This window comes from Trachypithecus francoisi, unplaced genomic scaffold, assembly GCF_009764315.1.
Source record: "Trachypithecus francoisi isolate TF-2019V2 unplaced genomic scaffold, Tfra_2.0 Lachesis_group5, whole genome shotgun sequence".
Lineage (NCBI taxonomy): Eukaryota > Metazoa > Chordata > Mammalia > Primates > Cercopithecidae > Trachypithecus > Trachypithecus francoisi.
The window spans coordinates 57,403,262-57,543,845 of NW_022681470.1; the positions used below are offsets into that span (position 1 = coordinate 57,403,262).

General features: G+C 41.3%; 3 protein-coding genes across 10 annotated transcripts in view; 2 read left to right on the top strand and 1 right to left on the bottom strand.

Moving 5' to 3' along the window:
• Positions 1 to 29,578: 29,578 nt before the first annotated feature.
• On the bottom strand, positions 29,579 to 56,697 carry DDX59 (DEAD-box helicase 59). 5 transcript variants are annotated; one of them, XM_033196258.1, is made up of 8 exons: positions 56,493 to 56,697; positions 53,005 to 53,822; positions 51,010 to 51,177; positions 45,902 to 45,991; positions 37,028 to 37,279; positions 35,225 to 35,377; positions 34,592 to 34,720; positions 29,579 to 30,066 (listed from the first exon to the last, which is right to left on the bottom strand). In XM_033196258.1, the coding sequence occupies exons 2-8, from the start codon at positions 53,809 to 53,811 to the stop codon at positions 29,803 to 29,805; spliced, it is 1,863 nt and encodes a 620-aa protein (XP_033052149.1). In that variant the 5' UTR covers positions 53,812 to 53,822; positions 56,493 to 56,697; the 3' UTR covers positions 29,579 to 29,802. The 5 variants fall into 5 exon arrangements, with proteins under 5 accessions (XP_033052149.1, XP_033052153.1, XP_033052151.1 ...); XM_033196260.1 differs by lacking the exon at positions 56,493 to 56,697 and adding an exon at positions 56,017 to 56,230 and having other exon boundaries at positions 29,613 to 30,066; XM_033196259.1 differs by lacking the exon at positions 56,493 to 56,697 and adding an exon at positions 56,293 to 56,457 and having other exon boundaries at positions 29,615 to 30,066.
• LOC117074070 lies at positions 54,213 to 94,486 on the top strand. The gene is made up of 4 exons (XM_033195303.1): positions 54,213 to 54,320; positions 56,056 to 56,116; positions 56,245 to 57,316; positions 94,122 to 94,486. Exons 1-3 carry the CDS (start codon positions 54,213 to 54,215, stop codon positions 56,985 to 56,987), a joined length of 912 nt encoding a protein of 303 aa, XP_033051194.1. The 3' UTR covers positions 56,988 to 57,316; positions 94,122 to 94,486.
• Positions 94,487 to 130,624: 36,138 nt separating this feature from the next.
• CAMSAP2 (calmodulin regulated spectrin associated protein family member 2) overlaps positions 130,625 to 140,584 on the top strand; it is a 120,896-nt gene continuing 110,936 nt past the window's right edge. For 3 of the 4 annotated variants that reach the window (XM_033195820.1, XM_033195821.1, XM_033195823.1), the window contains exon 1: positions 130,625 to 131,008. In XM_033195820.1, the coding sequence (XP_033051711.1) occupies positions 130,870 to 131,008 (139 nt within the window). In that variant the 5' untranslated portion in view covers positions 130,625 to 130,869. The remainder of the gene's footprint in view (positions 131,009 to 140,584) is intronic. The other variant, XM_033195822.1, reaches the window with a different exon arrangement.

Here is a 140,584-nt window from a genome sequence, read left to right on the forward strand (position 1 = left end):
TTGAGGAGTTTCGCCATCAGATTTTAAAGAGAACTGGAAGGAATACAAGGAAAATAAGCACAATCCAAACCAAAACATCCGGTGATTCTGTTCTTTCTCTGCTAGTCATTACTAGGGGCTATGACTAAGAATTACCTCTTAATGCCAACCGACTCGGGGAGACTCGGGGAGAAGCCCGCGGGCCGAGCGGCCATGAAGTCCGCCTTCTCGGTCCCAGCAGAGACGAAGAGAAGGGCGAAGACGAAGACAGAGAGAAGGGCGCTGTTCTGCGCCCTTCGTTCGGGGAACCCTTTGCCGCCGACCTGGAACTGTTAGGAATTGAATGGGGGACCGGAGCTAAGACCACCCGCATGCAGCGCAGCGGTCGCCTGCACGGAAAGCGTCCGCACGCCCTCCCCAGTGCCGAAACTTCACCCCTCCGCAGAGTCCGACACCTTGGGGACCCCCCTCAAGACAGTACCCACGCCACTCACCACCTCCAGCGCCGGCTCCCCAGAAGGCCGCAATTTGAATGGGCGCCCCGCCTTCTGATTGGCTGCTGGGCGTCTTCGTTTCCTCCCGCCCCCCGGAAGTGCCGGTGGTTGGGCTCCCGTAGCCGTCCCTGAATGCTAGACTCGCCCTACCCTCATCTCCCAGGCGACGCTCCCGCCCCCTCCTCGGGTTCTGCTAAAGCGTGGAGCTTGGTCCCCTTTAAATCCGACTGGAGGAAGGGGCGGCGGTCGCGGGCGCAGCGGGCACCTCGTTGAAGTGGGTGTTAAACGAAAAGCACGACAGTGACACTCTTGTCGATCTTTAATCTAAAAGAAGCCATTAAATCGAAGTCTTCACATTGTAAATGGATATTTGCCCCCATGTTAATCATAATAATTAACTTTTCTAGTGTTTCCTACGCCAGGCGTTCAAGTAGGAAATATGCTAAATGTCTTATATGAATTTTTAAACACTCAGTCCTGAAAATCTTGTGAGATAAATATTAATGTTATCCCTAGTTTACAGACGAGGAACGGAGGTTTAGAGTTAAACTTGTGAAAGATCAGACAATTAGCAGTGGCATAACTAGAACTCGAAAGTTCTTGCCGCCATACAGTGTAACTCCATTTCAGTAAAATTTCCCTCTTTTTTTTTTTTTTTTTTTTTTGAGACAGAGTCTCTCTCTGTTGCCCAGGCTGGAATGCAATGGCCCCTGCAACCTCCGCCTCCCGCGTTCAAGCGATTCTCCCGCCTCAGCCTCCCAAGTAGCTGGCATTACAGGCACGCGCCACCAAGCCCGGCTAATTTTTGTATTTTTAGTAGGGACGGGGTTTCGCCATATTGGCCAGGCTGCTCTCGAATTCCTGACCTTGTAATCTGCCAGGGTGAGCCACTGCGCCGCCCGGCCCCCCGTAAGATTTTGAAATCTGAAAAAGAATTACAAATGCATTCTGAAAAATTACCAGATAAATGAGAAAGACTAGATAGATATTGTAAAGCAACAATGTTTTTTAAGCAGGCAAAAAGTACAGAGATATTGGAGAAGTATTCACTGAGATAGAGACCATAAATAGCTCCAATTATATAGACAAACCAAGCAGATAATAAAGTAGTCATTCTAAAACTTACTCTAAAAATCATTCTAAAATCCACTTAAAATTAAGGTATAAGGAAACTATCAGAAAATAGAATACAATATTTGTCAGGGCCAGGTGCAGTGGCTCACGCCTGTAATCTTAGCACTTTGGGAGGCCAAGGCGGCCAGATGACTTGCAGTCAGGAATTTAAAACCAGCCTGGCCAACATGGTGAAATCCCATGTCTCCTAAAAATACAAAAATTAGCCAGGAAGTGGTGGGCACCTGTAATCCGAGTTACTCGGGAGGCTGAGGCAGGAGAATTGAGTGAACCGGGGGGCGGAGGTTGCAGTGAGCCAAGATCGCACCATTGCATTCCAGCCTGGGAAAGAAGAGCGAAACTCTGTCTCAAAAAAAAAAAAAAAAATTATCACATATATGGGAAAATGATCATTCAATTTAGAAACAAAGCAAGATACGTCAAAGAAAAGACAAACTCAAATACATAAAAATTTTAAACATATGTGTAATTCAAAATAATTAAAATGTAAGGTAACTGGAAATATATATTAAACATGACAGAAGATATAAAGACCTTTTTCAATTTTAAAAGGAAACTAGGCTCATAAATAGAATTTTTAAAAATGGACTATAAAAATGGGCAAAGGTATTTCACACAAAAAAGAATTAACGGCCGGGTGCGGTGGCTCACGCTTGTAATCTCAGCACTTTGGGAGGCTGAAGCGGGTGGATCACCTGAGGTCAGGAGTTCGAGACCAGCCTGGCCAACATGACGAAAACCCATCTTCACTAAAAATACAAAAATTAGCTGAGTGTGGTGGCACCTGCCTATAATTCAAGCTACTTGGGAGACTGAGGCAGGAGAATCACTTGAACCGCGGAGGCGGAGGTTGCAGTAAGCCGAGATCACACCATTGCACTCCAGCCTGGGCAACACAGCAAGAATGTCTCAAAAAAAAAAGAAAGAAAGAAAAAATTCATATACATACAAAAATAATTTATATAAAAATAGAATGCAAACACCTGACCATTAAGTGTAACTTTAAAAAAGAATTAGGTACAAGCTTTTAAAAATTATAATTTTGGTGCTGGTGATTTGCACCAATATTTAAAAGTATACATTTCTTTTCTCTTTCTTTTTTTTTTTTTAAAGATAGAATCTCACTCTGTCACTTAGGCTGGAGTGCAGTGTCATGATCTCAGGCCACTGCAGCCTCAACAGCGTGGCCTCAAGTGATCTTCCCGCCTCAGCCTCAGCCTCCCAAGTAGCTGGGATTACGGGCACGCACCACCACCCTGGCTATTTTTTTTTTATTTTTTGTAGAGAAAGGGTTTTTGCCATGTTGCTCAAGCTGGTCTAGAACTCCTGGGCTCAAAGGATCCACCGGCTTCAGCCTTCCAAAGACCTGAGATTACAGGCGTGAGCCACCATACCCAGTCTAAAATTATACATTTCTAGTGACATAAATTGGTGTGCCTCTTTGAGGACAGGGACCATGTCTGTTTGTAATGTATCCCTAGTGCTTAGTATAAGTCCTGATATATAGTAGATGCTTGATAAATATTCGCTGAGTAAATAACAACCTCTTTTAGGAAGCAATGTGTTAATATATTGGGAGAATCATAAAGATATTCATGCCCTTTGACCTAGTAAATGTACTACAGAAATGTATTCTGAGAAAATATTTTAGGCCGGGTGTGGTGGCTCACGCCTGTAATCTGAGAACTTTGGGAGGCCAAGGTGGGCGGATCAGAAGGTCAGGAGATTGAGACTATCCTGGCTAACACTGTGAAACCCCGTTTCTACTAAAAATACAAAAATCAGCCAGGTGTGGTGGCAGGCGCCTGTAGTCCCAGCTACTCGGGAGGCTGAGGTAGGAGAATGGCATGAACCCGGGAGGCAGAGCTTGCAGTGAGCTGAGATCGCGCCACTGCACTCCAGCCTGGGCGACAGAATGAGACTCTGTCTCAAAAAAAAAAAAAAAAAAAGAAAATATTTCAGTAGAAACCAAAAAGTATGTAGGAATATTGTCTATCTATATTGGCTCCAAACTGGCAAAAAAAATTGAACTACACAACCATGAAAGAATGGTTTAAATGCATAGAAATGAGGAAAACCTAATAAATTGTTACAACTATGAAGTGTCCATTACAATTAGAATTATGAATTAAATGTAAATAGGACCAGAAAATGCCTGGCCTATAGACTAAATCATAATCTGCCCCACCAGACTGTGAACCCAGGATGAAGCAGGACCTTGTCTATCTCACCCTTGCTTTCCAGTGCCTGGCATGGAGCCTTCCTAGGACCATCATCTAACACTAACCACACTTCCCTCTCTTTTTTTTTTTTTTTTTTTTAATACGGAGTCTTGCTGTGTCACCCAGGCTGAAGGGCAGTGGCGATCTTGGCTCACTGCAACCTCTGCCTCCTGGTTCAAGTGATTCTCCTGCCTCGGCATCCCGTGCAGCTGGGATTACAGGCGCCTGTCACCATGGCCGGTTGTAGAGACAGGGTTTCGCCATATTGGCCAGGTTGGTCTGGAACTCCTAACCTAAGGTAATCTGCCCACCTTGGCCTCCCAAAGTACCGAGATTATAGGTGTGAGACACCATACCCGGTCACTTCCCTCTTCTTATTCTTTTTGTCTTAGATGCTCCCAATTTAATTCTAACCACGGGATTAATACTCCATAGAATCAAGGGTCACCTGTGAGCCACCTCCAGTTTACACAAGAGGGATTTTGATCTGTTATTTATTACACAGAGATGGTGCTTCTCTCTGCAAATCCTGTTGGCAGCTGACTAGCAGAGAAAGTCACTTAACCTCTGGGTGACTCAAATTTCTCATCTGGAAACTGCAAAAGATAATACTACCTACCCTGAAGACTCGTAATGAGGATTAAATTAGATAATGTATGCAAAGTGCTTAGCATGGAACCCAGCACAGGATTAATGCTCAATAAATGTTAGCTACTAAATTTTGCATCCTAATGTAACTCTCCAAGGCACTGAAAAGCCCTATTCAAGCTGGTGCTGAGGAATTGGAATTGTGCATTTTATGGGCTCCCTGTTATAATGATAATGATGTATATTATTTTATGAAGGATGAGGATTATGATTTAATCCCTAGAAATAATCAACAAGATGAAATAGTGAGTCCTTTTTTAATGGTCTCCCTGTACTCTATTAAAAACCAGGAAAGAACAATGAAACACTGTCTCTAACAGACAGCAGTCCTTATCTCCATTTTGCTCTAATTTAATTAAATTTTTTAGAAATTCAGATCTTATATGCTCTTTGAAGGAAGACAAGAAAAAGGAACCTAGAAAATGAAGATCTAGCTAGCAAGAGGTTCCTAGGGCAGCCAACCTGACGCTTCTCAATTCATTTCAAGGTTTAGTTCAAGGCTTAGTTCCTTAGTTCATTTCAAGGCTTAGTTCCTCTGAGTCAGTGGCTAGCATCCCAGCTATACAGCAGTGATTGCTAGAAAAATAAATTTTCATAATATATGTGAAACACCTTTTAAAATGTGACATATGGGGCTAGGCATGGTAGTTCATGCCTGTAATCCCAGCACTTTGGGAGACCAAGGCGGGTGGGTCACTTGAGGTCAAGAGTTCAAGACTAGCTTGGGCAACATGGCAAAACCCCGTCTACACTAAAAATATAAAAATTAGCCAGACGTAGTGGCAGCTGTCTGTAATCCCAGCTACGCGGGAGGCTGAGGCAGGAGAATCCCTTGATTCCAGGAGGCAGAAGTTGCAGTGAGTTGAGATTGTACCACTGTACTCCAGCCTAGGTGACAGAGGGATACTCTGTCTCAAACAAAACAAAACAAAAACAAACAAAACAAAACAAGGTACAAATCACTAAGAGAGTTTGCGACTTTTTCCATGAACACAACTGAGGTGTCCACTGCTCTTTCATATTGGATGCTAACCCCAAGGAACATTGTTCGGGTCAAGAGCACGTTAGGGATGAGGACAGGCCACTGCCTCTTCATTTGGGTTTCTTGAAGGTTGATTCTTACTTTCTCTACCCACTTTTTTTCCTTCCCTTCACTCCTCAGTTCACTAGTTGCTAACTTCTTCCCCAACGACTCGATTCCATCGTTATCATTATAGTGAGAGGCAAGAAAGATGTGATTCTAGCCAGTGAGCTTCAACATTAAACAGGGTTCTGCTCTACAAAAAAGTGCAGACATACCCTCTCCAAGGTCACCAGTAACCTCACTGCTAGCTCTAATGAAAACTAAGCTTCAGACTTCATGTGACTTCTCTACATCATTTAAAACTCTCCTCTATTGTTTTCCAAGATACTTACTCTCCTAAGCTCCAGTTCCCCACACCTTCCTCTCACTCTCAATTCATTGTTCTTTCTTCTAGTACAATGAGGAGCCAGGGAACAAAGGGGCAGAACTGGTTTGGGGATAGAAAAGGGTTAGTTTATTTTCTGAAAAAAAAATGAATTTCACTTGCCAGTGTAGATGTCCAACTAGATAAATATATATGATGACAAAGGCCACACCCTAGGAAGGGAGGAATTGAAAAGAGCCTGGATCCTTGATGACAGGGAGCTTGCTGTAAAACCCTGGACTTACTACTTCCTGACTTTTTTCCTTTTTTCTTTCTTTTTTTTTTTTGAGACAGAGTCACGATCTGTCACCCAGGCTGAAGCGCAGTGGCCAGATCTCAGCTCACTGCAAGCTCCGCCTCCCGGGTTTACGCCATTCTCCTGCCTCAGCCTCCCAAGTAGCTGGGACTGCAGGCGCCCACCACCTCACCTGGCTAGTTTTTTGTATTTTTTTAGTAGAGACAGGGTTTCACCGTGTTAGCCAGGATGGTCTCGATCTCCTGACCTCCTGATCTGCCCGTCTCGGCCTCCCAAAGTGCTAGGATTACAGGCTTGAGCCACCGCGCCCAGCCTCCTGACTTCTTTTCATAAGACAGAAATAAACACCTGTTTTTAATTTATTTATTTATTTATTTATTTATTTATTTTTTTTTTACTTATTTTGAGACAGGGTCTCGCTCTGTTGCCAAGGCTGGAGTACAGTGGCACGATCTCAACTCACTGCAGCCTCCACCACCCGGGTTCACACGATTCTCGTGCCTTGGCCTCCCAAGCAGCTGGGATTACAGACACGTATCACCACACCTGGCTAATTTCGTATTTTTAGTAGAGTTTCACCATGTTGGCCAGGCTGGTCTCAAACTCCTGGCCTTAAGTGATCTGCCTGCCTTGGCCTCCCAAAGTGTTGGGATTACAGGTGTGATCCACCGCATCTGGCCAACATCTGTTTTTTTAAAAAACCACTTATTTGAGTTTTGCAGCCTAATTCTAACTAATGCAACCTTCATTACCTGTCTACAAAATAAAATTCAAACATAACTTGAAAGGCCCCATGACCTGGCCCCTGCTTCCCTTTCTGTTTGGTCTCGTGCCTCAGCCTTTACCCCCTAATTTCTTGTACTTTCTTCTCAGTCACTTCAAGCAACTGTAGTTCTCTGAATATACCATATGCACCTTCACATGTGCTTCCTGGTGCTCATGTGGGTTTAGGGAACAGGTGTCCTGGGTCTGTTTCTACCCTGCCCGAATGGGAGCTTCTGCAAAGATTCCCATTAAGCAAGGCAGTCTTCTAGAGGTTCTGCATCCTGAACCAGGAGACAACAGATGAACTCTTAAAGAGTAAAACCTATCCCAAATAACCCATACAGTACTTCTGAAAATACCAGGCTTGTGCAAAGTAATTGCTGGTTTTGCCATTAATGGCATTTTTGCCATTCTATATCCATATAGATTAGTTATATCCACAAAAATGTAGTTGTTTTTCTAATCATTTTTAGTTTGTGTATTCACATAAATCATCATCTAATTTAAAAAACAGCATAAAAAGGATTATGTCAAGTAATTGCTTCTCATGTTTGTGGATATAAAAGGGCAACTGTCAAGGGCATTTTTGCCATTAGTGGCAAAACCCGCATTTACTTTTGCACCAACCTAATAAAAGCAAGTATTTTTTAATCCACCAGAGGGAGACAAACAGAAAGAAAACGTGGAAAGAGTCGAAGTAAAGCTGGCACATTTGAAGCTTTCTAGATTATGTAAGATTTAAAGAAAAATAATTAACTCATGCTAATTAATGCTCTCTTAAGATGAAGTCTATTACAATTTAGCCAATTTCACAATTTTTAAATTATTAAAATGTGGTATGTATTTTCCTGGTGTTTGTATCTAGTTGCACTTGGGGTCTATAACGAAAAGGTGCAATAGGAAATTAATAATTTTAAATTCAAAGGACAAAGCAAAAGCTATGGAAAAGTGATAAGAGCACTTTGGATTCTAGCTGAGGATCTGTCTCAACCTAATGGTGAGACCTGAGATAAGTCTCCTTACTGCAGAAGCCTCGCTTGTGAAACGAAAGTACTGGATTAAATCATTATAACCAGCAAGGATTGAGTCCTTTCTTTGTGCAAGAGAAATAACCTAACTTAACTCCATAACCTTATAAGGTAGGTACTATGATTATTGCTGTTTTACACATGAGGGAAAGTGGGTTTCCAAGGAGTTAAATAGCTTGCCTGACATTATACAACTATCGGGTCACAGAGTTAGGTTCAGAACTCAGGAAATCAAGCACCATTGCCTGTGCTCTGTACCGCTACCCTGTACAATTGTTTTTACAAAGATTTTTTCTGGATCTCAAATGTCTATGGCTTTATAATAAGGACAAGAGTTAAACAAACTGCATGAACCTAAAGGTATTTTAAAATCTGTCATATTTTGTATTTTCCCTTCTAATTTTCTTTTTCTTTCTTTCTTTTTTTTTTTTTTTTTTTGAGACAGGGTCTTACTCTGTTGTCTAGGCTGAAGGGCAGTGTCATGACCATGGCTCAGAGCAGCCTCAACTTCCCTGGGCTCAGGTGATCCCCCTACCTCAATCTCCTGAGTAGCTGGGACTGCAGGTGCATGCCACTACACCCAGTTAATTTTTGCTTTTTTTTTGTGGTGACGGGATTTCACCATGTTGTCCAGGCTGGTCTCTAACTCCTGGGCTCAAGCGATCCACCTGCCTTGGCTTCCCAAAGCTTTGGGATTACCGGGCCCCTGTGCGTGGCCTCCTTCTAATTTCTAATACACGTTAGACGAAGAGTCTTGCAAGTATCCACTATAAAATGCTTATACTTTTTTTGTATCAGGTCTGGTTGATGAATCTATGAATTCAGTTGTTGTCACTTGGTGAAACTATCTAAATACATTCAGCAATACTGCCAGCGATTTTAAAAGAACAATTATGCTAGTAATTCCTTTTATTATTATTATTATTATATTTTTGAGACAGAGTTTCACTTTTGTTGCCCAGGCTGGAGTGCAATAGCGCGATCCGATCTCGACTCACCGCAACCTCCGCCTCCTGGGTTCAAGCAATTCTCCTGCCTCAGCCTCCTGAGTAGCTGGGATTACAGGCATGCGCCACCACACCCAGCTAATTTTGTATTTTTAGTAGAGACAGGGTTTCTCCATGTTGGTGAGGCTGGTCTCAAATTCAGGTGATCTACCCCCTTGGCCTCCCAAAGTGCTGGGATCATAGGCGTGAGCCACCACCCCTAGCCTAGTAATCCTTTTTAATATATAAAGAAAAGAACTCAGGGATTAGAAAATATTATAGACTCTTTTTCTCTTTGAGTCATGCTGGTTTCATTCCAGGGAAGATTAGCAAGATTTAACAACCATTGTCAGCCCCAAAGCCTAGTGGGTATCCTATTTTTACATAAAGGAAGCTTGGGTCTTACATAAAGTTTCACTTAGGAAGAACAATTTTTTTAAGGCCTAGTTTTTAAGACAACCTTCAGTCAGTTGTCTTCTTCCCATTGTGCTTTGCCAACATAGCCCAAGGTCATTCTGACATCCTGTTGAAAATGTAGCTGATTCTTCCAAGTAGAATTGTAGGTGTTTTCCTAAAGTGGAGAATGAAAAGCTTCAAGTCACTTACCTTTCAACAAATTTACAAAGAGGTATTAGATGATCTCAGTAAGAGTGTTGAGTATGTACAAATCACTCAGCTGTCTGTACTAACCCCAAAATAGTTCATACTCTCATTTCTTTTCGGTGGTACATGTCAATACTAGCAGTGTCTAGGCTGCCTAGAATTGCCTAGAATGACACACGTTTAGTTGTTTTTATAATCAATTTTTAGTTTGTGTATTCACATAAATCAATGTCCTAATTTAAAAAACAGCATAAAAAAGATTGTGTCAAGTAATTGCTTCTCATGTTCGTGGATATAAAAGGGCAACTGTCAAGTAAGAAGCCACCTGGAATGCAAGAATTATACATCATCTCAGTCTTTCTAGAGGGGAGAGAGGGGAGTTTTTCTTCAGTCTTGTAGCTTCATGAATAATTCCACACCCATCTACATGTCTTTACCCGTTTACATAAGGCTTTTTTTTTTTTTTTTTTGGTTTAGACCACAGGCTGTTCTCTGATTCACTCAGGGGAAAAAAAATCTACCATCAGAAAGAGTTCTGCTTTTTTTTTTTTTTCAGATACAACAGTCTGGGGTACAACAGAGAGTTGAGTGTTCTATTTGGACTAACATTTTCTCAGTTTCCTCTAGGATACAAAGATGAACAAATGATGGCATTTTTCTGTCTTCTGTGATAAACAGTGTTTTCGCAAGCCATGGTGTAGGTTTATGTGGACTTTATGGGTTTCATTTAATTCACATGAAATTATGCTAAAGAATGAGCCCATTCACTGTGTCCTGTATTTCTCCCAGCTGTAGTTCTTTAAACATTATTAATAAGTTTCTGTACTACAAGCATTCCTTAACCCCAAACATCCACTCTAACTGACAGCAACTGGGCCTGGGCCATTTGAGATTATATTGCTAAGAAAATGAAAACAAACTCGTTTTATCAGTTTTCTCCCTTATCCCAGAATTTAACAAGGGCAATGCAAACTGCTATCCTGGAATTTATTCCACTGTTTGAAAGTCTAAAGCAGGACTGTCCAAGATAGTGTGAGCTATATGTGAATTTTAAACCCTCTAGTATCCACTTTAAGAAAAGTAAAAAGAGAAGGGACAATTTATTTTATTTAATTAATCAATTAATTTAATTTTGTAGAGATGTGGGTCTCCCTATGTTGCCCAGGCTGGTCTCGAACTCCTGGGCTTCAGCAATCCTCCTGACTTGGCCTCCTAAAGTGCTGAGGTTACCGGAGTGTGACACTGTATCTGGCTGATTTTAATAATATATTTTATTTAACCCAATACATCAGAAATATTATCATTTCAATACATAATCAACATAAAAAAATGTTCATGGCCGGGCACAGTGGCTCATGCACTAGTAATCCTAGCACTTTGGGAGGCCAAGGATGGAGGATCACGAGGTCACGATTTCGAGACCAGCCTGGTCAACATGGTGAAACCCCATCTCTGCTAAAAATACAAAAATTAGCCGGGCATCTGTAATTCCAGCTACTCAGGAGGCTGAGGCAGGAGAATTGCTTGAACCCAGGAGGTGGAGGTTGCAGTGAGCCGAGACAGCACCACTGCACTCCAGCCTGGGCAACAGAGCAAGACTCTGTGTCGGAAAAAAAAAAAAAAAATCAGATATTTTACAGTCTTTCAGGCATTCAGTTAAATTTTTACACTTAACAGCATTTACAAGACCAGCCACATTTTAAGTACCTGATAGCCACAATATTGGATGGCACAGGTCTAAGGGGTCTCTCTCTCTCTCTTTCTCTCATTGCATACAGGAAAGAGATAGCAGGGTCTTAGGATGTGGATTCAAAATGTATTAAATATCTTAAGAGAACTGCATTCTAACTGGATGAAAACGGCTGGAATTCCCACATCTCCTGATGTCTCTCTGGCCACAAACTTCATGGCCTTTCTGTTCATCTATCTGGTCTTCTGTTGATCTCTGCTGGCAAAGGGCTATGGTTTAAAGCTTTTTGGATTTCAACGTTGGAGCTTACCCTGAACTGATGGTTCTATAATAACCTGATTTTATATGTACCTGACTGTGCTGAAATTAATGCTAACTTCAAAATTATTCCATTTCCTTTCTCTCAACTTAAAACCCCCACTCTCTCCCTGTAATTTAGAAGTCTTATCTCAAAAATATATGCCAGTGAAAAGTGCCAAGTCAGCGAAAGGGTGAGGACAAAGGCATAAAAAGAATTGTGTGGGCCGGCCACAGTAGCTCAAGCCTGCAATCCCCAAGACTTTGGGAGGCTGAGGCAGAAGGATCGCTTGAGGCCAGGAGGTGGAGGCTGCAGTGAGATATGATCACACCACTGCACTCTAGCCTAGGTAACAGAGCATGATCCCGTCTGTAAATAAATTAATAAATAGATAGATAAATAAAATAATTGTGGGGACCCCTATTTGATAACTCGTGACCCCTGAACCACAGTTTAAGGAATGTTTTTTTTTTGCACTCAGCTCAAGAAGAGGTTAAAAAAATGCCTTTAAAAAACATTATAGCATGTTCCTGAGTCCCAGACCAACCTTTCCTTTTTTCTCTTTTGTTCCCTTTTTAACAATTCTCAGTTTCTGGGTAGCTACAAGCCCAGGATTGCACCCAGGATTCTAAATGAGATGTGAGAAACCTTTTACAGAGAGGAACTATTGCTTTGCTCTACAAGGAAATCCCCTGTTTGCAACTAGACCTTTGATGATATTATTATCTAGCCCTAGGGCTCTTTCCTCATTATTTTCTGCAATTCTACCTATTAGGGCTCCATTTAAATGTATCATGGATGCTACTTTGATGCATGACCTTCCAGCTTTGTGGAACTGAATTTCATTAGCCTCCTTTCTGCCCATTTCCCTAAACTCTTTAAATCTTTAGTAATCTGGTCCATTCCTAGAATGTAGCAACTGATACTTCTTCATCACAGATTCATCTGTAAACTTAGCTTCCTGATTCAGGACACAGTAAACTCCATTCTCCCTTTGTTTTAAAGGTACGTAGCGTGGAGTAATTAGAATGGCACATTGAGGACAGAGGTCTTGCTTTTCTGGGGCGGTTGGTGTGCACCTGAATGCAGGCTGCCTGGTCCTGGCTCCCCTGAGCTAAGCTCCCTTGCTGACTCTACTCAATGCCTTGGAGTTGTAAAGAGGGCAGGCTGTTTTTCATATTCATAGATAGAGTTTTCTCCTAATTCTGGTCTTCCTGCCCTGCTATAACTCTTGGCTCTGGCTAAAGTTTCATTTCTGCTTCTATTTCTAGGGAGGGGAGAAGTTTTCATTGAGAAGTGCAGTAGGCAGCGGATGTGGGGATTCCCTTTCTCCCCACCATCCCGCCCACCCCCTCCATGTGGCCCTCTTTCTCCCCACCACCGACTGTGCTCGGAACAAAGACTGCTGGGTTTCATAACTCACATGTCTCTCAGTACTAATTTTGACTTATCCAGGTTGCTAGTTTGGCCCAATGCTGTAGGTTGATGCCTCTGTCCCGTTCAGTGACACGAGCTGAGCTTTTAAACCTCTGTGGTCTCACCTCACCTGTTTTTGTGTTTAACCTCAATGGCTGCATCTGTTCAGTGACAGAATGGTAAATCAGGATTTAAATCCAGGCCTTTGGACCCTAGGTTTGCATTCAAGGTAAAAGCTAGGCTTTGAGGAAGATGACCAGACAGTTGTGTATGGTTATGAGAAAGAGAGGGATGGGGAAAGAGACGCAGGCAGGGCGGTCAGAGAAGGTACTGGGACAAGTGTGAAGTAATGAGCAACCTGACTGGCATCAGGGGCAGAAACAAGGCAATTGTTGTGACAGACATTTTGAGGTTGAGGATCAATATAACTTGGCAAACTGATTTTACAGTGGAGGTGGGGAAGAGGAAGGTGACTGGCTGGCACTTTCAGGTCACAGAACAAGTATCAGGAGGCCCAGTCAAATCAGTTAAACTTCTTTGATTCTATTTCTTCATGTGGGAACTGATGGGGTTGAACAAAATAATGTCAGGTACATTCTAGAAACAGAACCAGGGTTCCTTGGCTTTCATCATTGTCTGTACTCATTCTCCTCAAGTAGACAGCATTAGGCAATGTTCATCACTTAAGGTTTGATCTCAAGACTTTGGTCAGGCTTTGGATGGCATAGTGTCACCCAAGAGATATGGTCTGTGTGCTGCCATGAAAACACACCAGAAATATCTCTCGCCTCTTTCACATAGATGTTAAGGGTGAGGCTCCAGGGTACATTGCCTAGGCTTGAATTCCAGCTCCACCGCTTATTAGCTGCCTGGCATTAGGCAACTTAATTAACTTCTCTGTGCCTCAGTTTCCTCCTCTGTAAAATTGACATAATAATAGTGCCTATCTCACTGGGTTGTTATGAGGATTCGATGAGATAGTACATTTGCCTGACACATAGCATTATACATTTAGCTATTATCATTTCATATTTCTTGGTTCCTGAAATCCCACCATTTATGATTTATCTAATAGGACATTTAATTGTTCCTTCAAGAAAAAAACAAAAACAGGAAAAAAAAAAAAAAGGAAGCCATTTTGCCGAAGTCACAGTATGAATGAACTAATCAGAGACATTCTGATGGGATTGAGAGCAAACTTTAATCACGGGGAATCGGAGGACATGGTGTGGGGCACTGGTGCTGACGAGGAAAGCAGGCCTGGAGGAGGGGCTTGGGTTTAGGCAGTCAGGCCACAGCAGGAGAGCGCCAGCCTCCAGGGGGAGGAGAGGATGGCACTGCATGAAGGGAGAGGGCACAGAACAAGGAGGGGAAGGTGCCAAGGTTACTTTGGCTCTCCATTCACTGCCAAGGTGTGAAGAGCTCTGAGGAGAAATGGTCACAGTCCTTGGGAAGCCAGGGTCCCTGCTGCCCCATCCTTCTCTTTCTTTCACCCTCCCCATGGGACTGGACAGCAAGGAATGCAAACAGACCTGTTCTCTCACTGCCTCTGAAAAGAGTGAAAAAGCGCTGCGGTGGCAGCTGAGGGAGAACTGAAGAAAGGGCCCCTTGTGGTCAGCATCTCCCGTAGCTTGGGCACTTTGCCTTCCACTATCACCCTCCACCAAAAATAAACGGGAGCAGGTTGAAGAGCGACCCAGTATGCTTCAACCCACTTCGGGGCTTCCCAGCGAGACTTTAAGTCTTTTGAGGGCAGAAACCATATGTCACATTGTCTACCACAGCATCTGGGTCACTTGCTGAGCGGGTTCTGACCCAAGGCCGGTCTGGACGAACAAAAGCATGAATAACTCTCCAGACAAGTAAGTATAGTTTGTCATAAGAATTACAGAAGAGAATAAACCCTTTGTTTCTTGTTCCTAGAAACTTGAAAACAGCCCTCCCAGGTTTATTTGATTTTTAATAATGCCCACAAAGAAACATTTTAACTCCTCAGATATAGCTACTGGTGTCTGAATTCTAATAGCTTGTTCCAATTGCCACCAGTCTCTATTTTTATAATGTTTAACATTGAACATGTAGAATCAAATGTTTCATCTTCTCTTTGGTGTTATTTTCCTTTTAAAATATTTTATTATTGTCCGGGTGCGGCGGCTCAAGCCTGTAATCCCAGCACTTCGGGAGGCTGAGAAGGGCGGATCCCGAAGGTCAGAGATTGAGACCATCCTGGCTAACATGGTGAAACCCCGTCTCTACTAAAAAAATACAAAAAACTAGCCGGACGAGGTGGCGGGCGCCTGCAGTCCCAGCTACTCGGGAGGCTGAGGCAGGAGAATGGCGTAAACCCGGGAGGCGGAGTTTGCAGTGAGCTGAGATCCAGCCACTGCACTCCAGCCCAGGCGACAGAGCGAAACTCCGTCTCAAAAAAAAAAAAAAAATATATATATATATATAATTATTGTTGGAATAATAATACTGATTTGTGTATTATTTTAAATAATTTTTATTTTATTTTATATTTATTTATTTATTTTGAGATGGAATCTTGCTCTGTCACCAGGCTGGAGTGCAGTGGTGCAATCTCGGCTCACTGCAATCTCCACCTCACGGGTTCAAGTGATTCTCCTGCCTCAGCCTCCTGACTGAGTAGCTGCGATTACAGATGCGCACCACCACACTTGGCTAATTTTTGTATTTTCAGTCAAGACGGGGTTTCACTGTGTTGGCCAGGCTGGTCTCGAACTCCTGACCTCGTGATCTGCCCGCTTCGGCCTCCCAAAGTGCTGGGATTACAGGCATGAGCCACTGCGCCCAGCCATAATTTTTATTTTAAACATTCTTGTTTTATACCTGGGATTCAAAGAATCATGTAGGGCCAGGCATGGTGGCTCATGCCTGTAATCCCAGCACTAAAGCTAAGAGGAGAGGGTTGCTTGAGGCAAGGCGTTTGAGACCAGCCTGGGCAACATAGTCAGACCCTGTTTTTACAAAAAAAAAAAATTAAAAATTTAGCCAGATGTGGTACTATGCACCTGTAGTTCAAGCTACTCAGGTGGCTGAGGTGGAAGGATTGCTTGAACCTGGGAAGTCGAGGCTGCAGTGAGCCATGATCACACTACTGCACTCCAGCCTGGGCAACAGAGTGAAACTCTGTCTCAAAAAATATATATATAATAAAATAAAGAATCATGCAAACTTATATGAGGTAGTAGTGGGGAAAAAGGCACACGTTTTGTATTTATATAGACTTGAATTTAAATCCATGTTTTACTATACCCAGAATGCAATCTTGGGGAAGTTACTTAACCCTTCTGTGCCTCAGTCTTCTCATCCGTAAAATGGGATAGTAATAGTTCCTACCACATGGGGTTGTTGTAAGGATTATATGGGTTAATGAATATAAACCAGTTGGCATATGTAAGTTGTTAGTAAACGTGACTTCCTTTTTCTACCACTATAAAGATTTCCATGGTAGTCAGGTTTCTGCTGCAATAATGCTGCATAACAAACACTTCCAAAATTTCAATGGCTTCTGGTAACATTCACTTCCTTGGTTACAGGTCTGAGAGTTGGCTGGGGTGGCTCTATTTCAGGCTGCTGGTGAGATTCAGGTCAACTTCATGAGTCCTTCTTTCTGGGATCAGGTTGAAGGGGCAGTGGTTACATGGAGCAAGATCATTTAGAACCTCTGCTCTTAACACATTTGCTTTCATTCCATTGGCCAAGCCCAAAGTCAGTGGAGCAAGAAGGTGCAGGAAAAAGGAAATGGCTATTTGCTGAATAGTAATCTAATTTGTCACAACCGAGAGTTTAATATTTATAAATTTCTGAATTATATATCAACAAAGAGAATGAGAAAACCTAGATCAAGTGTCCATAACTATTCTCTTCCTAATATTTTAGGGGAAAATAAATCAATCAATCTAGAATTCAATTTTTGGCTGGGCACGGTGGCTCATGCCTGTAATCCCAGGGCTTTAGGAGGCCTAGGCGGGTGGATCACTTGAGGTGAGGAGTTCGAGACCAGACTGGCCAACATGGCAAAACTCCGTCTCTACTAAAAACAAAAGAATTAGCCAGGTGTTGTGGTGTGGCATGTGCCTGTAATCCCAGCTACTCGGGAGGCTGAGGCAGGAGAATCACTTGAACCTGGGAGGCAGAGGTTGCAGTGAGCCGAGATCATGCCACTGCATTCCAGCCTGGGCAATAAGAGCGAAAACTCTGTCTAAAAAAAAAAATTTGAATTCAGTTTTAAGGATGCTTTCCACATATTGCCAAGCATTACAGAATTTCGCTTTACTTGGGCTCTGGTCCTAGCCCGCCAATGGGTCTGTAGGCTGCCAGTGGGTCACGCACATTCATACTTTCCCTCTCTAGGGAAAAGTGGCCAGGTGGTCTCTCTGGCCCCAGACGTTCTGTTTTTGGACAGAAGATACAGTGCCTGCTTTGAGAAGAAATAGGAATACCCAAAATACAGAGGAAGGAATGTTTATGTTGTCCTATCTCTACCAAAACTTAACACAGAGAAGTGGTTCTATACACAGGTGCAAAGGCCAGACTGCCTAGGTCTGAATCCTGGCTCTGCCACTTACCTTGGGCACCTTAGGTAACCCCTCTGAAATCTGTAAAATGATGATTTAAAATGGTATCTACTTCATAGAGCTTTTGTCAGAATTAAACAAATTATTCATCAAAAGTAGTTAGAACAGGCCAGGCACAGTGGCTCATACCTGTAATCCCAGCACTTTGGAAGGCTGAGGCAGATGGATCAGGAGGTCAGGAGTTTGAGGCCAGTCTGGCCAATGTGGCAAAACCCCATCTCTACTAAAAATACAAAAGATAGCCGGGCATGGTGGCGTGCGCCTGTAGTCCCAGCTACTTGGGAGGCTAAGGCAGGAGAATCGTCTGAATTTGGGAGGCGGAGGTTGCAGTGAATGGAGATTGTGCCACTGCACTCCAGCCTGGGTGACAGAGTGAGCCTCCATCTCAAAAAAAAAAAAAAAAAAAAGAGTTAGAACACTGCCTGATACCCAGGAAATGTTACAGCAGTGTTATTCATTACCTTTGTTAAACAGTTTAAAAGTTTGAGCTATTATTTTGCTCCTTAAAGAAGCACTAAATGATTTCTGATCTACAATAGCTCCTTTTCATTTGTCAGGGAAACACTGTCTATTAATTAGTAAGAAAGGAATTCTAAGTCTATTGTCTTAGAAGTAATTTAATCATTAGCTTCTCCAGTAGCTTCAAATTGTGGATAATAACCAGAGACTATTTAAGAGAGTGCGATTACTTCAACCTTCATCAGTCCGTTGCAGTTCCATCTAACTGTATATTTTTGTTTTTCCTTAACTATTAGTGTTAGTAAAAAAAACTAGTCAAAAAGAGTATCAGTCATCCTCAATTAGTTTGGTTTATTGCTTTATGGTCTTACCTTCTTTGACCTTTGATTGTTTCTTTTTTTTTTTTTTTTTTTTTGAGACGGAGTCTCGCTCTGTCACCCAGGCTGGAGTGCAGTGGCCGGATCTCAGCTCACTGCAAGCTCCGCCTCCCGGGTTCACGCCATTCTCCTGCCTCAGCCTCCCGAGTAGCTGGGACCACAGGCGCCCGCCACCTCGCCCGGCTAGATTTTTGTATTTTTTAGTAGAGACGGGGTTTCACCATGTTAGCCAGGATGGTCTCGATCTCCTGATCTCGTGATCCGCCCGTCTCGGCCTCCCAAAGTGCTGGGATTACAGGCTTGAGCCACCGCGCCCGGCCATGACCTTTGATTGTTTCTTTACTCACCTTCTACTTTCATTGACTATATTATTTAAAAAATAATTATACTATTATTTTCATTTCATATTGTTAAAAGTATTTAGGGAACTGGTCCTCTAAATACTTAACTGATGATTATTTGCTATTATTAACAGTTTTATGAAATTCGCAGTTTCATTTTCATAATTACCATTTTACTATTTAGCATATTTATTTTAAATGAAATAATATAATAAAACAGTGTTTCTCCAACAAAGCATAAAACTTTATGGTAACTGGCTACTTTCTTAATCTTTCAACTGAATAAAAATTTTTATATTTATTTATGAGATTTTGCTTCCTTTCATGAAATAAAGACCTAATGAGCACAAAAATGAAGTCTTGATGCTCATGAAATCATGATAAATGTCATCACCTTTTTCCTTACTTCCTGTCAAATGTCTGCCCTCCCATGCACACCCACACTCACCACCAACTACAGGGACTCACCAGTGTTCTGTGCTATGTTCAGCAGGCCAGATGCGCCATGAATATACATGGTGAGGGGATACAGGGCTGTAACCCAGGAGCTCAGAGAGGCCAGGAGGAAACCAAACATCAAATCCTAGCTGTCCTAGCTCCTAGTCATGGCATTGCTGCCAAAGACGCCAAATGCTGTGAGGGGTTAACTACTATCACAACGTTCACCTCTTTGCATTCTCACAAACACCCCAAAACTTGCAGACACCTCATTGCACAACTCTTGCAGAAAAGTGCCAGGGGGCAGTCTTCACATACTGCCCAGCAGCTCTGTGAACTTGCTCTCATGTGTCCAACCTTTATCTCTAACTCTAGCCCTACCTCTTCTACCTTCTCCTGGTTAGCTTTTGTAGAGACTAAAAAATTAAATGCAATTAATCAGAACCCTCCGGTGACTAGCATTTTCTCGAGTTTAGAAAAGATGAGAATGAAAGCTCAAGCAAGCTGCAGAGACATGGCCTCTGCTTTCAAAAGCTGTCTGAAACTTTCAGATCTATAAAGAAATTTGACTTTCTGTAAAAGACCTTTGTATATGTTAATCATGAACACTAAGGATCATAAGGTCTGAATATCCCAAGATGTTACCATCATAGCCTATCTACACAAGTCCTATGCAGCAATAATATGGTCTGGATTTCTGGCAATCTACTAAATATATAACTGATATGATTGATTTTAAACCTGTGAAAGACCAATCATATAAATGCACTTAAATATCAGGAAAAACAAATCTTCTGTAAGATTATGTCTATATTTTGGTATTGGAATAAGTGGTTATTATAGGTATATATCTAACTGATGCAGGTATCTTGTTTATTTATTTTATTTTATTTTATTTAAGACTGAGTCTCACTTTGTCACCCTGGTTGGAGTGCAGTGGCACGATCTCGGTTCACTGCAGCCTCGACCTCCCAGGCTCAGGTGATCCTCTCACTTCAGCTTCCTGAGTAGCCGGGACTACAGGTGTGTGCCACCATGCCTGGCTAATTTTTATATTTTTTGTAGAGGTGTGGTTTCACCATGTTGCTCAGGCTGGTCTTGAACTCCTAAGCTCAAGCAATCTGCCCACTGCCTTGGCCTCCCAAAGTGCTGGGATTACAGGTGTGAGCCACCATGCCCAGTTGATATCTGTATTTTTTTTTTTTGAGACAGAGTCTTGCCCTGTCGCCCAGGCTGGAGTACAGTGGCTCGATCTCAGCTCACTGCAACCTCCACCTCTCGGGTTCAAATGATTCTCCTGCCTCAGCCTCCTGAGTAGCTAGGATTACAGGCGCCCCCCACCATGCCCAGCTAATTTTCGTATTTTTAGTAGAGATGGGGTTTCACCATGTTGGCCAGGCTGGTCTCCAACTCCTGACTTTGTGGTCCACCTGCCTCAGCCTCCCAAAGTGGTAGGATTACAGGCATGAGTCACTGCACCTGGCTGTATTTTTTTTTTTTTTAAACAAATCTATTGAGTTCATTGGTCTCACAAAGTCTATCTAGGCTTTTGGTTACTAAACTGGAAAACCAATATTTTTGCAAAATGAAATGGAAATTAATAACTTAATTAGTTATTTGAAAGTACTATGTATCCAAGAATAAAACCACACTCAAAGATTAATCAAGAAAAGCTATGGAAGCTTCCATTACACATACAGGAAATTGAAATCCTGAGAATCCTCTTTATAGATTTTCTTAAAAGGAAGCATACAGCTCAATCAGAACCTATTATCTTCAGTACACACTGAATGCTAGGAGAAGGTGGCAGGAGAAATCTAAGCTATTAGACCTTTTTCACCTTGGAGCCACTACTGATTCCTCAGTTCCTGGATTGATGTACCCAGGACACCTTTAGTCTGGGTCTTTCTTTAAGCCTTCATATGAATCCTTAAATCATTTACAATGATCTCTCATTTTTTAAAAAAGTCAAAAATGCATCATCACCCAATACCTCTCCAACAGCATTAAAGTAAATTATTTTAATTTTCTTTTTCTTTTCTTTTTTCTTTTTTTGAGCCAGCGTCTTGCTCGATTGCCCAGGCTAGAGTGCAGTGGTGCGATCTCAGCTCACTGCAACCTCTGCCTCCCGAGTTCAAGCAATTCTCCTGCCTCAGCCTCCCGAGTATCTGGGATTACAGGCGGGCACCACCACACCTTGCTGATTTTTGTATTTTTAGTAGAGTCAGGGTTTCACCATGTTGGCCAGGCTGGTCTCGAACTCCTGACATCAGGTGATCCACCTGCCTTGGCCTCCCAAATTGCTGGGATTACAGGCGTGAGCCACCATGCCCAGCCAATTATTTTAATTTTCTAGGTTTGAATGATTATAATTTTACATGTACTATTTAATATCTATTAATGAGAGTTCAAGTATACAAACTAATTCCTTTCTCTCTTCTTTCTTCTTTCTTTCTTTCTTTCTTTCTTTCTTTCTTTCTTTCTTTCTTCTTTCTTTCTTTCTTTCTTTCTTTCTCTCTCTCTCCCCCCCCCCCACACACCTTTTTCTCTCTTTTCTTTTCTTTTCTTTTTTTGTGATAGGGTCCTGCTCTATCACCCAGGCTGGAGTGCAATGGCTCAGACACAGCTCACTGCAGCCTTGACCTCCTGGGCTCAAGCGATCCTCCCAATCTCAGTCTCCTGAGTGGCTAGGACTATAGGTGCATTCCACCACACCCAGCTGATTTTAAAATTTTTTGTAAAGACAGGGTCTCGCTATGTTGCTCAGGCTACAAACTAATTTCTTAACACACTGCTATCTTTCTCCATAAAATAAAATTAAAGTATAACCACTTACACTAAAACACACACATAAACTTCCATACTTTTCCTTCACCCTCAAATCCAAAAGAATTTAAAAGAAATTGAATATTTATTTATTCATAAATAAATGAATATGAAATCTGCTCATTATGCTCATTATTTTAAAAGGACATTTAGTGAACATCTCCCAGCTCTCTCCTCTCCATAGGCTACCACATTTGCCTTTTTACTGTCCTTCCAAAGATAATTTCTGTGTGTGAGTGTGTATGTGAATGCACACTCACACATTTATATAAAATGGTGTTTCAATTAGGAATTTTTTGTATTTATATTTTTTCATTCATGAAAGTCATAAACTGCTTAATTGTGTAAAATGTCATAAAAATCATGACACTTCGGCTGGGAGTGGTGGCTTATGCATGTAACCCCAGCACTTTGGGAGGCTGAAGCAGGTGGATCACTTAAGGTCAGGAGTTCAAGACCAGCCTGGCCAACATGGTGAAACCCCATCTCTATTAAAAATACAAAAATTAGCTGAGTGTGGTGGCGCCCACCTGTAATTCCAGCTACTTGGTAGGCTGAGGCAGGAGAATCGCTTGAACCCTGGAGGCAGAGGTTGCAGTGAGCAGAGATCATGCCATTGCACTCCAGCCTGGGTGACAGAGAGAGACTCAATCTCAAAAAAAAAAAAAAAGAAAAAGAAAAAAAAACAGGCCGGGGCGGTGGCTCAAGCCTGTAATCCCAGCACTTTGGGAGGCGAGACGGGCGGATCACGAGGTCAGGAGATCGAGACCAGCTGGCTAACACGGTGAAACCCCGTCTCTACTAAAAATACAAAAACTAGCCGGGTGAGGTGGCGGGCGCCTGTAGTCCCAGCTACTCGGGAGGCTGAGGCAGGAGAATGGCGTAAACCCGGGAGGCGGAGCTTGCAGTGAGCTGAGATCCGGCCACTGCACTCCAGTCCGGGCGACAGAGCGAGACTCCGCCTCAAAAAAAAAAAAAAAAAAAAAAAAAAAAAAAAAAACAAAACAAAAACAAAAATCATGACACTTGTTTATAAATGCCCTAATGTCCTTTCCGTGAAGCCCTACATTTAATTGAATGCACTGGGTTGCCTAACTCATATGCCACAGCAGCTTTTTCAGTTCTAAAATGCTGCCCTGGTTTCAGGGTTCATTTTACTATTATCTCCTGACTCTCAGCCCTTAAAATCCTCTGTTCCAATGCAAATATCGTCAGGATTCAAAAATAGAAAAAAAAAAAAGTTAAAAACATTCCCTCCCTAGTTAAAATCACCCTTCTCTTAGCAGACTGTTTGCTTTCCTTTAGATATGTTGGATGTTTGAGAACTTGTCGGGGACATATCAGTCCCGGATCACCGGTAGTTAATTATCCGTACTGCGAATGTGTTCATGGAAGTTCTAGTGAACTGTCTAATCCTTCAATGATGGTGTTGGGTGGAGAAAGCCATGGCACATGCTGCCACCTGCGGAGCAGTGGGAAGAGTTGTGAAATGCACTGAGAAGAAGGAAGGATTCGAACACCAGCCAGAAGAACTCAGATTTGATGATGCTGTCAGCCGGGAGCTGTTGAAGATTTCTGAGTAAGGAAACATCAGAGAAGGACAGCAGGTCCTCGAATAACATCATTTTGCTCAATGCTATTTCATTATAATGTTTTGTTTTTTAAACAGGTTCTCACTGTTGCCCAGGCTGGAGTGCAGCAGTGTGATCACAGCTCACTGCAACCTCGGCCTCCCAGGCTCAGGTGAGTAGCTAGAACCATAGGCACATGCCACCAGTGCTGGCTAATTTTCGCATTTTTTTTTCTGTAGAGAAGAGGGTCTCACTATGTTGCCCAGGCTGGTCTCAAACTCCTGGGCTCAAGTAATCTGTCCACCTTGGCCTCCCAAAGTGCTGGGATTACAGGCTTGTGCCACCACGCCTGGCTGCGTCATAATGTTGATGAAAAAAAATGGATTCCCGGCTGGGGCCACAGTCTGTGCGGAGATCATATGTGCTCCCCATGTCGCGTAGGTTGTCTCTGGGTACTGTGGTTTCCTCCCACATCCCAAAGGTTTGCATGTAAGGTTACTGGCATGTCTATATGGTCCCAATGTGAGTGTGAGTGTGTGAGTGCTCCCTGCATGGGAGTGGAATGTAAGTGGGTGCTCTTCCCTGCATGGCAGTGGAGTGTGGGTAAATGTTCCCTGCATGGGAGTGGAGTGTGGATGTGAATGCTCCCTGCGAAGGGATGATGGCCTGTCCAGGGTGGGTTCCCACCTGGCCCCCTGGGCTGCTGGGATGAGCTTTCAAAGTTTAATATCAGAAGTGCTTTGGTCTTTATTTAGAAGTTTGGTGATGTTTTCGTGACCAGGAATATGTCATAGGAACGTCACTCTTTGTTTATATCAGTTAACCTGTGGTAGAATTGGTTTTGCTACATATTGTTTCACTTAAAGTCACAGTTTCCAAGAACTTATCAATGACATGAAATGAGGACTTACTGTAGTGATATTTTACTTGGAAAATATTCTCCTCTGGATTAGAGCAATATTGAGTGGAAAGGGCTAATATTTTGAAGTGATGAAGTCTTGGCCTTCAGTACCAGCATGAAAATGTGGACATTTTGAAAAAATACAGATAGGACTTCATGACGAAGCAGATATGGAGATTAGGAAGAGAAATGAGTCAATGATGATGGCAGGGCTTTGAATGAGCAGGACTAGGGGCATGGGAGCACCATAGGCAATAGGGAAGTCAGAAAGGAGGAACTAGGCTTTCCGTAAGGAAGATGATAAATTTGGTTTTGGAAATGCCGATTTTGAGCCAAAAAGTTCAGTGAAAAGTTGAAGATATCTATCTTCAACTATAGCTAGCTAGATAGATCGGTAGAAAGGAGCTAGGGCACAAGCAAAAGGATGGGATTGGAGATTTTATGTGTATATATCTTTTTATCATGTAATATTTCAAATACATCAAATGTAAATCAAATAGTAATGAACTTCCATGGCCCATCATCTGACTTTAATAATGATAAACTCCTGACCAATCTTGTTTCATCCACAGTCCTTACCCTGTATTATTCTGAAGCAAATTCTAGACATGGAGATAGGGCTTTTAAAGTATGAAGCACAGAAAGTATAGATTTGGGGAAGACCTCGGAGAACCTTAAAGCAAACTTTCTCATTTTACAGTTGAGCAAAGCTAAAGGTTAGAGAAGTAATTAATTTGCCCTAATTGAAAAACCAAAACTGGTAGAGCTGTAAACGGAACCCAGTTATTTGCAAACAGCTTTGCCAAGGGGTCTTTCTGCGATGAAATGAGGAAAGTAAAGTTGATGTGCAAAGTTTTCAAAGCTAAAATTTATTTGTAAGTTACTATTTGTAAACATTACAAACATAAACACTCGTCTTATGCTTTGTAATTCTGTCCTATATCATCACACATACAACACATTATAAAATATAAAATACATTCTCACACTAACAGTAGAACAAGAGAACTGTGTTTACTTAATTATCCATTGGTTGGTTTTCATACCGTGGCCCTAGAGCCTCTGGGGTCATTGTAAGTATGCCTTGGCGACAACAAAAGAGTCCTATCTGTCCGGAGTCAGTTTACTGGTGGTTGCCAGGAAAGTCACCTTGGATGACACTGTACCTCTTGTACCATACCTCTGTTTATAAAGTTTGTATTGATTGTGGTGAGTAGAATGTATAACAAGGCAATAAGAGATGTGTTGATATTAATTCCAGAGAAGGGCACAACCCAAATAATATTCAGCTGTCAGAAGAAAATAGTGTAGTTTTACCGGAAAATATGACAGATCGTGGATCCAGCTTAGATTTATTAAATTAATCAGTGAGTCACAGTTTAAATATGTGGCAATGTTCTTTGTAAAGATGTTATGAAACCAAAAAAAGAAAGAAAGAAGGAAAAAAAGAACCCACTTTGACTTGTTGAAAAAAAAGGTGATTTAAAAAATGTGCTTGGGGCTGGGCACGGTGGCTCATGCCTATAATCCTAGCACTTTGGGAGGCCAGGGTGGGTGGATCACCTAAGACGCGGAGTTCAAGACCAGCCTGACCAACATGGTGAAACCTTGTTTCTACTAAAAATACAAAAATTAGGCCAGGTGTGGTGGCTCACGCCTGTAATCCCAGCACCATGGGAGGCCAAGGTGGGCAGATCACCTGAGGTCAGGAGTTCAAGACCAGCTTGGCCAACATGGTGAAACCTCATTTCTACTAAAAATACAAAAATTAGACCAGTGTGGTGGCTCACGCCTGTAAACCCAGCACTTTGGGAGGTCGAGGTGAATGGATCACTAGGTCAAGAGATGGAGACCATCCCGGCCAACATGGTGAAACCCCGTCTCTACTAAAAATACAAAAATTAGCTGGGTGTGGTGGCACGTGCCTGTAGTCCCAGCTACTCAGGAGGCTGAGGCAGGACAATCGCTTGAACCTGGGAGATGGAGGCTGCAGTGAGCTGAGATCACGCCACTGCACTCCAGCCTGGCAACAGAGTGAGACTTCGTCTCAAAAAAAAAAATCGGCTGGGTGTGGGCATGGTGGTATGTGCCTGTCCCAGCTACTTGGGAGCCCGAGGCAGGAGAATCACTTGAACCTGGGAGGCGGAGGTTGCAGTGAGCCGAGATAGAGCTGCTGCACTCCAGCCTGGAGAGCAGAGTGAGACGCTATCTCAAAAAAATAAAGTAAAAGTAAACAAAATAAAAAATGTGCTTGGTATTAGAAACACTAACAGAATGGCATTAAAAGTATCTCATCACTGTGGCACTGAATATTCCAGAATCTAAAAGCCACTCCTTAAGGTGTTTGATATATCAAATATGTTTGTTGGCTGGGCACGGTGGCTCACGCCTATAATCCCAGTACTTTGGGAGGCCGAGGCGGGCAGATCACCTGAGGTCAGGAGTTCGAGACCAGCCTGACCAACATAGTGAAACCCTGTCTCTACTAAAAATACAAAAATTAGTTGGGCATGGTGGCACCTGCCTGTAATCCGAGCTACTTGGGAGGCTGAGGCAGGAGAATCACTTGAACCTGGGAGGCAGAGGCTGCAGTGAGCCAAGATCACGCCATTGCACTCCACTCCAGCGCAGGCAACAAGAGCAAAACTCCATCTCAAAAAAAAAAAAAAAAGATGTTTGTTTCAATCTGGCAATAAAGCAACCAATTCAGTATTTTTATCATATAATACAGTTACTGTAAAACAAATGTCTGAGAGTGTATGTGATTAGTTTTTTTAGCTGTTAAAATTTTAAACTGTATGGTAATTCTCACAAAAATCTATTATTTACAATTTTATAATATAGTACATTAGTGTCCTTTCTTGGAAAGAATGGTCTCTTATTCAGAGAGTAAGTCCTTCTGTCTTGTTTAGTACTACATGTTTTTTCTTTCATGAACTGATAGGTGGTAGCTTTTTAAAAATAACATCTTTAATTGGGAAAAAAATACTGGCAACACTGAGACCAATTTTTTAAAAAAGTTTAATGTTCTGCTCTGTAAAATACATAATTGAGGAAATCACTGCATTGCTGCACCCCAGACAACAGAAGAGCAGACATGTGAGACAAGGAAGAACTTGCCAAAAGAAAGCTCTTAAGGAATGAGAAGCAGAAGTCAAGATTCAGAGAGGCAGGAAGAACCAGTAAGAGGAGCTTGAAGATTGTGTGGCGAGAGGGAAGTAAGGGGAAGGGCAATGATAGCCGGCTTCTGCCCTATTGGGTATTTGACATATGCAACTGCGCTTAACTCTCTGCTCTTTCCTCCACCTCTATCTCATCACCTGGCCTTAAGACAGTGAGGGTTTGAGGAAGAGTGGCCCACAATGACCAATGCCATAAAAAAGTTTAAGTGAGAGCTGGCAGAACATGCGGTTTAAGAAGGTCCACAGAGACCACTGGAAGATCATGTACGTACAGTTGTGGGAACAGAAGCCAGACTGCCAGCAAATTAAGTAAACCAGTGGGGTTATATTATAGCTAATTTTTTTTTGCATTACTACAGTCTCTCAAATATTATTATTTTTGTTAAAATAATAGTCTCCTTTCCAGAACTTTGACAGGCAGAGGCAGGAAGATCATTTGAGGCCAGGAGTTTGAGACCAGCCTGAGCAACATAGTGAGACCTTATCTCTTCAAAAAATAAAAAAATTAGTGGGTGTGGTGGTGTATGCCTGTGGTCCCAGCTACTTGGGAGGCTAGGTGGGAGGATTGCTGGAGCCTGGGAGATTAAGGCTGCATGAGCCATGATCACGCCACTGCACTCCAGTATGGGATGACAGGGTGAGATGCTATCTCAAACAAAAAACACACACACACACACAAAACTACTTATCCTGTAAATGCTGTTTTTCTGGCCGTGCCACTTTTATTTGTAAACAAGTTAGAGTCTAGTGAAAAAACTGCCCTTTTCTCTAGTAATTATTATGAACACTTTTAAGGCATTTAGTATACATAAGTATTGTGCTAAAGCTTCTTTTAGCCTCTCAATGCACTTTTGCCACTGCACCCTGTGGCCTTACTAGTTGCCTTATCCTTGTTCCCTTGAAATCAAACATACTTACCACTCAGCAGTTAGAAGCAGAGAGCGAGCCAGAATCCTGCGGGTTCATACACTCTTTGTGGAACGTCTTTCTTTCCTTTGGGTGGAGACAACACTAAGAAATTACCTATACAGGGACTCCTTAGTTAGCAAAATCTCACCCACAGGTGGAGAGGATGCTGAGTCTACAAGGCTTGGTTAAGTGTCTACATTTGTGTAACATACTATCTAAATTTCCCAACTAATTCGATGCTAAAGGTTTTTAAATAATCAAAGTATAGATGTATCAAAGTCAAGCACTGGAAGGATGCACTTATATCTTTCCTTCATTTAAAACTATTAATTGAGGCCTGGCGCGGTGGCTCACGCCTGTAATCTCAGCACTTTGGGAGTCCGAGGCGGGTGGATCACGAGGTCAGGAGATCGAGACGATCCTGGCTAACACGGTGAAACCCCGTCTCTACTAAAAATACAAAAAATTAGCCGGGCGTCGTGGTGGGCGCCTGTAGTCCCAGCTACTTGGGAGGCTGAGGCAGGAGAATGGTGTGAACCCGGGAGGCAGAACTTGCAGTGAGCCAAGATCGCACCACTGCAGTCCAGCCTGGGCGACAGAGTGAGACTCCATCTCAAAAACAAAAACAAACAAACAAAAAACCTATTAATTGAATTAGCAGGGCAACATTCATTCAATAACACAACATTATTTTGATAAGTAGCCCATCTTATTTTTAAAAAAGTATTAACCAAGCAGAAGGTAAAACAACTGGGAATGAAAGTAGACATTTCATATTTCTTTCAAAAGTGGTTCTGAAAATTTCTTCCAGTTTCTATCATTTACATTTTTCCTAATTCTCATTTATTCAACAGTAATTCAAGTGCCAATGTGCTTGTGGAACTGTGGGGGTACCAAGTAAAACAATCACTGATCTGAGTCAGAGTCTTTGTGGAGGTTTCTGGTTCTGACAGTAGCTCTGAGGACTATTTATTTTAAAAATTAAAAAAAAAAAAAAAACTTCATTCAGAAGAGAAAAAACTGTATTTTATTTAATAATTCATTTTCTGGTGTTTTTAATTTATAAGAATTAAGAAGGGAAATAAATACAATATACTTATATAAATTTTATTAAATTAAAAAATATCTTAAATATATTTTTAATTCATGTACATTTCCATTTACGCAAACCATAAAGTAACAATTTTTGCTGACTATACACACAAAAAATTATTCAAGTGGCAGAGAAAATCATTTTTGAGAGTTACTTTTATCATGTTTTCTGATAATATCCATAAGATTAGCTCCTGTAACCAGATCATTCTGTGTCTGTTTATCTTTCTGTTGTTCCTTTCTCTTCTGGTCATGAAGGTATGGGGAATTTAACAACTGGGGGGGAAGAATGGATCCTGTGGGCTTTACTCGTTTTGCGATATCCCAGAAGAGTCTTTTTGAATTATTATTGATGAAAGTAATTGCTGTTCCATTTTGACCTAATCTTCCTACTCTTCCAACCTGAAATGAAATGCAAAGAACATTTTCAAGATGTCCATGTAAAATCTTAGTGTCTTTTTTTTTTTTTTTTTTTTTTTTTTTTTTGTTGAGACGGAGTCTCGCTCTGTCGCCCAGGCTGGAGTGCAGTGGCCGGATCTCAGCTCACTGCAAGCTCCGCCTCCGGGTTTACGCCATTCTCCTGCCTCAGCCTCCGAGAAGCTGGGACTACAGGCGCCCGCCACCTCGCCCGGCTAGTTTTTTGTATTTTTAGTAGAGACGGGGTTTCACTGTGTTCGCCAGGATGGTCTCGATCTCTGACCTCGTGATCCGCCCGTCTCGGCCTCCCAAAGTGCTGGGATTACAGGCTTGAGCCACCGCGCCCGGCCGTGTCTTTTGAAAGAAAATGAATACTATTACTTAAAGTAGCATTACTGGCCAGGTGCAGTGGCTCACGCCTGTAATCCCAGCACTTTGGGAGCCGAGGTGGGTGGATCACCTGAGGTCAGGAGTTTAAGATCAGCCTGGCCAACATGGCAAAATCATGTCTACTAAAAACATAAAAATTAGCTAGGCGTGGTGGCACACACCTGTAAATCCTAGCTACTTGGGAGGTTGAGGCAAACGAATCGCTTGAATCCAGGAGGCGGAGCTTGCAATGAGCCAAGATTGTGCCACTGCACTCCAGCCTGGGTGACAGAACAAGACTCCATTTCAAAAAAAAAAAAAAAAAAAAAAAAAGTAGCTTTACTAAGATTAACCTTCATCTAGACAGCATTTTTTGAATTATGCATCTCAATATATCTGTGAAATCAATTTAGTGGGCCGCCACCAGCATGTTAATGAAACAGACCAAAGAGAAAATAAGAGTGATCACATAAAATAAAAGTAAGTATCATTTGTGAAACCTGTGTTTTAGTTATATCTGTATGGGTGGTGTTTGGGGGTAATGACATAAAGATTTTTCTTATTGTAGGTGGGTTAAGGTCAAAAAATTTTGAAAGCTCCTGCATTAAGAGCAAGAGGACTATTTACTGCCAAGCCTACTTAAGAGGCCTTGAAATGTGAAATTTACAATAAATAATTTTTGCATAAAGTTACTTCTCTCTTTTTTTTGAGGCGGACTCTCACTCTGTTGCCCAGGCTGGAGTACAATGGTGCAATGTCGGCTCACTGTAACCTCCGCCTCCTGGGTTCAAGCAATTCTCTGCCTCAACCTCCCGAGTAGCTGGGATTACAGGCACCCGCCACCACACCTGGCTAATTTTTTGTATTTTTAGTAGAGATGGGGTTTCACCATCTTGGCCAGGCTAGTCTTAAACTCCTGACCTCGAAATCTACCCGCCTCAGCCTCACAAAGTGCTGGGATTACAGGCCCTGCTAGTAATTTCTCATTTTGAGAGAATTAAATGGACACAAATTTGTGGAGTATCAATAAGGCACAAAATCTACTTGTCTCCAAATAGATAGTGAAAATATACTAAGAAACTTTTCAAAAGAGGGGGAAAATACACAATCATGGTCAATTTCTGCTCCTTAACTGAAATGTAAAACTTAAAGTCTATATTCAGAAATATTTAAATGAATAGATGGCTTCTGCTAATACAGAGGGCATTTTTAACACTGTAAAAGAAACTTGTAAAAAAGTTGAGGGGAGGCCTCTAAGGAATGAGACAGGGGAGAAGAGAGGCAAGCAAATAGTGCTTTACAGTAACAGCATTTATTAACCTGACTTAATTAAATTACTGAATTGTTCCAATAAAAATAAAAATATAAAAAGTAGTTATTTATCTATAAAAGTCCACAGAAAAACAAGTAGAAATAAAAAAATTCAAAAAGACAAAGAAAAGATTATACAAACTAGCTTCAGGCTGGGCATGGTGGCTCATGCCTGTAATCCCAGCATTTTGAGAGGCTGAGGCAGGAAGATCACTTGAGGTCAGGATTCAAGACCAGCCAGGGCAACATAGCAATACCCCCATCTCTGCAAAAAATAGAAAAATTAGCCAGGTGTGGTGGCATGTACTTGTAGTCCCAGCTACTCAGGAGGCTGAGATGGAAGAATCACCTGAGTCCATGCACTCAAGGTTACAGTGAGCTATGACTGCACCACTGTACTCCAGCCTGAGCAACAGGAGACCCTGTCTCTTAAAAAAAACAAAAACAAAAACTTGCAAATCATGTTTTTGGTAAGTCTCCTAGAGTATACAAAGAACTTTTACAACTCAACAATAGAAACCCAATTTAAAAATGGACAAAAAATTTGAATAGACATTTCTCCAAAGAAGATACAAAATGATCAATAAGTACATGAATCATTAGTCATTAAAGAAATGCAAGTCAAAGTACAAGGAGGTTTAACTTCATACCCAGTAGCATAACTATAATAAAAAAGATAAGTGTTGATGAGGATGTGGGGAAATTGGAACCTTCATAAGCTGCAGGTGAGAAGGTAAAAGGGTGAAGCCATGTTAGCAAACAGTCTGGCAGTTCCTCAAAATGCTAAACACAGAGTTACTATATGACCCAGCAATTCTATTTGTAGGCATATGCCCAATAGAAATGAAAACATGTCCACACAAAAACTGGTGCATGAATGTTCACAGTAGCCTTATTCATAGCAGCCAAAATGTAGAAACAACCTAAATGTCTAGTAACTAATGAATAAACAAAGGTGGTATATCTACACAATAAAATATTTTTTTGGCAATTTAAAAAAATGAAGTACCGATACATACTATGATATGGATGAACCTTAAAAACATTATGCCAAGCAAAACAATCAACCCCTGTGGACTACTTAATTCTCTGATGTGCAGGTAAACGTGGTGGTACCAAAATAAACAGGGAAGTAGTGCTGTACCATTAAGTTTAATTAAAAATAAAAGTGACAATGCACTGAAGGCACTAACAGCGTTTCAGTGGGTGATTCTAGTAAATGTGGCATTCAGAGGTGATGTGAAGAACACTACAGACAGGCTTTACTTGGTGAAGCCTGAGAGGGAGGACAGGTAGCAGTCAGTGAGATTATGTGGCGCTGAGTGAAGGCTCTATTTCTGCTAGAGAGAGAAGCTATTGTTACCTTTGGCAGCAAAGAAAAGAAAGAAAACTTTCAAAAGTGAAAGACTAGAACAAATAAGGATACGAAGAGGAGATGAAGACAAGATTCCTTAAAAAAAAAAAAAAGGATCAATTTTATTTTGGCCAGATAAATCAACTTAAAACAATCTTTTTAAACAAAACTTTTTTATTTTTATAAAAGATCACTGATGATTATATGCTCACTGAAGAAAATAAGAAAAAGAAACAAAAATAAACCAAAAATTTATTACTTAAAAATTTAACATTTTTGGTTACTTACTTCTAGTTTTTTTATTTATTATTTTTTTTTAAGGCACTTTAGGTGTACTTTTAAAAACAAATTTAGTTTTTACACATATTTAACTTAAAAAAATTAGTTTATATACATACATATCTTTTTTTTTTTTTTTTTTGAGACAGAGTCTCGCTCGGTCTCCCAGGCTGGAGTGCAGTGGCCAGATCTCAGCTCACTGCAAGCTCCGCCTCCCGGGTTCACGCCATTCTCCTGCCTCAGCCTCCCGAGTGGCTGGGACTACAGGCGCCCGCCACCTCGCCCGGCTAGTTTTTTGTATTTTTTAGTAGAGACAGGGTTTCACCGTGTTAGCCAGGATGGTCTCGATCTCCTGACCTCGTGATCCGCCCGTCTCGGCCTCCCAAAGTGCTGGGATTACAGGCTTGAGCCACCGCGCCCGGCCTCTATATACATACATATCTTAAAAGCAGGCCAGGCGTGGTGGCTCATGCCTGTAATTCCAGCACTTTGGGAGACCAAGGCGAGAGGATCATTTGAGGTCAGGAGTTTGAGACCAGCCTAGCCAACATGATGAAATCCTGTCTCTACTAAAAATATAACAAGATTAGCCAGGTGTGGTGGTGGGCACCTGTAATCCCAGTTACTTGGGAGGCTGAGGCACAAGGATCCCTTGAACCTGGGAGGTGGAGGTTGTAGTGAGCTGAGATCACGCCACTGCACTCCAGCTTAGGTAACAGAATGAGACTCTGTCTCAAAAAAAAAAATCTTAAAAGCAAAAATATATATAGTTTTATACACTGCTTTTTTTGTTGGGGGGATGGGGGAATGAAGTCTCTGTCACCTAGGCTAGAGGGCAGTGGCGTGATCTCGGCTCACTGCAACCTCCACCTCCCAGGTTCAAGCGATTCTCCTGTCTCAGCCTCCTGAGTAGTTGGGATTACAGGCGCCTACCACCATGCCCGGCTATTTTTTTTTTTGTATTTTTAGTAGAGATGGGGTTTTACCATGTTGGCCAGGCTGGTCTGTGAACTCCTAACTTCATGTGATCCATCCATTTTGAGTGATCTGCCTGCCTTGGCCTCCGAAAGTACTGGGGTTACTGGTGTGAGCCACTGTCCTGGCTGATACTGCTTTTTTAAACTTGGTATCACATTGACAATGCCTTTCCCAATAAAACTCATAAACAAAATAGTGGTAACATATAAAGCTCCTTACCTGATGGACATACTCATCCATACTTGAAGGCATATCAAAATTGACAACCAGCCTCACACTGATCAAGTCTAGGCCTCGTCCCAAGACTCCTGTGCTCACTACAACTTCATAGTCTCCTTCGAGTAATCCCTTTCCAAAAAAGCAACAAAATTTATTATTCAGAATTTATTTTGTGTGGTTTTGTGTAATTCTGATAGCTTTTCTTTTTTCAATGCTTACTTCAATATTTTTGAAACAATATCTTTTCAATAAGTAAAGGTCATAGTATACCTGAAAAATGTATGCAGCTAAAATTCTCCCCAATCCCCATGGAATTTATTTTATTAATTTATTAAGGCAAACCTTTTCCAAAGGTGAATTACTGCCCTGCTCTACTCCAAACTGACCTGATTCAGAAATGGTAAGTTCTGAATTAGTAATCTATTCAGTATATATTCCCTAGAGAACAGGCTATTGCTCCCCAAATCAAAAGCCTGAGCAAGAGAACATTAACTTCATGGTAACCACTTGTTTGATGGTCTTGTAGTCATTAAAAGATGGTCTGCTATAAAAAACAGCTGTAATATGGTGTCTCTTGAAAATGAGGCAGAACAGATTTATAGAAAACAGAATATAGAATGTTGGGTGTCAAACCTTCAATATGTTTTTCCTTTCTATTTGCGACTTCTCTGAATGTATAGATATGCTTTTCAGCCCTGTGATTTTCTGAACGGCTTCACTCAAAAGATCTGCTCCTAGTTTGCAGTCCACAAATACTAACACTGGAGGTTTAAAGAGTTTCTTATCCTGAAAAATTAAAAACATATATCAAAAATTATCCATATAACATAATTTACAATGGGAAGTTTTTCTGAATGATTATCACAAGCTAGTTATCAGTAGGTTTATAAATATTGTTAGGAAGGAGGCTGGGCGTGGTGGCTCACCCCTGTAATCTCAGCGCTTTGGGAGGCTGAGGTGGGCAAATCACAAGGTCAGGAGTTCGAGACCAGCCTGGCCAACATAGTGAAACTCCATCTCTACTAAAAAATACAAAAAATCAGCTAGGCGTGGTGGCAGGTGCCTGTAACCCCAGCTACTCAGGAGGCTGAGGCAGGAGAATCGCTTGGACCTGGAAGGTGGAGGTTGCAGTGAGCTGAGACCATGCTATAGCACTCCAGCCTGGCCAACAGAGCGAGACTCCATCTCAGAAAAACAAAAAAAAACACAAAAAGAAAAAAAGGCATATTGTTAAAATAAGTGTTTTAGTTAAAATATGTACAAACAGAAGCCAGTCTATTGCACCTCTTAATTTTCCATCACTTAATACTGCAAGAGTAATTCAAACATTTTAAGTGCAATTAATGTAGTTCTACATGCTGCTAATAAGTCAATACCAACCATATTTAACTTAATATTTTTTTTTTTTTTTTTTGAGAGGGAGTCTCGCTCTGTCACCCAGGCTGGAGTGAAGTGGCGTGATCTCGGCTCACTGCAAGCTCCGCCTCCCGGGTTCACGCCATTCTTCTGCCTCAGCCTACCCAGTTGCTGGGACTACAGGCGCCCGCCACCACACCTGGCTAATTTTTTATATTTTTAGTAGAGACGGGATTTCACTCTGTTAGCCAGGATGGTCTCTATCTCCTGACCTCCTGATCTGCCCGCCTTGGCCTCCCAAAGTGCTGGGATTACAGACGTGAGCCGCCGCGCCTGGCCCAAGTTAATACTGTTTATAAGTAACTATGCTTGCACATATCACCCACTCAACAAATTTCTGTTTACATTAGTAACAGTTAAAAAAAATTCTCAAGGACAGACTAGCCAAGAAATACCTTGCCCCTACCTTATATGTAAGTCTTCTAACATTTTTTATTTTTATTTTTTTTTTTGAGACAGAGTCTTGCTCTGTCCTCCAAGCTGGAGTGCAGTGGCGTGATCTCGGCTCACTGTAACCTCCACTTGTGGGTTCACGCCATTCTCCTGCCTCAGCCTCCCGAGTAGCTGGGACTACAAGCGACCGCCACCATGCCTGGCTAATTTTTTTTTTGCATTTTTAGTAGAGACGGGGTTTCACCGTGTTAGCCAGGATGGTCTCCACCTCCTGACTTCATGACCCACCCGCCTAGGTCTCCCAAAGTGCTAGGATTACTGGCATGAGCCACCATGCCCGGCCTTTCTAAAATATTTTAAAAGGAGAACATATTCCTTAGGAATAATCTTGATATTCAAATATATTTCTATAATAAGGCAAAGAAAACCCAACCCTGTATCTATCCAACATGTTTTCCCAAATAGCTATTTATTTGATTCTCACAGAATTCTAAGGTAGGTAAAGCAATTTATTAGTAAATACCTTTGTCAAATTCCCCGAAAGTTGAATCTAAAAATCATTCTCTTAAGAGCTATGAAAAATGCAAACACAATCCATAAAACATGGTTAACTGTTTTACTACTCACATTTAAAATTTCAAATAATTTTTTCTTTTTGGCTGGGTCTTCTACCCACAAAATAATCTGACGTACACTGGCACAAGGTAGGTTCTTTTCTCCAGTGATAATTCTCACAGGATTATGCAGAAGCTGGCTTGCTAGTTGCTCTATGCTAGTTGGAATTGTGGCTGAAACCAAAATGGTCTGATAATCATTAGGAATGTTTTCCAAAATGTCAAGCACTTGCTGTTGAAAGCCCATCTTTAACATGGTATCAGCCTAAAATAAAATTGTATTAAAGTTAGTCTTGTTTGACATTAAAATCCAGAACCACCCCCTAAAAAGACTGATATAACTAACAACATAAAAATTTAAAATTCTTAAATACAAAACTATACCACAATGTCAAGAGAACTGGGAAAACGTTTATAAAAAATTATAAACTGTGTAACTAAATGTTTACAATGATATACAAAGACTGTTATTATTGGCATTATTAATAGTAGTAAAAAGCTATACACATTCTAAATATTCATGAGTAGGGGATTTGCTAAATTATGGTAGATCCATATGACACTATGCTGTCAAGAAAAATGATCAGCAAGCCCTTTATTAAATAATGAATGACTGCTAGGTAAAAAAAAAAAAAAAAAAGCAAAGTACAAAATATTATGTGTAACAAGATACCTATTTATGCTACAAAAATATTATATGTGTATACACTCAAGAAACTTAATTCTAACACCAGGGAGAAGGCTGGAGGGCTTTAAGGGAGGCAATTCCACTTTTAGTTTTTTGCAAAGTTGTTTTTAACCATGCACACAGATTATGCTTATAATAAAATATTATTTTAAATAAAAATAAATGTTAGGTGCTGCTATGGTCTGAACTGTGGTGACCCCCCCCCCCCAAATTCATATATTGAAATCTAACCCACAATGGTAGTAAGAGGGGAAGCCTTTAGGGGGTGATTAAGTCATGAAGGCTCCACCCTTATGAATGGAATTAGTGCCCTTCTAAAAGAGGCTGGATGGAGCTGTGTGTGAGGATGCAGCAAGAGTGTGCCAGTGCCATCTTTGAAGCAGAGAGCAGGCCCTCGCCAGACACTGAATCAAGGTTAGCGCTTTGATCCTGGACTTCCCAGCTTCAAGAACTGTGGGAAAAAGTTCCTGCTGTTTATAAATTACCCAGTCTAAGGCATTTTGTTATAGCACCAGGAATGGACTAAGACAGAGGCTTTCACTTCTATTTTTCTGTACTGTTGGTTTGTTACAACCATGAATTACCAAGCAAATAAAAAAAATTTTTTTTAAAGTTAGTGCTGCCATTAAAAAAAAAAAAAAAAGATTAAGGCTATCTTGAGTTGCAAATACAATCCAGTTGTCTATAATTTGGGAACAATGAAGTATTTAAATCTTTTTTTTCCCCTTCTGAGCCTTGATTCAGGATAATTCTTTTAAACTATTAAGGCATTGTGGGTGTTTGTTTTGAGACAGGGTCTTGCTCTATCGCACAGGCTGGAGTGCAGTAGCATGATTCCAGCTTGTTGGAACCTTAAACTCCTGGGCTCAAGAGATCCTCCAGCTTCAGCCTCCTAAGTAGCTGGGACTATAGGCACAAGCCAGGGCACCCAGTTTGGCATTGTATTTTTAAGTGCCCACTAATGTGCTGACATCCATATTAAAATTTGAACATTAATTTTACTATTATTCAGTGGAAAAAAAAATTGTCACCCAGGTTGGAGTGCAGTGGTGCCATCTTGGCTTACTGTGCAACCTCCCAGGCTCAAGCCAGCCTCCCACCTCAGCTTTCCAAATAGCTGGGATTACAGGCACATGCCACCACACCCATCTAATTTTGTATTTTTAGTGGAGGTGGGGTTTTGCTATGTTGCCCAGGCTCCACCCCCATTTTCTAACATGTCTTTATTTTTTTATTTTTTATTTTTTTTGAGATGGAGTCTCGCTCTGTCGCCCGGGCTGGAGTGCAGTGGCCGGATCTCAGCTCACTGCAAGCTCCGCCTCCCGGGTTTATGCCATTCTCCTGCCTCAGCCTCCGGAGTAGCTGGGACTACAGGCGCCCGCCACCTTGCCCGGCTAGTTTTTTAGTATTTTTTAGTAGAGACAGGGTTTCACCGTGTTAGCCAGGATGGTCTCGATTTCCTGACCTCGTGATCCACCCGTCTCGGCCTCCCAAAGTGCTGGGATTACAGGCTTGAGCCACCGCGCCCGGCTCTAACATGTCTTTAATGTGCACAGATTATTCAACAGATGTTATTCAAAATGCAGAGTGGGCCATAAAAAGCATTTTTTTTTTTTTTTGTTTGAGACAGGGTCTTGCTGTGTCACCAGGCTGGAGTGCAGTGGTATAATCATGGCTCACTGCAACTTCTGCTTCCTAGGCTCAAGCGATCCTCCTGCCTCAGCCTCCTGAGTAGCTGGGATCACAGGTGGGACCACAGGCACGTGCCACCATGCCAGCTAATTTTTTTTTTTTTTTTTTTTTTTTGCAGAGACTAGGTTTCCCCATGTTGCCCAGGCTGGTCTTGAACTACTAGTCTCAAGCAATCCTCTCGCCTTGACCTCCCAAAGTGCTGGGATTACAGGCATGGGCCCCTGCACCCCAGCATCTCCTGATTTTTCTCCTCCCTCACTAGCTACTCTGAGCCTCGTTTCTCTTCTCTCAATCCCTATACACTGGGGAGCCCCATGGGCTGGGTCACAGGCTTCTTCCTTCCCCATCTGTGCTCTCTCCTCAGATGAGATCAACAAATTCCACGGCTCTGAATACCACGCATGCATCAAAGACTCCCAAAATCATATCTCAGGCCACAACTGCTTCCCCGAACTCAAGTGGTAGAAACTATCTGCCGACTTAACATCTCCACTTGGTTCCAACAGGCCCCTCAAGTTCAACACATTCAAAACAGAAGTTTCTATTTCCTTCCTGCCAAACCCACTTCTATCCCAGAACACATCCCAGGAAACCAGCGCCATCAGAAACTCTTATTTCATCTCCTCTCTTCACCACCTGACCCTGACTCCATTAATCATCCTGTCAACCCACTAGCACACCCCAGAGCTGGTCCCTTCTCCCAGCTCATACTTGCAAGACTGCTCGCAATCCTGTCACCCCCATCCCACAACCAATTCTCCTCAAGGAACCAGATTCTTCTAAAATATACATCAGATCTTCATCCTCCTCTGCTTAAACCCTCCAATGGTTTCCCATCACACTTAGAATAAAATCCAACTTCTAACTATGACTAAAAAGTCTTACAAGTTCTCATCTTTGTCCACTTCTCCATCTCCTAGCACTCTCCCCTCACTGCCCGTGACTCTGCCACATCAGCTTTCCTTCTGTTCCCAAATACCTCACGCTTGCTCCCCTGTTGAAAGTCTTCCTGGCTGAAAGTCTTCCCTCCAGATGAATCTCTGCATGACTGGCTCCTTCTCATTCAGATCTTAGCATAAACGTCATCTTCTCAGACAGCTCTCCTTGACTCCCAATCTAAGGTAATCCCCCCACCCGGTTGCCACTGCCATATCGCCTTGTGTAAGTACATTTATTACAGCTCCACGAGACAGCTCATGTGTCTCATTTTCCACTGTATTCTCAAAACCAACAAGTGTCAGCACATGAAAAGCCCTAACAACGTATTTTGTAAATAAATGAACACTCACTAATTCTAAGCACTAAATAAGCACCTACCTATATGTCAGGCAACTTACTAGTCAATGTGGCCCAAACCTCTCTGAAGATAAGAATCACCTGAAGGCCGGGCGAGGTGGCTCAAGCCTGTAATCCCAGCACTTCAGGAGGCCGAGGCGGGTGCATCACGAGGTCAGGAGATGGAGACCATCCTGGCTAACACAGTAAAACCCTATCTCTACTAAAAATACAAAAAATTAGCCGGGCGTGGTGGCAGGCGCCTGTAGTCCCAGCTACTCGGGAGGCTGAGGCAGGAGAATGGCATGAACCCGGGAGGCGGAGCTTGCAGTGAGCTGAGACCACGCCACTGCACTCCAGCCTGGGTCGGGGGTGGGGGGGGAAGAAATCACCTGAGGGAGAAAAAAAAAAAAAGGATCACCTGGAATGAGTTTTTAGAAATTTCTGGCTACAACTCACACCTACTGAATCAGAATATCCAAGTGAGAGGTCTGGTCTTGTCTGATGTTCACTGAACAAGCCAGGTGACTCTTATAATTAAGGAAACTTGGGCAAACACTGTGCTAAGAAAAAATTTTAAAAATCTATGCACAGTTCAACAGAGCAGAGAGAAACAAAGGCCTAAAATCTGACAGGGGGAGTGAAGGATTTCAGAGTTACTAACAGATAAAGAAGGAAGAGCAGGTAGAAAGGATGGGAGAGAATTCTAGGCCAAAGGACAGGTATGACAGAAGAACGGAGGGTCGCAAAGCAGATCATTTCAAAGGAATTATCTGAGTTTTCACCTCTGACTATTCTTGCATCTTCACCCTCCTCTTGAAACAGTGGTTCTCTCTTCTTCAAGGATATTATTCATTCTCAGTTCCTCTCTGGCGTCTCAAGCAGCTTTTTACTGACTCATCTTCAAACTCCACAAGGCAGGCCCTTAGCCCCAGCCTGTTTCTGCTCATTTCTAACTTGTCTCCCTTAGAGAAACCATGCGTTTCATGGATTCTGATGCCTATTTTATTTTTAAAAATTTTATTGGCAGCCTCCTGAGCCACAAAAGGTTCAGAGGGACTTCCCAATGCCTATTTTAGATCTTCAGAGTACTACCCCTTAGTTCATCATTTGCAGGAAATTCACCATGTCTAAAGCCAAACTCAAACATTACTACCAAGACCCAGATTTGCTCATATGTCCTTTTTAAAATAAAAGGCACAACTATAACTGATGGAGTCATCTCTATTGCCTTCTTCCTCTCTCATCCTCAGGCATCAGAAGACGCACGAGTGACTCTTGGATTTGGCCTGTGACTCCTACTGCCTCCACCCTGTAAACCCTCACCCCTGTCTGGATTGCTGGCTGCTCTGTTTTAGATTCTTTCATTTCTCCTGTACCAAGCAGCAGGGTAACCTCTTAAACCACTACTCAATAATTTAGAAAGCCTCACTGTCTCCCACATCAAATCCAAATTCCTCTGCCTTCCTGTCCAGGCCCTCTGTAATTTGGCCCCACCCTAACAACCCAATTTTACCTCCTATTATTTCTCAGGAAGAATTCTTCAAGCTGGTGGTCTCTTCTCTGCCCCCTGCACACATGCACTTGGACTTTCTGACTCTGCTTATGTTGGCCCCTTCACTTGGAACAGTTGATACATCCTCTTGTTTTCTAAATCTTTTTCCATCTTCTGAAGCCCAGGTCAAATCCCATTACCTCCGAGAAGCCATTTTTTGCAGTGCTAATACATTTACTCTCATTTTTCCTTCTGACCTTATTTCTCCTGAACAATTAGCATATCATATACAGTCCTTTTTTTTTTTTTTTTTTGAGACGGAGTTTCACTCTTGTTGCCCAGGCTGGAGTGCAATGGCGCAATCTCGGCTCACCTCAACCTCCGCCTCCTGGTTCAAGCAATTCTCTTGCCTCAGCCTCCCGAATAGCTGGGATTACAGGCATGTGCCACCACGCCCAGCTAATTTTGTATTTTTAGCAGAGATGGGGTGTCTCCATGTTGATTAGGCTGGTCTCGCACTCCCGACCTCAGGTGATATGCCTGCCTCAGTCTCCCAAAGTGCTGGGATTACAGGTGTGAGCCAATATGCCCAGCCATACAGTCCAATTTTTTCACTAGTATCTTCTATCAGCCATTGGCAAACTACAGTTCTGGGGACAAATTTAGACCTTTACCTGTTTTTGTAAATAATGTTTTATGGGAACCCCGTCACACCCATTCACTTTCATACCATCTACATTTGTATCGAGTAGTTGCCACAGAGACTATACAGCCCCCAAAGCCTAAGATATTTACCATTTGGTCCTTTACAGAAAGTGTTTGCCAACCTCTGGCCTACATCATGTTAGTACTTTTGTATCTCCGTACACATGATAATGTTCTTGCCTTTACTTCAGTATATGTATCTTTTCTCTCCAACACGATTTCAGCACCTTGTAGGCTTGAATGCTATTCAAAACTTCTCCGTGATGCCATCCAAACTTATCCAGAATTGGTCAATTTGTACCTAAATAATACTACTGTACTGACTGCAGTTTCTGTATATAACTGATTCTGTTGTTTACCAGCTCATTTCCCCTCTAGATCACCCAGAAACCATATTCCTTAAATGCCAAGGAATGGGACACAGGCTGCACATACAGGCACTTGATAGACGTTTGCCGAAAGAATACTTCCCTTGTACCATAATGGTGAGCACAGCACTAAAGTGTCTCATGAAGCCTCGTTAGTGGAAGAAAATGAAAATGCTGTAAAGAGAAGTGAGGATGAGGCAGGGTGCAGGGGCTCACACCTGTAATCCCAACACTTTGGGAGGTCAAGGCAGGAGGATCACTTGAGCCCAGGAATTCAAGACCAGCCTAGGCAACACAGCAAGACCCCATCTCTAAACAAATTTGAAAAACAAAGAGAGAAGTGAGGATGAATGGAACCTAACCTTAAAATCCATATAAGAATTACTTCGGGCCAGGCGCGGTGGCTCAAGCCTGTAATCCTAGCACTTTGGGAGGCCGAGACGGGCGGATCACAAGGTCAGGAGATCGAGACCATCCTGGCTAACACGGTGAAACTCCGTCTCTACTAAAAACTACAAAAAACTAGCCGGGCGAGGTGGCGGCGCCTGTAGTCCCAGCTACCTGGGAGGCTGAGGCAGGAGAATGGCGTGAACCCGGGAGGCGGAGCTTGCAGTGAGCTGAGATCCGGCCACTGCACTCCAGGCTGGGTGACAGAGCGAGACTCCGTCTCAAAAAAAATAAATAAATAAAATAAAAAATAAAAAATAAATAAATAAAATAAAAAAAAAAGAATTACTTCGCAGGCCAGGTGCGGTGGCTCATGCCTGTAATCCCACCACTTTGGGAGGCTAAGGTGAGCAGATCACTTGAGGCCAGGAGTTTGAGACCAGCCTGGCCAACATGGTGAAACTCTATCTCAACTAAAAATATAAAAATTAGCCAGGTATGGTGGCACATGCCTGTAATCCCAGCTACTCGGGAGGCTGAGATACAAGAATCACTTGAGCCTAAAAGGTGGAGGTGGCAGTGAGCCAAGATCATGCCATTGCACTCCAGCCTGTGTGACAGAGGGAAACTGTCTTAAAAAAAAAAAAAAATTACTTCTCCAGCTCGTAAGATGGGGAGAATTTAAGAACATGGGGCTTATCAACAAAGGGAAGCCCAGTGATGTTCAGGGTGACAGTATGTCTAATGATAATCAGATGCAATAAGTCAGTTCTACCAAATGGCCGCGTCAGAAAACTGCTGACTTAGCAGTAGCAGGACTCTTCAGTCTATAAGACATTTTTGGGCGGATGTGGTGGCTCACGCCTGTAAGCTCAGCACTTTGGGAGGCCGAGAAGGGTGGATCACCTTAGGTCAGGAGTTCAAGACCAGCCTGGACAACATGGTGAAACCCTGTCTCTACTAAAAACACAAAAAGAAAGTTAGCTGGGCACGGTGGCAGGTGCCTGTAATCCCCCAGCTACTCAGGAGGCTGAGGCAGGAGAATTGCTTGAACCCGAGAGGTAGAGGTTGCAGTGAGCCGAGATTGTGCCATTGCACTCCAGCCTAGGCAACAGGAGCTAAACACTTTCTCAACAAAAAATAAAAAAAGACATTTTCACCATCATTCTTCATCCTTGCCATAGCTCTAGAAGATTAACCAGCTTGCCTAAGATCTCATGGGAGGTGGAGTAAATGTTCAAATATTGATCTTGTGGGTACTGGCTACGTGTTCTATCCTACTGCTACTTACTGGGGCCCACGGAAGGCAGGCTAAGACACCATCACTGGTCAGCACCGAGCACCCCACATTTGTGATCACTGCTGGGTAATGCCAGGCCTCTGCTCTGTCACTGCTGGTAAGACATCTGGGAAGATGCATGTGCCCTGCAGGCAGAAAAGGCACATGCCCAGGGTGGGCTGGCACACAGTCCTATGTTCCCTTGGCAGAATATCACCGAGCAACAACACTTTTACTTCATCTTATTAAGCAGGCCAAAATTATAAAAATGCCTCTATAGTATATGTAACATAGAAAATCAGGACCACAGATGCCTACGTCCACACAGAAAAAAAAAAAAAATTAAAGGCCATCTGCTGGGCACGGCGGCTCATGCCTATAATCCCAGTACTTTGGGAGGCCAAGGCAGGAGGATCCCTTGAGCCCAGGAGTTCAAGACTAATCAGCCTGGGTAATATAGTGAGACCCCATTTCTACAAAAACCAAATTAGCCAGGCATGGTGATATGTGTGCCTGTAGTCCCAGCTACTCAGGAGGCTGAGGTGGGTGGATCACTTGAGTGTGGGAGGTTGAGGCTGCAGTGAGCTGTGTTTCCGTCACTGCACTCCGGCTTGGGTGACCTGAGCAACAGAGCAAAACCCTGTCTCATTACCTGACACTGACTATTTTTGCAAACAAACAATAGTAAGCATCAAATGCTTAAAAAAAAAACAAACAAAAAACAACTTACTATTGAGAATAGGGTATGTATTGAATTTGTGTTTTCTGTCAATTAGGAAAAGACAGCTCTGGTGTAATTTTAGTGTAGTACGCATTATGATAGCTTCAGCGCTACACAGGAAACAGCTTAAGAACCACTGCTGCAATGCTTTAAAAGTCCCTGAGGTTTTTTTTTTTTAGAGAGAGAAAATGTCCTGAATATACAATGAAATTATATAACTATACTTTCCCTAAATTGTGTAAAATCATGTAACCGTTTTTCAAACACCACTACTTACTTCATCTACTACAACAATCTTTATACCACAGAGTTCTACAGAGCTCTGCTTTATTATATCCAGAAGTCGCCCAGGGGTTGCTATGATAACCTGAATAAAAGAGAATAAGCAAATTTAAAAAATTGGTAATAGCCATTTTCATTCATTCATTCCATACTGATTGAGCGACTAATATGTACCAGACACTGTGTTAAACACTCAGAATTCAGTGATGAATAAGTCAGACATAGTCTCTGCTCTCATGAAACCTGTAACACAAAGAAAGAAACAGATAAAACAAGAAAGTACTCATGAGATAAATATACTATGCCATAATTGGAGGGACCTATCCAGTCCTACCCAACACACAGGTCAAACCTAAAGAATTAGTGGGCATGAGCAAGGTGAGGAGTGATTAAGGAGAGAGAAAAGTATCTATGACATTCCTAAGGCTGGGAGGCCAGTGAAGTTTCCAAATGGAGAGGGACGGGGAGAATGGGGCAGGCTGAGGCAGGCACCAGGAAGGGCCTTGTAGGCAGTTTGATTGATATTGTTCTGTAAACAAGTGAAAATTCCGTAACATCTTTGGGCTTTTTATTTCATTTTTAAATTAAGAGGTTGGGCAAAGTGATTTCTAAGGTTGCTTAAGGATCTTAACAATTTTATAATATGTTAGTGGCTAACAATGGGGGCGCTTTTTTTATATATATAATCTCGCTCTGTCACCCAGCAGGAGTGCAGTGGCACAATCACGGCTCACTGCAGCCTCAACTTCCCCAGCTCTAGGGGTCTTCCTACCTCAGCCTCCCAAGTAACTGGGACTACAGGCATGCCACCACATCTGGCTAATTTTTTGACTTTTTTGTAGAGACAAGGTCTCTATGTTGCCCAGACTGGTGTCAAACTCCTGGGCTCAAATAATCCTCCCGCCTTGACCTCCCAAAGTGCTGTGATTACAAGTGTGAGCCACTGCATTCAGCTTATTTTTACCTTTTTTTAAACAATAAGGAAAAATGCTTTAATACCAATCACATCTCCCCTTTGCTTCTATGCTACCATTGGCCAGTATTTAACTTCTACTTTATTTTGAAACCCACAGGTTGTTCATTATGATTACTGTTTCATTCAATGTTTCCTGAGATTTACCCACATGCTTACTATTTCCTTGGCTGCCATTGTTTCCATCCTACACCCTCCTTTCTGGCACAATCTTCTTTGTCTGTAGACTACCTTAGTTTTAAAGTTCTCTTACATGGTGTATTGGTAGTAACTTTCTCAGTTTTGTTTATTTGAAAAGCTTTTTTATTTTGCCCTTGCTCTTGGAGGGCAGCTTTGCTGAACAGAAAGGTTTTGGTTATTTTTTCTCAGAGGGCACCTGGGAGGGAGCTCAGGCTGGTGAGAGGGGTGGGAGTGACAGGTGGGCAGCCCTGCATGGGGTGCTGCAGCCTGAGGGGCTGAGGACAGTGCAGGGTGGAGTCTGTGAGGTGAGGAAGGCATTGCTGTGGGAGGGGCGGTGCTGATGGTGGGAGGTGGGCTCCATAGAGGATAATTGGTCAAATAAATAAATAAATAAATACGAAAGGAAAATGAGTGGCAGGTTTCTGTCAGTTATAAACATGAATGAATCCTGTTGTATTGAATTGGAATTGGAAGTATTAACATGAACTCACGGTCTCATGGTTTCTAATAAATACAGATACAGAAAAACACACACTTGGATATCCAGCTGACCCTTGAACAACATGGATTTCAACTGTGTGAGTCCACTGAAACATATCAATTTCAACCAAATACAGATCAACAATACTCAGGTTCAGCAGGGCCGACGGCAGGATCGAAGTATGCAAAGATTTTGGTACATATGCAGGGGATCCTGGAACCAATCCCCGGCAGATGCTGAGAGCTGTATTCCCTAGCTCTATCCACTGGGAGGTCCTAGAAGCAGTGATAGTCCAATAGCAATCAACATACACAGCCCAGAACTTTCTTTTTAAATGCTATCCTCTAGTAAAAGAAACCAGGGCTCCTTGGAGAAGGCATGATTCCAGGGCTGGGGCAGGGAAAGAAAAATGTAAGCATGGAACATCTTCTTTAGATAGAAAGTAAGGAAGACTCAAAGAATGATGGAGATCTGAACAAAGGACATAGAAACCAACTTGAAGGTGCTTCCACTGGACAGACAGAGATCAACTGGAGCATCAAAACAAATAATGATAACAGATTATAAACCTCTGAATAACAGGAAGCCGTGAGTCCATACAGATAGAAATAAATATATACATAAATTCAAAGTGTGGTGAAGAATGAGAAATTTACATTTCAAAGTACATCTCAGAGTACTCTCCCCAAAATATTTACTAAACTCAAAGGGGAAAAAAATAAACTTTACAACTACTTTACAGATCCTATCACCAGGAAAAGGACACACTGATACTGTGTGCAACCTAAAAGGATGCAATGAAAAAAACAAAGCATCTCTTCTGTGATATCCCTGTCAAAGACATGTAACTTGAATCTAATCAGTTGAGGGATGTTCTTCAAAGTAAGTAGCTTATAAACCTTAAAAGGGCCAAGATTATGAGAAAAAAAAGGAAAGATGGAGGAACCGTTTCAAATTGAAGGAGATGACAAAGACATGACAACTAAATGCAACATGTGATTCTGAACTGGATTCTTGTGCTATAAAAAGTGATGGAACAATTATAAAAATGTGAATGGGGACAGAGGAGTAGATGATACCAATATTAATTCCTGATGTGATATAATGTATCAACGTGACACTGTTTGGAGCTGTGTTCCCACTCAAATTGCACGTCGAACTGTAATCCCCAATGTGGATCTGAAGGGAGGTGATTGGATCATGGCAGCTATTTCTCATGGTTTAGTACCCTTCCCCCTGGTGCTGTCATGATAGTTACTGTGAGATCTAGTTGTTTAAAAGTGTGTAGCACCTCCCACTCTCTTTCTTCCTCCTGCGCTGGTCATGTGAAGCTCCTTGCTCCCCCTCTGCCTTCTGCCATGATTGGAAGCTTCCTGAGGCCTCCTCAGAGGCAGAAGCCACTATGCTTCCTGTATAGCCTGCAGAACCATGAGTCAATTAAAGCGCTTTTCTTTATAAATTACCCAGTCTCAAGTGTTTCTTTATAGCAGTGCAAGCATGGACTAATACACAATGTTAATTTCCTGATTCCGTAATTGTATTACGGTTATGTAAGACAATGTCCTTGTTTGTAATAATCATACTGTAAAGTATATGGGGGTGAGAGGGCATCAAGTCAGCAAGTTACTTCCAAAAGGTTTGGGAGGGAAAAAAAGTTCCATTTATTCTACTTACCACCTTTCTTTAAGTTTGAGATTGTTTTTTTAAAAAACGTGTGCTTTGGGAGGCCGAGGCAGGTGGATCACCTGAGTTCAGGAATTCAAGACCAGCCTGGTCAACATGGTGAAACCCTGTCTCTATTAAAAATACCAATGGGTGCAGCACACCAACATGGCACAAGTATACATATGTAACAAACCTGCACGTTATGCACATGTACCCTAGAACTTAAAGTATAATAAAAAAACTAAAAAATAAAAAATAAATAAAAAAAAAAAAAAAACAAATAGACATGTTTCTACTTCTCTTATTGTAATATGGGCCTGTTACAGTTTCTTATGAATACAAATTTTTTTATTAAAAAAAATACCAAAAATTAGCTGGGAATGGTGGTGGGCGCCTGTAGTCCCAGCTACTCTGGAGGCTGAGGCAGGAGAATCGCTTGAACCTGGGAGACAGAGGTTGCAGTGAGCAGAGGTTGCGCCACTGCACTCCAGCCTGGGTAACTGGAGACTAATACCAATATGTTAACATACTTTTTTTTAAGAATTGGAATGCAAGCTTAGTTTAAAAGCTGTTAGAAGTTCGCAGCTACTTATCCATTTGAATTATAATGTTATCCATTCTTTGCAATGAAAATAAATTTAATGCAGAGGTTGATATGAGACTGCAGTTAAACGCCATTAACCCAACTTCAAATTTGATGCCCATCAAAAATACTTGTATTGTTTACTTTATAAATACATATTGCTGAATTTATAATTTGGTATTGATACCACCTTTATCTGTTTTATATCCTGGAGGTCCACCTTAAAAAAGCACTGATCCAATATCCCATTAATTATCAGCCTCTAATTTCTTAAAACAACATTTTATAGGCTTTAAATCTGTCAGATACATCTGATTTGACCTTCAAAAGATTCCAACATGAAAGGCTGATATTCACCCATAGAAGTTGTCCAATACTGCAGGAGCTTCATCCCAGCTGGTACTGCTGCCCCAGCCCCTGGAGTGCCCTTCCCCAACTCCTGCCAACCCAGCTCCTCCCCTGGGTCGCCAGGGCCTCCCTACCAACCTAGCTCCTCCCCTGGGTCACCAGGGCCTCCCTACCACCTCAGTTAACTATAACAGTTAATGCCCAGAAGACCAAGGGGCCTTGAGGACCCAGTTCCTGCACCAAAGCTGCAGTCTACTTTGATTGGTCAGCATCTGTGCCAAACCTTCCATTAAACATTTTCATTTTAAAGGCAGGTATCTTCAGCTACCCATTCAAACTTAAGAAAACTGAAGCCCACGGAAGTGAAGTAACTTATCTATGGCCATGCAGCTACCAGACCACATTGCTTTTACATACTTTTACATATCAGAAAATACAGACTACGCGTAACAGCATGGCTAAGGAAGGAGGAAAGACAGGTAAATCAAGGTATCAATTTTGGCAACTACTATTTATTAGCTATAGATCCTTAGATAAACCCCACCTTTCTGAGATTCAACTTCTCAACTATAAAACATGGACTAGGGATTATGCCAACCCACCTTCAGAAGTAAATGTGATGCTTAAATGAGATAATGCATGTGAGAACATTCAACAGCCTTTGGCATATAACGGGCACTCAATAAATTGTGTTTCTTTCCCTTCCTATATAAAACAAACTTAAAAAACAAAAACAACCCTCAGGCTTACTTGGTAAGAATTTAAAGGCTCTCTACAATCATACTTTTAAAAGTTCTTCAAGGGGGAAAATAACTGTAGATCCTGTATTGCTTACAAAACTTTTCAAAGACATTGTATGAAATCAGTGCTTACCTTAACAAGTTGTTGCAGACGATAAAGCTGTGGGGGTAAGGGTAAGCCCCCCACAAGAAGCACGGTTTTCATGCGTGGCAGGCCACTCATCAATTCTTTAGCTTGTCTCTCTATCTGAATGGCTAACTCTCTGGTTGGTGTAAGAATGAGTGCAGATGGAGTTTTGCTCTGCAAAGATGTGAAAAACAAGTTTAAAAACACCAGCAATTAATTCCTGCTGATATGAACTAAATCTTCACAAGGATTCCAGGAACATGGCCCTTTTAAAGTGTTCCCAACTGGATATGAGTCCTCCTGCCTTCTGCTTGCTGCAGACTTTTTTCCTCCAAAACCATCATAAATTAAATCCATTTCTCACATAACACAGAATACAATGAAAGATCAAAATTGGGGCTGGGGAGAGGTGTCCACAGTAACCAAGGTGAGAAAACTGAAGGTCTGCTCCTAGTTCATTGGACTCTGTAATCTACAGTCATCCTCCTCTGAAGAGAGAACCCAATAGTCACCATGAAAATCTGGTAAAAGCTGGCATGCTACCCTTGGTCTTTCCCTCTTAGCTCTCTTGTGGATTCACTTCTTTCTTTGTCCATATAACTTACATATATACCCACATTCTATTTCGGGCTTTATGGCTCTATTTTGGTCTTCCAGCATGTGTGACCTATATTTTAAACAATCTAGCACTTTGTTTTCCTCACACTATCTTCTACTACTCTTTAGTTTTCCAATTTTTTTCTCCTTTATCTTTCCTCTCTTTGCCCACATTTTTTTTTTTTTTTTTTTTTTTGAAACAGAAATTCGCTCTTGTTGCCCAGGCTGGAGTGCAATGGCACAATATCGGATCACTGCAATCTCCGCCTCCGGGGTTCAATCAATTCTCCTGCCTCAGCCTCCCGAGTAGCTGGGATTACAGGCATGCGCCATCATGCTCGGCTAATTTTGTATCTTTAGCAGAGATGGGGTTTCTCCATGTTGACCAGGCTGGTCTTAAACTCCAGATCTCAGGTGATCCACCCACCTCGCCTTCCCAAAGTGCTGGGATTACAAGCGTGAGCCACTGTGCCCCGCCTTGCCCACATTTTTTACTTACTTCCCTTCCTGCCATACTTCATACTTCACAAGTTCATCAGTACTTGGGAAACAGTAATTACTCAAAATGTTTGTTAAACTAATTATATGTGAAAGTGCTCTATACACTATAAACTAACAAGTAAGGTATGGTAGTGATTATTTTAAGATGAACCATAGATCACATTTAAGAGTATATTTTGACGCTGGGTGCGGTGGCTCACGCCTGCAATCCCAGCACTTTGTGAGGCTGAGGCGGTTGGATCACCTAAGGTCAGGAGTTCGAGACCAGCCTGACCAACAAGGAGAAACACCATCTCTACTAAAAATACAAAATTAGCCGGGTGTGGTGGTGCATGCCTGTAATCCCAGCTACTCAGGAGGCTGGGGCAGGAGAATCACCTGAACCTGGGAGGCGGAGGTTGCAATGAGCCGAGATTGTGCCATTGCACTCCAGCCTGGGGAACAAGAGTGAAACTCGAGGGTCTCCAAAAAAAAAAGCGTATTTTGAAACTCTATGATGTGTTCCACCTTCGGTATAAATCAGTTTCTTCGAAATACAAAATCCAAGGAGACTAAACCGACGTACAAACTGCTGCTCGTCTGGTCAGCTGGATCTTTTCCCCCTCAAATCCAAAGCTTATTCTGGTAACAGAAAAACTGTTAAAAACAAAATGTTTTGTAAGGAAGCAAGTTTTTAGATCCTCAATAAAGAGATCTCTGGTTCAATTTAATACAAGAAAAATTTCCTGAAATTATGTTTTCGTACAAACTACTATCAGAAGCAAAATCACTACAGGCACTAGTGACTAAAATTCCAAATATTTAGTTTTAGTTTGCAATTTTAATACAGTTAAGAATGAAACTTGGTAAATACCTCACTTGTTTCCAAGAATAACACATGTGAACTCTATTATTAATACTTACCTCGAATAAAGCTCGCATGATAACAGGAAGAAGAAAAGCAGCTGTTTTTCCTGAGCCAGTATCTGCACTGGCCAGAATGTCTCTTCCCAGAAGTCCCACAGGAATCATCTGCATTTGAATGGGGGTTGGCACCTCATAGCCTGATTTCTTCAAGTTGTGATCCAAGACCTCAGGGAAACTACAATGTTCAAAGTCAATAATGGGCCTAGTGACTTCTTGCCCTTGAACTAAAATTCCCAGCTGCTGTTTAAGATTTTCAATCTGGTCTTCCTGAAGGTTCAAAATAAAGGGGTGCTCTTTGTAGACATAGGAAGCATTCAGTGGAGACTCTGGCTCAGAATCAGCCTTCTGTGGATTGCTGAGTTTTGATTTTTCTTCCTTTTCCTTTACTTGCAGAAGATGTTTCGCTTTACACTCCAAACTACACACATCTTCATCTGTCTTATCACAGATATACTCTCCGTAACGACCACAGACAACACAGACGGGTTCCCCCGGCTCTGCCCAGCGCTGTGTTTTGGAAAATGATTTAACAGGCTCTTCAGAAGGATGGCTGTCCTTCGCACCCTGCTCGGGACTTACTGAATGAACCTCTGCCAACTGGCCACCTGGGCTGGGGAAAGGGCACGATTCGCTGCTGTGCCTGTCTGGTGTTGCGGTTGCTTCTGTAACTAGAGCATCAGCGGAAACATCTCTGCTTTTGTCCGACTGAAGGTCTTCTGGGTCTGATTTAATTATCTTAGCCACACAACTTTTGCCATCATCATTAGCGTGCCTCTTGATTTTTAAAGATCTTGGAACAAACATCCTTCAATATTCTGTTAAGGAAATTATATAATGAGATTTATTGTACCATTAATAAAGTTACATATAAAGCACCATATGATTAATGGCCAGGCGTGGTGGCTCACCCCTGTAATCCCAGCACTTTGGGATCACGAGGTCAGGAGTTTGAGACCAGCCTGGCCAATATGGTGAAACCCCGTCTCTACTAATAATACAAAAATTAGCCAGGCATGTGCCTGTATTTCCAGCTACTCGGAAGGCTGAGGCAGAACAATCTCTTGAACCCAGGAGGCAGAGGTTGCGGTGAGCCAAGACTTCACCATTGCACTCCAACCTGGGTGACACAGACTCCATCTCAAAAAATAAATAAGTAAATAAAGTACCATGTGATTATCACAGAATCAGCCTAGCATCCTGCGGCTATGCCTGAAAGGAACAGTGGACATCATGACACTCTTTATATCAAGCTTTTCTTCCATTTGCCAGCGTCCCCTGATGAAGAGATGGAGTCCTCTTCCTCACACATAGCAGTGTGGAAACACTGCACACCGCTCAACATAGCGTTGTACACATGGTCTATTTCCGTTTACTGATTATTTGCACTTTTAAGTATCAGATATTATAGAAATTTTGGGGTAAATCCTTCTATTATAGCATCAAAAAAGAAAACAGGAGAAATACTTCACAATTAAAATCTTTAAAATCAAAACCACAAATCATAGAGAAAATGCTATTTTCATAAGTAACACTCTGTTATTATATGCCAAGCACAATGCTTCACCTAATCTTCACAACAACCATGTAAAGCGGTTAGCATTACCTAATATATATGCACAGATATTTTTTCATTATGCTATACTATGTAGATTACATAGACTAATATACATATAGCATAATGGAAAAATAATATAGTAATATACATAACATAGCATAATGAAAAATCGTGTGTGTGTATAAAACACATTATACACACTTAGAAGAAACTGAGCCACTTAGAAATTAAGTGGTTTGTCCAGGCTCACACAATTTTTTTTTTTTTTTTTGAGACGGAGTCTCGCTCTGTCGCCCAGGCTGGAGTGCAGTGGCGCGATCTCGGCTCACTGCAAGCTCTGCCTCCCGGGTTCACGCCATTCTCCTGCCTCAGCCTCCGGAGTAGCTGGGACTACAGGCGCCCGCCACCACGCCCAGCTAATTTTTTGTATTTTTAGTAGAGACGGGGTTTCACCGTGTTAGCCAGGATGGTCTCAATCTCCTGACCTCGTGATCTGCCCGCCTTGGCCTCCCAAAGTGCTGGGATTACAGGCGTGAGCCACCGCGCCTGTCGTGCTCGCACCATTCTTAAGTGTTACAGCCCTGGCACTCTGGATCCAGAGCACAAACTCTCAACCATATGAGGACTAAGCTCTAATTTTTTATCTTACCCAAATTCCTTTCTAAGAGGTCTGGAGAGTCATGGCCTATAAACCATAAATTCTTATCAGATGGGTTTTATTTAACCCAGTACATAGTGACTTACTTTCCAATCTGACTCTGGCATAACAAGGAAGAAAATAAACATGTTTTACCCCAAAATATATTTCCTTGCCATACCTTAAAACTCCCCTGCAAAGTCTGCTGTAGGAAAAACCCGCATTTCATAGAGAATTCCCTTCCCCTCTTTGTTTTCCTTCCTTCCCAGATCCAGGAGATAACCAACTAAGAGCCAGGAACCCTTTTAAGTCCAATATAAAACAATTTACAACCTGCTCTCTCTAAAGTCTGCTATCTAAGAGCTTCCTCTGCACAATAAAACTTGGTATTCACAATCCTTTTAACTTTAGCCTGAACATTCTTTTTTATAACCTCAACCGTCAACCAGATAATGTTTAAATTTACCTATAGCCTGGAAGCCCCGGCTTTGAGTTGCCTTTCTAAACCAAACCAATGTATTTCTTAAATGTATTTGATTGATGTCTCACGCCTTCCTAAAATACATAAAACCAAGCTGTACCCCAACTGCCTTGGGCACATGTTCTCAGGACCTCCTGAGGACTGTCACTGGCCATGGTCGCTTGTATTTAGCTCAAAATAAATCTCTTCAAGTATTTTTCTGAGTTTGATTTTTTTCATCAACCCCGATCTATACCTATTTACACCAAAAACATATCTTTGCAAAATTACAGTGATTGGGAAGACTTTTAACCTAATCTGGGGAGTATCAAATATCCTAACAAATGTTCTTCTTACAAAAATTCTTTGTTTAAACTGCCAGATTCCAACTTCCAGAAAAATTCCAAAAGAAATGCAACTGTACGTGGGCTGGCGGGCAGCGCAGTGACGGCTCTATGTGAGCAGGAAAAAGCTTGGAACTCAAGTCTTCCAATGGCGAAAGGGAACGTGCTCCCGCTGGGCGGGCGGGCAGCTGCGCAGCCTCCAATTCTCGCCAACGCCCCCCGCACCCCCGCATATTGGCAGGCCCTCCCCTCGGGCGTTGCCTCCCACCCACGCCCGGCGGCACCGCACCCCGAGGCGCTTCACATCATGGAGCTGCTAAGAGACGGGCGGGGCTCCGGTTCCGGCTAGAGGCCTGGGACACCGGGAACTCTAAGGACGCGAAGGGGACCGCTCAGAGGCAGCCGTTCTCCCGCCGCGGCCTAGCGGCTGGGGTCCAGGAGAAAGGGCAGCAGGACGGCCAGGGGCCCGGGCTTCCGGGGCATGCTCACCAGCGCAGGCCTGAGGCCGCGTCCGCTCCCGCTCGGGGCCGGCTCCCCCTTCCAGGCTCCAGGCCAGGCTTCCGCCCGGCAAGCCCTGACCCGCTTGTCAGGACTGCGGCCCGGGACTGGTGGTGCGGAGCGGAGCGCAGAATCCACTTCTCCGGGTTTTGGGAGGGGGCCGCAGCCCGCTTTCCGGGCGGTGGGGAGGCGGGGCCACCGTGGGGGCAGAGCTCGGCTGGAGCCGGCAGTGGCTTGGGAGGGAGGGATGAGGAGAGGGGCGGGAAGGCTCCTCGCGTTTTCCACGCCCCCGCCCGGCTCTGGGCTGGCGGTAAATCTCGGAACTGGTCGGGACTGGGCGGATTCTGGACGGAGGGGCGCGTTTGGGAATTTGGAAGAATTTACGTAATCGAGTGGGCTGGGACTGGTGGAAAAGAGTCGGAACGTACGCAAAGCAGCAGCAGGGCGGCGCGGGGGCCTGGCACCCTTAGAAAGTGGGAAGTGTGAGTGTAAAAGGGAGGGGCACTTCTTCCCGTTGGGCCCAAAAACCCTTTTCTGGCTTTAGCTAGTGGAGCCACTCAAAATTCAAACAGAGTCAGCTTGTTGTGGCGTATTTGATATGCTGGATAATATTTCCTGCACCACCGCACCCCTCCCCCCCAGCCCCAACACCAACAAGAAAGTAACACAAGTCACGGTTCTTGGTCCTTGTGGGCTGACATTTCCCTGTTTTGCCAATCTCTGGAGCCACGTGTCCCAAGCAGTTTGTAATTGAGAAGTGATGGGGGAGAGGAGACAGCATGGGAGAGGAAGGAGGGAAGCCAGCTTACATTCAGGTGCCTTAAGTAAATATTTTCGATGTAATATTCGATACATACAAAACAGCTATTTACCAAATATGTAAAATGTAAAGTATACTAATGAAAGTATCACTCCACCACGTTATCAGTATTTAGCATGTATCCATGCATCTCCAGGATTCTACTCCTGGCCTCTTAGCTCATCACCACTATCTTCCGTTTTGTCCCTCTTTGCCATTTTTAGTGGTTTTGTCATATTTGGATGCATTCCTGTGTATTGGTATATTTTTCTTTTTGAGCTTTATACAATTATATATAGCCTGGAATTGCTTTTTATCACTCAACATTTGTTTTTTTTTATTCATCCAGGTTGTTAAGTGTATTAACAGAACATTTATTTCTTAGTGCCTAGTCAAAAGGAAGTTTTCTCCTGTTGGGAATGTATTCAATACTGTAGCGGGTAGGATTATAAATGCGCTTTAAGTATTTTCTTTATTAATGGGAACCACACAGACTAAATGTATCAGACTTCTCAAGTTTGTAGGTCACATACCTATGACAGAACTCTTTTCCTGGATTTTGTGAAATTTGTAATTGTTGTAATTTCTTTTGCCATTATAAAAAATATTCACTTTTGAACCTAATTTTTATTCATAATTCTGAATCTTTTTCTTTAAAAGCCTCACTCTTCTCTAATTACATAAGCTCATACCCCACAAAACCTGAATCTGCCCCTAATAATTACTAATAGGGCTAGTAGGAGCATTCTTGTTCACCTTCTGTACATGCGCTGGACTCTCATTTGAACCTAGGAGCAGCACTACGGCGTCAAAGGCTATGGGGGCTGTTCAGCTTTCAAAGATAATGCAGAATTGTTTTCAAAGTGGTTGTACCAATCTATACTGCCGGCAGTACCGACCACAATTCTCTCTAATCCTGGTTATTTTCACACTTCTTACTTTTTGCTAGTCTACCCAGAATAAATACCATGTTTTTGTCTTAATTTGCATTCTGTAATTACTGATAAGGTTGAGCACTTTAAAATATGTTGATTATTCCTTCATGTTTTCTCTTCCCCTTCTAAGGGGTGTGTGTGTGTGTGTATATATACATATATAAATGTATATATAACATATATGTATAATGAATAACAATCTTGTGTGTGTTGCAGATATCTTCCTGTTTATAGTGTGTTTTAAAATAAAAAAATTTTTTTGACTTATTTTGAAAAAAATCAACCTTATCAAAAAGTTTCAGAATTAATGAACTCCTGTATGCCCTTCACATAGGTTCACAGTTTGCTATATTTGTGTGTAGGAGATACTATATATATAAAATATATATACAATATATATATATTTTTTTCTGAACCATTTGGGAGTACCTTGTAGCATATGTCTCCAAAGACAATTATACTCTCTTTTATACTCACAGAAAAATGTTCCAATTGAGGTTGTTTGTTTTTTGAGACAAGGTCTCACTCTGTCACCCAGGCTGGAGTACAGTGGTGCAATCTCGGCTCATTACAACCACCTCCCGGGCTCAAGTGAGGCTCCCACCTCAGCATCCCGAGTAGCTAGGACTACAGGCACGCCCCACCACGCCTGGAATTTTTTTGTTGTTAGAGATGGGGTTTTGCCATGTTGCCCAGAATGGTCTCCAACTGCTAGGCTCAAGCGATCCACCTGCCTTGGCTTCCCAAAGTGCTGGGATTACAGGTATGAGCCACTGGGCCTGGCTCAAATTTAGGTAGTTTAACATTTAGGTAGTTTAACGTGATATAGTAGGAGTAGCTAACATGCAGTTCTTACTGAAAATTTACCAGTTGTTCCATTAAGATGTTTTAGAGCTATTTTTTCCCCAATCCAAGATTTAGTCCAAAATCTTTTCATTGTCTTTATGAAGTCTTTTTTTCCTCTGTTTTTTTTTTTTTTTTTTTTTTTAAAGAGACAGGGTCTTCCCTCTGTCACTCAGGCTGGAGTGCAGTAGCCTGATCATGCTGTATGGCTTGTCTGTGGTCAATTTTTATATATTTTTAAAACCAGAGAAGAATGTTTATTCACCAATAGATAGATACATGATACTTGCAAATAAATCAAACTTGGTGTTTCAGATATTCTATATCTTTACTAATGTTCATGTTCAGATTTCCCCATCAGTATTTCCCAGTCAGTATTTCTCTTACCTGTTAGTAGATAAAATAGATCAAGCAGTCCATCTCCCATTGTAAAGGTAGATGTGTTCATTTTTCCCTGTAGTCCAGCAATTTTAATTTTGTGTATTTGGGGGGCCATTTTATTTTAGAATCAATATTTGTAAAGCAGTTTAAGCATTAATGTGTCATAGAATCTTAGGTTTGAATGCATTCATCAGAGTCCAATCACCACCCCTTGCTACTCTCCATACCCTTGTAGGAGGAATTATTTTATATCACCCTGCTACAGGACCAACCGGCTTGTTGAATGCTTTTAGAGACAGGGTGCTTCCCACCTTACAGGGCAGTCCAGTTCTTCACTGGAGAGCACCATGATTATAGTTACTATTTAATTAGACTGTCTATGGCTAGGCATTGTGCAAAGCATTTTAGACACATTGTCATATTTAATTCTCACTGTAATCTTATAAAGTAGGCATTTTATCCCCATTGTACTAATGAAGAAACAGGTTAAGGTAATTAAGCAACTTGCCCAAGGTCACACAGCTAGGTAGTGGCACAGCAGGAATTTAAGCCCAGGTCTGTCTCCTAAATCCACTAGACTACACTGCCTTCAAGCTTTTCTTTAAGTATAAAACCGTGTCCCTTTAAGTTTCAATCAGGAAACCTGGTTCCAAAACCATTTTTAGTGTTCCTAAAATTCCCAATCTGTTGGAAACCTTAGACAGAACTCACACTCAAGTGTTCCATTACTGTGCCCAACTTTCCTAGTTTTCTTATGGAAGCTTTAGACCATTGCTGTGTATATTTGTATTCTTATTGTTACTTTTGGAAAAGTAGCCAATCTTGATGAGCAGGATGATTCATTCTGAATGAGTGAATGAAGCCTAGTGAGTTGCAACTCATTTCTACATGTGAGTTAGGATGCTGGATGAAGCCTGATTTTTAACATCAAGTTCTTCACCTTTCAAGGTTAATAAGTCAAACCTCAGAGCCATTCAGGTCTTGCTTGTGACTCTTTCCCACTCTGTATTCTTTAATCGAAAAGCTCAGAATCAGATTTCCTCTTAGGTTTCACCAGAGCACAGTATAATTAATCTAAACTCCCATTTCTGTTTTCTTCACGAAAGATCTTCACTGACATGGTTTTATGATGGTTTTTTAATTGTGGGGCTACAGAAAACATTATTTATATTAGGTCACATGGAAATCACAGATGGCGTTACTAATACAATTTTAATATGCTTTGTGGCAGGGAGGGACGGGAAAGTATACAAGGATGACTCAATTAGGCAAGAGTTGTGGAATGCATACATCCTACTTAACCATTCTAAGAGTTTGCCTTAAGCTGTGTCTTAGAACAGGAAATGCTGCAATAATGTGAGCTGACCTGTATGTTATTCTCATGTGCTGTTGAAACATGTATAGAAATAATAATGCCTAGCATTCTTTCATCTCGGGAAGCTTCAGTCTCACACGTATTAGTTTATAGCTACTCCTTACTCTTTTCATATGTGAGGCTTGGAAAGCCTGTATAAATTTTCATCAAGGTGGAGACAGGAAAGCACAGTTTAATAGTATTTGACTGCCATTGATTTTTTTTTTTTCCCCCACTGGTATCACAATGAATCAGATCAGAACTTGGACCTCAGTACTTTTTCTGCCTTGGCATCTTTTCCTGATAAGTAGTATGACCAAGTATTCAGATTCTAAGAATTGAACCATTTACTCATTCAACAGATTTATGGCATTTGCCATGTGCCCAGAACTGGGAATATAATGATGAAATAGGGAGTCATAGTCTCTGCCCTCACCAAGCTTCCAGCAGGCAGGTGGAGGAGGGGGACAGACAATTCCATAGTAAGTGCTGTTAAGGGAATTACAGAATTTCATAGGAATGTAAGGATGGATACATAAACCAGACCTGCTGAATCAGGGAAAGCTTCCCAGAGGAAATGGCATCTAAACTGAGATCTAAAAGCTGAAGAGGGCCGGGCGCGGTGGCTCAAGCCTGTAATCCCAGCACTTTGGGAGGCCGAGACGGGCGGATCACGAGGTCAGGAGATCGAGACCATCCTGGCTAACATGGTGAAACCCCGTCTCTACTAAAAATACAAAAAACTAGCCGGGCGACGTGGCGGGCGCCTGTAGTCCCAGCTACTCGGGAGGCTGAGGCAGGAGAATGGCGTGAACCCGGGAGGCGGAGCTTGCAGTGAGCTGAGATCCGGCCACTGCACTCCAGCCTGGGCAGCAGAGCGAGACTCCGTCTCAAAAAAAAAAAGCTGAAGAGGAATTGGGGCAATTAAAATAGGAAAAAGAAGAGGAAGGAAAGGCCCAAAGTGAGGTATAGCACATCCAAGGAACTGAAATAAGTTAGATATTAGTCTTCTTAGATCAAGTTATACTGCAGCAGCAAATGACCCCAAAATGTCAGTGGCATTTAACAGCAGAGATTTATTTCTTTATGCTGCAATATGGAGAAATGATTGCAGGGGATGCTAAAATATGGAGAGAAGATTGTAGAGGGTAAAACCGAGGTAGGAAGCTGAGGCAATAGTTCAGCCTGAAGAGGAGGATGGCCTGAACTTTAGGGTGGTCTGAAGTAGTGGCAGTGGAGAAAAAGAGGAGTAGACAGAATCAAGAGATAAAGAAAAAGTTAGGTCAATAGTTCTTGATAGATAGGACATAGAGGGTGAAGGAGACAGAGTCATGGTTGACACTCAAGTTCAATATGCACTACATAGCTTTATAGTAACCACAAAACATAACATGATGATGAAAACTTTTATAGAGAGGAATTTAATACTTATGATAAGATGATAAACATTTTAATGTAATAATTTTAGAAATGTCATCCTACTAATTTCATGTACATCATAGAGTTTGTGATCTCAGTAATCAATATTATTTTTTCTGCTCAAAATCCTGGTACAGATACATTCACAGAAGTATATAATTCTTGACAGCAAAGCTTCTGGGATGACAACTTAGGAGATGCCGAATTAAAATGAGATCTGTTTTATCACTCTACATTCATCCTAAAACTTGAACTTAGAAAGATGTCATTGAATGGTTAGAAAAATAGACAGCTACTGAACTATAAAATCTACCCTTGTAAACTTTAGCAAAGGGAGGCTCAGGCAGGTTTCACTAGATTCAATATTGCAAGGCTTTCATACTCTGAGGACATCATATAAGAGCTATGACCATTTGCATACTTAGAAACCTGCTGCCAGTATGACCGGGCACGGTGGCTCACACCTGTAATCTCAGCACTTTGGGAGGCCAAGGCGGGCGGATCATCTGAGGTCAGGAGTTCGAGACCAGCCTGGCCAACATGGTGAAACCCCGTCTCTACTAAAAAATACAAAAATTAGCCTGGTATGGTGGCAAGCACCTTAATCCCAGCTAGGGGGCAGAGGCAGGAGAATCATTTGAACCTGGGAGGCGGAGGTTCCGGTGAGTCAAGATAAAGCCATTGCACTCAAACCAGGAGGACAAGAGAGAGACTCCTCTCAAAAAAAAAAAAAAGAAAAAGAAAAGAAAAGAAACCTGCTGTCAATATGCATTGATTTTCCAGAGGAAAAAGTATTGTGCTGGATTCTCCCTCTCAAGATTAGGCATGTTCATGGAACATTATACTCTCGAAAGATGAAGAGAAGAGCATCTTAGGTTTTCCCAAGGCAACTCTAAATTTCTCGGCAGGGGACAAATGGAGATCACCAAATCAGATATTCTTTTATCTGGCAACAACCTCCTTTTCTTCCAGCTTTACTTTGTTCAACTTCTCCCATCATGATCATTTTCTTTTTTTTTTTTTTTTTTTTTTTGAGACGGAGTCTCGCTCTGTCGCCGGGCTGGAGTGCAGTGGCCGGATCTCAGCTCACTGCAAGCTCCGCCTCCCGGGTTTACCGCCATTCTCCTGCCTCAGCCTCCGAGTAGCTGGGACTACAGGCGCCCGCCACCTCGCCCGGCTAGTTTTTTGTATTTTTTGGTAGAGACGGGGTTTCACAGTGTTAGCCAGGATGGTCTCGATCTCCTGACCTCGTGATCCGCCCGCCTCGGCTTCCCAAAGTGCTGGGATTACAGGCTTGAGCCACCGCGCCCGGCCTAATCATGATCATTTTCAACCACACCGGGACCATTAGTCTATTAATTTCTCTCCCAACATGTCTGTCATCTTCTGTCTTCCTTTTTCATCATACCCCACTTATATTGTGTACTTTCAGGATTTCTTTAAGCACTCCAAGGAGCCTGAGGTATTTTACAGAAATGTTCCAGCACTGCACAGATGGCTGTACTGATTAAAAGTGTTACTTTGTAACCATGGGCTAAGGAGTTGATCCTCCGGCATCTTCCAAAGGTAACCTATGAGTGTGCATGTTTTTTTTTTTTCCTTAGTCACTAAGGACTCAAGGATTTTTTTTTTTTTTTTTCTTTTTTTGAGACAGAGTCTCACTCTGTCGCCGGGCTGGAGTGCAATGGCACGATCTCGGCCCACTGCAGCCTCTGCCTCCCGGCTTCAAGCGATTCTCCCCTCTCAGCCTCCCGAGTAGCTGGGATTATAGGCATTTGCCATCATGCCCAGCTAGTTTTTGTATTTTTATAGAGACGGCGTTTCAGCATGTTGGCCAGGCTGGTCTTGAACTCCTGACCTCAGGCGATTCATCAGTCTCGGCCTCCCAAAGTGCTGGAATTGCAGATGTGAGCCGCTGCACCTGGCAGACTCAAAGATTTATTTTTATTTATTTATTTTTTGAGACAGGATCTTGCTCTGTTGTCCAGCTGGAATGCTGTGGCATGATTTAGGGTCACTGCAGCCTTGACCTCCCTGGCTCAAGTGATCCTCCTGCCTCAGCTTCCTGAGTAGCTGGTATAGGCACAGTACCACGCCTAGCTAATTTTTTAAAAATTTTTTGTGGAGGTGTGTTTCTCACTATGTTGCCCAGGCTGGTCTCCATCTCCTAGACTGAAGTGATCTTCCTGCTGCTGCCTGCCAAAGTGCTGAGATTATGGGTGTGAGTTACTGTGTTAGGCCGGACTTAAGAATGTTTAACATATTTGTTGCATTTTGGTTCACTGCACTTACTACTCTTTCTGAAGCTTAAATTGTCCCATCTTTGACAGTGGGAACTTCTTCAAGGTGGCTTTAGGGTCTTTTTGACACATAAAACCCAGTAGTCTTTGAAAGCTTCCTTGCTTTCTGGTGTGATGGAGCTTGTTGCCAGCTCTTCTTACTTTTTTTTTTTTGAGATGGAGTCTCGCTTTGTTGCCCAGGCTGGACAACATGGTGGGATCTTGGCTTACGGCAACCTCCGCCTCCCAGGTTGAAGCGATTCTCCTGCCTCAGCCTCTGGAGTAGCTGGGGACTACAGGCACATGCCACCACGCCTGGCTAATTTTTGTATTTTTAGTAGAGACGGGGTTTCGACATGGCCAGGCTGGTCTTGAACTCCTGACCCCAGGTAATCCACCCACCTTGGCCTCCCAAAGTGCTGGGATTACAGGCGTGAGCTACCACGCCTGGCCCATCTTACATATTTTTGTCCCAGACTGAGAATCAGCCATTTCTATCAGGAGCCTGGGTTTCTGATTCCCTTTAACAGAAAATGGTATTTACAGGCCACAGCCTAGGCATGAGACATGCTAATTGCTACTAAATTGGTTATGGTTTCTAAGCCTTTTTAGTGGACACAGCTCTGACATTCTGTTTTTCTTTTTTAGGAGAAAAAAATCATAAGTTCATTTTATTCAAGTTTAGGATTACAAGGTTTTTATTTAACTTTAAAAAGTTAAAAGGTTTTTAATTGAAAAGTTTTAAATTGTATTCTGATATCACTTTTACACTGAAAATTTTAGTTTCTAAGAATATTAATGGCCAGGAGTGGTGGCTAACACCTGTAATCCCAGCACTTTGGGAGGTGGAGGTGGATGGATCACCTGAGGTCAGGAGTTTGAGACCAGCCTGGCCAACATGTCGAAACCCCATGTCTACTAAAAATACAAAAATTAGCCAGGCATGGTGGCGCGCACCTGTAGTCCCAGCTACTCAAGAGGCTGAGGCAGGAGAATTGCTTGAACCCAGGAGGTGGAGGTTGCAGTGAGCCGAGATCATACCAGTGCACTCCAGCCTGGGCGACAAAGTGAGACTCCATCTCAAAATAAATAAATAAATTTAAAAAATTAATATAATTTTATTGTTATACATAAAATGGTTTCAGAATAATAATACCAAAATTATTACTAACCATATAATTACTGAAAATAGTTTAAAATGTCTTTGACTTTTTAAAAATTCCAGATATATTCTAGTAAGGATGCATAGTCAAATTATTGTGTTTTAAAACCACATGAAATAATCTTTTCTGTATGGTTAAGCCACTAAGTCAATTGGAAGGATGGATTTATTTGTTTCCTTTTGCTTTTGATTTTCATGAATTGATTTTCTTTTCCGTTTTGATTTAACCTGGTTTTATAATTTTATAAACCTGTCTCAGCTACTTGGGAGGCTGAGTCGGGAGAATCACTGAAGCCCAAGAGTGTGAGGCTATAGGGTGCTATGATCATACCTGTGAATGATCTGTACTCCTGTTTAGGCTACATAGCTAGTCCTATCTCTAAAAAAACAAAAACAAAAGCACAATACATTTACAGGGTTTGAAATCAAATCTACAAAACAATGTATATTCCGAAAACTTTAGCTTTTATTCCTGGTCCTTCCACCCTATTCCTTCCCTCTCCCATAGGTTACTTAATTTTTTTTTTAATTCAAAAATTATTTTGTCTATCCTTCCAGTTTTGAAAATATAAGCAAGTATTTTATATCTGTGTGTGTATATGTATGTGTGTGTGTATATATATATATCTTTTAGATAAACAGAAGCATACTGCATATACTTTTTCTACCTTCTTTTCAGTTGACAACATATCCTGGAGATTGCTTCATGGCAGTGTATAAAAATATTCTTCATTTCTTTCCACTTCTCCTTTGGGTGCACTATAGTTCCAGTCTCTTGCAGATAACCGTTTGAGCTGTTTCCAGTTATTTGCTATTACAAGTGCTGCAGTGTATAGCCTTCCAGACACTTTATTAAGCTTTTATAAGTATGATCATATTTTATGGAATCTGAAACCCCATTGATTATAAGTGACACCATTACTCTATATAACACTAAAAAAGAAAAACACCCTGCCAATTAACTGTAAAATGCCATTGATTGTAAAATGAATCTCAATTTCAGAGCTGTAAAATGTAAAAAAGTATACATCTTAACATTTAGGAAATTAAAATCTCATGTAATCCTCATAACAACCTAAAAGGAAGGCACATATAACTACTATGAGCTCCATGAAGGAACAAACTTTTTCTAGTTTTTGGCTCTAATATTTTTTTAAAATACTTTTTAATATTTTAAAAATAGAGATGGGGGCGGGGGTCTCACTGTGTTGGCAAGGCTGGTTTCGAACTTCTGACCTCAAGCAATTCTCCTGCCTTGGCCTCCCAAAGTGCTGGGATTATAGGCATGAGCCATCATACCTGGCCATTTGGCTCTAATCTCACCCCCATTCAAGGAGAAGTGTGTCTAATAGTGCATAGTAGACACTTAAATATTTGTTGAATAAATGAATGAGCCCCCATTTTACAAATGAAGAAACTCTGAGGTACGAAGTTTAAGAAACCTACCTGAGAGCAATCATTTACTGGCAGAGCCTGGATTTGAACCCAGAAAGTTACAACTCATACCTGCTGCACTCCCCGCTATAAATTTATGAGTACCCGACCGGGTGTGTTGGCTCACACCTGTAATCCCAGCCAGCACTTTGGGAGGTTGAGGCGGGCAGATCACTCAGCTCAGGGGATCAGCTTAGGTGACATTGTGAAACCTCATCTCTATCAAAAATACAAAAAAAAAAAAAATTAGCTGGTCATAGTGTCGTGTGCCTGTGGTCCCAGCTACATGGGGCTGAGGTTGGAGGAGGATCCTTTGAGCCTAGGAGGTAGAGGTTGTAGTGAACCAAGATCTAGTCTTGCCACTGCACTCCAACCTGGGTGACTCAATGAGACCCATCTCAAGTAATAATAATAATAATAATTCGTGATTACCAGTTACAAAGGGGCCCTCAATAATCCTATTGCTTTCCTCTGGTCAACTTGCTCTTCCATTGCAGCAACAATTATTATAAACCATTACTCCCTCCAAGCCTCAAAAATCCCCTCTCTCAGCTCCCCTGGACCCACTCCCTGACTGATTAAAGAACCTTGCCTCCTATTTCATAGACAACATGAAGCCATGACATAAGACCCCTCTCAATTTCTTACCAAACATGCAGATCTTCCTGCATCATCAGTAATTCTCTCCTCCTTCCCTCTGTGCTACATAGGATGTGCCCTTTGTCCTGCCAAAGGCTAATTCCTCCACTGGGACTGGAGATTCTATCCCTCCTGCCTTAACAGTAGTAGTTACCCCTTTTTGCCCTGTAAATTCATCCCTCTGTATGAGTTAGGATTCAACTTGGCTGCATATAAGAAAAAAATCAAATTAATTGTGGCCTAAATGAGAGAAATGTTTTTCGCTCTCACATATTTATTTACATTTTAATTGGTCTGAGTATGTGATGCTTGTATAAAAAGTAAAAGGTACGAACTGTACTCCTACCCTTACCTCAGTCACCTAGCTCCTCAGCCACTTTTTTAAGTTTAAAAATAGCGTGTAAAGCGACAGGAATGGAAATGGTCACTTGGGAGTATGCATAAACGGAGAGAAGAGAAGCAGGGACAAGGACTTTGGCACTCCTGCTTTTAAAGACTGAGCCGAAGAAGAACTGGCAAATGATCTAAGAATAAACGTCATTGAAGAAGGAGGGAAACCCAGAGATTGTTTTGCCCTAGAAGCAAAAGAAGAAAGTATTTCAAGGAGAAGTGTGTCTAATACCTCTTAGATATTCGAGTAAAATAAAAACAGAGAAGTGACTGTTATATCTGGCAGAATGGAAGCCATTAATGACTTGGACTAGAGGAATCTCAGGGGAAATAGACTGAGGAGAAAAATGTCAGGTAAAAGGCTAATCAGCAATTATGGTCAACTCAAGAAGTTTTGTTATGAAGGGGAGCAGAGAAACTTGCCTGAGGCTGGAGGGAGACGTATGGTCAAGATATTTTTTTTCTCTGTTGAGATAGGAGCTATTATGGCGTATTGTTTGCTGGTGGAAATAAACCATGGGAAAGGGAGAAGCTGATTATACAGGTGAGAGAGGGAATAATTTCCAGAGCAAAGTCCTTGAAGATGCAAGATTTGCATGGGCTCCAGAACACAAACAGAAGGGCTAGCCTTTGAAATGCAAGAACACTTGATCCATGGAACTAGGAGGTAACTCACAATGGGTACATACAAAAGCAGACTGTAGTTTGAATGGTCATTGTCTGCTTTGATTTTTTTTTTTTTTTTTTCTGAGACAAGAGTCTCGCCCTATTGCCCAGACTGGAGTGCAGTGGCGTGATCTCAGCTAACTGCAACCTCCGCCTCCCAGACTCAAACGATTCTCCTGCCTCAGCCTCCTGAGTATCACCACACCTGGCTAATTTTTTATATTTTTGGTAAAGACAGGGTTTCACCATGTTGGCCAGGCTGGTCTCAAACTCCTGACCTCAAGTGATTCAACCACCTCAGCCTCGCAAAGTGTTGGGATTACTGGCGTGAGCCACCGTGCCTGGCTGTCTACTTTGATTTATTCATTTTTTGTTAAAGCTGTGGGTAAGAGTGGGGCCACAGCGGGGTTTGTCGGGAGGTGGTATCATTTAGAAGCTTTGAAAAGACAGAAGACGTGAACTAGTCTTTGTGAAGAGTGGGAAAGAGAACATTTACAGTAGGATTGTCAAATATGCTAAGCACCCAACTGAGATTTTGGGCCATGAATTTAAAGAAAACTAATGGACATGGTGAATAAGATCAGCTGAGCACTATTTGGCTGCTCTCATGCAGGCCCAGAGTGAGCAGATTGTTGGGTATAAGCAGAGTTGGAGGCTTTCCTAATTGAATGCAACAGGATAAGGTTAGGGAAAGAGGGGCAAGGGTTTTAAGGGTGTTTGCAAGGGAGTCATTATAAACATGAGCTGTGGCTTTTAGGCTAGCTAAAGAAAAAGACGTGAGGACACGGATAGCTGATTATAGTTGAGAAAATGATAGAGTCTAAGGATGAGAGTTCTTCATGAAGTTAAAGAATTGCTGAAGCAGGAGTTCTTGTGAAGAGAATCCAGAAGGATGGGGGATGCTGGTCAGAGAATGGGACTCTGGAAGTTACAGTGTCAGAAGTGTGCAGTGATTGTCATGACAAAAAGAATGCCATGGTTGTCTGAGGGGGCATGGAGGATTAGATGATCAGAGGCCAAAAAGGCGGAGGAACTGAGAGGCCAAGATGTCAGATGGAATATCCACATGAATAGTGAAATCACTTTAAAAAGAGAGAGAGAGCAAGAAAGAGAGAGAGACATGGAAAGGAGAGCAGTGAGCCAAGTGGGTGAGGACTATTTGTATCTTGAATCAAGACAGGCCTGGGCTTCACATTTTTTGGCTTTCCAAGGGCAGGATATTTCCAAGAAAAAAAGGAAGACAGACATAAAGCAAAATGAGAGGAAAAAGCCAAGAGAGTTTGTCCCAGCCCTGTGTTCTACTGTGGTTGCCTGATTGTGAACTGCGAATGCATTTTACTCTTACCTTAGGACTGCTCAAGTCTGAGCATTCGAGTAGGGCCATAGTGGACATAAGAGCACAGTTCTTAGCCTGTTCTCCATACGTACATATGGGCTTTTTTATCTGCTGGAAGTATCCACAGATTTCATTAGACTCCCAAAGTGAGCATGACTCCAAAAGGTCAAGAGCCATCTCAAAGATCAGAATGTGTTCCCTATAAAGGGGAGATAAGTAAAATCACAATCAGTTGCACTGTAATATTAATGATAATAGCAACGATAATGATAATGGCTGATACTTATTGAGTACTTTCTTCCTTTTTTTTTTTTGTAAGATGAGGTTTCACTCTGTTGCCTAGTGTGTAGTGTAGTGGCACAATCATAGCTCACTGTAGCCTTGAGCTCCTGGGCTCAAGCAGTCCTCTTGCCTCAGCCTCCCAGGTAGCTGAGACTACAGGCACAAGCCCCCATGGCTGGCTAATTTTTGTTTTAATTTTTAATTTTGTAGAGACAGAGGTCTCACTTTGCTGCCCAGGCTGGTCTCGAACTTCTGGCTTCAAGCAGTCCTCCTGCCTTAGCCTCCCAAAGTGTTGGCATTATAAGCCTGAGCTATTGTGCCTGGTCTTTATTGAGTATTTTCTATGTGCCAGGTCTCATGCAAGAGAAAATATGCCCTGAGCAAACCTTTTGAGCAATCTGGTCTGTGTCAGTGAGGTGCCTCACAAGAAATGAGTAAAAAGGCATTCCATTTTAAATATCAGTCTTTAGTGAGTTGGTTACCGTGAGTCCTTTCATCAGAGACCAATCAACTCTGAATCACTGATCAAATTTACTTTCAGAACTTACATAGCTAACTTCACTTGGTGACCACATTGATATAAAGTAACCAAGTGAGTCCTTGCTGGAGTAGTCATCCTGTCTCTGTAAATCTATATCTTATTGATTGCTTCATTAGGTTACTCTCTTCAAAGTGTTTTCTTTCAATGGCAATTTACTCTGTGAGGCAAAATAAGGCAGTACTACATATAGAAAATAAAAATAACATTAAAATTTGAGATTTTTGTTTGGATGTCACGGCTCACGCCTATAATCCCAGCATTTTGGGAGGCTGATGCAGGAGGATCCCTTGAGCCCAGGAGTTCAAGACCAGCCTAGGCAACATAGTGAGACCTCGTCTCTACAAGAAACTAAAATGTGTATGTGTGTGTGTGTTTGTACACACACATATATATACATGTATATACATAATTTGAGATCTTTAAGAGATGGGGAAAAGTTGGTTATTTGACTTAATCTATCAAAAACTTCCAGGTTTGAGATATCTTCTTACAAACCATTGATAAAATGTGAATTCAAAATTTGTCAAGATTTTTAAATGATAACATCCAGCTTTAGTAAGCATATAAAGAAACTCACGCTCTTGTACATTGCTAGTCAAGTAATACAATAGCAGTATTTTTTAATCAAGTTCTTAAAAATATTTGTACTTAGCAATTTTCTTTCTAGGTTTTTTCTTATGGTGTAATTGCTGATACAAATAGAGCCATATTTTGGGGGTGTTTATTATGTTAAAGATAATGTTATTCTGAAAACAATCTCTTAAGCATTGAGTAAGAGATTAGTTTAACTAATTATTATACATCTGTATAATGGAATATAATGCAACCATTAAAAATTAGGTTGACTAGGCCGGGCGCGGTGGCTCACGCCTGTAATCCCAGCACTTTGGGAGGCCAAAGCAGGCAGATCATGAGGTCAGGAGATTGAGACCATCCTGGCTAACACAGTGAAACCCCATCTCAACTAAAAATACAAAAAATTAGCTGGGTGTGGTGGTGGGCGCCTGTTATCCCAGCTACTTGAGAGGCTGAGGCAGGAGAATGGCGTGAACCCGGGAGACAGAGCTTGCAGTGAGCTGAGATCAGCCACTGCACTCCAGCCTGGGCAATAGAGCGAGACTCTGTCTCAAAAAAAAAAAAAATTAGGTTGAATATTTAATTACATGAGAGGATATTAATGGTCTATTAAGAGAAAAAAGTTAAAAACTGCATGCTTGGTATGACTCAATGGTTTTGAAAAATAAATGTGAAAAATACATATGAAAAAAGGTGAATTCATAACAAATATTAATAGTTGCACAAGGTAGACATATAGGTCAGAAAAATAGAATTGAAAGTCCAGAAATAAACCCTTTCACTTATGGTCAATTGGTTTTGAACAAGGGTGTCTAGCCAATTCAATGAGGGTAAAGAATAATCTTTTCAATAAATGTTGCCTGAATGACTGGATATCCATGTATAAAAGAATTAAGTTTGCCGGGCGTGGTGGCTCATGCCTGTAATCCCAGCACTTTAGGAGGCTGAGGCGGGCAGATCACCTGAGGTCGGGAGTTCAAGACCAGCCTGACCAACATGGAGAAACCCCATCTCTACTAAAAATACAAAATTAGCCGGGTGTGGTGGCACATGCCTGTAATCCCAGCTACTCAGGAGGCTGAGGCAGGAGAATCGCTTGAACCCAGGAGGCGGAGGTTGCGGTGAGCCCAGATTGCACCATTGCACTCCAGCTTGGGCAACAAGAGCAAAACTCCGTCTCAAAAAAAAAAAAAAAAGAATTAAGTTTAACCCCAGTCTCACACTTACCACAAATTAAATCAAATGGATCAGACTCTCATGTCAGAGCTAAAGTTAGAAACTTTGTAGAAGAAAATACAGGCGCAATTTTCATGACCTTGAGTCAGACAAAACCTTCTAAGATATAACTCCAAAAGTGTAAAAGACAAAAGAAAAAAATAGATAAATTAGATTTCATCAAGTTAAAAACTTCTGTGCTGCAAGTGATACTATCATGAAAATAAAAGACAATTCATAGAATGGGATAAATGATTTATAATTTATATATATCTGATAAGAGACTTGTATCCAGAATTTATAATGAGGTCTTAATAACTTTTAAAAATAATGAAATTTTTAAAAGGACAGAGGATCTGAATAGACCCTTTTCCATAGAAGATATACAGATAACCAATACATGAAAAGAAGCTCAGCATCATTAGTCGTTAGAGAAATGCAAATCAAAACTACAATGAGATACCACTTCACACCCACTAGGATAGCTATATATATATATATATATATATAGTTGGCAGACAATATAAAGGGTTGTCAGGATGTGGAGAAATTGGAACCTTTATACATTGCTGATGGGAATGTAAAGTGGTACAGCCATTTTGGAGAATAATTTAGCAGTTCCTCAAAATATTAAACGTGTGGATACCATACGACCCAGAAATTTCAGTCTCCTAGATTCTAAGAGAATTAAACACAAGTATTCATTTTTTTTTTTTTTTTTGAGACGGAGTCTCGCTGTGTCGCCCAGGCTGGAGTGCAGTGGCGGGATCTCGGCTCACTGCAAACTCTGCCTCCCGGGTTCCCGCCATTCTCCCGCCTCAGCCTCCGAGTAGCTGGGACTACAGGCGCCCGCCACCACGCCCGGCTAGTTTTTTTTTTTTTTTTTTGTATTTTTAGTAGAGACGGGGTTTCACCATGTTAGCCAGGAGGGTCTCGATCTCCTGACCTCGTGATCCACCCGCCTCGGCCTCCCAAAGTGCTGAGATTACAGGCTTGAGCCACCGCGCCCGGCCAACACAAGTATTCAAACAAAAATGTGTACATGAATATTTATAGCAGCATTATTCGTAACAGTCAGAAAGTGGAAACAACCCAATGTCCATAATAAACGGATAAACAAATTATGTTACATACATACAATGGAATACTAATCAGCAATTTTTAAAAATTAAGTACTGATACCGGCTACAACATGGAGGAATCTTGAAAACATTATGCCAAGTGAAAGAAATCAATTGCAAAAGACCACATACTGTGATTCTATTTATATGAAATATCCAGAATAGGCAAATCTCTAGAGACAAAAAGTGGATTAGTAGTTGCTTAGGACTGAGTAGGGGGAAATGTGTGTTAGAGGAAATGGGGAGTGATGCTAATAGGTTTCTTTCTGGGGTGATGAAATGTTCTAAAACTAGCTAGTGATGATGATACAACTCTAAATACACTTAAAAAATTGAGTTGTACACTTTCAATGGGTGAATTATATGGGATGTGAATCTCAATAAAGCTGTTAAAAGTGTTAACAGTAGTTATCTCTGGATGGTGGGTTTATGGTGATTTTTTTTTCTTTTTCTTCATATATATGTTCTACAATAAAAAAGTATTGCTGGGCACGGTGGCTCACGCCTGTAATCCCAGCACTTTGGGAGGCCAAGGCGGGCAGATCACGAGGTCAGGAGTTCGAGACCAACCTGGCCAACATAGTGAAACCCTGTCTCTACTGAAAATACAAAAATTAGCCAGGTGTGGTGGCACGTGCCTGTAGTCCCAGCTACTTGGGAGGCTGAGGCAGGAGAATCGCTTGAAACCAGGTGGCATAGGGTGCAGTGAGCTGACATTGTGCCATTGCCCTCTAGCCTGGGTGACAGAATGAGATTTTGTCTCAAGAAAATAAAAATCAATTTAAAAATGAATAAAAAAGTGTTTTTAGTTGTAAGAAAAAAGGAACAGTTACTGGTTTTAGTGGATTATCTCAACAAGGCAACAGAATTAAGTAGAGCATTTCAGGAGTTTGAGAGCATTTTTTTTTGTTTTTTTGGTTTTTTTGAGACAAGGTCTCACTCTGTCGCCCAGGCTGGAGTGCAGTGGTGTGATTTCGGCTCACTGCATCCTCCACCTTCCAGGCTCAAGCAATTCTTTCTCAGCCTCCTGAGTAGCTGGGACAACAGGGGCCCAGCATCAGGCCCGGCTAATTTCCGCCATTTACCCAGGCTGGTCTCGAACTCCTGAGCTCAGGTGATCCACCTGCCTTGGCCTCCCAAAGTGCTAGGATTACAGCTGTGAGCCACCGCCCCCAGCCAAAAGCATTCTTAAATACTTGTCCCTAGAAGAAAACTGCTCCATTCTCCCATTCCATTTCTCACATCTTATTGTTCTTTACTGTAAAATAGAAGTTTTTTCCCTTAAAATAATGAAAACTGTGTTTCTATTTTCTTTATTTTATGCAATATTCATTTCAGGCTGAATGCCTTTTCATTTTTGACTTCTCATTATTTGCTGCATCATAAGAAACTTCTACACTTCAAAATCTTAATTTTTACGGGAATGCATTCAGTGTGCTTTCAGAAATTGAGCTTAATACTTTAATCCAATTTAACAGATTGCATTCTTGCTCTTTCCTTATCCCAGGACCAGATATCATTTGGTTATAATCCCTTAACAGTTATAAATATTAACAACAATGAATGCAGCTTACAAAAAAATTAAATTTCAATTTGACAGTGTAATAATGTGTTGTGAAAATTAAAATGACTTGTTAAAATATAGTTTACAAATTATATGAAAGCATTGTCAAAATTAGGGATTTTCTGTTTATTATAGCATATTTTGATATGTTGATTAATCGATTATTGCAGGTAGGTGGATTATTCAGTGTCAGATAACTGGACTTAAGTATGAGTGATCATAGTTGCTTAAAAGAGATCTACTTAGTTGAAAGGCAATTCTACTCAAATAGTGGGAAAAATCCATAAAAATGTTATAATATCAAATTTTCCTCTTAGATATACACAATGAAATTTAAAATGGCTACATTAAGCTGCGGGAGACATAGCCCACAAAATCTGAAATAACTGATGGAAAAGCACTTGAAAAAGATAAAAGCCTTTTTTTTTTTTTTTGTGAGCTAGAGTCTTGCTCTGTTGCCCAGGCTGGAGTGTAGTGGCACAATCTCAACTCACTGCAACCTCCACCTCCCATGTTCAAGTGATTCTCTCAGCCTCCCAAATAGCTGGGACTACAGGTGCATGCCACCACACTTGGCTAATTTTTGTGGGGTTTTTTTCGTAGAGACAGGGTTTCACCATATTGGTCAGGCTGGTCTTGAACTCATGGCCTCAAGTGATCTACCCACCTTGGCCTCCCAAAGTGCTGAGATTACAGGCAGGAGCCACTGAGCCCAGCCAAAAGTTAAGAGCTTTATAAAATATATAATATTATCATTATTATCACATGAAGTAAGAAGACTATGTGTCCTTAGAAAGGATGAACATAGGCCAGGCACAGTGACTCACACCTGTAATCCCAGCACTTCGGGAAAAGGCTGAGGCGGGCAGATCACAAGGTCAAGAAATCAAGACCGGCCGGGCGCGGTGGCTCAAGCCTGTAATCCCAGCACTTTGGGAGGCCGAGACGGGCGGATCACGAGGTCAGGAGATCGAGACCATCCTGGCTAATACAGTGAAACCCCGTCTCTACTAAAAAATACAAAAAAACTAGCCGGGCGAGGTGGCGGGCGCCTGTAGTCCCAGCTACTTGGGAGGCTGAGGCAGGAGAATGGTGTAAACCCGGGGGGCGGAGCTTGCAGTGAGCTGAGATCCGGCCATTGCACTCCAGCCTGGGCCACAGAGCGAGACTCCCTCTCAAAAAAAAAAAAAAAAAAAAAGAAATCAAGACCATCCTGGCCAACATGGTGAAACCCCGTCTCTACTAAAAATACAAAAATTAGCTGGGTGTGGTGGTGTGTGCCTGTAATCCCAGCTACTCAGGAGGCTGAGGCAGGAGAATCGCTTGAACCCGGGAGGCGGAGGTTGCAGTGAGCCAAGATTTCGTTAACTGCACACTCTAGCCTGGGAAGCTGAGTGAGACTTCGTCTCAAAAACAACAACAACAAAAAAAAAACAAAACAAAAAAAGAAACGATGAACATAAGCATTTGCAAGAAACATTCAAGTTAAAGGTTTTTTGTTTTATTTTAATGTTTATTCTTGAAGTCAGCTTTCTGAAAAACAGCAGGAGTTCTGCAGAGGTGCTCAGAAATCAGAAATGAGGGTAGCAGCTTTCAGTTTTATACCGAGGACTGATTTCATTTAAACACAGGATCTGGAGTCTAAAAGAAGGGAAACAGTGTTTGAAAATCATGACCGAGGCCGGGCAAGGTGGCTCACGCCTGTAATCCCAGCACCTTGGGAGGCCAAAGCAGGCGGATCACAAGGTCAGGAGATCGAGACCACAGTGAAACCCCGTCTCTACTAAACATATAAAAAATTAGCTGGGCCCAGTGGCGGGCGCCTGTAGTCCCAGCTACTCAGGAGGCTGAGCCAGGAGAATGGCGTGAACCCGGGAGGCGGAGCTTGCAGTGAGGCAAGATTGCACTCCAGCCCTACATCTCAAAAAAAAAAAAAAAAGAAAAAAAGAAAACAAAACCATGACCACAGATTTTTTGTGAGATAGAGTCTTGCTGTGTTGACCACAGATGTATGTGTTTAAATCCTTTCAGTATGAATTGATGGATTGTGACCTACCCCTGAATTCTTTTTTTTTTTTTTTTTTTTTGAGACGGAGTCTCGCTCTGTCGCTCTGGCTGGAGTGCAGTGGCCGGATCTCAGCTCACTGCAAGCTCCGCCTCCCGGGTTTACGCCATTCTCCTGCCTCAGCCTCCCGAGTAGCTGGGACTACAGGCACCCGCCACCTCGCCCGGCTAGTTTTTTGTATTTTTTTAGTAGAGACGGGGTTTCACAGTGTTAGCCAGGATGGTCTCGATCTCCTGACCTCGTGATCCGCCCGTCTCGGCCTCCCAAATTGCTGGGATTACAGGCTTGAGCCACCGCGCCCGGCCAATACCCCTGAATTCTAAGGTGGAGAACTGAAGGCTCTTCTATGGTGAGGCAGGCAGACCCATAGCTGGGCTGAAACCTACTGTCAGAAGTGTGAGCTATGTACCATAATGGCCCAAATTTATTATTTTTTTCATTTACTTTTTTTTTTGTTTTTGAGACAGAGTCTTACTCTGTCACCCAGGCTGGAGTGCAATGGCCTAATCTCAGGTCACTGTAACCTCTACCTCCTGAGTTCAAGCAATTCTCCTGCCTCAGCCTCCAAGTAGCTGGGATTACAGGTATGCACCACCGCGCCCGGCTAATTTTTGTATTTTAAACAGAGACGGGGTTTCACAGTGTTAGCCAGGATGGTCTCGATCTCCTGACCTCGTGATCCGCCCGTCTCGGCCTCCCAAATTGCTGGGATTACAGGCTTGAGCCACCGCGCCCGGCCAATACCCCTGAATTCTAAGGTGGAGAACTGAAGGCTCTTCTATGGTGAGGCAGGCAGACCCATAGCTGGGCTGAAACCTACTGTCAGAAGTGTGAGCTATGTACCATAATGGCCCAAATTTATTATTTTTTTCATTTACTTTTTTTTTTGTTTTTGAGACAGAGTCTTACTCTGTCACCCAGGCTGGAGTGCAATGGCCTAATCTCAGGTCACTGTAACCTCTACCTCCTGAGTTCAAGCAATTCTCCTGCCTCAGCCTCCCAAGTAGCTGGGATTACAGGTATGCACCACCGCGCCCGGCTAATTTTTGTATTTTAAACAGAGACGGGGTTTCACCACGTTGACCAGGCTGGTCTTGAACACCTGACCTCAGGTGATCCACCTGCCTCGGCCTCCCAAGGTGCTGGGATTACAGGCGTGAGCCACTGCACCCGGCAATGGCCCAAGTTTATAAGAGCCAAGGATGTAGTTGTGTTTGCATCCCTTGGAGATTATATTTAAGCAAAAGGACAGTGATGGGGGTGGGAGGAGAGTGTACTGGGGGTGTGTGTTTGTCCTTATAAGCAAATGCAAGATTCAGTGTTATAATGTAATAATTATTTTGGAAGAAAAATTTCACACTGGGGCTATATGAGAGCTTTTCACTAGAATTCCTGCCTGTTTCCTGGGCTGTCTTTCTCACTCTACTGTAAAATCCCTGAAGGTAAAGACTCTGGATTTTTTACCTTTGTGTCACCAGCACCTTGGCAGTACCTGATACAAACATATTTGAATTACTTACAAGATTTAATAATCTAGCAAGCTAACAACAAAATGATAGAAATTTATTTTCCAGCATAGGATAATTGATGGCCCTCAGACTAGAGAAAGCATTAGCAGGTGCCATTTGCAGAATCTTTTTGGAAAAGAATAGAGCCAAAGGGAGCTCCCGGCCCCAATATTCTCCATCTTAAACACTCCCGTCCCTACACCTAGAATTGCCGTACTTTTTATAAGGTTAAGTCATACAAAAGATTCCACTGTAAACCTGGATAGCCTGTTTTTCTGGAAGGTCACAGTTTTAAATAACTGTGCCATTTGAATTATTCCCAAAACAACATTTCAAAAAAGCATTGCAAATATTTTCTGATTTGAATTAGATTTTGAGAAATGTGAAGATGCTACATTTTCTGAGTCAATTAAAATTTTGCTATGAATATGGCTGATATGTCTTAACCTAATTTGCTTTCTATAAATAGGCAAGTATCAATTTGTTTATTTTCTTAATTATAATTTTTCTCCTTGTCACTAAAAAAATCAGTATTTAGTTTATTGTTTAATTGCTTTTTAAAATCATAGTAGCATAAATGTGTCATATAGTAGGCTGTGGAATTGATTTCCTTTCATATGTACAAATTAAAAAATAAAAGTAATAAACAATAATTTTACCTAGTCTTACTTATGTTCATTTTACATGTAGGTAGATTTCATAATGACCAAAAAAAGAAAAAAACTAAAATTTTCATGGGTTACTTTCAGAGGATGCTAGGGAACCGACTTATAATTTTAAAATGTATAAGTAAAAAGAAAGAATCAAACAATTGTCTGACCTTTCTGTATAAACTGTACCTCAGGGTAACCATTAGTTGATGAAAGAAAGTTTTCCTTTATGGGGATATTCTAGCTAATGAGTAGAGCAGGCATAATAGAATTAGAATATCACAGTGCTGCAATCTCTAATGAAATAATGGATGCAAGAAAGATCACCAATGATTGGTAAAAGCATTAGGGGAAAAGCTGACGGAGAACTTTATAGCATATGATTCAGCCTGGCAAAGCCTGAATCCACTGATCAATCAGCCTTACAGAAAGAGACAACCATATATTGTGTGTCTCTAATGAAAGTACACAAACCACTTACAAAGTATCTCACCAAAAAATTGAACCTAAATTGAATTCAGCCTCTAGATGTATTCGTTTACAGAAAATATAACAGATAGAGAAATCTTTTAAACAACATCAGTGGGATGCAATTAGCAAAATTCAGACTGTGGGAAACTTTACAGGAAAAACAACAAATGCATTTCAAGGAAAGGAAAGTGAGAGTGACAGAAACAGAGGGAGGAACCCATAGTTTAAAAGAAACATACTAACTAAATGTAGTATGTGATCCTTATTTGCTTCCCCATTTAAAGGAATTGATGGTTAAAAAAACAAAAAAACAAAAAAACAAAACAACAACAACAAAAAAAACTTAAGAGCTAACAAGAAGCTCTTCCCTACTAAAGGGAAAAACAATATAAAAAACGCCTCTCTGGCCGGGCGCGGTGGCTCAAGCCTATAATCCCAGCACTTTGGGAGGCCGAGACGGGCGGATCACGAGGTCAGGAGATCGAGACCATCCTGGCTAACACGGTGAAACCCCGTCTCTACTAAAAATACAAAAAACTAGCCGGGCGAGGTGGCGGGCGCCTGTAGTCCCAGCTACTGGGGAGATTGAGGCAGGAGAATGACATAAACCCGGGAGGCAGAGCTTGCAGTGAGCTGAGATCCGGCCACTGCAGTCCAGCCTGGGTGACAGAGCGAGACTCCGTCTCAAAAAAAAAAAAAAAAAAAGCCTCTCTTACTGACTTTTGTTGGTGTAAATCCTACAATTATAGAAGTGTACCTTTTAGTTAAACCTTTTTGCCCTGAAATGAACACTTCTAAGAATCAGCACATTAAACCTGTCAATCACAAACTTTACTGAGTTTATGAGCCCATTTTGCAAGGGTAGGTGTCAGTGAAGGACCTGAAGCATGAAGACGATGATTAAAAAAAAAAAAAAGTCCACAGAAAAGGGGAGATAAGGTGAACATAGAGAAAACGCAGAAATCAAAGCAGTCTCCCTTCATCCACAGTTTTGCTTCCAGTGATTTCAGTTACCCATCGTTAACCTGTCTGAAAATATTAACCAGTCTGAAAATATTAAATGAAAATATTAAATTCCAGAAATAATACATAAGTTTTACATTGCTCTATTTAAATATACCCAGAAATGTATCTATAATTATTCTATTATGTTATTGTTGTTCATCTCTTACTATGCCTAATTTATAAACTAAACTTCATCATAGATATGTAGATATAGGAAAAAACATAGTATATAGTGCTACCTGTGGTTCCAGGAATCCACTGGGGTCTTGGAACCTATTTCTCTTGGATAAGGGGGGACTACTGTATATGAAGGAGTGGCCCAACCTACTTTCCTTTTAAGAATACAAGCTGAAAGTTACATGAATCGCTTCTACTCATGTCTCATTGGTTATAACTTTGCCACATAGGGGAAACATAAAGATTATTCTGACTAGTCATATTCCTGGATACTAATTCTCTGACTTCAAAATAAGGGGATAATGCATACTAGTGGACTATTGGCATTCTTTGCTATGATAACTCTAAAAAGAAGCTATATGACCAGATATCATAATGATAATGTGTTCTAAACTAAGAGTTTCACTGAAATACCCAAATACAAGTAATATGTATGTGATGGACATTTGTCCTTGACTACCTAACATCCATTCACTCTACTTTCAGTAATATCCTCATTTTTATTTGAGAATCCATTCTCCCTCACTCTCAGTCCATGGGGCTCTGCAGGTATGACTCCATTCTTAGCTCTAGTGGTGACTTGTGACCAACTCTAGGGGTGACTTGTGACCCAGCCTAGCCAACCAGAACTTCACATTCCCTAGACAACAACGGCTGTTTCAAGAGTGGGCATGTGGCTTCATTACAGCTACTAGGAAAGCTGACTTGCTTTAAGTTGACAGCTATCTTGCTGCATGGACCCTGACAATAAGACCAATTTTATGTTATTTTATTTTTATCCTAGCATCTAGCTGTATTTGGAGTCCGCTCTACACTGGAGCTTTTTTTTTTTTTTTTTTTTCAGATGGAGTTTTGCTCTTGTCGCCCAGGCTGGAGTGCAGTGGTGAAATCTCAGCTCACTACAACCTCCACCTCTTGGGTTCAAGCAATTCTCCTGCCTCGGCCACCTGAGTAGCTGGGATTACAGGTGACTGCCACCATGCCTGGCTAATTTTTGTATTTTTAATAGAGACGGGGTTTCAGGAGACCTCAGGTGATCCACCCACCTCAGCCTCCCAAAGTGCTGGGATTACAGGCGTGAGCCACCGTGCCTACACTTGGGCTTCTTAGGCACAAGATCCAGTAAGCCCTCCCTCCTCCTCCCCACCCCTTTTTTCTTTACACTAGTGTTTTCTGTAATCCTGCAATAGAAAGAATCCCAACTGATATATTTGTGACCATTTCTAAATCTCCAAAATGTAAAATTATACAATTAAGAATTAAAAGAAGTTTTTAAGACTGGTTCATGTATTTAAATGAATAAATTATCATATAGTAAAGAAATACAAAGCATCATTGTTCTACTCTGTATTTCCAAAATTTGAAGCACTGGTCTGATTATAGGCTTCAAAATCTAGTTAAATTATTCTGTCTCACACATTGCCAACTAACATTACTGTAGATTCGAGAGCTTAAAAATTTGGTCATTATGAAGAATTCAGCCTTAAGTTCTTTCTGGAGTGAAGTAGGACTATAAATAAGTTTAAAAAGTCATTACTTTTTTTCTCCTTTGGACGGCTTCTTTTCTAAGAAGCAAATCTCTATTTTCACACAAACCCCATATTCTCATCCTGTGGTACTTTAAAAGCACAACAATACTTCTTACCACTCAGAGTAAATAAATAATTCAGAGTAAGATAATATCAAATGTAACATAGAACTAGTCAAACATCTTACAAACCCCTTGAGTAATATCTTCAAAAGAAAATACTGAGGGACAATTTTATGGATTCCTGTATTTTTCCAATAATGTCAAAACAATAAGAAACATTCATATTTCATGTTGTCTTTTTGGAAAAGTCCCATTTGATCAGCAGGGTAGCTCTGGTGTTCAGTAATGCACATGAAGCCCAGACAGCTCCTGCAGTTTGCCGGATAATAGAATATAAGCTAAAAGGAGCTTAGAGGTCTTCTATCACATCTTCTCTAGGGAATGATTGCAGCAGAATTATGCTAGAAACGAGATTTATCTCACTTTAAAGACCGGCAGAGAAAGGAATTCCATTCTTTTCTTAGTAATCCATTTCAGTGCATAACAAGCCTCACGAGAAATTGATCAACTGTATTTTATCCAAATCCTACGAGCTGAAATTTTTCTGTTATTAGTGAAAATAGAAAGCTGCTAGTGACTGTCATCAGTGTGAGAGCCCTTCATATATTTGGACACTGTAAAAAGAACTGTTATTTATGATGAACATCTTAACCCCTTCAACTTAGTAGTTCTCAACTAGGGGCAGTTTTACCTCCAAGGGACAGTTGACAATTTCTGTAGACATTTTTTAGTTGTCACAGATCGGGGGGCAATGCTACTGGCATATAATGAGTAGAGGTCAAACATGGTGCTAACCACTCTACAATACACAAGACAGTGTATCACACACACACACAACAAAGAATAATCCCCAAATGTTAAAAGTACCAAGGTTCATAAACTCTGCTGCCTTTCCTCATATAGTCTTATTTTCTAGACCCTTAATAATAATTTTCTTTTCTTTTTCTTTTCTTTTTTTTTTTTGAGATGGAGTCTTGCTCTGTCACCCACACTGGAGTGCGGTGGCACAATCTCAACTCACTACAGCCATGACCTCTCCGGCTCAAGCAATCCTTCCACCTCAGGCTCCTGAGTAGCTGGGATCACAGGCACGTGCCACCACACCTAGCCAATTTTTGACTTTTTTTTGTAGAAAAGGAGTTTCGCCATGTTGCCTGGGCTGGGCTCGAACTCCTGGACTCAAGTGATCTGCCTGCCTCTTGGCCTCCCAAAGTGCTGAGATTACAGGCATGAGCCACCGTGCCTGACAAATTTGAATTTTCTTTCAGCCTCCTCTCAGACTTAAATTAGATTTGAAGCTATGAATTACACATGGGCCTGATTATTAGTGAACATTAAGGACAAATTACTTCATAATTCCTTCAGTCTGTGATACTTGTTAAGGGATAATTGAAAGTGACTGTGTCCTGCATGAAGGTTAGAGACACAGACCTCTCTGGGGATCTAGATAACCCACATCAAATGTTCTAACCTAAGAGTTTCACTGAAATCCTCAAATACAAGTAATATGTATGTGATGAGCATATGTATCTTGATGAATTATAAGTGCATACCCCAAGTACTATCCAAATAAGATTACCACAATATCTGACACTGATAGAAAGGAGACTGGCTGAGTGTGATGAGAGGGGAACCTCCCTTTGATCTTCTTGAGCTACAGCCAGAGAATAAGAGTGACACAAAAGGGAGGTTTCCTGAAGCTCACTCTTACAACTTCCAGTGGAGGTGACCAAAGAAAGGGACTGAGTAAGGCTTCCTAGCTTCAAATGTTTCATTGTGGCCTAAGGACATGTATTTAAGTTAACTTTTGGTGATTTTATAAACTTCTGTAACTTTTCTTTTCTTTTCTTTTTTGAGACGGAGTCTTGCTCTGTCACCAGGCTGGAGTGCAGTGGGGTGATCTTAGCTCACTGCAACCTCCGCCTCTTGGGTTCAAGCGATTCTCCTGCCTCAGCCTTCTGAGTAGCTGGGACTACAGGCACGTGCCACCATGCCCAGCTAATTTTTGTATTTTTAGTAGAAATAAGGTTTCACCGTGTTGGCCAGGATGGTCTCGATCTCCTGACCCCATGATCTGCCCGCCTTGGTCTCCCAAGGTGCTGGGATTAGAGGTGTGAGCCACCACACCCGGCCTAACTTCTGTAACTTTTTTAATGTTAATTTTAAATCTTCTCTTTCTCAATAATATAGAGCAGTAAAAGCCCTTTAAATGCACAGATTTGTGAGCCTGCTTCAAAATAGCAGAAACAACCCCCTTTAAGGGAAACCATGGAAAAATGGATTTCCAGAAGAAAAACTGTACTAGCTAGGAAGAGAATCAATCTGGGAGAGTCCCTGAAATGTGCAAGAAGAAATTTGGGATCCATGCAGGGCTAATGCTAGGGTTGGAAAAAGTGCTTCACATCTTCAAATATGGATGCTGAGTTCTGCTTTACATAGCGCCTCACCCATGAGAGGATTTAATACATGTTTTTCTGATTTTGATTAGCATTTTGCTTCTAAGTACTGCTCTTAAATTGAAATTATAGCTTTCCAGAGGATAAAAAAACGATGAAGAAATATGCTGAGGTCTGCATAGAGATCAAGTGACCATTTCCACTCTAAAACCATAGATTCTGCCACTTGTTGGGTTTTCATGCCAGGTTTGACATTTTTACGCTTGATGTCTACATACAAACATTCACATTGGAGAGTCTGAACAAAAATCACTTGGTTGGTTTGCACATTGTAAGGAATATATAAAATGTTTCTTGAAATTATAGTTCCAAGTTTGCTTTTATATTTAGATGACTCATTGATATGGTTAGGCTCTGTGTCCCCACCCAAATCTCGTCTTTGAATTACAATCCTCACATGTCAAGGGAGAGACCAGGAGGTAATTGAAGCATGGGAGCAGTTTCCCCCATGCTGTTCTCATGATAATGAGTGAGTTCTCACGAGATCTGATGGTTTTATAAGGGGCTCTTTCACCTTCATTCGGCCCTTCTCCTTCCTGCTGCCTTGTGAAGATGGTACCTTGCTTCCCATTCACCTTCTGCCATGACTGCAAGTTTCCTGGGGCCTCCCCAGCCATGCTGAACTGTGAGTCAATTAAACCTCTTCCCTTTATAAATTATCCAGTCTCAGGCTGTTCTTTATAGCAGTATGAAAACAGACTAATACACTCACAAAGACTTTCTTTGCACACTATCCATTTAGCATGAAAGGTGGTCTGGATGAATATGAAAAACAATTAATTTCAAATTTATGTAAAGAAAAGATGGCAGCTTAATGTCTCTCACATTCTTTCTCCTTCCAACTCCATCTTGACTCCATCTGCTGGGGCCAAACAGTAGGCAGGAGTGACCTGGAAGGGGAGAATCATAAAGCTGATGTAATGGTTTCTTCAGAGCGGGCGGGATGGGAGCTGGGGATTAAAGGTGGATAGTCCTGACATGAAGATCTAAAAATGGTGGTTGCTGACAGCTGGACCCTCTGGTTGTGCCATGATAGCTGGCCTGCCAGGAGGTTGATTTCTGCTCTGTGAAAGTATACATATTCTCCCAAACTGCAGCTGCTGGGGAAGAACCAAACAGGCCAGGAGAACATGAGGAGATCAGGGAGCTTCCTTCCTTCCTGAAATCTATCTGCTATTATACAACATGAAACATTCAGAGACCGCTGTCTTTTCACCCTCTCAGGACCAGTGACACTAAAGCCGCTTCCAAGGCACCCAAAACCAGAAAGAGAAGGAGAAAACTGAACAGAGTAACTCCCTTATGAAACAGAGTTGCTGAAAGAGACAGATGATAACTTGTGCAGCAAGAACAAATTAATAAGAATACAAAGGAGGTCTAAGTGCAGCACAAAAGAAATGCTCTGGAGATAAATAAAACCATGATTTTTCAGACTATAAGTGTAATAATAAAATAAAGGCCAGTGTTGAGAATAAAATTAGAAACCTAGAAAATCCAATGGAAGAAATATCTCAACTGACAGAGCAAAAATACAGAGGGATAGAAATTATGACCAAAAAAAAAAAAAAAACCCAAAAATCAAAGATAAGGAATTTGGAGGATAGACCCTAGAGTATAGATTCTAGAAAGAGAGAGAGAGAGAAAAAAAAAAAGAAGATGGAGGAGAGATAATAGTAGAAGAAAATATTTTTGTGTTGAAGAAACATCTGAGTCTACAAATTCAAAAGGCTCATTCCAGGCATAATTCATGAGAAACATATCTAAGCATATGCTGGTAACATTCTTGAACTTTTTTTGTTTTTTTTGGGGGGGGGTTGTTGTTGTTGTTGTTGGTTTTGTTTTTGTTTTTATTTTGAGACACAGAGTCTTGCTCTGTTGCCAGGCTGGAGTTCAGTGATGCAATCTCGGCTCACTGCAACCTCTGCCTCCCAGGTTCAAGTAATTCCCCTTCCTCCGCCTTCTGAGTAGCTGGGACTAGAGGTGCTTGCCACCATGCCCAGCTAATTTTTTTTTTTTTTTTTTTTTTTGTATTTTAGTAGAGATAGGGTTTCACCATGTTGGCCAGGATGGTCTCGATCTCCTGACCTTGTGGTCTGCCTGCCTCGGCCTCCCAAAGTGCTGGGATGTGAGCCACTGCACCCAGCCACATTCTTGAACTTTAAAAGAAAATCTAACAAGTTTCCACTGGTGAAAAAATGAGTAAATTGATGAGAAAAACAATCAGACATGTAATTTATCTCCAACTTTGGAGGTTAAAAGAAAATGGGGCATATTCTACAAACTACTGAGAGAAAAAGACTACAATCCAAGAATTCTTTATCAAAGCAAGTTATTTGTCTGTCAGTGTGAATGAAAGATATTTGTAAATATACCAGGACTCAGAGACTATATCACAGACATACTATCAGTTAAGAAAAAGATTTAAATAACAAATTGATTATTTTAGATGGAGACTCACTCTGTCGCTCAGGCTTGGAGTACAGTGGTGTGCTCTTGGCTCACTGCAATCTCTCCGCCTCTCAGGTTCAAGCGATTCTCCCACCTCAAACTCCCGAGTAGCTGGGACTACAGGCATGCACCACCATGCCTGGCTGATTTTTGTATTTTTAGTGGAGATGAGGTTTTGCCATGTTGGTCAGGCCGGTCTGGAACTCCTGACCCCAGGTGATCCATCTATCTTGGCCTCCCAAAGTGCTAGGATTACAGGTGTGAGCGACTGCACCCAGCCATAACAAATTAATTTGAATAGATATATACATACATAAAATATATAAAGTGCATACATATATAACATAGAAATATAATTAGTTGGCCAGGCGCGGTGGCTCAAGCCTGTAATCCCAGCACTTTGGGAGGCCGAGATGGGCGGATCACGAGGTCAGGAGATCGAGACCATCCTGGCTAACACGGTGAAACCCCGTCTCTACTAAAAAAATACAAAAAATTAGCCGAACGAGGTGGCAGGCGCCTGTGGTCCCAGCTACTCGGGAGGCTGAGGCAGGAGAATGGCGTAAACCCGGGAGGCGGAGGTTGCAGTGAGCTGAGATCCGGCCACTGCACTCCAGCCTGGGCGACAGAGCAAGACTCCATCTCAAAAAGAAAAAAAAAAAAAAGAAATATAATTAGTTATCTGTCATTGCATAAAAAATTATTCCAAAATTTAGTGACTGAAAACAATAGTAAGCATTTGTTATCTCTGTTTTTGTGAGCCAAGAGTGGCTTAGCTAGGAAAGTCTGTCTTGAAGTCTCTCACAAAGATGAATTTATGATGTGGGCGCAGGCTGCAGTTACTTGAAGGCTAAACAGGAACTGGAGGGTCAGCTTCCCTGGTGGGTCACTCATACAGCTGTCAAGTTGTTTAGCTCTCGGCAGGAAACCTCAGTTCCTCTGCAGGTGGGCTCTGCTAGGCCTAGGGCTGCTCAAGTGTCCTCGTGATATGGTGGCCAGCATGACCCAGGGCTAGTTATCCACAACAGAGGAAGCCAGGAACAGCCTCAGAGGTTGCACAGTATCATTCTAGAAGAAAGTCACTAAATCCAGTCTAGGAGAGGGCAATTAGATGCCACCTTTGAAAGGAGAAGTGTTAAAATATTTATTTTGAGATGGAGTCTCATACTGTTGCCCCGGGTGGAGTGCAATGGCATGATCTCAGCTCACTGCAACCTCCGCTCCCCGGGGTCGAGCGATTCTCCTGCCTCAGCCTCCCAAGTACCTGTGATCACAGGAACACGCCACCACCCCCAGCTAATTTTTTGTTTTTTTTTTAGTAGAGATGGGGTTTCACTATGTTGGCCAAGGTCGTCTCAAACTCTTGACTTCGTGATCCACCTGCCTCGACCTCCCAGAGTGCTGGGATTACAGGCATGAGCCACTGTGCCCAGCGTGTCAATATATTTTAAAACACCACATATATAAAGTAAAAGCTAATAGAAATGCAAGGAAAAACCTAATAAAAATTCAATCATGTTAATAAATTTCAACATATCTTTTTTCAGAACTGGACAAATAAAGCAGACAAAAAATTAAGGAAATGTGGAGAAAATGCATTAACATGCTAGATTGAATAAATATACATAGACCCTTATATCCCTCAGAAAGAGCTCATACATCGTTTAATCCATAAAATAAATAAAAAGGAGACCTAAAGTAAAAATATGTAGCAATATATTTGCTACATTTTTTTTTAGTTCATTCTGTATGGCAGGTGCCTAAGCACTTTACATGTAACAATTTATTTAATTCTCGCAACAACCCATGAAGTAGGATTACAGAACTACTTGGAAATAAAGAAACATATCAACACACGCTAGATTATTTTTGGTCTAAAGAGGGAATAAAAACTGAAATTATAAATGGGAGTGGATATTCATCAAAGTGCGCTAATACAGGTATACTGGAGCTAATGGCTAATATCCATTCAACTGGTAGGTCCCTGCACAAAACACTGGTTGTTAAACATTTTCAATATAACACCTATTATAAACTATCTAAAGAACTTCGAAGAGAATACTTCATAACAATAGCTGACACTTTATACAAAAATTACATCAAAATGGATTTCAGACTTAAACATAAAATGCAAAACTATAAACCTTTTTGTAAAAAAGTAGGAGAAAATCTAGGGAATTTAGGGCTAGACAAAGTTCTTATACTTGACACCAAAAGCATGAACCATGAAAGGAATAATTAATCAATTGGACCTCATCAAAATTTAAAACTTTTGCTTTGCCAAAGCCCATGTGAAGAGGATGAAAAGATAAACTACAGATTGGGAGAAAATATTTTCAAATCACAGGTCTGACAAAAGATTAGCATCTAGAATATATAAAGTTCCTTTTGAACACAACAGTAAAAAACCCAAACAACTCAATTAGAAGATGTGCAAAGACATGAATGAACATTTCACTGAAGAGGCTCTATATAGCAATAAGCACATGAAAAGATGCTCAACATCATTAGCCATTGGGAAATGCAAGTTAAAACCACAATGGGATTTGACTACAAACTGGTCAAATAAAATTTAATAAAATAAAATGAATATAAAATAAAATAAAATTTAATCAAAGCTAGAAACATTTGAGCAACAAAATAAAGTAGTACTGAATTACAGTAAAATAGTGAAAACACCAAATGCTGGCAAGGATATGGAAAAATTGGACCACTCATATTTTGCTGGTGGGAACGTAAAAGGGTACAACCACTCTGGAAAACAGTTTGGTAGTTTCTTATAAAACTAAACAAGCAATTACTATACCACTCAGCCATTGCATTCTTGGGCATCTATCCCAGAGACATGAAAATTTATATTCACACAAAAACCTATTAAATATTTATAGCATTTTTATTCCTAATGGCCCCAAAACTGGAAGCAGCCCACATGTCTTTCAGCAGGTGAGTGACTAAACAGACTGTGGTATATGTTCATTGTAGCGTTATTCACAGTAGCCAAGATCAACCTAAGTGTTTACTGATAGATGAATGGATAAAGAAAATGTGGTATATACATAGAGTGGAATACTGTTCACCCACCAGAAAGTAAGAAATCCTGTCATTTGCAACGACAGATTAATCTGAAGGACATTAGGTTAAGTGAAATGAGCCAGATACAGAAAGATAGATACCATAGGGTCTCACTTACATGTGGAATCTAACAAAGTTGAACTCATTGAAGTGGAAAGTAGAATGGTTGTTTCCAGGGATAAAGGGGTGGGGGAGATTGGGGAGATGTTGGTTAAAGTACACAGAAGTTCATTTAGACAAGAGGGATAAGTTTTCAAGAGACTGCACAACATGGTGACTATAGTTAATAATATATATTGTATACTTGAAAATTGCTGCATAGATTTTAAGTGTTCTTGCCCCCCAAAAATGTGTCTGTGAGATAATGCATATGTTAAGTAGCTCAATTTAGTCATTACACAATGTATAGATATTTCAAAACATCATATTCTACATACAAATATACACTTTTATTTCTCAATTTAAAAATGTTTAAGGTTGTGGTATATACACACTATGGAATAATACTCAGTAATAAAAATGAACAAACTATTGATAGATACGACAATTTGGATGAGTTGCCAGGGAATTATGCTGAGGGAAAAAAGCCAAGCCCAAAAGGATACATACTATGAAAGTCCATTTGTATGACATTTCTGAAATGAAAAAAATTTAGAAATAAAGAACATTTTAGTGGTTGCCAGGGATTAAGGACAGGGTCAGGGAGGTCGGTGTCATAAAAGAGCAACATGAAAAATTATTGGGATGGTGAAACTTCAGTATCTTGACTGTGATGGTGGATACACATGGAATAATGTGCAGAACTAAATACGCACACACACGCACACACAAAAATTGATACAAGTAAGGAAAACTGGGAAAACCTGAATAAAACTGGTGGATTGTACAATGTCAATATCCTGATTCTGATATTGTCCTCTAGTTTTCCATAATGTGGGGAAATTGGGCAAAAGGTACAAGGCATCTTTCTGTATTTTTACTTATAACTGCATGTTAATCTATGATTATCTCATTACAATTTCAGTTAGAAATAGTTTCTGAGGCCGGGCGCGGTGGCTCAAGCCTGTAATCCCAGCACTTTGGGAGGCCAAGACGGGCGGATCACGAGGTCAGGAGATCGAGACCATCCTGGCTAACCCGGTGAAACCCCGTCTCTACTAAAAAATACAAAAAACTAGCCGGGCGAGGTGGTGGGCACCTGTAGTCCCAGCTACTTGGGAGGCTGAAGCAGGAGAATGGCATGAACCCAGGAGGCGGAGCTTACAGTGAGCTGAGATCCGGCCACTGTACTCCAGCCTGGGCGACAGAGCGAGACTCCGTCTCAAAAAAAAAAAAAAAAAAAAAGAAATAGTTTCTGAGTTTTTATTTTTATTTATTTATTTTTAAGACAAGGTCTCACTCTGCTGCCCAGGCTGGTCTCAAATTCCTAAGCTCAAGCTATCCTCCCATCTCAGCGGGACTTTCCCAAAGTGCTGGGATTATAGGCATGAGCCACTGTGCCTGGCCTGAACTTTTAAAATATTTCAAAGGGCATGAAAAATGAGAGAAATAAATGCCGTCTGTTATTGAAGATATGTAGCTATAGGTAGACTGTCTACTCATCTGGAAAAAAAAAAAAACAGTCAGACCTTATGTCTTATTATGTAAATTATACCATGTAAATAGAAGAAGAGATCATTAGCTTCATCTTGTATATATGTTTGTACCATGTTATTTTACTTGTTATTAGAAGCATGTGGTGTCATTTTACTTGTTATAGGAGCATGGGTTACTGCTGTAATGTTCAAAAAATCAAATAGAGAATTTTTTTTTAAAGTCAAACCCAATACGTCATCAATACGTCAAATGTTTACCACAATCTGCATGGAGTGCACATATCAGAGGAATATGCTACATATCCACTTTGGAGACAGTATACAGGCATATATTGGCTTAAAAATTACTTTAGGCTGGGCATGGTGGCTCATGTCTGTAATCCCAGTACTTTGGGAGGCCGAGGCAGGCGGATCACCTGAGGCCAGGAGTTCGAGACCAGCCTGGGCAACATGGTGACACCCTGTTTCTGCTAATAATACAAAAATTAGCCAAGTGTGGTGCACATGCCTGTAATCTCAGCTACTCGGGAGGCTGAGGTAGCAGAATTGCTTGAATCCAGGAGGTGGAGGTTGCAGTGAGCCAAGATAGTGCCATTGCACTCTAGCCTAGGGCGACAAGAGCAAAACTCCATCTCAAAATACAAAACAAAACAAAACAAACATTACTTTAAGAAATATAACATAGAAAATAATACTCAAATTTAGGTGCACAAATATGTATTTAAGCTCATCTTGAAAGAATATTAGATAGCAACTGACAAAAATTAAGGCAAAGCAATGTTCCCTAATGCAAAGCAAGAAAGAGACTGACTCAATGTGGATGGGAATATGATGCTGGCTGTAACACACAGCAGCGACTATTCAGGCCTGTGGGTACTACCTGTATTAACTCAGGCAGCCACAGCACCAGGCAGAGCCAAACTCATCATTTAAGATGGTTTGCTGAGGCCTGTAGGAAGACCACCAGGGCTTTAGGCAAATTGTAAAACAGAAAAAATTTAAGTGTGTTCCCTTTCTTTATGTCTTCCCCTTCCTCATACTCCCATTGCCCATGTCATTGGATGTGGAAAGAGATTTTGTTGTCTGAAAATTTCAGCACCAGCCTCAAAGCTGTGGACGACAGGTGACAAATGCCCCCGTGTTCAAAAGAGAGATGTTAAATACATTCATGCAAGACTTACTAAAAGGTAACCAAACTGATCTTTGTTTTTTGGTTTTTGAGACATAGTCTTGCTTTGTCACCCAGGCTGGAGTGCAGTGGCCACATCACAGCTCACTGCAGCCTCAACCTTTTGGACTCAATGAATCATCCCACCTAAGCCTCCCAAGTAGCTGGGACTACAGGCACACACCACTATGCCTGGCTAATTTTTGTTGATTTATTTATTCATTTTGTAGAGACCGGTCTTGCTTTGTTGCCCAGGTTGGTTTTGAACTCCCGACTTCAAGTGACCTCCCGCCTTGGCCTCCCAAAAGGTTGGGCTTACAGGCATGAGCCACCACACTGGGCTCCTGATCTTTGGTAATCACTACTATTACCCATTTCCAAGTTTATAAGAAAAGGGGAGATTTATTAATGAGCTTCTTGGTAGTAAGAGAATTCATATAATTAGAATGCCTTGTTAACATGCTTCCTCTCCCACCAGCAAGTCAAAAGAAGCAGTCCCACTTGGAAAGGATCCAAATGATCTACTTTAGAGATCGGCGCTATCTACAGGAGAGGAGACTGGCATCTCATTTTTCCATCTGGAAGCTGGATGTCTTGCTGCCACAGTGAAATATAGGAGCATTTTGGGGAGAAAATGTCTTCAGGAAATTGGGTCATACAAGATAAAAGTAGAGACTAGTGGCTTAACTATCCCCTCATAGGGTTGGGGGCCTAGCCAGAGTTGCCCATGGCGTCAGACAAGATTGTCTAACAAGCCAGCCCAGATTCTTAAGAGTCACTCCTTCCTCTGACTTCCATATTGCTGATTGGCAATGAAATAAAATATTCTGTGTCTGTAAGCACCCTCAGATCATAAAACCTAATTTTCAGTTGAAAAATGTGGTCACCCTACACCTAGTCTTTCTTCTTTATGTCACCATTTATTTTCATGTTTATGCCCTATGTGTTACTACAGATTCCTTGACAGCAGGGTTATTCTTCTTCTTATTTGTCTCATTATGTCCCCAGACTTAGCATGCAGTCGATTCTAGGTAAATGTTTGTTGCTGGTGTTTATGTCGCTGATAATTCATTTCTTCCTTTTCTGCAGTCCTGTCCCACCTTCTTCCTGGGGACCTCTCCCAAATACTTACTGCCCTTACATTAACTTCCTGATGATCTGGGAATCAAAACTACAGGCTTATTGTTTTACCAATGATCTGTGGGCCAGGTTTCTGAAAAGGCTTTGTTCCACTTTCTGTTTTAAAAATGGGAACAACAATATATTTTCTTCTGTCTAATCACTAAGCATATGAGCAGGATCAAGTGAGATGATGTGAATTGTGTTGCTCTGTAAATCTGATTATGTATCATTAGCCCTTTGCAAGATCATTTCCGGAGAGACACAGAAATAACTTATCTAAAAGGATACTAGCTTCTCACAGAATTTTATTTTTTATCCTCTTGTCAAACTAGAAATCAAGATTGGTAAGACTTCAGTCCTTTAGGAATGAGATAGTTGGGCCATGAAGCAATTATGACTTATTTCAAGGATTTAAACAATATAAAGAAAGCTTAGCTCCAAGGCTTCTCATTCTCTAAAGGTTAAAAATTGTATCCTAATTTCCATTTCTGGAATCTCTATTAGTCACAAGGAGGCGTCTACTGTGCCCTATTTTAGCAGAAGGCAGATTAAGTACAGGATCGACATTTGCTCTCAAGGAAAGCAAATAGCCATATTTTATCTTGAGAAACTACCACGATGTGGAGAAAAAAAACGAAAGATAATAAGATTATCTGGTGAGTTTTATTTGCCATGTTAATGCTCTGGATGATTCAGGAAAACAAGCCCAGAAACTGAATTGTCTAGATTATTTGTCATCATCTGAATCTGAATTTGCTTATTCCACAGATAAATCAGCCAACCCTTCATTTTCCTGTTGGTTGTTTAAAAGTAGGGCAATGAGTCTAACATCCGATTTTTCTTCCCTGGTAGTGGAGAGTCCAGGGCTCTGACCTCAGCTAGAATTTTGGGGGTACAAAATCAGAACTGCCTGGAGTGCAGGTGAACAGCGATGGGGGCCTGAGGTGGGGGATCCAGTGAAGGAGGCTTGGGAAGCAAAAATCGAGGACAAAAAAGATCAATGGCCCAGACAAAAGACAACTGGATTCCAAACAAAAATCTGCAGTCGTGCATACAGGATGGAGTGACTGCGATGAGTGAGTGTGGGAGCACCTGAAAGTGCAGCAGGCAGAAGGACATCGTACGGAGTACGAAATGCCCATTTCTGAGCATCATTAGCCACAGCAAGTCAGAGTGGGCACCCCAGGCTGAGAGCAGCAGCCATCACTTCACATAATACATTCCCAAGCAGAACTGAGATTTTCTAGTGATCTCCAAAGTACCACAGAGAAGTCAACTAATAGAATCCTTGCTAATTTATTCACCCATTCATTCCTTCATTGAACCAACACTAATCAAGTGCCATTCTATGCCAGGATCTGTTCTGTGCTATTAGGATATGGCAGTGAATGACACATGTGGAACTTAGAGTCTAGTGAAGGAAAACTACAACTATAGACAAAGTAAATAAGAAAGCTATATGGTATTTAATATTTAAGAAGATATTAAGGGCTATGGAAAAAATTACAACAGGGTAAAAGGTATTGAGAGTGCCAAGAGTGGGAAGAATTTGCTATTTTAAGCAGAGTACTCACTGAGAAGGGGACATTTGAGCAAAGACTTGAGAGAGGTGAAGGAGTTTGCCACGTGGATATCTAGGAACAGAATGGTCCATAGCGTTCCAGGCAAAGAGGATAGCCAGGCCCTGAGTCAGGGACAGGCCTGGTGTGTTGGGGAAACAGCAGGGAAACCAGCACGGTTGGAGGTGAGACAGTGAAGAGGAGAGAGTGAGGGGATGAAATCAGAGAGGTAAAGAGGGGAGCAGAGTTGCAGATCACACTGGGCCTTAGAGGTCTTTAGAAAGACTTTGACTTTTGATCTGCAAGAAATGGGGAACTGTTGGAGGTTTTGCAGCAGAGGAGTGATGTGATCTGATTTAGCATTCAAAAGGATTTCTTTGGAAACTGTATTAAGGAGAGACTGTAGAAAAACAAGGGTGGAAGCGGAGACTAGTTAGGAGGCTTTTGTGTCATTCCGAGGGAGAGAGATGTCAGTACAAATGATGGGTAAAATTTAATCTGCTATTCTTCAGTGAGCAGTCATTTGGATATTGTACCCGTATTGATTCTTTTTTTTTTTCTTTTTGAGACAGAGTCTCACTCGGTCACCCAGGCTGGAGTGCAGTGGCATGATCATGGCTCACTGAACCTCAATCTCCCAGGCTCAGGTGATCCTCCTACCTCAGCCTCTCAAGTATCTGGGATTACAATATCTTTATGCCTCATGCAGTCAATGGTATTTACCGAGATGGGGCCTGGTGATGAGTCACGCTAAAGACCCAATGGTAAATTGATGAGGTCTATTATAGAATTTAATAGGAATCTAAACACAAAGCAAAATATTCAAAATATCTAAATATCTCATCTGTATTTTCTCATCTCTATCTATCTATAGTTCATCTATATTTGCTTATGTGTTCTTGTTGGGGAGTTCCCTACCTCTTTTTACTGTCATATTTGCTGACTCTTAACCTGTGTTTTCTGAGGTATTATATCTACAAGTTATCTTGAATATCAAGAACCCATATGATGGACAGAGTCTGGAGCGGTATGGGTCTTGTACCTCTTCCTACTTTTATTCTTCCCTTTGAGCTCCTAGGTCCACCCTAGCTGGCTGATTCCAGGTCCCATCTCATGGCAGGTGGAAAATACATGGCAGGGAGACTTAAAGCTCCACCCAGATTTCCTTATGAAAAAAAGACCACTGCAAGAGCAGTCTAGGGCCTGTGAATATAGGGTGAACTGGTCAGGTATTCCTCTGCTGGGAGATGCCAGGCTGGCAGGAACCAGATATGCATCATCTAAGACATGCTGTTGTGGAATTCCCAATGGCCCCGTCACTGTGCTGAGGAGGATCTATGGTTTGAAGACAGTGATGATTCAGTTTCTGACGCAGCGAATGTCAGTGGTGAAGTGAATCCTCTGGATACCAGCAGCGACAAAGGATTTCATCTTTGGGAGTAAATGATTTTCTTGCTTTTCAGGATGAAGATTAAAATCTTTTATTAATTCTTGGATGTTTTGTGACTGATTTTACCCTACTACATGGAATGAAATACCAGCTTTTAAAAAAATTCACTTAATTTTTTCCTCTTTGCTCACTAGTGTCTAGTGTGACATATGAAGGAACATTACAACATAGGAATCTCTTCTTTTCTGTTCTTTTTTGAGACGGAGTCACTCTATCGCCCAGGCTGGAGTGCAGTGGTATGATCTTGGCTCACTGCAACCTCTGTCTCCAGGTTGAAGTGATTCTCATGCCTCAGCTTCCTGAGTAGCTGGGACTACAGGCACACGCCACTACGCCTGGCTAATTTTTGTGTTTTCTTTAGAGACAGGGTTTCCCCATGTTGGTCAGGCTGATCTCGAACTCCTGGGCTCAAGTGATCTGCCCCCCATGAGTCCCCATGAGTCCCCATGCCTGGCAGGGAATCCTTTCAACATTTTCTGTTTCTATATTTTTTGTGACCATTTTCTTTTCTTTCTTTCTTTTTTCTTTTTTTTGTAAACTGTGATATTTGTTAGTCTACGTGTACCGGAGTCTGTCAAGTAAGAATCTTTGATTTCAAACATCAGAAACAGACTCTGGGCCAGGCCCGGTGGCTCACGCCTGTAATCCCAGCACTTCGGGAGGCTGAGGCGGGCAGATCACCTGAGGTCAGGAGTTCGAGAACAGCCTGGCTAAAACGGTGAAATCCTGTCTCTACTAAAAATACAAAAATTAGCCAGGCATGCACCTGTGGTGGCGGGCACCTGTAGTCCCAGCTACTCAGGAGGCTGAGACAGGAGAATGGTGTGAACCCGGGAGGCGGAGCTTGCAGTGAGCTGAGATTGCATCACTGCACTCCAGCCTGGGCGACAGAGATTCGGTCTCAAAAAAAAAAGGAAAAGAAAAGACAAAGTAAAAGAAAACAGACTCTGGATAATCTCAGTCAGAGTGAATTTACTGGAAGCCTATTAGGAGCTCATGGAATTGGCGAGAGGCTCAGAATCAAGCTTTGGAATAGGTCAGATACAAAGACAGTTACTAAGCCTAGAAAGCAGAACTCAGAGGAATTGTCTCATAGTAGGGACCTTCTGGTTCCTCTACAATGACCAGAATGGAAGGAATTCTGACTGCTTTTAGTCTTTTCATCTCTTTGATCATGATCCAAATTTGGGTGTGGTGGGCTGGTGATGAGTGTTAGTCTGGGACCTCTGAGAAGCAGGCAGACACCAAGATAGGATGAACATGCAAGGATCATTTTAGGAGAAAAACCTGTGAGGCGAAGCGGAAGGGAGCTAGGAAGACCAGAAGGGTCATCAGATCATAACACGAGTCTGACTCTGGTGAAGGAGTTAGGGAAGGAAGATAGGGTGGAAGATCCTAGATGGCTGTGCAGTCTAAGGAAGTTTTGGCAAAGGCCTTGGGGAGTTCTCCAACCAAAGCCACCCATCAGAAGAGTTCTGTCTCTCCCAGGAATGGGCCTGCTGCATTTAGTCATTGGTTGGGAGCAGCCCTGGAAAAGCATGACCTCTGGTGTAAATGTGGCCATGGGTTTCAGCAGGCAGCATCTGGGACCCTAGGTCAGTTATGCTCCCTGCAGTTGGATTTCTGTGAAGTGCATTCTCACGGTTGCCTCAGTGACTGACAGGCTTAGTATGGGCCATGGTCCCACTCTGTTAGGGAAGGGAAGACCCCTGTTACTGTATCACAGATGGAAGATGTAATTATCCAGAAGTTAATTAGGTCCTGTTACAGAGCAGAAATGTATGATGGGTGGCCAAAACTCAAGAAACTCCCTTTCTTGTAGCTACTTGTTTAGAAATTCCTTAAAATTACCTATTTTGCCACTTGTTTTGTGCCAACTTTAAAAAATGTATCTGTTTCATTCACATGGGCTATTAAAACTTCATGCAGGCCAGGCACGGTGCCTCACGCCTGTAATCCCAACACTTTGGGAGGCCAAGTCGGGCGGATCACCTAAGGTCAGGAGTTTGAGACCAGCCTGGCCAACATGGAGAAACCCCGTCTCTACTAAAAATACAGAATTAGCTGGGCGTGGTGGCACATGCCTGTAATCCCAGCTACTTGGGAGGCTGAGGCAGAAGAATCACTTGAATCTGGAAGGTGGAGGTTGTGGTGAGCCAAGATCATGCCATTGAACTCCAGCCTGGGCAACAAGAGTGAAACTCTGTCTCAACAAAACAAAACAAAACAAAAAAAAAAAACAAAACTTCTTGCAAACATATATTATGTTGATGCTTTTGGTTATGAATATTTGCTGAAATTACTACTGGTATTTGTTTTGATAGCATGTGTCTGATAAGGATTCTAGTAATAAATATATGTGCTGCTGCCTGTTATCTACCAATATTCAACATCACAAATATATTTTCTTTTGCTAAGGGAGTTTATATTTATTTTAGGATTTAGTCAACTATTACTGCATGTCTAGAACTTAAGATTGTTGACTTTGGATTCCAGTATTCTCTGCATTGTATTTACGTGAATAAAATAATGTTTTCTTTTATTTAAAAAACTTTATGGCCCGTGTGGTAGCTCACACCTGTAATCTCAGCACTCTGGGAGGCCGAGGTGGGCAGATCACGAGGTCAGGAGATCGAGACCATCCTGGCTAACATGGTGAAACCCCGTCTCTAATAAAAATTAAAAAAATTGGCCAGGCGTGGTGGTGGGCGCCTGTAGTCCCAGCTACTTGGGAGGCTGAGGCAGGAGAATGGCTTGAACCTGGGAGGCGGAGCTTGCAGTGAGCCAAGATGGCACCACTGCACTCCAGCCTGGGCGACAGAGCGAGACTCCATCTGAAAAAAAAAAAACAACTTTATTTATTGACTTATTTTTATTTTTTGAGACAGAGTCTTACTCTGTCACCCAGGCAGGAGTGCAGTGGCATGATCTTGGTTCACTGCAACCTCCACCTCCTGGGTTCAAGTGATTCTCCTGCCTCTGCCTCCCAAGTAGCTGGGACTACAGGTGTGTGCCACCATGCCCAGCTAATTTTTGTATTTTGAGAAGAGACAGGCTTTCATCATGTTGGCTAGGCTGGTCTTGAACTCCTGACCTCAAGTGATCCACCCACCTCAGCCTCCCAAAGTGTTGGGATTACAGGTCTGAACCACCGGGCCCAGCCTATTAAAAAAAAACTTTAAAATGAGGCCCTCAATATATGTATTAATTTATTTTATTTATTTAATGTATTTTTTTTGAGACGGAGTCTCGCTCTGTCGCCAGGCTGGAGTGCAGTGGTGCAATTTTGGCTCACTGCAACCTCTGCCTCCCGGATTCAAGCAATTATCCTGCCTTGCCTCCCAAGTAGCTGGGACTAAAGGTGTGCACCACCATGCCCAGCTAACTTTTGTATTTTTAGTAGAGATGGGGTTTCACCATGTTAGCCAGGATGGTCTCCATCTCTTGACCTCGTGATCCGCCCTCCTCAGGCTCCCAAAGTGCTGGGATTACAGGCGTGAGCCACTGTGCCTGGCCTTAATTAATTTTTCCAAAGAAAATTTTCTTTGTAAAATTGGAGCATGTCTTATATGGCAGTAATCATGGTGGTTTAGGGAAGGAAACTCTGCCATATCCATCAAACTTCTGATAAATTCTCCAAATTTAAATAAATACAAATTGTACATCATTTACTTTACTTCTAATTGCTAATATTGGAGGTTTTCTCCCAGCCCACTGTAGGTGGATTATGTATCATATGAGTCCCACTCAACATTTTCTTTCTTTCTTTTTTTTTTTTTTGAGACAGAATCTCACTCTGTCACCCAAGCTGGAGTGCCATGTTGTGATATCAGCTCACTGCAACCTCTGCCTCCTGGGTTCAAGTGATTCTTCTGCCTCAGCCTCCCAAGTAGCTGGAACTACAGGTGCACACCACCATGCCCTGCTAATTTTTGTATTTTTAGTAGAGACAGGGTTTCACCATATTGGCCAGGCTGGTTTCAAACTCCTGACCTTGTGATCTGCCCGTCTTGGCCTCCCAAAGTGCTGGAATTACAGGCGTGAGCCACCGCGCCTGGCCTGACTCCCACTCAACATTTTCATAGAAATTATCCGGGCATTTTATAAAATTTTTACCAATTTATAGTTATTAAAAGTCAAACTGCTCAAGCACATAAGACTGGAACATATAATTTGCTCATGTTTACAAGAGTTTTACAGTAATACGGGGTTGATATGGCAGTACATAAAAGTAGGAATCATTTCAATGTATCCCAGATGATAGTGGCATTAAATAAAAATAATATCAATTAACTAGTGAAAATAGTCTTTCTGATGTTTCTGCTTTTTAGAATATAAAATGACAAATCTACTACATATTGCTTCTGTGAAACAATATAACATGTGGTCAGGAAAGTATACAAATAAATATAAATATAACATGTGGTCAGGAAAGTATACAAATAAAATGTATGGCTCAATGAATTTTTATGATGTGCATTTTGATAACCACTAGAATGCATCTTACTGACCTCTAATAACAAGGAGGCTAATTGACCACTGTGCTCTACAATTCATCATTATACCTGGGCTGAGGCCACTCTGGCCTTGGCTGCAGTATCAGTGACTGTGATACTGAGGCAGGCCCGTTACCAGGAGACACAGGTCTTCCTTGATGGCCAACTTAGACTGGAGAATTCCCCAACACCCTTGCTGAATCTTCCCCAGACTTCATGGTGCTCTAGGATACTTTCACCCAACATATCTTCCCTTCCTCTTTTACTCAGGGTCAGACTTGCATGTGACCACTCTCTCAGTCTTTCCAACTCTTTCCCTATGTTCTCACACAAGCATTTTCCTAATAAAATCCCTGAACATTTAATTCTGTGTTGGTGTCTCCTTCTTAGAGAACTGAAACACACACATGAACCCAACTATGTAACCAGTCCCAGATCAAGAGACAGAATATAACCAGTATCTTGAAAGAGCCTTTTGTGCCTCTTCCTAAAAATTATGCCACAACCAGCCCTCTACCAAAGGTAACCAACCATTGTCTTCACTTTTAATGCCAAAGATTAGTTGTGCCTGTTTTAGAATTTTGCATACATGAATCTTACAGAGTATATTATTTTGTGCCTGTCCTATTTAATGCAACATTATGTTTGTGGCATTCATCCATGCAGTTATATATAGCAAAATTTCAGATAGATTTTTGTGTCTTATTCATTCTAGTTGTTATTGATAGGAGTATTGATCTACCGCATTAAGGTGATAGTGACTGTCCTTCACTAAATTTATGTTTAGTAAATATAGTACACCAAAGAGTTTATTACCTAAAGAATACCTTGTTAAATAAATCAGGTCTATTCAAGTCTTCACTGACTTAAAGATGAAGTTTCATTGACTTTTACCTTTAAATGAATGTAAATCCCTGGAGGATGTGGATGTCAGGGTGGGATTTCAAATAGAAATGAAATAGACTTCAAAAAATGCTTTACGTTATGTAAGTACAAAGAATTCACAGTGTAGTGTGCCTTTCAGTAGCCTTGAATTTATCACTCCAACCCAGTAAAAATGCTCTCTTAAGATTACTAGTGACCTCATAATTGGTCACGTTGATACTTTTTAGCCCTCATTTCATTTGATAGCAGTGAATGACACTGTTAAATTAAATTTGGCATATGACTGCCTTCATAAGCAGTGAACTGAAACCTAACTCAGTATGTAAACAAACTGCAACTGAATTAAGCTGATATTCTTGTAACAGGTAGCTGATTCTCAGCCAATCATAGCAGCTGAACTTCAGCCAATCACAGGCTGCCAACCGATTAGACTATGTCCATAACACAAATGGTGACCTGTAAAAAATTAAGCTGTTTCTGCATGTCACTGTCTTTTTCTGTCTGTAAATACTGCTTGCCTTCATTGCTGGGTGGAGCTCCCTGAACCTCTATTGGTTCAGGGTGCTGCCCATTTCATGAATTGTTCTTTGCTCAGATAAACTCTGTTAAATTTAATTTGTCTAAGGTTTTTCTTTTAACATCAATGACTATATTCTTCTTAAAATTGTCTTCTTAGCTTATTGAGAGAGAATATAGTGAAGTGGTTAAAGGTACAGGCTCTGGAGTCAGAATGCCTAATTCTGAATACTGGCTCAAAACAGTATTCTGTTTGTAATCTGTCCAGATTATGTAAGCTTTCTATCCTTCTGTTTCATTATCTTCACAATAGAGATAGTAATAGTGTTTGCTTCAAAGGGCTATTGTAAGATTTGAATTAATTAATATTTGTAAAGCACTTAAAATAGCACTGGCACATTTTAAATAGTATATGTTTGTTGTTATTAGTCTACTCACGTTACTGATTCATCTCTGATATCCCAATGGGCCTCAGTTGTCTCTGCAGGCTCCTCTTTTTCCCAGTTCCCTAAGGTTTTTGTTCCCAACAATTCTCTGCTAGTCTTCTTGTCACTTATTTATTTTAGAAACAGGGTCTCACTCTGTAGCCCAGGCTGGAGTGCAGTGGTACGCTCATAGCTCACTGCAGCCTCAAACTCCTAGGCTTAAGCAATTCTTCCGCCTCAGCCTTTCAAGTAGTTGGGACTACAGGTGTGTGCCACCATACCCAGTTTTCTTTCTTTCTTTTTTTTTTTTTTTTTTTTTTTTGTAGAGATAGGGTTTTGCTGTATTGCCCAGGATTTCCTCTCACTTTAAACACTCTCCTCAGGGCAACTTTACCCATGCTTCCAGATGAAAGACCATTTACATGTCAATGCTCTTTAGCTTAGTCAGCCATCTTGGCCTCTCTCATGAGCTCTAGATTTATATTTTCAGCTGATTACTAAACATCTGCATCTAGAGGTACCATAGACACTTCAAACTCAACATGTCAAAAAGCAACTTAATTTTCTTGTTGTCTCCATTTTTATAAACCTTCACTTTATAGCCAATGAAGAACCCTAGAAATTAGGGCAAGATGTTCTTCAAATTGTTAATTTAATAGAAGAGGATGTTGTAATATTAAATATGGGTGGGGACAGGTGCTGTTCAAGTTCCTTTAGTGGTAGATATAGTCATCCCTTGCAGACCACATGACGGGTTTTGGAACAAGACAGGTATGTGTTCAAGATTAGTTTTGAGATACCTAGAGAAAAGGTGTATTGTAGTCCAGAGTGAATACTTTTACCCTTCTCTCCTCCCCTATTCATGTAAGCTAAAGCTCACTTCTCTCCTGTATCCAACGGGAGAATCCAGACTGAGGAGAGAGGAACTTGATCTGGAGTCCAGTGCAAGGTTCTGCAATTTACTAAACACATGAGAGAACTCGATCTTTGATAAAGAAGTGACACATTCTGGAAAATAGGAGAGAGGTTAAAGACATCAGAAAAGGGATGAGTTAAAAGAGAAAGGGACTGCGGGGAGAAGAGAGCAGATTAGCCATAAGAAAGATGGGAGTCTTCAACCAGGAACACCTGGAAGATCTGAACTGTGAAACTCTGTGCTCTTGTGGCCTGAAAGGGGATGAAAGGAATGGGTTAGTGGCACAATGCCTACTCTTCTACCCTCTGACTGTATAGGGTTTGGATTTATCACTGATGGCTGTATGTAAAGAACTACTTAAACACCCTTAAGAGTCTAGTGTTTGTTTACTGCAGAAGCAGTTTCCAAAATAGAATCTGGAATGAGGGGGGATTATTTTCCTTGATCCTGATATACCAGTGGCAATGTTATATTTACTGTGAAGCTAAAGAAGCATCAGCTGTAGGGACAGTCACTTGTGTGAGCCCTTTCCAAGGCCCTTGGAGAAGAAGCATATGCTCCTGGTCAAATGTTTTTACAAAATTTGAACAAGTAAGATTTTTTGGTATTCTTTTTCTATGAAGATCTCCCCCACATCCCACCCCTATAAAATTATAGATGCTTCAAACTATGTAAAATCTGACTCTAACACTGTTCCCCTACAAATAACAAACTTTAAAAACATCTGCATTTTAAACTACAAGGAAAAAATGATAAATCAATAAGCATGGGGGAGACCGTAACATCCTTTCTCAGTGACTGATACATAAAGCAGACAAAAATTAGAAAAGATACAAATGTTTGCAAACACAATTAACAAGCTTTATCAAATGAACATATATAGAACCTTGCAACAAATAATTAGATAAATTCTATTCTTTCCAGGCACACATGACACATTTATAAAAATCACATAGAATGCCACAAGAAAAAAATATTAACAAATAACAAAGAATTAACACCATACATAGGATGATCTCTGAACATACTATAATTAAGTTAGACATCATTAACAAGTTAACAAAAAGGGATAACTACAAACTCCACACATTTGGAAATTTAAAAATACACACCTATAAATTTGGCAAAATTTTGATAATTTTGACTCTGGGTGTCAAAATTCATTGTGGATCTTGGACATTTTTTCATAATTAAAATATGCTTTTAAATAATTCTCATGTCTGCCAGGTACGGTGGCTCACGCCTATAATCCCAACACTTTGGGAGGCCGAGGCAGGCAAATCACGAGGCCAGGAGATTGAGACCATCCTGGCCAACATGGTGAAACCCCGTCTCTACTAAAAATACAAAAATTAGCTGGGTGTGGTGGCACGTGCCTGTAATCCCAGCTACTCAGGAGGCTGGGGCAGGAGAATCACTTGAACCCAGGAGGTGGAGGTTGCAGTGAGCTGAGATTGCACCACTGCACGCCAGCCTGGCAATAGAGCAAGACTCCGTCTAAATAATAATAATAATAATAATTCTCATGTCAAAAGAAGAAGTAATAGGCTACCTGATAGGCCAGGTGCAGTGGCTCATGCCTGTAATCCCAGCACTTTGGGAGGCTGAGGCCGGACAACCACTTGAGGCCAGTTCAAGGCCAGCCTAAGCAATGTGGTGAGACTCCGCCTATACAAAATATACGAAAATTAGCCAGGTATGGTGGTGCACACCTGTAGTCCCAGCTACTCAGGAGGCTGAGGTGGGAGGATTGCTTGAGCCCAGAAGGTCAAGGCTATAGTGAGCCATGGCTGCACTACTGAACTCCAGCCTGGGCAACACAGTGAGACCCTGTCTCAAACACAAAAACTTAAAAAAAAAAAAAAGAAAAGTAATAATGTAAATTAGCAATTCTTGTAACTGAAAAATAATGAACATATATATACATCAAAACTTGTAGGCTGAAACTGAAGGTGTTCTTAGAGGGAAATTGATAGCCTTACATGGTCACATTGATAAAGAAGAAGAAAAAAGGAAAAAACAGAAAAAGTAAAATTAGTGAGGTAGCATCAACTTAAGATTTATTAACAAAGAGAACAATGTAAACTCAAAGAAAGCAGAGGAAGGAAATACAGAGTAGAAAATTAATGATATAGAAAACAAAGATCAATAAAAACAAAAGTTGGTTTTTAAAAAAAGTTTAACAAGATAGACATACTTCTGGCACGACTAATTAGAACCTAAGAGACAAGGCACAAAGAAGCAATACTGGGAACGAGAAAAGGGACATAACTACAGATGAAGCAGAAACTGACATACTGAGAGAATGCTATAAGCAATTACATCAATCAATTTGAAAATATAGATGAAATAGAAAATGTTCCTAGAAAAATATAATTGATCAAAACTTACTCATAGAAGGCCGCAATAGACTTTTTTTTTTTTTTTTGAGACGGAGTCTTGCTGTGTCTCCTGGGCTGGAGTGCAGTGGCCGGATCTCAGCTCACTGCAAGCTCCGCCTCCCGGGTTTTACGCCATTCTCCTGCCTCAGCCTCCAGAGTAGCTGGGACTACAGGCGCCGCCACCTCGCCCGGCTAGTTTTTTGTATTTTTAGTAGAGACGGGGTTTCACCGTGTTAGCCAGGATGCTCTCGATCTCCTGACCTCGTGATCCGCCCGTCTCGGCCTCCCAAAGTGCTGGGATTACAGGCTTGAGCCACCGCGCCCGGCCTTAGACTTTTTTTTGTTAGGGCAGGGAGGACAGTCTTGCTTTGTCGCCCAGGCTGGAGTGCAGTAACACGATCTCGGCTCATTGCAGCCTCCGCCTCCCAGGTTCAAGAGATTCTCCTGCCTCAGACACCCGGGTAGCTGGGATTACAGTTGTGCACCACCACACCCGGCTTTGTATTTTTAGTAAAGACAGGGTTTCTCTATGTTGGCCAGGCTGGTCTTGAACTCCTGACCTCAAGTGATCCTCCCCCTTTGGCTTTCCAAAGTGCTGAAATTACAGGTGTGAGCCATTGCAGCCAGCCCTGAATAGACTTTTACCTTTTAAAATGTTGATTTAAAGGTAAAAATTCTTCCTGTACAAATACTATCAGACCTAGATTTTCTCAGTAAAGTTCTGTCAAACCTTCAACAAGTTGGTTATCCTATTTTATACTGCTCCGGATAACAGAAAAAGACAGAATGCCTTCAAATATAATTTATGTAATTAGTGTATTCTTTATGCCACAATCAAAGAAAGAATGTAAAGGAAGTTCAGAGGTAATCTCAATTATGAAAATAAATGCAAAAAATAATAGTCCATACCAGAACTGATAATATTCATCATGATTAAAACAAAACAAAAGCTCTTGGAATAAAACGGAACTTCCTTAATCTGATAAAGGTTGTCTTCCAAAACCTTATACAAACAGGATACTTACTTGTGAATTATTATAAGTATTACTTTTAAAGTCAAGAACCATCCATGGAAACCTGTTACACAATTTATATTCATCATTGCACTGGAAGTTCAAGTCACAGCGGTAAGACAAGTAAAACAAGAAAGATATAAAGATTGAAAAGACAGAAACTATACTACAACAATTCACAAGTTACCAACTATCACAATTAGCATAGAAAATCTAGAGAATCAATAAATTATTAGAACAATAGAGTTTTAAAAAACTGAATTGCATCTACATATATCAACATAACAGCACCAAAACGCTTAAGATTCTTAGGACTAAAACTAACAACAACAAAATAATGTCAGGGACCTTTTAGAAAATAATTGCGAAACTAATTGAAAGAGATGAAAGAAGACCTACATAACTGCGGAGATATACTTTGCTCATTGGAAAATTCAATACTGTAAAAATGTCCATTCTCCCCCAATTAATCTCTGAATTCATTGTAATTCCACTGCAAATCGCTCCAGAGTTTTGGCAAATGACTTCTGAAATTTATACGAAGAGATACTTTTAAAGAAAAAGAACAAAGTAACGGAGTTTTTCCTACCATCTTAGAAAGTGTATGATAATTAAGCTTTATGTGATAATAAAGACTGTTGTATTGATGCAGGGATAGGAAAATAAATCAATAGCATCAAATAGAGTTGCAAAATGAAAACATTTACGCATGGAAACTGTATACAACATTACAAATCGGTGGGGAAAGGACAAACTTTCCAACGATTGGTGCTGGAAAAACTCATTAATCATATGAAAAAAGTTAAAATTAAATACCTATTTCACACAATCTGCAAAGGAAAATTTTACTTCAAATAAAGACAACACAAAAGCAAAACAGATAAAAGATAGGAACAGGCAAGCTACAGAAGAAGAAACTCGGCCGGGCGCGGTGGCTCAAGCCTGTAATCCCAGCACTTTGGGAGGCCGAGACGGGCGGATCACGAGGTCAGGAGATCGAGAGCATCCTGGCTAACGCGGCGCAACCCTGTCTCTACTAACAAATACAAAAAAACTAGCTGGGCGAGGTGGCGGGCACCTGTAGTCCCAGCTACTCCGGAGGCTGAGGCAGGAGAATGGCGTAAACCCGGGAGGCGGAGCTTGCAGTGAGCTGGGATCCGGCCACTGCACTCCAGCCTGGGCGACAGAGCAAGACTCCGTCTCAAAAAAAAAAAAAAAAAAAAAAAAAGCTCGAGTTCACTTTTAATTCACTTGTAATCAGAGAGATGCAAATCATAACCAAAATGAGCTAGCATTTCCTCCTACCAGGAAGTCTGATGATACCAAATGCCAGTATGGATGTGAAACAGGAGAAGCTCATATACTGCTAGTGGTGGCTTAAATTGGATCAATCCACTTTTGAGAGCAATTTAGATATATATAGTTAGGTTAAAGATGCACATATTCATAACTCTTAACAACTCTTACATGTGCCCAAGAAAATAAGTACAAGAATATTCTAACACTGCTTGCAACAGTGAATAACTAGAACACCTAAATATCCACTAGCAGCAAAATGCATAAACAAAAGGTGGTGTATTTGTATAAAAGAACGCTATCCAGCACTGGAAGTGAATGAACTTGAGCTAAATGTGTCAAGATAGGTAAATCTCAACATTGAAAGGTAGTATGACATCGTTAATATGAAATTTAAAAACATGTCAGTACAGGTTTTGTTTTACTTACTACACATTCATAAATAATAATATTATAAAAAGGAAAAACATTTGGTGTATAATAGTGCGTGCATGTAAGGTAGAGGGTGAGGAATCAAATGGGGGAGAGTGTACAGAAGATCTCTTTCTTTTTCTCTTTTTCTTTCTTTCTCTTCCTTCCTTCCTGCCTGCCTCCCTTCCTCCCTTCCTCCCTTCTCCCTCCCTGGCCCCCGCCCCGCTCCCTTCTTTCCTTCCTTTCTTTTTTTTTTTTTTTTTTTTGAGACATAGTCTCTCTGTGTCGCCCAGGCTGGAGTGCAGTGGCGCCATCTCGGCTCACTACAAGCTCTGCCTCCCGGGTTCACGCCATTCTCCTGCCTCAGCCCCCCGAATAGCTAGGACTACAGGCGCCTGTCACCACGCCCAGCTAATTTTTTGTATTTTTAGTAGAGATGGGGTTAGACCGTGTTAGCCAGGACGGTCTCAATCTCCTGAACTCATGATCCGCCCGCTTGGCCTCCCAAAGTGCTGGGATCACAGGTGTGAGCCACTGCATCCGGCCTCTTTTCTCTCCCTCTCTCTCTCTCACCACTGCAACCTTCACCTCCTGGGTTCCAGGGATTCTAGTGCCTCAGCCTCCCGAGTAGCTGGGATTACAGGTGTGCGTCACCATGCCCGGCTAATTTTTGTATTTTCACTAGAGATGGGGTTTTGCCAGGGTTGTCCAGGCTGGTCTCGAACTCCTGGCCTCAAGTGATCTGCCCGCCTCAGCCTCCCAAAATGTTGGGATCACAGGTATGAGCCATTGCCCCCCCTCCCCCCAGAAGGTTTCAATCGCATCTGTAACATTTTATTTTTGAAAGTTGAAGCAAATGGAGGCTGAGGCAGGAGAATGGCGTGAACCCGGGAGGCGGAGCTTGCAGTGAGCCGAGATCTTGCCACTGCACTCCAGCCTGGGCAACGAGTGAGATTCCTTCTCAAAAAAAAAAAAAAAGTTGAAGCAAAAATAGCAAAATATTCAGATTTGACAAAGATCAGTGGTCAATACTTTACAATATTCTGTAACTTTTGGTAAGCTTGAAATATTTTAAAATAAAATTAAATACAGTAGAACCAATACTGAGTGATTTATACCTTCAAATAATTACATTAGTGTCTTAATATAGTAATGACATATTGCATGATGTTAGAAACATTTTTCTAACATTTTCAACTTGATTAAAGATGTCTTATGAAATATTGACTTAATAACAGTATTTTCTTCTTCTTTTCTCCACAGCAAAAATGAAATAATTTAAAATCAAGCAGTACTTGCTGAAATTGCTTCACTAAAACAAAAGAGTGAAGACAGCAGTGTTTAGTGCAAACGAGTGAATGATGAAGGAAAAGGTGAAATAATTGGCTGGGGGTGGAACATAGGGATAGAGAGAGGAATACTGCTGAACAACCAGGAGGAGACAGGACCAACAGGAAAAAGGACAAGAATTAAAAGGGATGCACCCAAGACCAACAATAAAGTGAGTACATTGGAAAGTAACAAATCAGCCTGGGCAAGCAACATTAGCTGGGTGTGGCGTCACGTGCCTGTAGTCCCAGCTACTCGGGAGGCTGAGGTGGGAGGATTGCTTGAGCCTGGGAGGCCAAGGCTACAAGTGAGCAGAGATCATGCCACTGCATACCTGCCTGGGTGACAGAGCAAGAGCCTGTTTCTTAAAAGAAATAAAGAGAAAGAGAGAGAGAGAGAGAGAGAGAGAAAGAAAAAAAAGAAAAGAAGGAAGGAAAGAAAGAAGCAAAGTAGGCCGGGCGCGGTGGCTCAAGCCTGTAATCCCAGCACTTTGGGAGGCCGAGACGGGCGGATCACGAGGTCAGCAGATCGAGACCATACTGGCTAACACGGTGAAACCCCGTCTCTACTAAAAAAAAAAAATACAAAAAAGTAGCTGGGCGAGGTGGCGGGCGCCTGTAGTCCCAGCTACTCTGGAGGCTGAGGCAGGAGAATGGCGTGAACCCGGGAGGCGGAGCTTGCAGTGAGCTGAGATCTGGCCACTGGGCTCCAGCCTGGGCGACAGAGCGAGACTCCATCTCAAAAAAAAAAAAAAAAAGAAAGAAAAAAAAGAAAAGAAGGAAGGAAAGAAAGAAGCAAAGTAGGCCGGGCGCGGTGGCTCAAGCCTGTAATCCCAGCACTTTGGGAGGCCGAGACGGGCGGATCACGAGGTCAGCAGATCGAGACCATACTGGCTAACACGGTGAAACCCCGTCTCTACTAAAAAAAAAAAATACAAAAAAGTAGCTGGGCGAGGTGGCGGGCGCCTGTAGTCCCAGCTACTCTGGAGGCTGAGGCAGGAGAATGGCGTGAACCGGGAGGCGGAGCTTGCAGTGAGCTGAGATCTGGCCACTGGGCTCCAGCCTGGGCGACAGAGCGAGACTCCATCTCAAAAAAAAAAAAAAAGAAAGAAAGAAAGAAAGGAGGAAAGAAAGAAAGAAGGAAGGAAGGAAGGAAGAAAGAAAGGAAGGAAGGAAAGAAGCAAAGTAATAAAGAGTAACAGGTTTTTTTTTTTTTAGACGGAGTCTCGCTCTATCGCCGGGGCTGGAGTGCAATGGCGCGATCTCTGCTCACTGCAACCTCCGCCTCCTGGGTTCAAGCGATTCTCCCACCTCAGCCTCCCGAGTAGCTGGGACTACAGGCGTGTGCCACCATGCCTGGCTAATTTTTGTGTTTTTAGTAGAGACAGGGTTTCACCACGTTGGCCAGACTGCTCTAGAACTCCTGACCTCAAGTGATCCTCCCATCTTGGCCTCCCAAAGTGCTGGGATTACAGGCATGAGCCACCGCGCCAAGTCAATTCTTTATGTAACTATAGAAAGTAATCTGGCCGGGTGCGAAAAGAGCCTGGGCAAAAGAGTGAAACTCCATCTCAAAAAAAAAAAGAAGTAATTTAAAAGGCAGACCCAGATGCTAAAAGTGATTTGATTTACTTAGACCATAGAATTTTACGGTTACTAGCATTTTTTTCAACACTCTTATTGCAGAATGAGAAAATTGAGTCTGAGTTAAGCACATCTCCCTGTGGTTAAGTGTAGAGCTGAGAGTAAAACTCATCCTCTGGAGGCACCTTGATGCAGTGATTCTTCCATTTCACTGCACTGCCTAATATTACCAGGGTCTCCAACAGGCCATGCACTACTGCTGGGTGGGAGTGCAGTGTGAGAGGGAAGCACAAGGGACTCACCCAGGGCAGGAAAACTTCAAAAAATGGTTGCAGCAGAGAGGTATAAACAGAGCTAACCTCTTATGCCTGTATAGTCCTCCTCTTCTGTTTTTAAGCCTTTAAAAAAGAGGCTTGTGGGACATGCTTCTCCTGTTTTAGGTATTTTAATGGACAAATGATATGAGAAATTTAAAATGGGGAGTTGAGAATAAACAATGCTGAGAACGGTTATGCTGATCTATTCTTACACTATTTTTATTTTAGTTTTTCTGGCAGAACATTCTCTATAACATATTCCTTGTAATCCAGTAGAGAAAGTGTCAAAAAGGAATCTTCTCTAATTAGGTCCTAAAATAAGATTACAACCCACAAAAGAGGAGCTGGTCTATAAACAGTTCTATTATGATTACTCTGATTTCCCTTTTTAAGTGAGAATTATACCACATTTGAACAGTAAACCTTGGCTTTTAATGGTTGTTTGACTTTTCTAGTTAAAAAATGGTTATATATATATATATCTTTTTAAAATATATGTATATTTGAAAGATGGTTATAGTTTTAAAATTATTTCTTAAAATTTACTTCTCTGGAGATAAGGCTGGATTTCTTTTTTATTTTTATTTTTGTAGAGACAGAGTCTTACCATGTTTGACTGGTCTCAAACTCCTGGCCTTAAGCAATCCTCCCACCTAGGCCTCTCAAAGTGCTGGGATTACAGGTGTGAGCCACTGTGCCCAACCTGGTTATATGTTTTAAGACAGAATATGAAATTAAAAAAAAAAAAAGCAAGAACAAATTGGTTGTGTGATATGCTGAACTTTAAGTTTCTCAGTTTTGTGAAACTCATTATTTCCTAATGAAATATATGTGCCCAAATAATTTTTGGTTTATAAGAAGTCTGATGCATAAAAAGATGCCCAGTACATTTTTGTATGTTTCTTTCCATGCCTTCGAGTTTTCCTGATAAACTTCACTAACAGCTCTAGCAATCTTATATTTAGCTGGTGACAGACTCAAGCATTAAGTGGCTGACTTGACTCATGAATGAGTCTTTGTTTGAGCAGAGAAGTTGTATTGCAGTGAGGGCACTGTCCTGCCCAACACTCACCATTTAAACCTCCCTTTGCTGAGATTTATGACTTGGCTGGAACCTTTATTCATCATACAACTTGGTGTCAAAGGATTACTTTTTTTATAAATTCTAAAAACACACACACCAAGTAAAACAAATCAAACATTTTATAAATGGTAGAGCCTGATTTTCTCCCTTCATAAGTTGTGTTCTCATTTTTTGGAGAAAGGATGCAATTAGGGAAGTGGGTGTTTCAATGAGACCTTTGATTAAAAACCAATCATACTCTTGGCAAGCATTTGTTACATAATGTAGTTTTAGTTTCATTTGGAATCTAGCAAGAACTAAGATGTTCATTTGGGAAAAGTGTGGTAATTTGTTTTCTTTTACAGCATTTCCTCTTAGAAAAGGTACCTGAGATCCTACTGAATCAGTTTAAAAACTGATTATGGTAAAAGTGACTTAGTGTCTAAACTACAATAATTAATACTTTCTTAAAATAATGCAATACTCAATTTTTAAGAAGTTCCACAAAACTGTCAGTATCCACCAAAGTGTTGCAGAATTCAAGGATGAACCGGCCTCTGAGGTCACTTGGCCCATCTTTCCACCAGGCAGGGCTGTCCCCTGTATTGTTTCCTTCGGCATTTTCTCCAGGCTTATGGAATGTCTAAAGCAACACAATACAGTCCTTTGAATTATAATTGTTTTTTGCAGTTTTCATCAACTGGAGCAATGCTGAGTGGAAATCATTTTGCTAAATTGAATACTTCTTTTAATCTTCATTAAGAGATTTAAAATTTAGCCAATGGTACTTTTAAATAAATGTTGGTATTCTATTTGGGAGTGGGTGTTAGCCTGTATGCAACTTATAGACTAAGCAATGGTTCAAATTTTTACTATAATTAGTTATGTTTCAGAAGAGATAGCTCTATGCAGAGTCATGCTATAATGAGATGCTATTGTAACACATAATATTTTGAAAATGTATTGCTTTGTCATATACAATTATTCCATAAAATGCTATACTATCTAACTCTTCAGCTGGAAGTGTTTGGAGAAAAATAATTTATAGAGTGAAAGAAATTATCTCAAGCCACAAAGCATATTACAGCTGATGGACCCTAAAGAATAACTGCTGACACACTTATTGAAAACAAGTAGGCCGGGCGAGGTGGCTCACGCCTATAATCCCAGCACTTTGGGAGGCCAAAGCAGGCGGATTACAAGGTCAGGAGATCGACACCATCCTGGCTAACACGGTGAAACCCTGTCTCTACTAAAAATACAAAATATTAGCTGGGCGTGGTGGTGGGCGCCTGTAGTCCCAGCTACTTGGGAGGCTGAGGCAGAAGAATGGCATGAACCCGGGAGGTGGAGCTTGCAGTGAGCTGAGATCAGGCCACTGCACTCCAGCCTGGGAGACAGAGAGACTCCATCTCGAAACAAAAACAAAAACAACAAACAAACAAAAAACAAGTAAGAGACGATTAAAATGTTTTACTTGTGTGAGTGATACGAGTAAATAAGTTGAAAATCTATTATTACATAAACTACAAATATATCCTCTGTCATTTATAAGCATTGAGTTCTAAGTAGAACGGACTATTCGATAAGCAATTTCACCACACCAATGAAAAATTTTTGAAAAGAAGTACAAATAGCTTTTACTTTTGTATTTTCAGCTGTTCATCCCATCTCTGTCCGCAAGTTTTCTCCATGGCAAAATACATTTTGTGTTTGTGGATCCATTCTTTTTGTTCTGTTCATGAATAAAAATCAACGACATAATTTGACTACTTAAAATCACTGTTTCTGTAGTGTAGTTGATTTTAACATTCCCTAAAGTTTGACTATAAAATAACCATTTCCCCAAAGAGTTCATTTGAAATCCTAGGGTTGCCCACCCAAAATAGACACAAAATAAATAAAGAGGCTGCTGGAGGATTGGGAGGAGGAGTGGAGAATCTATCACATATAAATCCGCCCCATGGAAGTAATTTGAATGAGGGAGGTGGTGGTAATATGTAATAATCAAAGCTGTTTCATTTTCACACACACAGTCACAAAAATCCAGACCAATTTACACAACTCTTTTCATTGCTATCTGATTGGGAAGAGAAAAGGAAGGGAGAGAGAGAATGGGGAGGAAAACAAGGATAAGGACAAGAAGGTAGAAAAGTAGGGTTGTAAGGAGAAGGTCTGGTGAGGCAGGTGGAGGAGTAATACGGAGAGGGGCATTTGCTTTAGCACTAACGATGGAGAGCAAACTACCACCCAGGTACCATCTCCGGGAAGTCTTCTCTGACCCTTCCTCCTGACTCACTGGCTTATCCCCTTTATTAGCCATCTATTGCTATTTAACAAAATAACTCAAAACTATCTCACACAATTTCTGAGTGTTGAGAATCCAGGAGCAGTTTAGCGGAATCATTGTGGCTCAATCTTTCATGAAGCTATTGGCTGGGCTGCTGTCTATTGAAGGCTTGACAAAGACTGGAGGATTTGTCTCCAATATGGCTCACTGACATGGCTTTTGGCAGTCAACCTCAGTGGGTCCCTTCATAGGCCTTTTGAGTATACCAACATGGCAGTGTGATTTCCCTGGGGCTGGGGGTGTACTTCCAGAAGAGTAAGAAGGAAGCTGCAATGCCTTTTATGGCCTACTCTGCAGTGACTATGTTATGGATGCTATCTCTTATGCTTTTTTAAATTCTTTGGAATTGTGTTCCAATTATTTTCTCTGGGAGGTCCAGCCCATGTTCAAAGGAAGAGGAATCAGGCTCCACTCTTTGAAGAGAATATCAAATGATTCGTAGACATATTTTGAACCATCACATCACTTACACTGCCTGGGCTGACAGAGAAGTCCTGCGCTCTTGTGTGGTATAGTAGCATAATTTACAATATCAGTTCTCAGCCCATCAGTCTTTTATTCAATTCGTAATAAAAACTGCTAGTAGAAATAATCCATATGAAATAAAAAGGCCAATGGCCCAGATTGCATAAAGTAAAAGCTGTAATAGATAAAAAGTTTTGCTTAGAGAATCACATCTTTTTTTAAACAAAATTAAAGCTATGAATATGTGACTGAGGAAAACTGAACTTGTTAAAAATAATGTCCAAAAAAGAAAATTTATGATAGCAAAAGCTCTTGCTGTTAGAATTTGATGTGGACAAAAAAAAGTTGTACAATACAATAAAATCTTTATTGTAAATTGACATGGAACATAACTAATCCCAATAAAAATATTATCAGTAAAACATCAAAAGAAAATGAAAAAATGAGAATAGTTTAACTGCAGAGTAGAGAAAATTCATAAAATAAACTAGCCGACTGGTGCTCACCCTAAAAACACTACCTTCACAATCAACCTATTTGGTAAAATTCTGATTTAAACACTTGTGTTAGTACGTGGAGCTAAAATGTTCCTGAGATCAAAACAGAGGAGTCTAAATATCTCTGGAGACAAAATGTATGGATCAACACATTTGTTCATTTATTACATGAATATTTATGTATTCAGTTATATAGCCTTTTGGGTGGGGATGGCAGGGGAATAAGGACTCTTCTAAGGTTGACATCTAAGGCAGAAATTGTAAAAGATTGATAGACTTGACTGCAGAAGAACAACTGCAACCCAAAATGCTAACACTAACACTAAAAGAGAAATGATAAACTTGGAAAAATTACTGCATTTCATAGACAAAGAACTGATAGGCTGGGCATGGTGGCTCACACCTATAATTCCAGCAGTTTGGGAGGCCGATGTGGGAGGATCACAAGGTCAAGAGATCGAGACCATCCTGGCCAACATGGTGAAACCCCATCTCTACTAAAAATATAAAAATTAGCTGGGCGTGGTGGTGCACGCCTGTAGTCCCAGATACTTGGGAGGCTGAGGCAGGAGAATCACTTTAACCCAGGACACAGAGGTTGCACTGAGCCGAGATCATGCCACTGGACTCTAGCCTGGCGACACAGCGAGACTCCATCTAAAAAAAAAAAAAACAAAAAAGTTGATAAATTTATACACACCTAAGAATAATCAGCAAGGTAGGCAAAAATTTATGTTCAAGGGTATTCTTTACAGTCACACTGTTATTCCATAAAAATAAAAATCTAGAAAGAATGAACATATCCTTAACAGGGGCTTGGTCAAAATAAGAAATAAAAGGATGTATCTCTATAATCAAATTCTATTATGCATTAAATTTATGTTTTAGATTAATATTTACCAATATCAAATGATAGTAATAATACTGTTTTATGAAAGAAGTTATAAATGGGATGTACAATATGATACCATTTGGGCACAAAATGAATGAAAAGATATACAAAGGATATCTGTAGATAATTAAATTATAAATGTTTATTTCCTCCATTTGCTTTTCTTTTTAAAATTAAATGAATGAATATAGATTGCTTTCATTATTAGAAAAACAGTGAGCTTTTTTTTTTTTTTGAGACAGAGTCTTGCTCTGTCGCCCAGGCTGGGGTGCAGTGGCAGGATCTCAGCTCACTGCAAGCTCCGCCTCCCGGGTTTACGCCATTCTCCTGCCTCAGCCTCCGAGTAGCTGGGACTACAGGCGCCCACCACCTCGCCCGGCTACTTTTTTGTATTTTTTAGTAGAGACGGGGTTTCACCGTGTTAGCCAGTATGGTCTCCATCTCCTGACCTCGTGATCCGCCCGTCTCGGCCTCCCAAAGTGCTGGGATTACAGGCTTGAGCCACCACGCCCAGCCGTGATTAGAAGGCTGTCTAGCTTTATTTGTAGTCTTGATGTAGGGATCTTTAAATTATTTATACTGTTTTTGTCCAGGCACGGTGGCTTATGCCTGTAATCCCAGAACTCTGGGAGGCCGAGGCAGGAGGATTGCTTGAGCCCAGGAGTTTGAGACCAGTCTGGGCAACAAGTGAGATCCTCATCTCTACAAAAAAGAAAAAATACAAAAAATTATTTGGGTATGGTGGCTTGCGCCTGTGGTCCTAGCTACTCAGGAGGCTGAGGTGGGAGGATCACTTAAGCTTGGGAGGTTGAGGCTGTAGTGAGCTGTGATTGCATCACTGCACTCCAGCCTGGGCAACAGAGTGGGCCCGTCTCAAAAAAAAAATAATAAATAAATAAAATCATTTATACTGTTTTTCCTCTTCCTGATGAAAAAAATAACATACTTTTAAAAAAAGAAACTGGCTAAGATTTGGGTACAGGCTGTAGCTACTACCACCTCCTATTCAACCCTGCCCCCACAGTCCACGTTTCCACTCCAGTTTCCCATTCCTACCTTCACTCTGAAGAGTTAACCTGACTACCCAAGTGGCTGATGGAAGGTAAACAATAAAATTTATTTCAAGCAAAGTAAAAAGTTAAATGATTACAGGTATACAACCTGCTTGGACCAACCCCTTTATGTGAATATGAAGGTAAACATACAAGGCTTGGTAGGGGAATAATGGTTTACTCTTAGCACACATCCAGGCAAGTTCTTCAGTTTCCAGTTTTAGTTATAAATAAATAAAAATTTCCTAATTTTATTTACAAATGGTTGTTATTCAGAATTGTATTTCAAATGACTGTAATTATTCTGGATTGTGTTCACTAATTTCACGTAACAAAAAATGTTTTAAAATACAGTAAGAAAAAAGAGAAAAAATACAGTAAGAAAGGGGCTTAAGCAGATTTTTAAATGGATTAGTAAAAGCACTAGAGTATTTCTTCTATTTTTAAAGAAACCTTTTATTTTGGATTTGTGAAGGACTAGGTCAGCACATTTTTAACCCACTAGGCTTTGTTGTTGTTGCTGTTGCTTTTCTTTTCTTTCCCATTCCAGCTTTCATTTTGAATAATCTAAAAGTAAAGTGTTTCTCATATGGCAAAAGTTAACATTCTGAGCTATCTAAATTCTATAAAGAATATCATTTTGGATGCCACAAGCTTTTGCCTTTTCAAATTCTCAACGTCAAGCTATAATTTTCCTCTTCTAGTTTTATCCAGAACCTTTAAATTAACAGCATAAGAAAGCAAACAGGAAGTTACATTTCTCTGATGTAGAAAATTAGGAGGAAGATGGGGAACAGATGAGAAAGCTAAATCAGGGAGGGACACCACCATGTTTTGTTTCTGTTAATCAAATCATACATTCAAAATCCTCCTGGTATCCTAACTAAAAAGATAAAGTATCAAAAAGAAGTGTAATATATTTTTCCAGCCTTCCATAGGTCATAATGAAAGGAAGAAAATGATTGTTTCCTCTGATGCACTGATGGTTCAAAATCTATTTAAAAAGAGGTTCATGAAAGTTAAAGCATAGCTCCTAACTAATGTTTCAAAGGAAGATTTGATTTATATTTTTAGAGATTTAAAAAGAAAAAAAATTCAGCCCATATGCCATGATTAGTTCAAATACCAATGTGTTTGAAATGACAATGACTGTTTCCATAGCAAATATGATACACAAAGATAATAGATTTTTGGTTTGTTTTTCTGAATGATGTTAGGAGCCAGTTTTGTTAAAGAAGCAATCAGGACTAAGTCACTTAGTTCAGTTAATTAGAGCAATGACCTCCACACTCTGGGATTTCACAATGCAACCAAGTTTCTTAAATGAATGAATGAATTGGAGAGAAGTGAATATAAGGGTATTATATTTCATTTTACTAAAGGAGACTACACAAAAGCTCAATTAGTATCTACAATGACTATCATTTCATAAGAGAAAGCATTTGAATAGCAAAAGAGCAGAAAGAAAATTATCTCATAATAAAAAACAGTCCTTCAGCGGAAAAAAAAATCAGGTGTATTAAAAATCACTACATATTCTCAGAATAAATTTTAATAAAACATAATAGCTCTGTGTTTAGGAACCACTGGGAACCACTCAGTATAGCATTAAGGAGATCAACTTTCCATTTTTAATTCCCATATAAGCTAGTCAAGTTATACTGATCTATTTCATGGCCCTAGAATGTGTTGTCAGCATGTATTTTTTTGTTACATGTTAATTCACTGATTCTTTCATCTATTCAAGAAATACTTGCTGTGGTCTATTAGGTATAAAGCACTGCTAGTGAAGCAGAATAAGATTGTCTTTTCCTTTATGAAGCACAGAAAGAATTACAGTTCAAGACAAAACATACCACAAGACAGCACAGATATATCAGGGAGCCAAGAGTGGGGCAGGGAAAGCTTTATGGAAGAGGGGGCATTAAAATCATTATTTAAAGATGAGAAGTTTGCCATAGCTCATGTTGGGCTCATGAATGGCATTATAGAGAAAGGTTAACAAAGGCCAAACCAATAAGCCTTAGAAAGGCTTAAATATGTTGAAAGTCCTTAGAGTCATCTGGCTTGATATATACAGGAGGACACTAGGGAAATACGAATGTAAAGATAGGGTATGTTGTAGAGGATCTTCAAAGTCAAGGCAAATGTTTATATCTGGTAAGCAATACATAGCCACTAAGCTGTTGAGCGAACAGTTGAGTTCAAGTGCAGGAAAGATTCCTGAACTTGAATTCAGGAACCATGAGTTTGAGCATCAATTCTGCTCTTTATCATAAAATCTTAAGGAATTTCCTCAGTCTTTCTGAGCCTCCATTTTTCATGTATAAAATGAGGCTAATCTCTATTGTTTTAAAACACGTTTAGACAAATTAAATTTAGCAGAGTTTATTTGAACCAACAAATGATTCATGAATCAGAGCGGCACCCTAAACCCTTAAAGGTCCACAGAGTTCCACTCACCAATGTGGGCAGGCAATATTTATAGACAGAAAAAAAAAGTGACATACAGAAATAACCTGATTGGTTGCAGCTTGTAGTTTGCCTTATTTGGACATGTCTGAGCCTATTACAGCTTGTGATTGGCTGAGAGCTTGGTGGCTATGATTGGCTGAGATTCAGTTACTTGTTACAAGAATATATTCTCACGTTAGATTGCAGTTTGTTTATGTACTAAATTAGGTTGCAGTTTGCTGTGTATGGAGGCAGCCTTAGGCCAAATTTAACACTACGTTACATGCTATTTTATGATTAAATTAAATAAGATTCAGTATGTGAAAGGCCTAGTACAATCTCAGACACATGGTCTGAAATCACTAAAGTTTGCTGACTGGATATTTGTTGAATCCCCAAAATTTGGTTTAGGAAGATTAATATGTTAACGTGTAAGTTCAGAAGAGGTAAGTAGTGGGAGTACATGAGAGGAAATAAGACATTTGTGGGAATGGAAAAGAGTACATGGAAGTGAGAGATATTTGGATTGCTTGCATGGGGTGAGATGAGAGAAAGGGGGAGCTCAGGGATGACACATTTTAAGCAGAGAAGGGTGTCATTAGTAGAATTTGGGAGACTGGGACTAGAAGCCAAGTCAGAGGGAAATCTCATGAGTTTGTCTTTGATATGTTGAAGTTGAAATCCTGGACTATATCTGGGTTAAAATGCTCAACAAGCTTTAGGAAGCTACTCAGGAAAGTGATCCCGAGCTGAGATACAGATTAGGGAACCACCTGCGTAGAGATGAGAGTTGTAGCCGGAAAGATCGAGAGCCAAGTTGGGGACAGTAAAGGACAGAGGGAAACAAGGATGGAGGGAGTCGAGTAGCTGCCCTGCTGGGAAGGCAAACAAACAAAGGAGGTGAAAAGCACAGCTGAAAAGGGATTCGAAAAGTGGCAGAGAACCAGATGCCTAAGGGAAAGCCCTGGAACCAGAGAGAGAAGATAATTTTAAGAACTCCAGCCTGGACAACATGGCAAAAACCCATCTCTACTAAAAATACAAAAATTAGCTGGGCATGGTGGCGGGCGCCTGTAATCTCAGCTACTCGGGAGACTGAAGCAGGAGAAAATCACTTGAACCCGGGAGGCAGAGTTTGCAGTGAGCCGAGATGGTGTCACTGCACTCCAGCCTGGGCGATAGAGACTCCATCTCAATCTCAAAAAAAAAAAAAAAAAAAGAACAAAAGGACACTCATAAGAACTACAAGCTATGGAGGCCAAAAAAGGAGCAGGAGTACAAAAGTCACGACAAGGAGTTGTTGTAATAACTTTTGTGAGAACAGTCTCAGTAATGTGGTGGGAGCAAAAGCCACATTGCCAGGAAAGACTGAAAAGGTTAGTTTCAGAAATATTACTAATTTATATTTTAAGTAAGTAAAAATGAGAAAGGGTGTGGTGACTCAAGACTGTAATCCCAGCACTTTGGGAGGCTGAGGAGGGAGGATTGCTTGAGCCCAGGAGTTGCAGGCTGCAGTGAACTATGATCAGATTGCTGCACTGCAGGCAGGGTGACAGAGTGAGACCCTGACTCAAAAAAGAAAAAAAAAAATGTAAACATGCATACATGCATATAAATCAAAATGAATCAAAAGCTATCAAAGTATATAAAGAAAAAACTGAGTCTTTTACCTACTCTAGTTTCTTGTGTATCTTTCTGAGATATTGAGATATTTATATATTAAAAATATATAAACATATATATTTTTCTTTTTAAAATTTCTTTTTTTTTTTGAGACGGAGTCTCGCTGTATCACCCAGGCTGGAGTGCAGTGGCAGATCTCGGCTCACTGCAAGCTCCGCCTCCTGGGTTCACGCCATTCTCCTGCCTCAGCCTCCCGAGTAGCTGGGACTACAGGCGCCCACCATCATGCCTGGCTAATTTTTTTGTATTTTTAGTAGAGACGGGGTTTCACCATGTTAACCAGGATGGTCTCGATCTCCTGACCTCATGATCCGCCCACCTTGACCTCCCAAAGTGCTGGGATTACAGGCGTGAGCCACTGCGCCCAGCCTAAAAATTTTATTTTAATAGAGACAGGGTCTTACTACATTGGCCAGGCTGGTCTTGGACTCCTTAGCTCAAATGATCTTCCTGCCTCAGCCTCCCAAACTGTTAGAATTACAGGCGTGAGCCACCATGCCTGGCAGTTTTTAACCACCATACTAAAACATATTATTGTGCATTTTTCTCTTTTTACTTGACCATTTGATGTCTTGGAGATCTTTCCATATGATGCAATGGATCCCTGTGTATAGCATGACTGATTTGATCAAATCTTCTCTACTGGTGGACGTTTGGGTTGTTTCTGTTAAGAAGCTGATAAAAAAGGCAACATCTTCCTGGTTAACTAGGTGGCACTCTGGAATGTTAGACCTTGTTGGCTTATATGGTAGGACTACTGTATTTACCAACAAACAGCTGCATCCATCTCCTTCTCTCTAGAGTCCTTCTGTTTTTTATTTGGTCTCTACCTTTACTGGAGGATCTCATTTTCTGCTGTTACCTCCCCTTGCCTTTTTATACGATCGCATCTTAAAACTTTCTGGAAATAAAAAAGTAACTACTGCTCTAAAGATTTAAATCCTGAATACTAGGCAGCTGACTGATGTAACTTTCAGTTATAATCTAATAAAGTATGTGGATGTCATTCTCCTATCGTAGACTATTGGCAGTGAGGGTACTTTAGAAGGTGCCTGGTTCTACCCTGTGGTTTTATTGCAGGGGAAACCTGAGAGGAGGGAGGTGGCACGTGTTTCCTCAAATCACATGGCAGATATAAAGAGCAGCACTGGAACCCAAAGTCCAAGCTCCTAGCCTAGTGCTTTTTCTGTTACCTCCCAACATTCTGACCTGCCTTCAATGATGTTAAAAATAATAGAAGTGTTGCCCATTATTGGGGTTAAGGGTCTTGGTTTGAGTAGGGGATTAATCAAGGAAAAATGTTTTAGGGGTCTGGGAAAATATGGTGCTATACCTGGACACCTGAGAGCCGGGTTTCTCTGTTTGGTTCAGACACTGACTCACATTGTGACTCTGCAAAGTTACGTGGCCTCCCGGTGTGTCAGTCATTCCAGCCACACACTTGGCATCATACTACATAGGCCTTGCTAGAACTGTTGTGAAGGTTGATGAGGTAATCCTTATAAAACTTTGCTAGCTATTCCAATGAAAGCCACAAGTGTGTGCAGAAATGATAGACTGTCAGATATACAGCACAGATTCTTGTATCTCATGTCAGTTTATTAGAGGCGGCTATACTTCAACCAAGTGAACCTCTTATTGTCATCAATTTGCTTAGCATTCTTTCTCCCCTCTTCACCCCCACCCTTGGCCATTCTTAATCTGATTGATTTGAAGTTTACTTATTCTAGTCCCTTGAGTTTCAAAGGAACATAAGGTCTTCACCACTAACAATCAAGTCCTCTGCCCCTTAGTTACTCCAGCCACCAAATGAGGATGATAATAGGGGCTGTGGTGGGGATTAAATAAGTTACTATAGGATAGGGACTGCTACATAGAGAGTGCCAATAACTGTTACCTGCTATTAGTATAACTGATTGAAAGTGAATGATAGTACATGTATATATGCCTTCTATTTAAGAAAATAACGTGAAGTCTTACTTGTAGTGGTTGCTGGTTTAGTATTTCTTTGTTTCTGAGGGGACACACTGAAGACGTCTATAGGTGAAGTCACAAGGCTTCTAACTTATGGAGATAAGGACATGACAATGAAGGAGAGCTGGGCTGCTCAGGCCATAAGGTTTCCAAGTTTTCTTACTAAAACTTTGCTTCTTCAGCTGTCTGTTTAACATCGCATCCTCAGCACCCAGGGGCTCTATCAATACTGGCTGATGAATGAATGAATGAACTTATGAATCTATCAGACAGAGAAACAGAGGATCGCCATATGGAAGGAAGTCTGGCTGGCATTTTGAATTCTCCAGGAGAGAAGAGAGAAACACGTTTAAAACAGACAGAAGGAGGGCTGTCTGTGTGGGAATAAGGGTAACTGTTGCTCAATGCACTGAGCCCCTAGGCCTGGAGATAAAAAGTAGAGGGATAGCTGTGCAGTTGGACAAGCAGGTCCAGAGAACCATTGGGTTTTGTTTTGAACAAAGTCAGATATCTTAAGGGGAAGTGGACAGCATTTCTTTTCGACAGTGATATTCTGCAGAGATTTCCAGTTTTTAAAAGGATCATTCTGAAGGTGACACAAAGAACACCCTATTAGAGTGTCTGTCTCCCTGAAAATGAATCCTTCTTCTTTGTACTCAGGGTGTTTTCCTCTTAATAATAGCCTCCTACTATGACCCCAAGTTGTTTCATAGCCTCCCTGAAAGTAAAAGCTGCTCATTGTTTAGGCATTTTGTTTTCTCCCATTCCTAAACACACTCCTTCCCAATTGGGGTTCCATCTCTACTAAATGCATCACCATTGAATCAACGGACAAGTTGGAGCAACTTACTTTGTTTCCTTCTCTTCTTCATTTAGGTTGAAATCGTTTTCCATGAAATCCAACAAGTATTTACCCAGCACCCAATGAGAGCAAACTACTGTGCTAGGTCACATGCAACATCAAGGTGATTAGGCATGATTTCTGGCCCTGAGAATCTTGTATTGGCTTGCAGATTATTATAATGACTGGTAACATGTTTCAGTATGTCTCTTCAAACTTTCTGGGCTATAGATTTTTCCTAACATGATTTATATGCTCTAGAATTCAGTCAAAGTTGCATTTGAGAACATTAGATTCAACAGATGTCCCCAAGAAACCTTCCCAATCCCTCCACCTATATTTGGTCTGCCTGCAAGATTTTTTGGTTTGCTTTTTGTTTTTGTTTTTGAGGTGGAGTCTTGCTCTGTGACAGTGGCAGTGATCTCAGCTCAGCGCAACCTCCGCCTCTCAGGTTCAAGCGATTCTCCTGTCTCAGCCTACCGAGCAGCTCGGACTACAGGCATGTACCACCATGCCCAGCTAATTTTTGCATTTTTAGTAGAGATGGGGTTTCACCATCTTGGTCAGGCTGGTCTTGAATTCCTGACCTCGTGATCCACCTGCCTCAGTCTCCTAAAATGTGGGGATTACAGGTGTGAGCCACCGCACCCGGAATTTTTTTTTTTTTGAGACAGAATCTTGCTATGTTTGCTCAGGCTGGAGTGCAGTGGTGCGATCTTGGCTCACTGCAATCTCTGTCTCCTAGGCTCAAGCAATTCTCATGCCTCGGCCCCCTGAGTAGCTGGGATTACAGGTGTGTGCCACCAGGCCTGGCTAATTTTTGTATTTTCAGTAGAGACAGGTTTTTGCTATGTTGCCCAGGCTGATCTTGAACTCCTGACCGCAAGTGATCCACCTGCCTCAGCCTCCCAAAATGCTGGGATACAGGCATGAGCCACTGTGCTTGGCCCCTGACTGCACTTTATATCTCTTATAGCACTTACCACTTTTACATTGTATTATAAATTTATTTATGTACATGTTAGCCTCCATAATGCAGAAAGAGAGCAGGCACAGGGAAAAGTGCCAGAGGAGTGGAGCCGGAAGACCTGTGCTTGAATTTGAAGCCAGATTCAGATATGAATCAACCATGAAATCTCGGCCATGCCACTTAATCTTTGCAATTCTCAGTCCTGCATCTAGAATTGGAAGACAATAATAATTCCTACTTCATAAAATAGATATGGAAATTAGTCATCATATGAACATGCTGTGTGAGCTGTTATCTATATGTTACTTTTATTATCCTCCATGTGATACAGCAAAGGGTCTTCCTTGCCCATGAGAAAAGCTCTATTAATATTAATTAAATTATTGGAAAAATTACATCTACCACCCTGTGGCATATTATTCTTCTCACATTCTTTTCATATCCCACATTGTTAACAAGCCTTATCTGTTGTGCCCTGCTAGGTTTAAGGAGGAGTGTTTACAGGGATTAAACAGAAACAAAGGGACCTGCTTTTTGATGGAGCTGCCCTCTGCCTTTCCTAGTTGTGCAAAATAAGAATAATTAAATTTTTTTCTGAGCCTTAGTTTTCTCATCTGTATAATGAAGATAATACAGGATTTTATAAAGGTTAAAATTAAATAATGCTAGCACTTTGGGAGGCTGAGGTGGGAGGATCCCTTGAGTCCAAGAGTTTGAGTCCAGCCTGGGCAACATAGGGAGACCTCATCTCTACAAAAAATAAACAAAATTAGCTGGGTGTGGTGCTGTGTGCCTCTAGTCCCAGCTATATGGGAAGCTGAGGTGGGAGGATTGCTTGAGCCCGGGAGGTTGAGACTGCAGTGAGCCATGATTTCGCCACTGCATTCCAGCAGGGGCAACAAAGCAAGACCCTGTCTCAAAAAATAATAATAATAGGCTGGGCACGGTGGCTCACACCTGTAATCCCAGGGCTTTGGGAGGCTGAGGTTGGCGGATCACCTGAGGTCAGGAGTTCGAGACCAGCCTGGCCAACATGGTGAAACCCCATCTGTACTAAAAATACAAAAAATCAGCTAGGTGTGGTGGTGCACACTTGTAGTCCCAGCTACTCAGGAGGCTGAGGCAGGAGAATTGCTTGAGCCTGGGAGGTGGATTGCACTGAGCTGAGATCTTGCCACCACTCTCCAGCCTGGGCGACTGAACAAGACTCCATCTCAATAATAATAATAACAATAATTTTAAAATAAGATTAGATAATGTATTAAAATGAGATGTGAGGAGCTAGTGATTTAAGTAAGCTCAGTGTGTGTTAACTTTGATAATATTCACATGTAGTCCATTAATTGAGCAATTATACTATGGGGCTGGGTACCGTATAGGTGCTGGAGATATACCATCATCATGTTATCAATGGGAAAAACAGACAAGTAAAGTAACTGATGATTGCCACACAATGTGACAAATACTACAACAGAATTAAAAACAGGGTGCTCTGGGAACAATGAGGGAGGCACCTATGTGACAGCCCTGACTGGAAAGTTGTCAGCAGCTATCAGGGAAGGCTTTATGGAGAAAGTGACTACTGTGGAGTTTGAAGGTGCAGTAGGAGTAAGCTGGGTGGACAGAGGAACCACCCTGAGCAAGGAGGTAGAGATCTGAGAAGGGATGCTCACTAAAGAAAATAGCAGTTCTGACAAAATGAAGCTATAAAGGCCTGTAGATGCCAGGTCACAAAGGGCATTAGCTTGCTTTGTGAAAGAATTTATGCTCTTTTCTGAGTGAATGGGGAGGCATTGATGACTGTGTTCCCATCCCAGAGATAAAATTTAAGTGGAGAGCACTGAGTAAAGAAAATAGCTCGATATCATGAAATTAACACAGGTTTGGAGCCCCCACAGATCCTCAGTGGATAAGTTCCATGTATGACCTAATCACCTCCACCTCTCTTTCGTGGACAATCAGCAATGACATCTACCTCGCGAGGGCTAAATGAGATAGTGCAGGTCAAGTTCGCTGCTAAGTGTGTGTCATATAATGAGCATTTTAAATAAATATCAACTCTTTTCTATGAAGCACTAAGTAGAATATGAAAGCTATTGCCAGGCCTCTCCCTCCTCCCTGTCTTCCTTTTCCACTCTCAGCAGCGCAGGCAGCAGCAGCCAAAAGCCAGGGACGTGGAGGATGTCCACTCAAGCGAGTACTCCAGAGCGATGATTAAAAGGCAGCCGCCCCGAATCCCGGGCGCGGGCGGGGAGCGAGGCTGGGCATGCTCAGTGGGCCCGCGACTAGAGGGAAGCTGGGCGGGGGCGGGGGCGGGGGCGGGGGTCGGAGCCGCGCGAGGGCGCATGCTCAGTCCCCGCATCTGCTCCTCCATCCAGTGCCGCAGCCGGAAAACCGCAGCGGCGGCGGCGGCGGCTGAGAGGGAACGATCCAGCGCGCTGCAGAAAGGAGGGCAGGAAAAAATTACAAGGACATAACTGATAAGACAGGAACTGAGAGCTTGGGATTCGCGGCCTCTCACTGGCCACCACCTTCGCCGTCAGCAAGGGAGGAAGACCCGGGAGACGGCAGCGGCGACGGCGGCAGGGAAAGGAGGAGACGGCGACGGGAGGGAGCGCAGAGGAGGGGACGGGTCGGCGGCGGCCTGCGAGCCGCAGTGATTTTGACATTTTCCGCTGCTGCGTCTCCCGCGGGCCGCAGCCGGGCTGCGCTGGGTGGGCCACCTCGCCCTGTGCTTCGCCCTCGTCCTGCTCGTCCCTCCGCCCACCCGGGGCCTGAGGGGTCTCCCCGCTCCGAGGGAAGGGGAGAGGGAGGCGAGGGCGTGCGGGCATCGCGATGGCGGGGACATTTTCCACAACGTGATTGTTGAAGGTTTCCCCCACCCCCCCTCCCTTAAAATTCCGGGCCCTTCCAGCCTCCACCCTCCCCCAAGCCCGTGTGACTAAACCGAGACAAAGGGGAGGCGGCCTCGCTCACACGCGGGCTCGCGGGGCGGGTGGCTCGGAGGGGCGCGGGCGCGGGGCGGACCTCGCGCGGACGGACGGACGGACGGACGGAGACGGCGCCGCCACATTCCTATGCCCGGGAGCGGCGGCAGCGGCGGCGGCTCCCGCGGGAGGCGGCAGGCGCGCGGCGCGGACAGCTGAGCTTCTCCCCCGTCGGCGCCCGGGCGGACGTCGCCCGGGCCCCGATGGTTTGAACTGCTTCTCCCTCCCGACCCCCGTGGCGGCGAGGCCACGCCATGTGAAGGTTAGGGCCGGGACATCCCGAGGAGCCGCCGTGAAAGATGGGGGATGCTGCAGACCCCAGGGAGATGAGAAAGACGTTCATTGTTCCAGCCATCAAGCCCTTTGACCACTATGATTTCTCCAGGGCCAAAATCGCCTGCAATCTGGCCTGGCTGGTGGCCAAAGCCTTTGGGACAGGTTAGTGGTGTCACCCCTTCCCTCCCCTCTTCCTCCTGATGTGGTCCACATCCTGGTTTTTGTTCCCGATTCTCGAATGCCTCTCCGTGCCTGTCTTCTCGTACAGGTTCAGGGAGATGATGGGAGGCTAGGAAGAGAAAGAAAGGAGAAATAAGGAAAGCAGGTTTGGTCTTCAATGAAGGGCACGTGAATGGTCAGGTGGGATTTGGCCAGATTCCTTTTATTGGATGGCAAAATGTTCCCCCCCACCACCCAGTGAGCAATTTTATGTTTTTACATAGAGTGGTTTTAATTTGTGGTATTTTCTTCATTGTGCTGCATACATTTCTGTCTCAGTCATAATTGTGATTACACCACCAAGAAATCTGACTTGGTTTCTTTATTATTGCGAGAGGGTGTATAGCATAGTACTGTATTGATTTTGACATTTGTAATGATGGCTGCTATTCAGGCTCCGTCGGATGTAAGGTGGCCTGTGTCGAGTGCAGTATTAATTTTTGTTGTCATTCTTTAAGGCTGTATCAGCCTTCTGCACACATGTTAAGTTCTTACTAAATCAATTATTTAAAACCAGTGTTCAGTTTGCTGATTGTAGGGTGCTGTTTTCATTTCATAGTATCAGTGAGGCATATTCTTTTTTCCAAATGTATTTTGGCTTCATAAATTAAAAGAAACAAAAACTCCCCACTTTGGGAATTTTTTTAATAGAAGAGTTTTTTGAAGGCATGTGCTGTTGACACAGAAATTGTGTAGTGCAGTAGCAGTTAAACACTCCCTCCATAACCCAGTCTTTGTAAAATAACAGGAAAAGGGCCTCCCGTTGTGATTCTTTAGTGTTGCTTTAGGAGCCCATGTTGTGAAATGCTAAAAAAATTAGAGAGTTGCTTTTCATCGGAAAATGCTTCTGTAATTTGATAACTTTTAAGAGTAATTTTACAAGATTTCTATTCCCTAGTTAGTGAATTTTAGATACATGAAATATTTGTTGAAAAGTTCCTTAGTACTCACAAATTTCCACATGTTAAATATAGGGTTTTTTAGGGGGGTGGTGACTAATTTCCAATTTTAGGACTATGTAATGTTTTGGTAAATGGTTTAGTTCAGTTTTATTGCTTAAACTTACACACAACTGAGTATCTTCAGGACTTACACACCCTACTTAAATAGCAGATTAATCTCAGTGTTTGGAAAATTATTTGAATTTGTTTTTGGGGAAACTTCCCATTGGTGTGATTTTATGTTTATGGCAGCCTTAATTTTACTTGAATTTTCATGCTTTGATATTAAACTGGCATCAGGAATAAATGTAATACATCCTTTTCAACTAATTTATATTTTAAACATCTCTTTGAGATTAAATGTCTAGTGTAACTCATAGGAAGAAACACAAACTGTTACTGCCTTTATATAAAAACGTTCTGGCACCACTGATAGAAGCAGTGAGAATAATAGATGTATTTTGGTTTTAACTTAAGCAGCACACTGAAGCTAGTATCTATTTGGATGGCAAATGAAGGCTATTTAAGTGCTTAGAAAACATGGAAAGAGGGAAATTTACATAGTCACCTATGTGGAAAGGTAGTATGTATGAAGTGGAAGGCAAAGGGAATGAGAGAAATATTTTCTTTCCATCTGGAATTGAGAGGATGCTTATAGGATACAGATGTCAAAATTTTGCCGTGCATACACAAAAGCTTCCAACTAGAAAATGGCCTACTTTCTGGATATGTGTCAGCCAGGTTGGTGGATTCTAGATCACTTGAACACACTCAACACACCTGAAGAAGAAAGGAAATGAAGGGAATCTAGTATCAGTGGAATCTGATGTCTGCCGCTGGATGCTTTGCATTAAGTTGTACATTAGGGATTCAAAACAACTCTGATGTAGGTAGTGTGTTCCCCATTTAAAAAACAGGAGGAAGTCAGTGCATAGAGAGGTTAACTTTACTACTATCACAATGTTAGTAAGTGGCAGAAATGAGTTTTGATTTGAGGTCTGACTCAAAGGGTAGTAAGATATTGGTGGAGGTGGAACACTCCTGTTAGATACCCAGCACTCTACTTCATTTATTCCTGCGGCAACCCTGTAGATACTGTTCTCATTTTGCAGATAAGGTAACTGGCTCACAGATTAATTTGCACAAGATTAAACATCTGGCAAGTGATGTATTCTGCATGTCTGACTCTGAAGTCTTTGCTTATTACTCTATATCATTCTGCAGAGTAACCGTTTTATCTGCAAGTGTGAAAAATGTGCACATAGTACATATTGAAGTCTAGTATTTTTTTCTTTAAAAATTGTGCAAATCTTAATTCATTTTCTGATAGATGATATTGTTGGCTGTTACATTTGCCTTGGCAGCAGTTGGAATGGATGAAAAGACCATATTCAAATGGGATGAAAAACAAGTTTAGAAGACCTTAAGTGACTTAGTAACAATATATTAATACATTATTAAGAATGTTCTGTTTGTCCATTTTGTTTATTCTTTATCAATAGTCTTTCAAAGCATAAATTTATATGGAATGAATAGAAAAAAATTAGGAATTTTTTTAATGTAAATATTCTTTATTTGCTGCCAATACTCTTATGCAGGAGAGGTTAATAGATAGCATTTTTCAAAGGTATTACATAATTATATTCAGTTATTCAAAACATTAACCCAGCTTTCAAGTATGATTTACTAAAATCACTCCTTTAACAATGACTTACAGGGTCTTCAGGCACTGATTTGGTGTTTTCTGTTAGAAACTTTCTAACTTTTGATGTACTGAAAAACTAGTCAAGTTTATAACCATGTGTTGTAAAAGTCATTTAAAATCATAGCTAGAAATAAATTGTGAGCATAGAACGAAGTAATTGAACTTAACAAACAAACAAACAAAAAACACAAAACACTAATGTTGTAATACCTAGAAAGCAGATATGGAATATTTACTTAATTTGAAGTCTTGGGAGCCTTGAATCATTTTCTTCTCTTTACAGTAGTATTACAAAAGTATTACAAATAGTACAAATTTTAAGAGTTTATTTTGTGGAAGAATGCAGGTACAGGTTTGATTAAATGAAGAATAAGTTTTTATAGATGAATTTGAAACAGTAAATAGATAATCCAAATTGCAAAGGAGGAAGTAGTTCAACTATTTGTGCCTTTTCTATATTTGAAGAGCTTAACCCATTTAAGCAAAGATTTTACAGAATTTTCTTTAAATGTTCTGTTCCCTTAAATCCTTTGCGGAAAATGGTAGGTGCAAAACCTCTTGTGACACTCTTGAATTTGGAATTCAAGGCCCACTTCCTAGTGTCAGTTTATCACTTCACTCTTCTCAACTGTTATTTTCCTTTATATATACCATTTAGTTTAGTGATATAAAATATTTCCTATTATAAATATACCTTGTTACATTACTTTGTCTATCTTAACAAATCTTGCTGTCAAAGTCCTATATAAGGTCTGACTCTTGTGCATATATGAAGATTGTTGAGAGCAGTAGGTAGCGTTGTGGTTAAGAGAGACCCGTAGCAGAGGGGCCAGTTTGGGACATTATTGCAGGAGTCTGGGCAAAAGATGAGGTCCTTTATCTTTGACTTTGTAGTCAATAGAATAATTTACTAATAAGAAAAAAGTTCATGAGGTCTTGAAGTAGGGGGGGTATGATAATGAAGCTGCTAATATAGGCTGGGCATGGTGGCTCATGCCTGTAATCCCAGCACTTTGGGAGACCAAGGCGGGTGGATCACCTGAAGTCAGGAGTTCGAGACCAGCGTGACCAACATAGTGAAACTCCGTCTCTACTAAAAATACAAAAATTAGCTGGGCGTGGTGGCAAGTGCTTGTAATCCCAGCTACTCGGGAGGCTGAGGCAGGATAGTCACTTGAACTCGGGAAGTGGAGGTTGCAGTGAGCCGAGATCGTGCCATTGTATTCCAGCCTGGGCAACAGAGCGAGACTCTTTTTCAAAAGAAATAATAATAATAAATAAAGCTGCTAATATTTATTGAGCTCCTACACTTTGTGTCAAGCACTTTATACATACTGTATCATTTAAATCCTTATGACAGCCTTTTGAGGTGGAACGGTTACTTATTCCAATTTTACTGATGAGGAAAGTGAGGCCCAGGGGCTTAGGAACTCTTCCAGAGTTACCCAACTAATGGAGCTGGGGTCTGAACCCAGGGAATTTGACTTGAGCCTGTACTTGTAACTACTGTTCTCTATGGGTAGAAGTCAAAAAATGGAAATGAGGCAAATGATAGAAAAAACGTTGCAGAGATTTAATCTCTAGTATTTCGAAGTGACCGGGTACATGGGAAATGGTTTGAATGAAAAGGGAATGTGTAAGAGGATGAGGTCACCTGAGGTTTTAAGAAGGATGAGGTACCTGAGATTTTGAGATTTGGTGACTGACAAGCTGAACTGTGATGCCATTGACAGAGAAAAAGTGTAGTAACACTGAAGCCCTGGAAGGAGAAAGTTTCAAGGAGAATGGTCTGATTCAACAGTATCAAATCCTATGTGTTTAAGCTATGCCTTTCTTTTAAGAGTTTATACTTTAGTAGGGGAGGTATGATAAATGTATAACCACAGTAGAGTTCAGAAATAAGAGCCGTATAATTGGAAATATGACATTCAGAGGGAGACTGGTGGTGGTAGGATGCAGTGGGGTGGCAGGGGAGAGGCCATTTCCAGCAATCAGTGGTCTGTGAAGGAAGACCTCTCTAGTGGAAGTGGTATTTAAGCTATAGGCTGAATGGAAAGTAGGCATGGTAGATGGAGGAAATGGTTTGTATGTAGGCATGGAGTTGTGAAACTCAGGTAGTGCTAGTGAAACAACGTAGACCGGATTGATTGGATGAGGTTTATGTAATGAAGCAGTGAGACAGCCAGCTTGAAAGACAAACAGACAGAATTATGTGAAGGGTGAGGTGAAGGAATTTGGTATTTATTTAGTAGTTAAATTATCCTAAGCACATTGGATTAAAAAGAAAGAAAAAATACTATTACATGTATTAAACATGTACTTTGTGCTAATTATTATTCTAAGCATTTTATATGCATTTATTTTAATTCGGAGAATGAACCTATTAAGTAGATATTATTTTATTTCTTCTAAGACTCTAAAACAGGATTTCTCAACTGCAGAACTATTGGCCAGATAATTCTTTGTTGTTGGGGGCTGTCCTGTGCATTCTAGGATTTTAGCAGCATCTGTGGCCTGTATCCACCTGATGCCAGTAGTGTTCCCTATCTCCATCCCTACTCCTACCCCAGCTGTGACAACCCAGAATGTCCCCAGACATCTCCAGATGACTCCTGGGGAACAAAAGGAGCCCAGGTTGAGAATCACTGGTATCAATATTATAAGACAACTATTGTGATCTAAAAAGGGTTTTTTTGTACATTGAAGTACAAATTAATTATAAGACATACTGATTTCACAAATATTCAATTTGAAAATAAGAATTTAGGAAATACATGATTGTTCACCCTTTTTAAAATAAAAAATGAGAGATTTAGAGGAGTTAACTAACTTGCCCTTGATCATACAACTTGTAAGAGGTGAAAACAAAATTAGAGTCTAAGCCTTTGTGATATTGAAATTTGTATCTTAACCTCTGAGTTATAGTCTTCCTGGATTTTTAGTAAAGACGGGGCTTTGCCATGTTGGCCTGGCTGATCTCGAACTTTGGGGTCAAGTGATCTGCCTGCCTCGGCCTCCCAAAGTATTGGGATTACAGGCGTGAGCCTTCGTGCCTGGTTGATGATGATATTAAAATAGATTGTTGACCATGTAAACTTATTTCTAATTTACATGTTTTATAGAATTTTGTCTCACAACAGATTTTGAAACAGCAGAAATATTTTCTATTACCTACCCTTTAAAAAAATAGATGCTAGAGGTCTTTATTATAGGTTCTTGAAAATTTATTAACAGTTAAAAAGTTTTTAAAAATAGGTATACAGGTACGGATTCAAAACTCAAAGGTATAAAAGAGTAGATCTTGTGAGAAGTCTTCTTTCCACCTGGACCCTGAGCCAGTCAGTTTGTTTTAAGCAAGATGAAATCATCAGACAATTTGTTTTAGGAAATCTCTTGGAATACACTTAAAAATGGTTAAAATAGTGAAGTTTATGTAATGTATATTTTACCACAATTTTTAAAAAGATGTCTTGGAAACAGTAGAAAATGAATTGGAGGAGGGCCAAGAGTTGTGAAGGAGGAAACCAGTTGGGAAGTTATTATGGTTCAGGTGAGAGATGATGGCGTCTTGAATGTGGATGGTAGTGGTGGATATGGAAAGAAGTGGATGAATGTAAAGGATAAGACTTGGTGATTGATTGGATATGTGGAAGAAAAGATGAGATTTTGGGAAGTGTTAAGATTGATTCTATTTTGTGAGAAAGGGAACAATGGAAGAGGGCCAGTGTGTGTGTTTAAGAGAGAAGGGGGAAAGAACCATATTGAGTTTGAGGAACATGTAAAATGATGGTGTGTGCATTAGGCCCGTGGAAATTCATGTATGGAGCTTAGAAGACCTCAGGGATGAGAGTTATAGGTGGTAATTAAAAAGTAGGTGACTACCACTCACTAGTCACATTTTTTTTTTTTTTTTTTTGAGACCGAGTCTCGCCTGTCGCCCAGGCTGGAGTGCGGTGATGCGATCTCAGCTCACTGCAAGCCCCGCCTCCTGGGTTCATGCCATTCTCCTGCCTCAGCCTCCCGAGTAGCTGGGACTACAGGTGCCCGCCACCACGCCCGGCTAATTTTTTGTATTTTTAGTAGAGACGGGATTTCACTGTGTTAGCCAGGATGGTCTTGATCTCCTGACCTCATGATCCACCCCCCTTGGCCTCCCAAAGTGCTGGGATTACAAGTGTGAGCCACTGCGCCAGGTCTAGTTCCTCTTTTTTTAGAGATAAGGTCTCACTGTCACCCAGGCCGAGTGCAGTCATGTGATCATAGCTCATTGCAGCTTCAAATTTCTGGGCTCAGGTGATCCTCCTGCCTCAGCCTTTTGAGTAGCTGGACTACATGCCTGGTTAATTTTTTTGAAAATATTTTGTAGAGAGGAAGTCTCACTATGTTGCCTAAGCTGTTCTTGAACTCCTGGATTCAAGCAGTCTTCCTGCCTTGGCTTCCCAGTGTTGGGATTACATGTGTGAGCCACCCCATCCAGCTGACTGCCAGTCACTTTGGGGGATAGTATGGAGAAAGAAAGGACCCAAGACAGGCGAGCCAGCAAAGGAGCTAGGCATAGGGTAATTAGAAAGAAAACCGGAGAATGTGGAGTCTCAGAAGACTAGGGAAGAGAACATTGAGGATGAAGGAATATGAGGTGTAGATGAGAAAGATTAATCGAGGACTCTCAAAAAGATCCATTAGATTTAGCAACAAGGAAGTTATTGATGATTTTGCTGAGAACATTTTGAGGGGAATGTAGAGACAGAAGCATGACTAGGTTTAAAGTAAATGGGAGATTGTATCAGTTATGCTGTCCTCACTTGTAGTAACAAAAAATCCACCTCAAATTGCATTTGTACATTGTACAAATAGTAAAGAGGATTTATTGTTTCTGAAAAAGTCCTCAAGTGGGATGGGCTTTGGATTTGATTTGATCGGGGCTGTAGCTTCATTTCTCTGTGATTCTTTTAGCTGTGCCTTTGTTCATGTGTGGATTTCATTCTTAGGCTCTCTAGTCTCATGGTAGAAAATGGCTGTAGCAGTTCTAGATCTCATCTCTATGTACCACACCATTCAGAGCTCTTCTCTAATCACTGAAAGTTCTACACTCTTGTCTTGCTTTAAAACTTTCTCTTCAAACAGAAGGATTGATTATAGAAAATCTCAAATATATACAATAACAATAATCTTTCATGTATCCATCATCCAGCCCCTGCCATCATCAACTTATGGCCAATCTTGATTCGTCTCTAAACACTCCCCATCACTGCCAATTATTTGAAACAAATTCCAAACATCGTGTCATCCCATCTATACACATATCAGTATGTATTTCTGTAAGTCCACTCCCTTTTTAAAATGTAATCATGGCACAGCCATCACAGCACTGTTGTAATCATAGGATTCCATATCATCAAATCAATATGAAGATTTCTGATTGTCTCATAAATATTTTTTATTTTTAAATTTATTTTATTATTTTTTTTTTGAGACGAGTCTCGCTCTGTTGCCCAGGCTGGAGTGCAGTGGCAATCTCGGCTCACTACCAGCTCCGCTTCCCGGGTTCCCACCATTCTCCTGCCTCAGCCTCCCAAGTAGCTGGGACTGTAGACACCCGCCACCGCACCCAGCTCATTTTTTGTATTTTTAGTAGATACGGGGTTTCACTGTGTTAGCCAGGATGGTCTAGATCTCCTGACCTCATGATCTGCCCACCTCGGCCTCCCAAAGTGCTGGGATTACTGGTGTTAGCCAGCGCGTCCGGCCAAATATTTTTTATTTTACAATTTTATTTGTTCTAGTCAGGATCCATCTAAAGGCTATACTTTGCAACTGGTTGATGTCTCTTTACATTGTTGTGTTTTCTTTTCTTTTCTTTTTTTTTTTAGGTATATATGACCAGAAGATTTTTTTTTTTCTTAATGTATAGGCTCCCATCTCATTTTATCTTCCTTGCAATTTAGTTGTTGGATAAACCAGAGTATTTGTCCTATAAAGTTTCCTACAGTTTGGAACTCCATGATATTAACAAGTTTCTCTTTGTCCTCTGTATTCGTTGTAAATTGATAGTTAGATCTAGAGGATTGATTGCATTCAGGTTTGATTTTTTTTTTTTTTTTTGGTATACTTTATAGGTGATGTGTACTTCTACCACAAGATACTTAATGTCTAGTTTTCTCTCTGTCATGACTTCTGTGTTTATTAGCTGGAATGCTGTTTTAAAAATAAATTTCCCTTTATTATTTGATTACCCTGAGTGCTGTGTGGGAAATTACCTTGATCCAATGGTAGCCTCTAAGTACATGCCATACAAAACTAGCCTAGAGGTCACAGAACAGAAAGCTTACAGAACAACTTAAAATGCCCAAACTGTGTGATTTGTTAAATCAGTTTTTAGAGAGAAGCAAGAGGAAAGAGATAAGATGAGTTAAAACACTTAGGATGGGGTGCAAGCAGGGAGGAAGGACCACACTTCCTGAATCCTGCAGTATATACATTTCATATGTCCTCTCTCTACTACATTAGCCTTCTATGCTGATAGTGTGGTCACCAGGACCAGAACTGAGGTTTGAACAAAGAGGCCCACAGAGACACAGGCCAGTGCCACACACTTGCTCTATTAGACATGGGACAAGGAAGCCTGCCACAGCTGTAGCTTACCATAAGCCATGGGCTTTGTTCCTTGGGCAGAGGACACATGGGCCAGACTGCTCATCACCAATGGGTAGCTGAATTAAGGACTCATGAATATTGTGCTCATGTGTTCATTGACTCTTGTTGTTTAGTGTCATGCATATTTACTATGTCATGAATATTTAGTACTTAGTATATTTAGTGTATCATGAATATTTAATACATAGTTGCCTCATAAATATTAGGTATCTTGTTTTT

What these genes read in the sequence shown, in the direction of transcription:
- LOC117074070 (XM_033195303.1), top strand. Translation starts at nt 54,213, where the DNA reads ATGCCTGAAAGGAACAGTGGACATCATGACACTCTTTATATCAAGCTT. An exon ending in CCTCTTCCTCACACATAGCA is followed by an intron (nt 54,321 to 56,055) that starts GTGTGGAAACAC and finishes TCCAACTTCCAG; the next exon opens with AAAAATTCCAAAAGAAATGC. An exon ending in CAGCGCAGTGACGGCTCTAT is followed by an intron (nt 56,117 to 56,244) that starts GTGAGCAGGAAA and finishes GCATATTGGCAG; the next exon opens with GCCCTCCCCTCGGGCGTTGC.
- DDX59 (XM_033196258.1), bottom strand. Translation starts at nt 53,811, where the DNA reads ATGTTTGTTCCAAGATCTTTAAAAATCAAGAGGCACGCTAATGATGAT. An exon ending in AGATTGTTGTAGTAGATGAA is followed by an intron (nt 37,280 to 45,901) that starts GTAAGTAGTGGT and finishes ATTTTATTTTAG; the next exon opens with GCTGATACCATGTTAAAGAT. An exon ending in AATTATTTGAAATTTTAAAT is followed by an intron (nt 35,378 to 37,027) that starts GTGAGTAGTAAA and finishes TTAATTTTTCAG; the next exon opens with GATAAGAAACTCTTTAAACC.